Raw genomic sequence first — 144,179 nt, 5'->3', positions numbered from 1 at the left:
TGAGCCCTGGTAAGGTACACATCAATAACATGTATATCATATATACCTTTGATGTTTCTGGCCTTCTTATCCGCTAAGTACTTGGGGCGGTTCCGTTTCCAGTGACCGGTTGCCTTGCAATAATAGCACCCAGTCTCAGGCTTGGGTCCTTTCTTTGGCTTCTTCCTGGAAACTGGTTTACCTCGCGCGTCAACTGCTTTTCTGTCCTTCTTGAAGTTCTTTTTACCCTTGCCTTTCTTGAAAATGGTGGTCTTATTCACCATCAACACTTGATGTTTGATGACCCACAAGTATAGGGGATCAATCGTAGTCCTTTCGATAAGTAAGAGTGTTGAACCCAACAAGGAGCAGAAGGATCTGATAAACGGTTTTCAACAAGGTAATAACTACAAGCACTAAAAGTAGCGGTAACAAGTGATGGTGTAGTGAGGTGAAACGTAGCAGGTGAAATGTAACAAGTAACAAGTAGTAGCAACGGTGCAGAAAAGTGGCCCAATCCCTTTTGTAGCAAGGGACAAGCCTGAACAAAGTCTTATAGGAGGAAAAAACGCTCCCGAGGACACACGGGAATTTCTATCATGCTAGTTTCATCATGTTCATATGATTCGCGTTGTTACTTTGATAGTTTGACATTTGGGTGGACCGGCGCTTGGGTACTGCCCTTACTTGGACAAGCATCCCACTTATGATTAACCCCTCTCGCAATCATCCGCAACTACGGAAGAAGAATTAAGACAAAGTCTAACCATAGCATTAAACTAGTGGATCCAAATCAGCCCCTTACGAAGCAACGCATAGACTGGGGTTTAAGCTTCTGTCACTCTAGCAACCCATCATCTACTTACTACTCCCCAATGCCTTCCTCTTGACCCTAATAATGGTGAAGTGTTATGTAGTCGACGTTCACATAACACCACTAGAGGAAAAACAACATACAACATATCAAATTACCGAACGAATACCAAATTCACATGACTACTATTAGCATGACTTATCCCATGTCCTCACGAACAAAAGTAACTACTCACAAAGCATAATCATATTCATGACCAGAGAGGTAATGAGTAGCATCAAGGATCTGAACATAAACTCTACCACCAAGGAATGCAACTAGCATCAACTACAAAGAGTAATCAACACTACTAGCAACCTTACAAGTACCAATCGGAGTCGCGAGATGGAGATTGGTTACAAGTGATTAACTAGGGTTTGGAGATGAGATGGTGCTGATGAAGATGTTGATGGAGACGAGTCCCCTCCGATGAGAGGAGTGTTGGTGATGACGATGGCGACGATTTGTCCCTCTGGGAGGGAAGTTTCCCCTGCAGAATCGTCCTGCCGGAGCTCTAGATTGGTTCTGCTCAAGTTCCGCCTCGTGGCGGCGGCGCCTCCTCAAAAAAGCTCTGCCCTGATTTTTTTCCAGACGAAACCCTTCATATAGCAGAAGAGGGGGGCCAGTGGGCCACCAGGGTGCCCACAAGACCTATAGCCGTGGCCAGGGGGGCAGGCCGCGGCTACCAGGCTTGTGGGCCCCTGGAAGCTCCCCTGTGGCACTTCTTTTGCCCAGTATTTTTTATATATTCCCAAAAAATTCCACGTTGATTTTTGGGGCATTTGTAGTTGAACAGAATAGAGGACTCAGACTTGCTCCTTTTCCAGTCCAAAATTCCAGCTGCCGGTATTCTCCCTCTTCAAATAAACCTTGCAAAATAAGAGAGAAAAGGCATAAGTATGGTACCACAAAGTATAATAATAGTCCATAAAGCGATAAATATCAACATGAAAGCATGATGCAAAATGGACGTATCAATGTTCTTTCTTGATTTCCACCTCCGCTGATTTCAGCATTGAATACAACTCGGGAATGGTGTTCTCCATCCCTTGCATGTTGTAGTTCATCACAAATCTCTTATAGCTAGGTGAAAGCGACTCGAGGATTCTGTCAATAACTGCGTCATCCGGAAGTTTAACTCCCAGCTGAGACAAGCGGACATGCAACCCAGACATTCTGAATATGTGCTCGCTGACTGTTGGGGATGTTACATGTGGGTAACCCGCCCTTAATGGGCCGGGACACCAAAGGGGCGACTCACCTTTGGCCATGTGTCCAATGGCTCAGAAGTTGTGAGGCGGTTCAAGAAGATCGTACGGATGATGGAACGCCGAGGAAGCTCTGAGTCGTGAGGAGCACGGAGACTTAGAAATAAGGAAAACTACCAAGTGCAGGATAGCAGGACTTTGTAAACCCTAGGACCTCGACCTGTAAATAAAGGCGAGTCCTGGGGAAAGGTCGGACGAGTTAGAGAGAATCGAGAGCTAGGTCAGGCGAGTTACGCCCTTCTTGTAATCGAAACCATCATAAATCTATACAAAGCAGGACGTAGGCTTTTACCTCCTCACGAGGGACCAAACCTGGGTAAATCTGAGTCTCACTTTCGCTCACCCCCTTTCAGTCGCCACCAAGGTGCGAAGGCTCCATCTTTAAGTCCTTTCACGAGGACATCTGTCGTGACAAAACCACAACAGTTGGCGCCCACCGTGGGGCTAGCGCACGGTGGAGTTGAGTTCTCGAAGGGAGCCCTATCAGGGTTAGAAAGCTACGCCGTCGGCATCATGACCAAGAGTCGCCATGGGAAATACTACATCAACAACTCACTATGGGAATCAGAGGCCGATTCTGTCGAATCTGGCTACCGAGTCCCCTTCGGCAATATCAACATCTTCATCGGCATGATCGGGACGCCTGTTCCTGAGCCGGACACCCCCACCGACATCGTCGAGCCGGCCAGGTACGTCCTCCCCGTCAGACGGCGGAACAAGAGCCGCCAGATTTTCGTCGGCTTTACGCAGGGAGGCGACTGGCAAGACGAAGAGGCGGGACAGGACGTCACCCCCGTCAACTCCGATGGCGAGTCATCCATAGGCGAGACAGCGTCGATCCACCCCCTTAAGGAAGGGCAGCTCGGGGGGCTATCACTAGCGATGGATCCCGAAGTCCTCGAGAGATCTCGCCGGCAAATCGCCATCTACATGGCGGGATTAGCACCGCCTTCTCAGAACCCGACTGGCAACAACGAGACCGGAGGGACGTCCAAACCACCAGCGCAAACCATGACGGAACTGGCAACGGAGATCGCCAACCTTATGGCAACCCCGGTCACGTCTGAGAATCAGGAGTCGGTCAATGCTGAGTTGGCCAAGCTGCGTGAGGCAATGGCCAAAGCACAACACGACATGGAAGCAGAAGCCGCCAGGATCGAGACGCGGCGAGCTGCGGTCGCCACAGAGACCGACCGGCTGAACACCGAAGGCTGGCGGCTCGGGATACAACAACGCGCGTCGGACGACGTCCACCAACGAAGACACGATGGGCGCATCCCGGCCGACTTACACCCAACTCGCCTCTTTGACACCCCCCGCACCCCCGGGGCGGGTCCTGATCGGCCTCTACAAGTCGCCACGAGGGGAGGAACGATTTCGCCACCCAATCCGCCACCAGATCAGCCCATGGACGCTCATGCGACTCGATTCCGGACACCACAGAGTCACTTCTCAAACCCCGTCGACAACGTGCTGGCCGCAACCCGCCACCTGGAGTCTCTTCCGATTTACGGAAACACCCTAGCCAACATAGAAGCTAGAAACGCCATCGAGATGCTGAAAACGGCCGTGGTCCAGCACGCGCAGTATTCCCATAGCCTTGATCTGCTCCACTCTACGCCTCACGCGAGTCACACCAGAAGCTGCCACGAGGATTTCCCCGCAGTGACCAGCGGGCCGCGGCGGCTCCCCCAACATGATCTGCTTGGGATGCTCGACACACGAGCTCAGGATATTGTGGACGCAGCACGAGCCGCGCGGCACATGGAGCCAACGGCCATGGTGGGTCAGGTCTATCTGGCCTACGTGCCACCAATGCCCGCGCCTCTAGATGGTGGAGGCAAGCACATTGGAGTGTCGTGTCTCGCGCCGGCTTTGCGCAACGAGCGCATGCCAAAGGACTTCAAAGGACCCAGGAAGGTTGCCAACTACTCGCTAGATCTCGAGCTCGGGTCATGGATCGAGAGCTATGAGCTCGCAATGGCTATGCTGGACGTTAGCGAGGCGGTTTGCACGAAATAATTTACCATGATGCTCGAAGGGACGGCACGCACTTGGTTGAAAAATCTGCCGCCTAACTCTATCAACACCTAGGCGGAACTGAAGGAGCGCTTCATCAAGAACTTCAAAGGGACCTGCAAACGCCCGATGACCATCGTCGACTTACAACACTGTGTTCAGCGGCCGAATGAGTCGGCCCAGCACTGGACCCGGCGAGTTGTGGAAGTTATTCATTCGTCGGAAGGTATTTCGGCGGCTCAGGCGGTGTTGATCTTGGAGAAAAATTGCCACTACGAGCCCCTGGTGCTGAAGCTAGGGAGACTCAAGCCAAAGGTACAGGACATGGGCGAACTGATGGACGCCCTTACCAGATATGCTGAGTGGGATGACATTAAGGATCCCAGGGAGGGCGACGACAAAACCGGAGCTACCCGCAAGGGCGAGTTGCAAAAGGGCCAGTCCCAGTTCCAGAACCGGGGAAATAACCACCATGGCGGGCATGGCAAGAAGCGACAACAGGAGGGTCCTGTAGAGTTTGTGGCTAATACTAATACTGGCAATTCAAACCCGCGTCAGAAGAAACGGGGCTTCAGTGGGAAGAAACCGCGCAACTACCATGAAATGCTTAGGGGCCCGTGCCCACAACACGCCACAGCTGATAGAACGGCGACTCACTCATGGGAGGATTGTTATGTGATGCAAGAGTTCCGGGCTGAGGCGCTCAAAAGGAGCCAAGGCGGCGAGCAGGGTCATCGGCAGGAGCAACCCGGCCCGTCCGGGTCACAACAAGTCACCTTCGGGGGCTTCCCCAACCAAGGACCACAGGGCGGGTCACAGCACAACGCCGGACAATACCAAGTTCATAACCAGCAATATCACCCACCGGGAATATTCCAACAACCCCCCCCCCCCCGCAAGGAGACCCCCAGCGACAGGAGGACCGGGGCGGGTTCCAAAACAACCCCAAGCAGTTGGGGGGGGGGGGGGTTCCACCCAATCCGCCACCAGATCAGCCCATGGACGCTCATGCGACTCGATTCCGGACACCACGGAGTCACTTCTCAAACCCCGTCGACAACGTGCTGGCCGCAACCCGCCCAAGGAGGACCGGGGCGGGCAGTACCACGTGTTCACCACTAACACCTTCAAACGGGATCGCAAGGTAAGCACAAAACTTTCATAGCTGAGCCGGCGCTTCCTCGATACCTTCACTGGTCAGAGCAACCCATAACATGGAGCCGGGAGGACCATCCGCCCCGGGTCGACAACCCTGGCGACTTAGCCCTGGTCGTGGCTCCTCAAGTCGGAGGATACACCCTCTCCAAAGTCCTCATGGATGGGGGCAGCAACATCAACATCTTATACTTCGACACTTTCCGGCAGATGAACCTCCTCAAGAAGGACCTGATGCCATCGTCCACGATCTTCCACGGTATTGTGCGTGGTAAGTCGGCGTACCCCATTGGGCAGATCGAACTTAATGTGGCTTTTGGCACGAAGTCAAACTACAGGAGCGAGTCTCTCTTGTTCGAGGTGGTCAAGATCAAAAGCCCCTACCATGCGTTGTTCGAACGACCGGCTTACGCCAAGTTCATGGCCCGCCCATGTTATGTTTATCTCAAGCTCAAGATGCTTGGACCCAAGGGTCCCATCACCCTCCACGGTGACAGAAAAATAGCCCAAGAATGCGAGGGAGGAGATGCCGCCTATGCCGAGTCAGCTTGCGCGGCCGAGGAGCTCAAGTTTCACCAATCTCGCGTCGACCCGGCAGACATGATGCCGCTCAAAAAGCCGACTATTAATTCTGAGCCGCCCCTCAAGTTCAAACCAGCAGACGACACCAAGGTCATTGATTTTACGTCGGGCGACTCAACCAAGCAGTTCACTATTGGGGCGGGTCTTGACCCCAAATAGGAAAGCGCGCTCATCGAATTCATCCATGAGAATCAAGACATCTTTGCATGGAAACCTTCTAACATGCCGGGTGTGCCGAGAGAATTCGCTGAGCACCATCTCAATACTGACCCCAAGGTTAAGCCGGTGCGGCAGTACCGCCGCCGGTTTAATGAAGAGCGTCGTAAGGCGATTGGAGAAGAAGTGGCCCGGCTCCTTGCCGCCGGGTTCATCATCGAGGTTTTCCACCCAGAGTGGCTGGCTAACCCGGTCTTGGTACTCAAGAAGAACGACACTCTCCGTATGTGCATCGATTACACGGACCTCAATAGAGCCTGCCCAAAGGATCCGTTCGCCCTTCCTCGCATTGATCCAAATTCATTGACTCGACGGCGGGTTGCGAACGTCTGTGCTTCTTGGACGCTTACTCAGGATACCACCAGATAAAAATGGCGGTGGCGGATCAGGAAAAGACATCCTTCATAACCCCTTTCGGAGCTTTCTGTTATGTGTCCATGCCATTTGGGCTTAAAAGCGCGGGGGCGACTTACCAGCGCTGCATCCAGAACTGCCTACATAGCCAGATAGGCCATAACGTCCACGCTTATGTGGACAACATCGTGGTCAAATCTCGTCGCAAGGAATCGCTGTTGGAAGATCTCAAAGAAACATTCGACAACCTACGTATTTACCAGATGAGGCTCAACCCCACCAAGTGTGTGTTTGGTGTCCCGGCGCGGAAGCTGTTGGGTTTCTTGGTGTCAGAACGAGGAATCGAGGCCAACCCAGAGAACATTGCCGCGATTACTTCGCTTGGGAAACCAGCCAACGTCAACCAAGTACAGCGCATGGCGGGTCGGATCGCGGCTTTGAGCCGTTTCATAAGTCGCCTTGGGGAGAAGGCCATCCCTCTTTATCAGCTACTCAAGAAGACCGATCATTTGTGTGGACGGATGAGGCCAATGATGCTTTCGAAGCCTTGAAGCAGCAATTAGCTAACCCGCCGGTGCTAGCGGCCCCAGCGGACAAAGAGCCTATGCTCCTGTACATTGAGGCTAATTCCAGAGCTGTGAGCGTGGCAATAGTTGTCGAGCAAAAGGAGCAAGGGAAGGAATACCCCGTCCAAAGGCCGGTATACTTCATCGGCGAAGTCCTTACTCTCTCCAAACAACGTTACCTGCATTGGCAAAAGTTGGTCTTTGGAGTGTTCATGGCGAGTCGAAAGTTAAAGCATTACTTTCAGGAACACCCAGTCACGGTCGTCAGCTCCGCTCCCCTCGGCGACATTATACATAACCAAGAGGCCACTGGACGGATTGCTAAATAGGCCATCGAGCTGGGTCCTCATCAAATTCGGTATACACGCGGACGGCTATCAAGTCTCAAGCGCTCGTGGACTTCATCAATGATTGGACCGAGTTACAAATCCCTGAGGAAAGACCAGATCTTACATATTGGACCATCTACTTTGATGGGTCCAGACAGTTGGAAGGCTCGGGGGCTGGCGTGGTGATAACTTCGCCTCACGGCGACAAGTTTTGCTATGTCCTCTGACTCATGTTTCCATGCACTAACAATGCAGCAAAATACGAAGCTTTGCTTCATGGTTTGCGACTCGCCAAGGAGATGAACCTCACAAGAGTGACATGCTTGGGCGATTCCGATCTGGTGGCCCAGCAGGTCTCTTGCACTTGGGATTCACGAGATCCTTTGATGGTGGCTTACAGACGGGTTGTGTGGGACGTGGCAGGTCATTTCAGTGGCTACCAAGTGGATCACATCGATCGACGGCTTAATGAAGGAGCGAACGCTATTTCCCGCCTCGTTTCACAGCGTAAGCCGGTTCCTCACAATGTTTTTTGGATATATTATATAACCCGTCAATAAAACTGCCTTCGGAAGAAGACCTCGCGGTACCAGACCCCGAATCTCAACTTGTGGCGGCTCTTCATGCTACTTCGGATTGGGCGATTCCCTATATGGCGTATCTCACTAGAGGCGAGTTACCTACCGACGAGTTGCTAGCTCGCCAAGTTATCCGCCGGTGCAAATCAATGGTCATACATAATGGCGAGTTACATAATCGTAGGACCTCCGGAGTATTCCAAAGATGCATTTCTTCTGAGGAAGGCTGTATGATCCTCAATGAGATTCATGCGGGCGACTGTGGTCATCATGCTGGATCGCAATCCTTGGTTTTTAAAGACTTCAGGCATGGTTTCTATTGGTTGATGGCTCACGCAGACGCGGAGGAAATCGCTCACCTATGTGATGGCTGCCAAAAGTTTGGGCGGCAGACGCATGTGCCGGCTCAGGAATAGTGGATGATACCAATCACTTGGCCGTTTGCAGTTTGGGGGTTCGATATGGTCGGCCCTTTCAAAATGTCGTCTAATAAAAAGATTCATCTGTTGGTGGCGGTTGACAAATTTACCAAATGGGTGGAGGCAGAACCTGTTAGCAGTTGCGACGCCGAGACGGCTGTCAAATTCTTGAAAAAGCTAATTTTCCGGTTTGGATATCTACATAGTATCATTACAGATAATGGTACCAAGCTTTCCAACGATGCAATGCAAGAGTTTTGCTCACAGGAGCATATCCGACTCGATGTTTCTGCGGTGGCGCATCCTAGTCTAATGGACACGCAGAGAGGGCGAATCAGGAAATATTACGAGGGATTAAGCCCCGACTCATGGTGCCCTTGGAACGCACGCCAGGATGTTGGGTGGAGGAATTGCCATCAGTTTTGTGGAGTATCAGGACGACTCCAAACCGCTCCACGGGTTTTACTCCCTTTTTCCTGGTCTATGGGACAGAGGCGGTGTTACCAAGCGACATCAAACATGATTCTCCGCGAGTCTCCGCTTATGTGGAGCAGGATAACGAGTCAGCACGGCAAGACTCGCTGGACGCCTTGGAGGAGGAACGTGACTTGGCCGCGTCACGGTCGGCGATTTACCAACAGGATCTACGCAGTTATCATAGCCGCCGGGTCAAGAGCCGAGCTTTCCAAGAAGGCGACTTAGTGCTTCGTTTGATTCAAGATCATACCTGTATGCACAAGTTGTAGCCTCCATGGGAGGGACCGTTTGTCATCAGCAAGAATCTTTGAAACGGCTCCTACTATTTGATGGATCTTCGTCCAGATCGACCAACCATGGAGGTTGAGACAACTCACCCTTGGAACATAGCCCATATGCGGCCTTATTATACATAGAGGCATGAGCTCCCTTTTTTTCTATCTTATCAAATTTTTGTAATACATGAATTATGAAAGCAATAAAGCCGGCACCCACGAATTTCGGGGTCCTTTGTCGTCTCAGCTTTTGAAAGGATGAGTCTTGATTGTTCTATAAGTCACCCAAACATGTACGCTATCAGCATGAGAGAGCATAAGTCGCCATGCTGCACTTATTTCAAAACTGGATGGTGGTAAGCCAAAGAGGACCAAAAGTTGCCATGTCGCACGGTTCAAACATATGCGCCTTATATGGTTTTTTGAAAAGTAAACCGGCTTACTTGTGGGCTACTAGTCCCCAAGTCGTTTTGCAGTAAGAGCGTATATGCTTCTGTAATCCTAGGCCTGTTTTCTTCCTAAACCATAGGTCACTTGGGGGCTTCCACTCATTGAGTTCAGCCTTAATACCCTTTTGGCTAGCGAAAAATTACCGCATTACAAATGGTTATACTGGACTATGTGTTGAACAAGTCGCCACATGGACCTATGTACTCAAGGCGAGTCAATCTGTTATTTGGACCCTGAACTCGTCTTGGTTAAAACATAAAAGGTACCGGCCAGAGTCACACATGGAAAATAGAGAAACCATTGATTCATCGAACCCGCTTCACAGAAGCATTGACTCGCGCCTGATCAGCCGGTCAAAATAAACAAAGCTTTCTTAAAAAGCTTCCCAAGGATAACACTAGAGTTATTTAAACTCATCTTATCCTATCGAAACTCATTGAGTCACTAAACTTTTCTTTGCACTCGTCTTGATTATAACTCGCCCCTCCTTATGTTTTTCCTAACCCGAGGGCTGATTTATCTCCCGCCATGATTTAGGGGCTGGTCTATTCCTAGACATACACTTGCTCAAGTAAAGGTATGGTTTTCCTAACAGACCAGGACAAAATTAGAGCCATTGCTTGATTCATGCAAAAGTCGTAGGCGAGTCATAAAAAGGTTCAGGGACTACAAGTAGGTTCCATCCAGAAGACAATATGGCATGTTTGGTGTTCCACACACACTAGCAAAATAATTACATGGCTCTCATGGCCAAAATGGGCATCAATCCTCAGCAAAGGAAGAATCCATGGGTGAGTCAAGCCGCCGCCGAGTCGCCTTGCCTTGAGCTTTCGCCTCTTTCAATTTGTAAGTCGCCCAGTTTCCAGTTACACTTGGACAAGGCGATGAACTCATCCTCCTCAGCCAGGAAGTCAGACAAGTCCAAGTCAAGGTTAAAAGGATTCCTGGGGTGGTTGTGCACCAAGCTAGCAATCTGATATGAAGGAGGCGTCACTTTCTTTTTATTTTCATCATAGGCGGATTGATACTTCTTCAGGTCAAAACTCACCGCCAATTGAGTCTCTGCGTAGCGCGATTCTACGATGATTTGCTTATAATCCACTTCGGTGAATTATGTGCCATCAACCTTTAGCTCAGGGTACCCGGTGACTATTTCCTCGGGTTTAAGCTCCGGGGCATACGCAAGGCACCGACTTAGGGTGTTCAACACACATGTCCGGGCAGCTGATCTCTTTAGTTCTTCTACTTGAGGAGGAAGCGTGGACAAGAAGCCGAGCATTTGCTTGATGGTCATTGTTCGTTCCTTGCTTCCCATCACTGCCTTGATTGATAACACTCCTCCCATGTACAGCTGCTCAACAAAGGTGTATATGGCTCTCAATTTAGTCATACAGTCGTCTGGCGGTTTGACGGCTCGGGCACCTGCAACAATGGCATAAGTAATTGGAGATTTTTTTATCGTAACCTGGTTAGTCAAAAGAAGTTCGGCGATCAAACTTACGAAACATGGCGACTGTCATATTGGATATATGCTTTTTCAAGCCAGTCAGCTCCTGTTGGGCGGCTTTCAATTTTTCTCCTGCTTGTTCAGCACGCTTCAAGATGGCGGCTTGGTCGGCGTTGGCTTTCTTCTCAAAATTCTCCTGGTCAGCCTTCATCTTTTCTAACTCGTCCTGCAGCAAGCGAAATTTAGCCTCTAGCCCAGAGTAAGCATCCTGTTGACCAGTAAAATTCTTCTTTAAGTCGGCTACCGCCGCCTCACTCTGGGCCATAGACTCCTGCACACAATATTTGGGGAGACAAGTCTCAGAATTTTTGCAAACAATACTCCTGACACGTGGGGGCTAATGTATGATTTTTTATCAAAAAGTCATACCACATACAAGACCCGACTCATCTTCTAAAAACGATGACCCGGCCCTTGGTGGCTACAGGTTGAAGTTTTCTATTACATGACCCGACTCATCTTCTAAAAAGATGATCCGGCCCTTGGGGGCTACAGGTTGAAGTTTTCTATTACAAGACCCCGCTCAACTTTTAAAAAGATGACCTGGCCCTTGGGGGCTACAGGATGAAGTTTTCTATTACAAGACCCGGCTCATCTTCTAAAAAGATGACCCGGCCCTTGGGGGCTACAGGTTGAAGTTTCCTACTGCAAAGACCCGGCTCATCTTCAAAAAGATGAGCCGGCCCTTGGAGGGCTAATGAATATAGGAACATATATCCGCATACCTCGTGTTTGGTCCTCATAAGTCGGAGCAGGCTTTTGTTCAGCTCAAAGTCCTTCTCCAGGTGACTTGTGTAGCCGGAGCATAGTTGGTCGAACTCCAGCTTCTTGTATTGAGGAAGTTTGAGGTGTTCTGAGTCGCCATCAAGATAAAGGCGACTTCCCTTTGATGTATGTTTGGAGAGCACGACAGTTGGAGGAGTAGAGTAGCCAAAGCCGGTGACCACGACGTCTGGATCGCCGGTCGCCTTGAGAGGGCTTGGCGGGTTACTCGGGCCAGTGGTTTCTTTCAAAATGATGGGCGGGTCATCCCGGGCATCGGGAATGTCGCCTACAGTAATGTCGCAAGCCGCCTTTTGCTCCCTTTCAGCCTCAGGAATAGATGTGTCCGCACCTAAGGCATCAAATGATTGTTCTGCAGGAGAAGAGTCGCCGGTTTTCCTTTTCTTTGCTTGTGCCCTCCAATAAAGCGCCAAGGTTAAAAGCACATGTTATGGTTTAAAGAACTTGGGTTAACAATGTAAACTTACCCTTGCACGCGAACCATTAGCGGGAGAGCAGAGATAGCCGAGTCACCAGATGAGGGAGGAGAAGTCTAGCAAGACAAAGATTTGAAAGTCACAAGGATGGTGGGTTATATTTCACACATCAAAAGATATAACAAGACATGCATACCTCACTGGTCCGTTTGCGACCGGTAGTCTTCTCGGGCAGTCCAGTGATCAAGTCGCCAGAGCGACTGTGGGTCTTGCGAGAGGGGTGAATCTTGCTTTCTTCAAAAGGAAATCAGGGTCCATATAAGCATCAGGGTGAGATATGGGCACTTTTCCGTAGATCCGCCTGGCTGATCTAGGGGAAGAAGAAGGTGAGTCGGAAGAAATGGAAATTACCTCGACTGCGTCATTCTTGCTCTCATCGTCATCACCCTACATGAAAAGATATATGGTATAAACTTAAGTCGGAACATGTAGAGAAGGGACAAGGAAAAAGCCTTACCTCAGAAATTGCCTCGTCTGCATTAGAGTCGCCAACAAAAGATGAATCTTTGATGGCGGTTTTCTTCCTGCTCACCGTCTTCTTCTTCTTGGGTGGCGCCTTGGTGGACTTTGGGGGGACGACTTTGGGACCCCTCCTCCAAAACACATCGGTTCTCTGACAAACAAAGGTGGCATGTCTTTAACCACGAAAGTTGCTAAAGTATAAACAAGACAAATGGTGGCTTAGATTCTTACTGGAGGCACCGGGTTGGTATGGCAGAAGCCTCTAAGGCCGATCTTGGCGCATTCTTCTAGAGACTCGCCAGTTAATCTCTTGATGACTCCGACGATTTCGCTCTCCGAAAGTTGGCAGCGACTGGCGCGCTGTCGATGCTCTAAAGTGCCATCATAATCATACATCAACCCATCACGGCGGTTCAAGGGAAGGGTATTCCACTCTATCCAGCAGCGGAACAGGTCGATCCCGATGAGCCCGTTGATGTACAGGAATTTCAGATATGAAAAAGTGGAATGAACTCCAACTCTTCTTCTTCAGTAAGCTTGTCAGGGAATTTGAAATCCATAGGCAAGCGATCGGCTCTGAAACCCGGAAGAAGGTTCTCGCCTGGTGGAGCAGTGTTCTTGCAGTAGAACCATGACTCGGCCCATCCTTTGGGGTGGCTGGGCAAAAGAACTGCCGGGAATCCACGCTCGCGGCATCTCTGAACGTTGACCCCTCCAAGCTCATGGTTAGGACCGTTGGAGAACTCGGTCTGGCGGTTTAACTGGAAGAAGTTCCAAAACAAAGGGATCGAGGGTTCTTTCTGTAAGTACACTTCACAGAAGACCTGGAATTGGCATAAATTGGTGATGGAATTGGGTCCTAGGTCTTGAGGATGAAGGTTGAGTAAATGGAGGGCGTCTCGAAAGAACTTTGATCCAGGCGGCTTAAGTCCACACTCGAGGTAGTCGGTGAAGATCACCACTGCTCCTGGCCCCGGGTTGGGAATCGTCTCGCCCGAGGCGGTTGTCCAACCAATAATCTCTTTATTATCAAGGAGACCCGCCTCGACGTATTTCTCGAGTGTGGCATCGTCGACTTTGGTTGGCAACCAATCACACTTCGTGATGGCCATGACTACAAGAAAATGGAGTGCGAGGCGACTCAGCAAAGATTAGAAAATATTCTAACCCGCTGGTACAGGTCCATGGTGTTCACAAAAGGGTTTAGTAACTTGCCCACCAGACTGAAAGAAAGGGGCGTCCTGACTACAGTAATTAAACTGAGTCGCCATGAAGGCTGAAGTTAAAAGGCGACTCTTGAAAACGCTCTCGTCCTTAGAGATATTCTCGATGGGTGAAAAAACATGTTCCTATGAACGGGCGGAAAGCTATAGACCTACGGACAGGTAAAAAATACGGAAATATCATCCGAGGTAATGGCGATGAACTGCGCGCACAGTACAACTATAGAGTTGGTCAACAGAGCACGGGTTTTGAACTAGCGGAAGGTTGAGATTAAGATGGTCGATGCCTATTGCAATCTGAAGCTAATCATGGCAACGGGAGGCAGATCTAACATATCTAGAGGTGTTCATCCTGCCATGAAGTTAAGAGCTACGACCATGGAGGTCTTGGTATACACCTAAGAGAGGGAAGAAGTGTACCTGACAACAGGGATCGCCGCCAGGAACGGAGGCTCGGGCCTTCGTGTTCCTTGCCGCCGGGAGAGCCGCGGTCGATGGAGAAAGACTTCGGGAGCCGAGGATGATGCCAGGAGATGGAGCCGAGGACGACGCCGGGATGCTGGAGCTCGGAGACGATGTCGGGAGGCCGGTGCGCGGAGACGAAGGCGAAGACGAAAGTGGAATGGGGGTAAGTGATGAGGCTCCTCTTCCCCCCATTTCTCTCGGTATTTAAGGAGCAGGTACAGGAAACGAGGCTGTCAATGCGGGAATCGAGGCGACAAGTAAGTAAAAGCAATGATGGCCCCTGGATTTTCGGGATAAACAATTATGGGCGAAAGATTCGCTGACAGTTACAGTGTTTGGGAACTGGAACCGAGGAGCTGAGGTGACACCCTTTAACACTGTACGGCGACTCAGGTTGGAGTTCTACGAATGGCGGCTTAGCGTTTACCGAAGGCTGGAGATAAGGAGAGTGGCTAGAAGATTGAAAGGAGTTTATTGACACGAATGAATTCATGACAATCTTGGGCCTAATGTTGGGGATGTTACCTGTGGGTAACCCGCCCTTAATGGGCCGGGTCACCAAAGGGGCGACTCACCTTTGGCCATGTGTCCAATGGCCCAGAAGTTTTGAGGCGGTTTAAGAAGACCGTACGGATGATGGAACGCCAAGGAAGCTTTGAGTCGTGAGGAGCATGGCGACTTGGAGATAAGGAAAACTACCAAGTGTAGGATAGCAGGACTTTGTAAACCCTAGGACCTCGACGTGTATATAAAGGCGAGTCCCGGGGAAAGGTCAGGCGAGTTAGAGAGAATCGAGAGCTAGGTCAGGCGAGTTACGCCCTCCTTGTAATCGAAACCATCATCAATCTACACAAAGCAAGACGTAGGCTTTTACCTCCTCACAAGGGGCCGAACCTGGGTAAATCTGAGTCTCACTTCCGCTCACCCCCTTTGAGTCGCCACCAAGGTGCGATGGCTCCATCTTTAAGTCCTTTCACGAGGACATCTGTCGTGACAAAACCACGACACTGATAGACCCATTATCCTCCATCTTACAGCTGAAGAACTTGTTAGAGACTTCATATCTCTCAACCCGGGCATGAGCTTGGAAAACTAGTTTCAGCTCTTGGAACATCTCATATGCTCCATGTTGCTCAAAACGCCTTTGAATCCCTGGTTCTAAACTATAAAGCATGCCGCACTGAACCAGGGAGTAGTCATCACTACGCGAATGCGAGGCGTTCATAACGTCCTGGACTGCCGCGGGAACGAGATGGTCACCTAGCAGCGCATCAAGGACATATTCCTTCTTGGAAGTAATGATGATGAGCTTTAAATTATGGACCCAATCCGCATAGTTGCTTCCATCATCTTCAACATGGTTTTCTCTAGGAATGCGTTGAAGTTTAGTGGGACATGTGCGTCGGCCATTGGATCTACAATATTTGTAAAGACAACTTTAGACTAAGTTCATGATAATTAAGTTCATCTAATCAAATTATTTAATGAACTCCCACTCAGATAGACATCCCTCTAGTCATGCAAGTGATACACGATCCACGTCGACTAGCCCGTGTCCGATCATCACGTGAGACGGACTAGTCATCAATGGTGAGCATGTCCATGCTGATCGTATCATCCATATGACTCATGTTCGACCTTTCAGTCTATCGCATTCCGAGGCCATGCGTGTACATGCTAGGCTCGCCGAGTTAACCTAAGTGTTTTGCGTGTGTAAATCTGGCTTACACCCGTTGTATGCGGACGTTAGAATATATCACACCCGATCATCACGTGGTGCTTCGAAACAACGATCTTTCGCAACAGTGCATACTTAGGGGAATACTTATCTCAAAATTTAATGAGGGATCATCTTATCTTTGCTACCGTCGTGCTAAGCAATAAGATGAAAAAGATGATAAACATCATATGCAAATCGTATAGTGACATGATATGGCCAATATCATCTTGCACCTTTGATCTCCATCTTCGGGGCACGTCATGATCATCATAGTCACCGGCATGACACCATGATCTCCATCATTGTGTCTCCGTGAAGTCGTCTCGCCAACTATTACTTCTACTACTATGGCTAACAGTTAGCAATAAAGTAAAGTAGTCACATGGCGTTGCATCTCATACAATAAATTAAGACAACTCCTATTACTCCTACCGATTTCATACTCATTGACATGCAAGTCGTGAATCCTATTACAAGAACATGATCAATATCATACATCACATATATAACATCACATCCTTTTGGCCATATCACATCACATATCATACCCTGCAAAAACAAGTTAGACGTCCTGTAATTGTTGTTGCAAGTTTTAGGTTGCTGATTTGGGTTTTGAGCAAGAACGCTTCTTACCTACGTGACAACCACAACGTTATTATGCCAATTTGACTAAAGTGGGAGAGACAGACACCCTCTAGCCACCTTATGCAACAAGTGCATGTCACGCGGTGGAACCAGTCTCACGTAAGCATATATGTAAAGTTCGTCCGGGCCGCTTCCTCCACAATACCGCCAAAAAAAGATTGCACTAGTAACGGCAAGCAATTGACAAACTCATCACCCATACCTTTTGTGTTCTACTCGTGCAAAGAATCTACCCATAGAACCTGGCCCATAGAACCTGGCTCGGATGCCATAGTTGGGGAATGTAGTAGTAATTCAAAAAAATTCCTACGTCACACCAAGATCTATCTAGGAGATGCTAGCAACGAGCAAGGGGTAGAGCATCTTCGTACCTTTGAAGATCGCTAAGCGGAAGCGTTACTATGAACGCAATTGATGGAGTCGTACTCGTAGCGATTCAGATCCCGAAAGATTCCGATATAATCGCCGAACAACGGCGCCTCCGGGTTCAATACACGTGCATCCCGGTGACGTCTCCTTCACCTTGATCCAGCAAGGAGAGAGGAGAAGTTGAGGGAGAGCTCCGGCAGCACGACGGCGCGGTGACGGTGGAGCTATGTAGTTCTTCGGCAGGGCTTCGCCAAGCACCGCGGAGGAGGAGAAGAGGGAGAGGTAGGGCTGCGCCTTGGGAGAAAGGAAACTTGTGTGGAGCCCACCCAAAACCCTCTCTATATATAGGAGGGAGGGAGAGGGGGTCCGGCCACCCTAGGGTTTCCCTAGGTGGTGCGGCGGCCAACCCTAGAGGAGGACGGGGCGACGCCCTAGGGGGTGGCTTGCTACCCAAGGCAGCCACCACGCCCTAGGGTTTTCTGCCCTATGCACCTTGGGCCAAGGTGGGTGGCGCACCAGCCCATCTAGGCGCTGGTTCCCATCCACTTTTGGCCCGCGTGGCCCTTTGGGGCCGGTGGCCCCTCCCAGCGGACCCCCGGAACCCTGCCGGTTGTCCTCATACAATACCGATGATCCCCAAAATGTTTCCAGCGATCAAATCTCCACTTCCTATATATGAATCTTTACCTCCATACCATTCTGAAACTCCTCGTGACGTCCGAGATCTCATCCGGGACTCCGAACAACCTTCGGTAACAACATACCATTCCCATTACAACTCTAGCCTCATCAAACATTAAGTGTGTAGACCCTACGGGTTCGGGAACCAAGCAGACATGACTGAGACACCTCTCCGATCAATAACCAACAGCGGGATCTGGATACCCATGTTGGCTCCCACATGTTCCACGGTAATCTCATCGGATGAACCAGATGTCGAGGATTCACTCAATCCCGTACGCAATTCCCTATGTCTACCGGTATGACACTTGCCCAAGATTCAATCGTCGGTATCCTTATACCTTGTTCAATCTCGTTACCGGCAAGTCTTTTTACTCATTTCATAACACATCATCCCGTGACTAATTCCTTAGTCACATTGAGCTCATTATGATGATGCATTACCGTCTGGGCCCAGAGATACCTCTCCGTCACACGGAGCGACAAATGCCAGTCTCGATTCGTACCAACCCAACACACACTCTCAAAGATACCTGCAGTCCACCTTTATAATCACCCAGTTATGTTGTGACGTTTGATACACCCACAACATTCTTGCGGTGTCCAGGAGTTGCACAATCTCATGGTCTAAGGAAATGATACTTGACATTAGAAAAGCTTTAGCAGACGAAGTACACGATCTTGTGCTATGCTTAGGATTGGGTCTTGTCCATCACATCATTCTCCTAATGATGTGATCCCGTTATCAATGACATCCAATGTCCATGGTCAGGAAGCCATGACCATCTATTGATCAACGAGCTAGCCAACTAGAGGCTCACTAGGGATGTGTTGTGGTCTATGTATTCACGCATGTATTACGGTTTCTGGTTAATACAATTATAGCATGAATAATAGACAATTATCATGAACAAGGAAATATAATAATAACCACTTTATTATTTCCTCTAGGGCATATTTCCAACAACAGGCGAGTTTGGGCTTTGCCCTAGTGCTCTTGGCACCTCGATCTGACGCCGGAGGGCCATTCCGGCGTGCCTCCGCCACCTCGGGTGGTCGTCGGTGATGAGCAGCCGACCAAACCACCCCTGCTTAGCCTAATCACCCGGTGGGTCCATGACAGGTGGGCCCAGAGCCCTTAGTAAAGCTCGGGTTATTTTAATTGAACCTGATTAAAGGTCGTGTCTATGACACATGGGTCCCATCGTCAGGTTTGACCTAGACCAGGTGGGTTTGACGTGCTGATGCGAGCATGATGCAATGTTGACGCAGTTACTGATTTTTTGTATAAAATTAATTCAGGAAATTCTATAAAATAACCTAAACTTAAAAAATTCATAGAAATTCAACCATAGCTCCAAATGAAATAATTTATATATGAAAAATTATTAAAAAATTCGAGGAATCTCATGGTATAATTTTCATGCATGTTTTAACAACTTATAACCACAATTTAGGTCAATTTCATTAAAGGCATTTAAATGCTTATATATGGAGTTTAGAATTGATCTATACAGATCAAATAAACTCCCTTTATTTTGTGGTCACTTGCATTAGACAAAACGAGCAACATGTGAACATGCCATGCTCATGCATCATCGTGAAGCATTTGTCGTGCTTAATTTCTACCATGTTTGATCTTGTCGATAGACTTGCGAGGCATATTTATGGACAACATCGAAGAACATGTGAGTTCTTCTGATCAAGAGGAAAACAAACCCCCCTTGAGCATTCCGATACAATCCCAATCTCTCGCTCTTGATCTCATTTCAATGCATTAGGACAAGATGTTTCAACTGTTACTTGTGTTCCGGTAGAAGAACCCATTCCTTTGCATGACGTGTCATTGTCACAGTAAATAGGTAAACCAAGTAACCTAGCATAGGTGGTAGATGCTTCATCCATGTTGTGCCATTACTCTGTCATGCTTGCTATGCTTAGAGTTGAGTTGGTCTGACCATCTGGATGATGAGTTGGAATGAACATGTCCTGCTGATGAGAGTTAAGTGTGTAAACCTATTTTGGTAAAGGTAGCGATGAGAGGCCATGTAGGAGTACATGGTGGGTTGTCTCATTGACGCCGCACTTAGGACCTGAGATATTGTATTGGTGTTCCAAGACTAGCTATTACCGCACATTAGGTTCCGGTAACTCGACCCCTCTCGGCCTATTAGCCTTCCCAGTTCTCTGTCCAGGAGTCACAGTAGTTCAAAATGTTCATAGAGTGTGGCCAGGCCTACAAAGTGGATGAACGGCCCAACCGGTACCGGCTTGGGGCCCGGTACACAAATTCTGAGTTTGAATCGTATCTGGATTCTCGATTGTGGTAGCCAACTCAGATAGGCTACTGCCTTGGGCTAGAGTCGTTGTAGGTTAACGTCCATGGTGGACTCCCTCGCTGGGCTTCTGCTTGAAGGTTGTCGAGGTGCATGATGTGCACATGGCGATACATGGCGGAAGCGTGTGTGAAGAAGTATACCCGTGCAGGGCAACTATCTATTCAAATAGTCGCATCCTCGGATATGGACTACTTGGATGCTTGCATGGTTCATAGACAACTTTAACGAATACTTTAAAATGGTCCAGATAAGTGTGAGTGCTATGGATGGCCTTCTCGTAGGAGGACGAGAGAGGATCCATGGTGGTGTACTGACGTGGTGGATATGTGGACTCGTGTGCACTCTCTCGTAGAGAGATGAGGGCGGAATGATACATTGTTGTAGTCTAGGTTAACCAAAGGTCAAAGCTGGCTTTTCTATAGTAAACCCCGCAATCCCGTTCATTGATAGATGATGCATATGTAGTTAGTTCTGATGTAAGTCATGCTGAGTACCTTCGTACTGACTGTTTCTTATTTATATTTTTTGCATAGATAGATGTTACTCTCTTTAAGTTTGCCTCTTGACGTTGACATCGACGGAATAACTTGGGAACCCAGATAGTGGTCTGGCTCCTATGGTAGGGTCGTTATAGCTTTTCATGCTCTTCCATCCGTTTTTAGTAGATGTCTGTACCCAGATATGTAACTTTTGCTTGATGTTTGTATGCTCTAAATGTTGGGTCATGTGACCCCCTTTGTTTGTAACATTATACTATGTTGGCTCCTTAGAGCCTTCTAAATAAATAATGTGTTGTAGAGTTATGTTGTGATGCCATGTTGTACCTACACAAATCGTGCATATTGTGTGTATATTAGAAATGCATTGGTATGTGTGGGATTCGACACCTAGTTGTGTGCCTATGGTAGCCTTCTCTATAGGAAAATGCCTCTTTGTGCTTCCATTGAGCCTTGGTAGCTTTCTACTGCTCTGGACACATTGATTGACCGACATGTATCCTTCTTTCTTGTTGTGTCTGTCCCTACGGGGAAATGTCACACATTCTAATGGAGTACATGTAGCTTACTATGACTCGTCTACACACGCTGATGACTGACACTTGCATAGCTGGGTCATGTATGCCTGTTCCTATATGGTTGCGCCACCTGGGTTTATAACTAGCCATGTCCACTCAGATTCTCTGACATATGATTGCTAGCGACATAATCATATACGTGAGCCAAAAGGCGCAAATGCCCCGTCCAAGGTAAGGTGACAGCCGTGGTGTTACCGTGCGTGTGGCCACAAAGTGGTATGATATGTTACAAGCTAGAATTGTATGTCTTAGGATCGGGGTCCTTACAGCTTTTGTATCAGAGCTTGACTATCTGTAGGATTACCAAGCCAAACTAGTCGATGTTGAGTCGAGTAATGTTTAGTTATATAAGGGAATTGATTGTGGAAGGGAACGTAAGGCTCTTTTTACTCCTTTACTCAAGTCACTCCATTCTGAGTCACCCTCTTCTCTTCTATGGGGATTAAGGACTAGACTTCTTACCTATCTGCTAGGATCACGAGTTACTGGATCCGTAGACTTATAGGATGGATCTTGTGTGCCAGTCCTGTTCCATCAGAGTTGTGAGAAGTGATGCCTATGTTCTCGCTGCACCTTGAACCCATGATGTGAGTCGTTATGCTGCTCAAATATCTTGCACGTTGCCTCATATTTCACGTCGGTACAGTCATTATGATGTCCTGGTTATCCTACGTTCAGAGAAGTTTCAGTGTTCTTCCTTGATTGTGAACCCTCATTGTTTGCTTCAGGATATCGGCAGTAATCCCGAGTTGTGCTAGTCATGGACAGAACCATGGAGATGGTAGGGATGAAGAAGATCCTCCTAAACCGCCTTTGTTGGCAGAGGTTATGCTAAAAATTGAGAGGAACAAGCGTGCCACCAACCATCTATTGGAGCACATCAAGCAGAATACACCCCATGAGCGCAATGAGCTAGTATCCATCACAGACTTCATCAAATTGAATCCACCCACCTTCTACCAGATGATAGGCTTCAAAGTATCAACAACAAGCTGCGTTATGTAAGCGTTGCTGAAGGAGACAAGGTTACCTATGCCACATATCACCTTGAAGGTTCGGCTAGCCTATGGTGGGAGAACTTCGAGGCCATGCGTCCTGCACGTCAAGTTACTTCATGGAAGGAATTCTGTGAGGCTTTTCGTGAGCATCATATATCGCACGCCATGATAGATCGTAAGCAAGAGGAGTTTTGCAATATGTGTGAAGGCAAGATGGATGTGGATGCTTACCGTCGAGAATTTGAATGCCTTGCGCGTTATGCACCCGAAGAAGTATCCATTGATGTCAAGAAGCAAGCAAGGTTCAGGAAAGGTCTCGACCAGAGCTAGGTCAAGACCTCAACTTGCATGAGTTTTCTACCTTCGAGGTTCTTGTGAACAAAGCCATACAAGGAGAATCTGGAAGGATGACCTATGAGGAATCCCGCAAGCGCAATTGTGATTTTGGGTCAACTTCAATTTCTACATCTCACAGGCGTAGGATATGGATTTCGAACATATCTCTTCCTCCGGGATATGCACCGAGGCCATCCTTTGTGGCCCCTCGTCTACCGATGCCAAGTGTTCCCCGCAAGAACCTCATCAACCAGGTGTTCAACCCATACCCACATCCCATTTATGTAGCATGCTTCCAGTGTAGCTAGCGAGGACACTACTCAAGGGATTGTCCTCTGTGTGGTTATGTTCCACCCTCTTCTTTAATGGGTGTTGTTCGTTGCAAGCCACCAACCAAGAAGCTTAATGAGAGGTTAGTATCTCTACCACATGGATGTGTGAACCATGTATCTGCAGAAGAAGCTCAAGATGATGCTGATGTTGTGCTTAAGATGCTTCTTGTCAATTCTCATCTACCTTCAGTTCTATTTGACTCTCCAACATCCCACTCTTTCATTTCTGAAAGGTATACCCTGTCACATGATATGTCCTTCGATATTATGCCCACTCCTTTGGAAATTCGAACTCCGGGTTCTAGATGGCAAACTACTAGGGTGAGCCATGGAAATCACATCCTTGTTGACGGTTTAGTATTCCTTGCCTCCCTGATAGCCCTCAAGACTTCAGACATGAATATATTTTTGGAGATGAACTGGATGACAGCTCATCATGCGAAAATTGATTGTTTCTCTAGGTCTATTCAGCTGAACCATCCTTCTGGCCAGATAATCAATGTGTCAATTGCTACTTCAAAACGCCAGATATATGCTCTCAATGCCAATCCTATTCCAGACCTTGAAAACATCCCGATAGTCTGTGACTTTTTGGATGTCTTTCTAGAAGAACTGACAGGTGTTCCACCTAACAGAGGAGTATAGTTTGTCATAGAACTTATTCTAGGAACCACTCCAATTGCTAGAAGACGCTATAAGATGTCCCCTTAAGAGCTAGCTAAGCTTAAAATCCAACTCGATGAATCTTTGAAGAAAGGTTTCATCCGTCCTAGTTTTTCTCCTTGGACTTGTCTTGTCCTCTTAGTCAAGAAGAAGGATGGTACGGATCAGATGGTTTTAGATTATCGACTGGTTAATCTGGTCACGATAAAGAACAAATACCCGCTCCCTAGGATCAATGATCTATATGATCAGCTCGCTAGATATGCAGTCTTTTCTAAGATGGATTTGAGATTAGGTTATCATCAAATCAAAATCAGGTACGGGGACATTCCTAAGGTGACCTTCATCACTCGTTATGGCCAATATGAGTACACCGTCATGTCCTTCGGTCTAACCAATGCCCCAGTGATGACGAGATGATGTATATACTTCTCGCCCCTCGTTGGTTACCCGAAGTGGAAGGTGGAGATGTAGTCAGCAACAAATTTCCTATACACGGAGACTGTAAGGTTTATCGAACCAGGAGGACTCCTAGGCTCAACAAGTAGGTGTCTTCCACCCTGGCACTAGCAGAAGACATGGACCTGCACACACACAACAAATAACTTTGCTCCAGCGAGTACAGAGAGGTTGTCAATCTCTCATGCCTTGTAGTTTGCAAAAGATCAAAACACAAGCGGGAAGGTATTAGTGATTCCAATTGAAAAGTAAATCAAAGCGGTAATGATGGAGGTGTAAACAATGATGGTCATATGGACCGGAGTCACATGATGTTCACTAGTGATGTCTCTCTCCCAAAAGACGATAAACAACTATGCTAGGGTAAACAAATCACAGTTGGGCAATCGACAGAATTATGATCGCACAGCAATGCTAATTATGCTCCTTGATAGTTAGAGGTTCGATAGTAATGGGCAGTACGCCCAGACAAGTAGACCGTTTATTCATCAGCATCAACTTACTAATCACCCACCTTGAGGTATCTATCCAGAACACCTCTCCGGTATTAAGTTGCGAGCCCCACCCAAAGTGTAAACTCAAAGCAATGGAGAACTGCATTAATGAACTATGTGTAAGGTAAACAATCCTTGCAACCGTGGTCACAAGCACTGTTGTTTTCTCCCTAGTGGCAACAAGCACATCCCCTAGTCTCATGTTTCTGTCACTCAAGCTAGACATCGAGGGGCTCGAACCCACAATCATGCATAACGCTTCCTCTTGGAGTTTCGATCTACTACTTGGCCAAAGCAATAAAAGGCAACGAATAACATGCAAAAATCACTAAGGAACATAATATAAAAGGATAATCAAATATATAACTCATAACAATCTCAACATAATCTCATAATCCATCGGATCCCAACAAGCCGAGCATAGCAAAAGCAAGAGAATTACATAGATGCCTTGATCATGTAGGGCAGCTCACAAGGACTAACCATTGAAGCACAAGATTGGATAGAAGACATCACATAGCAACTGGTCATGGACTCATGGTCCAAGGGAAACTAGTCACGACACATTCGGGAAGCGTCCATGACAGTGGAGATGCTACCGGAGGTCAATCCTCCCTCCGGCGGGGTGCCGAGAAGAGGTCTCCTGACGCTCCCGATCTCGGAAGAGCTACGGCGACGGAACGATGGAGAAATTCGCGATTCCAGAAAATCTGCGAGGGTTTCCTCACGGATCTCTAAATATTGGCCAAAGCAGGGCACCGGGGGAGGTAGGACCCACTGAGGCGACCTCCTGGCACGGCCTATGGCCTCGCTGCGCCAGTAGGCCGCCTGGGAGGCCCCTGGTCCCCCTCTGGCCTTCCTTCAATGATCCCGAAGCTTCTGTTTCGCTGATTTTTTATATATTTTTTCTGGATTTTTTTGCGCTTCAGAAAATTGGGTAAAAGCCCCTGCAAAAAAGACATCAGTAGACATAAACTGGCACTGGGTGCACTGAGTTAGTAAGTTAGTCCAAATATGTGTAAAATGATATAAAAGTGTAGCAAAACATATAGCATTGTCACCCAAAAGATCATGGAACAAGCGGAAATTATAGATACATTTGGGACGTATCACCCAACCACCTTCTCCCGCTTAATGAATTCAATCTTCATCGAGTATTTGGATAAACTGATCATGGTTTACCTTGATGACATCCAGATTTACTCGAAGAACAAAGAAGAACATGTTGAGCATGTTAGGTTGGTATTGATGAAACTTCGAGAGCACCGCCTTTACGCCAAATTCTCTAAGTGTGAGTTCTGGTTGCCAAAAGTGACCTACCTAGGTCACGTAATCTCTGCTAAAGGTATTGCTGTCAATCCCAAGAGAGTTCACGCCGTTCTTGATTGGACTCCAACTGAATTGGTGAAGCAAGTTAGGAGTTTCCTTGGCTTAGAGAGCTATTGTCATTGCTTTGTTGAGAACTTCTCCAAAGTTGCCAAACCTCTAACTGGACACCTCAAGAAAGATAAGAAGTTTGAGTGAACCCCATAGTGTTAGGAAAGTTTTCAGGAGTTGAAAAGATGACTGACTATTACCTCGGTACTTGTGCCCCCAGATTTCACAAAGGACTTTGGGCCAGTTCTTTTGGTAGCTTCTAGAATAAGCTGAAATAAGCTGCCCCTTACCCAGCTTATTCTAGAAGCCCAATCAAATATATTCTTTTAGAAGCCTACTAATTAAGTCTTGATTACTAGGCTTGTAAAAAATATCTTTAGTTGGACTTCTAGAATAAGCTGGGTAGGGGGAAACTTATTCTAGAAGCCCAAAAAAGCTACCAAAAGAACTGGCCCTTTATTATCTACCGTGATGCCTTGTGTCAAGGGCTTGATTGCATTCTTATGCAAGGTCGTCATGTGATTACCTATGCTTCTCGACAGTTGCGACTACATGACGAGAATTATCCAACACACGATATGGAACTTGTTGCTGCAGTTCATGCACTGTTAACATGGCGACATTACCTTCTGGGTAATCGTTGCAAAGTATACACTGATCACTAGAGTCTCAAGTATATATTCACCCAACCAAATTTGGATATCGGGCTAAGACGTTGGGTTGAGTTGATTACGTATTACGAATTAGGTATATCTTACACCTCGGGTCAAGCCAATGTCATGGCTGATGCGCTAAGTCATAAATCCTATTGTAACAGCCTCATCTTGCTACAAAGTCAACCACTTCTCCATGAGGAATTTTGTAAGCTTAATCTTGACATTGTTCCTCAAGGATTCCTTTATACCTTGGTGGCGAAACCGACTCTTGAGGATCAGACCATAGAAGCTCAGAAGCATGATACGTGAATTTCCCGGATCAAGAGCAATCTTGCCAAAGTGGTTGTTGGTCCCTTCTCTATAGATAGTCAAGGAGTTGTATTCTTTGATAATTGTTTGGTGGTTCCCAAGAAGCAACAACTTCGAGAACTGATCCTCAAGGAAGCTCATGAATCTCCTCTCATGATTCATCCCGGTAGTACTAAGATGTATCAAGACCTATGCCAGAGGTTCTGGTGGACTCGGATGAAGAGAGAAATTGCTCAATTCATTGCTAACTGCGATATCTGTCGTCTAGTTAAGGCACAACATCGAAGGCCTGCTAGTCACCGGCACAACATCGAAGGCCTGCTAGTCTATTCCCGAGTAGAAATGGGACAAGGTCGGTATGGATTTCATCATCGGCTTTCCAAAGACTAAGAAAGGGAATGATGCCATCTTCGTGGTGATCGATCGTCTTTGGAAAGTTGCTCATTTCCTTCCAGTTCGAGAAAGTATAACTCCTAGTCAGTTAGCAGACCTATATATTTCTCGAATAGTTTCTCTTCATGGTGTTCCTTTAGAGATCAATTCAGACCGTGTCCACTCAGATTCTCTGACATATGATTGCTAGCGACATAATCATATACGTGAGCCAAAAGGCGCAAATGCCCCGTCCAAGGTAAGGTGACAGCCGTGGTGTTACCGTGCGTGTGGCCACAAAGTGGTATGATATGTTACAAGCTAGAATTGTATGTCTTAGGATCGGGGTCCTGACAGCTTTTGTATCAGAGCTTGACTATCTGTAGGATTACCAAGCCAAACTAGTCGAGGGGAGGTAGCCTACCAATTGGAACTACCACCGCAACTTTTCAAAGTTCATGATGTGTTCCATGTTTCTCAACTCAGGCGTTGCTTCAAAGATCCAATCCGCGAAGTGGACCACGACATGGTTGATCTCCAATATGACCTTTCATATAGAGAGCAGCACTCGACGTTGCAACATCAAGTTTCTCAAGGTCGAGTGGTCTCATCATTCCGAGGAAGAAGCAACCTCGGAGCGCAAAGATCGTCTTCGGCTTGAGTACCCTCTCCTCTTCCAACTACTCTTGAATCTCGGGACGAGATTCTTGTTTAGTGGGGGTGAGTTTTCACAGCCCTAGTTTAATTATGTTTGCTAATGCATTCATGTATGCATTTTTATTTTATTTTAAAAATGAATTGAGGAAGTGATCAAGCCTCAGAAGGAAATTTTGCCAAATAAGCAATATAAAAATTGCATCAAAATGATCCAAGAAAATGCCCCTAGTTTCCTAATAAAATATTGGCATGAGGTAAAAATGTCAACCAATATTTTGAAATCACAAAAACATTTTATATTGGGCTTTTGAATTAATCAAACAATTATTTCTTTGGATTTATATTAATTATATATAAAATATAAGTCCATTAATTGTGAACTTTTTATGTGGCACTAATTATTATTCCTAGGTCACATGAAAATTTTAAAGATTATAAAAAAGGGCTAGGTATTTTTATTTAAATCCAAAACAAATGTGAGAAATAGAAAACAGAAAGAAAAAGCAGAAATAACCTAGCTTACTTCGCACCCCAAGTGGCACGCCGAGCCCACCAGGGGCGAGGAGGTCAACTCCCACCTCCTGCTAGTGGGCAGGTGCGGTGTCGCCCTTGCGTGCATCGGCCACCACCTCCTGCTTGCCACGGAGCGGCCTCCCCTGCATCCCTATCCACCCCACACAGTCTCCAGGAACTGCCCTCGAGTCCATCTATCTGCTCTCTCTCTTCCGACATGGGCGAGCTCTGATCGAGCTCGCCGTCGTTATCGCTTAGCCAGCGCCTCCTCCTCATCTTTTGTCGCGTCTCAGAGCTTTGCCTCGTCGCCCTCAATCTCTCCTCCAAAGGAATTAAAGCCAGAGGCTCCTCATCTCTGTTGCCATCGCCGTTTCTAGCTCCGACCACTAAAGTTCGTCGAGTTGGATTCGCAAGCCCCCGAGCTCCCTCAACCTCGTCTTCACCACCATCGAACCCGCCGTGAGCTACTGCCCCTTTCCCCCTTTTCTCCCTACTCTCCCACGCCTCCTAGCGCTAGCCCGCCGTGGCCGAGCTCGGGCCGCCGTGCGGGGTCATCTCCGGCCTCGTACCGGCCACCCCCTGCCCCGTGGTTGGATCCGGTGGATGCGGCTGGCCTAGGCTTCGCCAAGTGCTCTCGGTGCCTTGATCCAATGCTGGAGGGCATTCCGGCGTGTCTCCGCCGCATTATTGGATGGTCGTCGGTGATGAGCTGCCGGCCAAACCCCCCTGTTTAGCCTAACCACCCCCTGGGTCGAGACAGGTGGGCCTAGAGCCCTTTATAAACCTTGGGTTATTTTAAATAAACCTGATTAAAGTTTGTGTCTATGGCACATGGGTCCCATGGTTAGGTTTGACCTACACCGGGCGGGTTTGACCTAGTGACACCAGCATGATGCAATGTTGATGCAGTTATTGATTTTCTGGATAAAATTAATTCAAGAAATTCTGTAAAATAACCTAAACTTCAAAAATTCATAGAAATTCAACCATAGCTCCAAATAAAATCATTGATATATGAAAATGTATTAAAAAAGTTCAAGAATCTGGTGGTATCATTTTCATGCATGTTTGAACAACTTATAACCGCTATCTTGGTCAATTTCATTAAAGGCATTTAAATGCATATATATGGACTTTAGAATTGATCTATATGGATCAAATAAACTACATTTAATGTGTGGTCACTTGCATTAGACAAAACCAACAACATGTGAACATGCCATGCTCATGCATCATCGTGATGCATTTTTCGTGCTTAATTTGTACCTTGTTTGATCTTGTTGATAGACTTGCGAGACGTACTTATCAACGACATCGAAGAACAACTGAGTTCTTCTGATCACCAAGCAAGCAAACCCACCTTCCCCTTGAGAATTCTGATACAATCACACACTCTCTCTCTCTCTTGCTCTCATTCCAATGCATTAGGACAAGATGTTTCAACTGTTACTTGTGTTCCGCTAGAAGAACCCATTCGTTGGCGTGACCTATCATTGTCATAGTAAATAGCTAAACCAAGAAACCTAGCATACCTCGTAGATGCTTGAGCCATGTTGTGCCATTACTCTATCATGCTTGTTATGCTTAGAATTGAGTTGGTCTGACCATCCGGATGATGAGTTGGAATGAACATTCTTGTTGATGAGAGTTAAGTGTGTAAACCTGTTTTGGTAAAGGTAGTGATGAGAGGCCATGTAGGAGTACATGGTGGGTTGTCTCATTGACGCCGCACTTAGGACCTGAGATCTTGTGTTGGTGTTCCAAGACTAGCTACTACCACACATTGGGTTTCGATAACTCGACCCCTCTCGGCCTATTAGCCTACCCTGTTCTCTGTCCAGGAGTCGTAGCAGTTTGAAACGTTCATAAAGTGTGGTCGGGCCTAAAAAGTGGATGAACGGCCCAACTCGGACCGACTTGGGGCCTTGTACACAACTTCGGAGTCCAAGTCGTGAAACACGACCAGATTCTCAATTGTGGTAGCCAACTCAGATAGGCGACTGCCTTGGGCTAGAATCATTGTAGGTTAATGCCCGTGGCCAACTCCCTTGCTGGGCTTCCGCTTGAAGGTTGCCGAGGTGCATGATGTGCACATGGCGATAAGTGGAGAAACCATGTGTGAATAAATACACCCGTGCAGGATAACTATTTATTCAAATAGCTGCATCGTCGGATATGGACTACTTGGATACTTGCATGGTTCATAGAAAACTTAAACGGATACTTTAAAATGGTTCACATAAGTGTGAGTGCTATGGATGGCCTTCTCGTAGGACGACGAGAGAGGATCCATGGTGGTGTACTGATGTGGTTGTGGGGACCCCGACTTACGAGTCGAGATCGCCGAATGAATGTGCTTAGTGATCCTAGAGATCAATGCTCACCGAACACACATATACTGAATATTAAGAGTCTTACATCCCAGTACCAAATTATTACATCACATGACCGAATGGTCAAGTTCACAAGGTAGGGCCTATAAGGCCAAATCACATTGATACAACTAGTAGCGGAAATCTTAGGGCTAAGCGGGTGCCCATGCCATCAGCCTACACCAACAGGCATTCCGACTGGGAAGCGTCCCAGTTCGCAGGGCCGTCTCCAAAGACGTATTCTTCTCCAAACTCCGGTCCTTCCATGTCTGGTCAATAATATAACTAGTGGAAAGCCAATGAGTACCTTTTGAATCTACTCGCAAACAACCCATGATATCAACAATGCAGTTGATAGGATAACAAGTAATATGCATCTGGTGGATAACGTCTTGGTTGTAAATAAACATGATCATGGATGTGCAACATAAGCTAAATGTTGATTTGAAGAACATGTTACACATATCAACATATCTGTCAAGGGCTGAACACTTCGGGTTCACCCCACATGCCAAGTCACCAAACTTGGTCATATCAACAGTTTTATATTAACACCATTTACCACATACCCACACACACTTGGTTTATGCGGAAACGACTGGACGTAGTTTAAGCAGGATTACCCAACTGTCCTTCACCGTGGACACGACTATTCGAATAGTTTTACACTCTGAAGTGGTAGTACGCTGGACCCACGAGATCCGGGAAACTTCCGTGTCATCAGCGACTCGCGGTATATAACATACCCGAGGTAAGTACCCGATCAATGCCTTTCCGCTGACGATACTAGACAAAGAAGTCCACTCAATTGGTACCCAACCCACATGATGTACGTCTTACGAGCACCGACTCTGGACAGTATCATCCATGCGGGGACCAACGGTGTGCGTGGAACACGTAAAAACGGCATATTCGCCCTACCTGGCACGATCCCATCAGGAGAGCGACCACACATCACTCCCGCCACTAGTAATGTGGCTCTTTGCTAGCACCGACCAGAGTAATCAACAAAGCCCCGTCCCATAAAGGGGTAACGTGGTCGTACATGTAAGGTTGGGATGGTCGACACATCATAAATCTATTCCCATTTCCAAAACCATACAGACTCAAAATACCCGGTGCACCACTTCACCAAAAGTGGCCACCTAACTCATCATCACCCTCGGGCATTAGCGGCACCCCACGGGGTTTTCATCAACCTTTCATTTATACCATCATCATGCTCATGCTACCATTATGCTTAGCTCTACTTGTCAACATGATATTAGCATGACCCTCATAGGTGGTAGGATCATGCTCAAAATGTAAGTGCTCCGGGAGCCATCGGTAACATCACTTCAATGATTTACCGATGCTTCTGATCACATGCAATAGAATATTTGCTACACTAGCATGCAATATAACATATGCTCAAACATGCTCAAATGGATGCTTGCCTTGGTCAGCTAAGTATCCGGGTCTTCGAGGTATTCAAGTCCAACTCCATCGTCACACGGGATTTCCATCGTTGTAATAAATAAAAGCAATAAGTAGCTCACTCCAAAACAGATCACAAAGTTACTTTTAAAATGTTGTTTAATTCTGTTAAATCCATGTTGTTATTTGAAAATATTTCTCTATGGTTTTAGTGAAAGAATATTTTTATAATTAATATAACAGAAGCAAAACTATTCCAAATTAACCCTTTTAATTATTTCAAAATAGAATAGTTGTTACAACAATTCATCCAAGGGTTCTGTTTTATACTACACATTTTTAGAAAAATAACAGTGAAAGAATCATAAATTTTCACTAGTTAAATATTTTTATAAAAATCATTATAATCAAATTTTTAATAATAAGATAAGGGCAACAGGCCCGACCTGGCTTGTCTTGGGACTGGGCCGGCCTACAGGCCAGCAAACCAGCCTGCCTAGACGCGCGCGTCATCAGGTTTGAACCTGACGCGCGGGCCCCTGCGGTCAGTGGCTGCGGGCGGCGAGGGAGAGAGAGATGGGCCACTGACAGGTGGGGCACACCTGTCGGGGTCGTCTCCTACCTCTGACCAGAGAGGAGGAGGAGCACGCCGGCGTGGCTACCGACGTCCTCAGGCCCTAACAACGATAGGAATATGCCCGGCTCGTCGTTGCCTACCTGCTGGTGGTCGAGTCGACGACGGGGGGGGGGGGGGGCTCTGGTTCACCGGCGACGAGGTGGCCCTGGCGGAGAGGTTTCGGGTGATGGTGGAGGTGGCAGCTACGACCACGGATTCGCTAGGGGAAGAGAGGGGAAAGCTTCTTGGGGTCACGGGGAGTGCGTAGGCGGGCAGAGGGACGCGAGAACCGACGTGTAGCCAGAGATCGACCGGAGCTTCGAGGCGGAGGGGACTCGGTCGATCTCGAGCACCGAGGCTCTGCTTGCTCAATGGGGTGGCTAGGGAGGTGATTGAGGTCTCGGTGAAGTGGAGTGAGGGGTTTTGGAGCAAGGGGAGGGGCTGTAAATAGGCCCAGGATGGTGAGCCGACTCGGGTGCGCCGGTGATATATAGTGGCGTGCATGGGGGGTGCACAGAGAGGCTGGGGTCGAAACCACAGTCTCAGGACTTGGTTTTGGACCTCCAAGACTCACTTCAAGAGAGAGGGAGAGAGGAGTGGCGCGCATTCGTGGCCGCATTCCTCTGGCGCTTCTGGTGCGCGCGGGCACGTGTCGCACCGGCTCTTAGCGCGGGAAATTAGGGGCCCTGGGGGTTGCCTGATGCACAGAGGTTGTTGGGGGAGAGGAGAGACACCGCGGGGAGGCTCAAACTGGCCGAGGGAGTCCCTCCCACCTCGATTGCTCTCTGTAGCACGCCCAGAGCGCAACTTTGGCATGCCACGGCATGCTGGCGCGCTCTGAGGTGCCTTGGACGTGTCTAGCGTGTCCTGGGCACTGGCTTCGTGATGCCTAGCCGTTTGAGTCCCGTGGGAATCTCGGCTGGTCAAAGGAAGAGAGGGAAACAGGTGCTGTCAGCCTTGGGCCGAAGCTCAAAGTGAAGATTTTGTATTTTCTACTTTGAACCAGAGAGGGGCCACTTGACTGGAGTTAGGCACTGATGTCAGCCACCTAATCTAAGAGTTTGGGAGAAAGAGTTTGGGTTTAGCTGGGGTTAGGAGGGGTTTTGCCCAACTTTCAGAAGGTGCTCGACAGTGGTTTGGGGTGGTTGCACCCCATCACTAGCTTTGCAACTTAACAGGACTGGGTTTGGTGCCAAAACATGGGGCTACACCAAGTTTGAGCTCCATTGGACAAGTTTAGCTTTGTAAACTTGAAATAATCCCTAAATGACCAGATATGTTCCTTTCAAATGGAGTGTGTGCAAATAAAGTCCCACAAATCCCATTTTTGGCATGGAGTCCTCATTTGAGGTATTAGGCTCTCCCGCAAAGTTTCAGCTCCATTGGATAAACTTTGCTATGTAGAGTTGCTCTAACCTCATACTGGACACATGGGGTTTTGCAATTATTTGGTGACCTTAACCACCTTGGTTCAAGGTGAAACTTTTTATGGGCACCAAATATGGCTTAGGGAGACCTCTGGAATTTTCTAGGAATTTATGGAGAATATTTCCTTTGGAAATATTTCAATAGGCCAAAACAGACATAATAGGTTTTCAGGGTTTTACTCTATATTTATAATATAAATAGGGGTTGAAAATCTTATGAATGGAAAATGTATGTCTTTCTGAGTATCTCCAAATATTCTCAGATTTTTCTAAGGCATAAAAGTATTTTTCCATATAGGAATATCATTTGTGGCCTCAGAAATGGACATGCAAATAAAATAGGAAAATACTCCATAAAATAATTATTTTATGGTTTTGGTGAGCTACAATGGTTTTAGAACCAAATCACCAACTTTGGATAAGAGCACTTCTTGCCATCAAAGACTTGTACTGCAACCCAAAGGAGGGTTTTGAATTAACCAGAAATAAGAAAAAGGTTTTTGAGCATAAATTGATTATGAAAAATATGGTTTTTGATATCACACAATCAAGCATACAAGCATACAATGACAACTATGGCACTCACATCATTGAGTTTGGAAAAGTTCCATAAACTCATATTTTTGAATTACAGAAGAAGTGAAGTGAAAACAGGGTGTGACAGACCTATCCCCTTACAAAAATCTCGTCCGTGAGATTCCTAAGCTAGGTGCTAAAAAGGTATGGAAACTCAGATCGGACATAGTCTTCACGCTCCCATGTTGCTTCTGCTTCGGTGTGGTTGCTCCACTGAACCTTGAAATACTTGATGGTGCGCCTTCTGGTGCATTGCTCTATTTCATCCAAGATGTGAATCGGCCTCTCACGATAAGTGAGATCTGGCTGAAGGTCGATGGCCTGATGATCAATGTCCTTATAAAGATCTGAACGGTTTGGCGCGTGGAGACACTTCCGAACATGTGACACATGGAAGACATTGTGCACACCCGAAAGTTCCGGAGGTAGCTCCAACTGGTAAGCAACTTCCCAACACCTTGCCGTGATCTCAAAAGGGCCAATGAACCTTGGGGAAAGTTTCCCCTTGACCTAGAAACGCTTGGTTCCCTTGAGAGGTGTGACAGGGAGGTACACCTGGTCTTCAAGGTTGAATTCCAATTCTCTACCGTGAGAATCCGCATAGATCTTTTGTTGCGACTTGGCTGCCTTCAAGTTTTCTCGGACAAGCTGCACCTTATCTTCCGCCTCTTGCAGAACTACCGACCCGAAAATCAACCCTTCATCGGTTTCGGACCAGTTGAGCGGGCTGCGGCACTTTCATCCGTACAACACTTCGAATGGGGCCATCTGGAGACTCGACTGGTAGCTGTTGTTGTATGAGAACTCAGCAAATGGCAGACAGTCTTCCCATTTGGCACCATGTGCCAAGACACAAGCGCGGAGCATATCCTCGAGTATCTGGTTTACTCTTTCCGTTTGTCCGCCCGTCTGCGGGTGGAAAGCGGTGCTGAAAGAGAGCTTGGTTCCGAGGGCTTCTTGGAACTTCTTCCAGAATCTTGAGGTGAACTGCGTGCCACGGTTAGATACAATCTCCTTGGGGACTCTGTGAAGGAGCACAATACGGTCAATGTAGAGGCTAGCCATCTTGTCGCCCCCATAGGTGGTACTGACCGGGATGAAGTGAGACACTTTGGTCAGATGGTCGACAACGACCCATATAGAGTCATGGCCTCTGCTGGACCTGGGTAAGTCTCGACGAAGTCCATGCCGACTCGGTCCCACTTCCATTCGGGCACTTGGAGAGGTTGTAGCAGTCTAGCAGGTCGCTGATATTCCGCTTTGACTCGCTGGCACACATCGCACTTGGCAACATAAGACGCTATTTCTCTCTTCATGTCGTGCCACCAGAATCTTTCTTGCAGGACTTGATACATCTTGGTATCACCGGGGTGAATGGAGTAGGGTGTGTCATATGCTTCATGTAGGATCAAGTCCTTGAGTTCTGCCTTGTTGGGTATGCATAAACGTTTCCCAAACCAGACTACTCCTTGCTCATCCACTGAGAATTCTGAGGCCTTGCCTTTCTGGATCTTCTTCTTGATTCCTTCAATGCTCTTGTGCCCCTTCTGGGCCTGCTTGATATCGTTTGCTAGCATTGGTCTGACTTCGAGGTTAGCCAGGAATCCTGGTTTAGCTCCAATCCAAAGCTTTCCATTTCCTCATACAAGGCGGGTAGCCTTTCTTTAAGCATAACATTCAAGGTGTTGGCCTTCCTTCTTAAGGCATCAGCCACTACATTGGCCTTACCGGGGTGGTATTAGATGCTGAGGTCGTAGTCTTTGATTAAATCTAACCATCTTCGCTGCCTCATATTCAATTCTCGCTGAGTAAAGATATACTTCAGACTTTTGTGGTCAGTGTAGATTTCACATCGCTTCCCCAGAAGGTAATGTCGCCATGTCTTCAGGGCATGCACTACTGCTGCCAACTAAAGATCATGGGTGGCATAATTCTCCTCATGCGGGTGCAGTTGCCGTGACAGATACGCCACGACCCTGCCGTCTTGCATTAGGCCTCCACCGAGCCCGGTTCTGGAGGCATCACAATATATCACAAACTCCTTGCTGATATTTGGAGTAGCCAATACCGGGGCGGTAGTTAATCTGTTCTTCAACTCCTGGAAGCTTGCTTCACACTCCTGCGTCCATTCGAACTTTTTTCCTTTCTTCAAGAACCGAGACATGGGTCGAGCGATGCGGGAGAATCCTTCTACAAACTTGTCGTAATATCCCGCGAGTCCGAGGAAGCTCCTGACTTCCTTCACATCGATTGGCGACTCCCAGTTTGTTACCGTAGTAATTTTGGAAGGATCGACCGCCAATCCGCTTGACGTCATGGTATGACCCAAGAATCCAACTTCGTTCAGCCAGAATTGGCATTTTCTGAATTTGGCATAAAGTTGGTGCTCTCGAAGCTTTCCAACACTAACCTCAAGTGTTTCTCATGTTCTTCTTCAGACTTGGAGGAGATTAATATGTAATCGATGAATACGACAACAAACTTGTCCAGGTATTCCATGAAGACCTTGTTCATCAGGTACATGAAGTAAGCTGGGGCATTTGTCAACCCGAAAGACATGACAGTGCACTCGTATAGACCATACCGGGTCACGAACGCAGTCTTGGGTATGTCTTCTGGTCGGATCTTTAGCTGGTAATATCTAGATCAGAGATCGATCTTGGAAAATACCTTGGCTCCATTTAACTGGTCAAACAAGTCTTCAAACTTAGGGAGTGGGTACTTGTTCTCGATCGTAACTTCATTGAGAGAACGGTAATCGACGCATAGTCTGATAGTCCCATCCTTCTTAGACACGAATAGAACAGGTGATCCCCAAGGTGATGCACTCGGACGAATAAATACCTTCCTCAGTTGCTCATCCAGGTGCTTCTTCAGCTCTGCTAGCTCTTCGGATCCCATCCTATAAGGCTTCTTATAGATAGGCCGTGACCTGGGCATGAGCTCAACGATGAACTCGATGTCTCGGTAGGGAGGCATCCCTGGTAGCTCCTCAGGAAAGACGTTCGGGTACTCACAGACTATCGACACTCGGTCCAGCTCTTCTCCCGACAGGCTCAGAGACATACTTGACTTTAACCCCTTGGTCGCTTTTCATAGTAATAGCCCTGTTGGCACAGTCCAAGATGCTCTCGTGTTTGGCCAACCAATCGATACCAAGAATTACTTCTAAGAATTGCGACTTAATGACGATGAGATCTGCTGAGAAGCTTATCCCATTGATAACGATCCCGACTCATCTACATCCTAGGTTTGTCCTTAACACTGCTCCCGGGGTATGTACTGCCATTTGCCCGTTAAGCAGGGTAGGCTTCAAACCACATTTTTTGCAAACTTCTGAGTAACAAAAGAATGCGAAGCACCACAATCAAACAATATTGTTGCTGGGGTGGGGTTGACAAGGAACGTACCCAGAATGCAGTTCGGGTCATCCTGTGCCTCTTCTACGGAGATATGATTAATACGTGCCCTGCTGTGATACTGCTAATTGCGGGGAGTTGGGTTCCTGTCTGGTGCTGCTTGACCTTGATTTGGCGCATTGGGGCGCGGTGCGTCGGGCTTCTTGTTGGGACACTGCCTGGAATAGTGCCCAGTCTGTCCACATAAAAAATCGGTAACTTGTCCTAGAAGGTTGGTCTTGACTTCACTATTGTTTGGTAGGTTGAATGCTGGCTTGGGATTGACATGCTTCTGGGGCTGGTAGTTCTGGCGAAATGTTGGAGCCTTATACTGCTACTGCTGATAACTAGGTCTTGCTGGAGCTGACTGCCATGGGCGTGACTTCGGATTACTGGGTCCTCCACTACCCATCATCTTGCGCTTACAGGTGTCGTCCATTCCACGACGCTTATCTTCCAACATAAGGGCCTTATTAACCAAATCGTAGAAGGTCCGGCATTCACAAACAACCAGTTGATACTGGAGTGACTACTGTAGTCCTTCCATAAAGCATTCCACTTTTGCGGCCTCAGTGTTGACGTCCTCTGGTGCATATCTTGATAGCAGGTTAAACTTCTGCAGATACTCCTTGATGGTTCTACTGCCTTGCCTTAAGGCTCGGAATTCCCGCTTCTTAATGGTCATCATTCCAGGAGGAATGTGAGGAGCGCGGAATCCTTCCTTGAACATCGCCCAAGTGATGACTTGTCCTGCTCGCCTGATCTGGAACCCATCCCACCAAGCTCTGGCCGTGCCTCCGAGATAGTGAGAAGCATAAAGGACTTTCCCGTGATCATCAGTGCACTTGACCAGCACGAGGAGGTCTTCGATAGTACAGATCCATTCATCGGCATCCAATGGTTCAGTCGTCTCCGTGAATATGGGAGGCGTAGTCCGCATAAACTCAGATAGAGTAGAGCAACCGTTGCCATTCCCGTTCTGCGGCGGGTTGTTCACCAAGACTTGAGCGAGCTGCTGGATAAAGGCATTACTGGCTTGACGTTCCTCTCGGAGAGATTGAAGGAACTGAGCCATAGTCAAGCTTTCTGGAGGAGGCAGTGGCGGTGGAATATCGCCTTGCTGCTGCTCGTGGTGATCTCCAGCTTGAGCGTCCCCTCCGGTTCCCTGTTGCTGTCCCGAAGAGGCAGAGCCGGGGTTGCCGAAGGTGCTGGTGCGAGTAGAAATCACCATCCTGTCAGGGGAGTAGACAAGTCCATATGCCGAATTGGCCGGAATCAAAAGGGATGATGCTCTATTAAGGGGGTTTGGTGTCGTGCTAGTGTCAGATTTTTAAACCAAATGTTTTTTGGGAAAAGCTAATGCATTAGATTTTTAAAACAAGTGATGTAGTCGCTTACAAGCTGCCTAAGGCAGAAATGCGGCTTGCATCATACATGCTCACACAACACTGATGGTTCACATGAACCGATACATGGACTTACTATGCTTGGGGAGACTCCTAATTGCCTAAGCTGTAATCCTAAGCGGCGGACTGCTCGGTCTCGTAGGCGGGTTTTGCAGGGTCTTCGTCTTCATCTTCATTCGTGCTTTCCTCCTTCATAGGTGTAGGAGAAGGAAGTGATCCATCACGACATCTCTTAGTTGGCGTAGCAGTGAGGAGCTCAGTGTACTCTTCCGCATTCAGGCGGCGACTCTTAATAGGTCCGTCTCTGAAGACGTACTCTTCTCCAAACTCTGGTTCTTCCATGTATGGTCAATAATATAACCAGTGGCAAGCCAATGAGTACTTTTGAATGTACTCGCAAACAGCCCGTGATATGAACAATGAAGTTGATAGGATAACAAGTAATATGCATGGGGTGGTTAACCTCTTGGTTGTAAATAAACATGATCATGGATGTGCAACATAAGCTAAATGTTTATTTGAAGAACAGGTTACAAATATCAACATATTTGTCAAGGGCTGAATACTTCGGGTTCACCCGACATGCCAAGTCACCAAACTTGGTCATATCAACTGTTTTATATTGACACCATTTACCACATACTCACACACACTTGGTTTATGCGCAAACGACTGGACGTTGTTTAAGCAGGATTACCCAACTATCCTTGACCATGGACACAACTATTCGAATAGTTTTACACTCTGCAGAGGTAGTACGCTGGACCCATGAGATCTGAGAAACTTCCGTTTCATCCACGACTCGCGGTATATAACATACCCGAGGTAAGTAGCCGATCAATGCATTTCCCTTGACGATACTAGACATAGTGGTCCACTCGATTGGTACCCAACCCACATGACGTACGTCCTATGAGCACCGACTCTGGACTGTATCATCCATGCATGGACCAACGGTGTGCCTAGAACACGTAAAAACGGCATAGTCGCCCTACCTGGCACGACCCCATCGCGAGAGTGACCACACATCACTCCCTCCACTAGTAATGTGGCTCTTTGCTAGCACCGACCAGAGTAATCAACAAAGCCCCATCCCATAAAGGGGTAACGTGGTCGTACATGTAAGGTTGGGACAGTCGACACATCATAAATCTATTCCCTTTTCCGAAACCATACACACTCAAAATACCCGCTGCACCACTTCACCAAAAGTGGCCACCTAACTCATCATCACCCTTGGGCATTAGTGGCACCCGACGGGGTTTTCATAAACCTTTGGTTCATACCATCATCATGCTCATGCTACCATTATGCTTAGCTCTACTTGTCAACATGATATTAGCGTGAACCTCATAGGTGGTAGGATCATGCTCAAAATGCAAGTGCTCCGGAGGAGCCATCGGTAACATCACTTCAATGATTTACCAATGCTTATAATCACATGCAACGGAATATTTCCTACACTAGCATGCAATATACCATATGCTCAAACATGGTCAAAGGGCTGCTTGCCTTGGTCAGCTAAGTATCTGGGGGTCCTCGAGGTCTTCAAGTCCAACTCCTTCGTCACATGGGTTTTCTATCGTCGTAATAAATAAAAGCAATAAGTAGCTCACTCCAAAGTAGATCACAAACTTACTTTTAAAATGTTGTTTAGTTCTGATAAATCCTTTTTGTTATTTTAAAAATATTTGTCTATGGTTTTAGTGAAAGAATATTTTTAAAATGAATATAACAGAAGCAAAACTATTCCAAATTAACCCTTTTAATTATTTTAAAATAGAATAGTTGTTGCAAAAATTCATCCAAGGGTTCTCTTAAATACTACACATTTTTAGAAAAATAACAGTGAAAGAATCATAATTTTTCACTGGTTAAATCTTTTGATAAAAATCATTTAAAATCAAATTTTAAATAAAAAGATAAGGGCAATAGCCCTGGCCTGGCTTGGCCTAGGATTGGGCCGGCCCAAAGGCCAGCCAACCAGCCTGCCCGGGCGCGCGCGCCATCAGGTCCGAACCTGACGCGCGGGCCCCTGCGGTTAGTGGCTACGGACAGCGAGGGAGATAGAGATGGGCCACTGACAAGTGGGGCACACCTGTCGGAGTCGTCTCCTACCTCTGGCCAGAGAGGAGGACGAGCATGGCGGTGTGGCTACCGACGTCCTCAGGCCCTAACAACGGAAGGAATGGGTCCGGCTCATCGTCGCGTACCTGCTAGTGGTCGAGTCGATGACGGGGGGCTCTGGTTCATCGGTGACAAGGTGTCGCGAGGGAGTGGTTTCGGGTGATGGTGGAGGTGGCAGCTATGGGCACGGATTCGCTTGGGGAAGAGAGGGAAAGCTTCTTGGGTTCACGGGGAGTGCGTAGGTGGGCAGAGGGACGCGAGAACCGAGATGTAGCCGAAGATCGACGGGAGCTTCGAGGCGGAGGGGCCTCGCTCGATCTTGAGCACCGGGGCTCTGCTTGCTCAATGTGGTGGATAGGGAGGTGACTGAGGTCTCAGTGAAGTGGAGTGAGGGGTTCTGGAGCGAGGGGAGGGGCTATAAATAGGGTCGCGACGGTGAGCCGACTCGGATGCCCCGGTGATCCACCGTGCAGTGCATGGAGGTGCAGAGAGAGGCTGGGGTCAAAATCACGGTCTCATGATGTGGGTTTGGACCTCCAGGACTCACTAGGAGAGGGAGGGAGAGAGAAGTGGCGCGCATTCGTGGCCGCGTTCCTCTAACGCTTCTGGTGCGCGCGGGAACGCATCGCACCGGCTCTTAGTATAGAAAAGGAGGGGCCCTTGGCATTGCCTGATGTAGAGAGGTTGTCGGGGGAGAGGAGAGACACCGCAAAGAGGCTGGAACTGGCCGAGGGAGTCACCCCCACCTCGGTTGCTCTCTGTAGCGTGCCCAGAGTGTAGCTTTGGCATGCAACGACATGCTAGCACGCTCTGAGGTGCCTTGGATCTGTCTAGCGTGTCCTGGGCACTGGCTTGGAGATGCCTAGCCGTTGGAGTCTCGTGGGAGCCTCGGGTGGTCAAAGGAAGAGAGGGAAACATGTGCTGTCAGCCTTGGGCTTAAGCTCAAATTGAAGATTTTGGATTTTCTACTTTGAACCAGAGAGGGGCCACTTGACTGGAGTTAGGCACTAATGTGAGCCACCCAATCTAAGAGTTCAGGAGAAAGGGATTGGGTTTAGCTGGGGTTCGGAGGGGTTTTGCCCAACTGTCAAAAGGTGCTTGACAGTGGTTTGGGGTGGTTGCACCTCACCACTGGCTATGCACCTTAATAGGACTAGGTTTGGTGCTAAAACATGGGGCTACACCAAGTTTGAGCTCCATTGGACAAGTTTAGCTTTGTAAACTTGAAAACATCCCTAAATGACCAGATTGTGCCTTCCAAAGGGAGTGTTGGCAAATCAAGTCCCACAAATCCCATTTTTGGCATGGAGTCCTCATTTGAGGTATTGGGCACTCCTGCAAAGTTTCAACTCCATTGGATAAACTTTGCTATGTAGAGTTGCTCTTAGCTCATACTGGGCAGATGGGGTTTTGCAATTATTTGGTGACCTTAACCACCTTCGATCAAGGTGAAACTTTATATGGGCGCCAAATATGGCTTAGGGAGACCACTGGAATGTTCTAGGAATTTATGGGGAATATTTCCTTTGGAAATATTTTAATAGGTCAAAACAGATAGAATAGGTTTTCAGGGTTTTAATCAATATTTATAATATAAATAGGGGTTGAAAATGTTATGTACGGAAAATATATGTCCTTCTCAGTATCTCCAAATTTTCATAGATTTTTCTAAGGCAGAAAAGTATTTTTCCATATAGGAATATCATTTCTGGTCTTCGAAATGGACATGCAAATAAGATAGGAAAATAATTCATAAAATAATTATTTTATGGTTTTGGTGAACTATAATGGTTTTAGAACCAAATCACCAACTTTTGATAAAAGCACATCTTGCCATCAAAGACTTATGGTGCAACCCAAAGCAGGGTTTCGAATTAACCAGAAATAAGAAAAAGGTTTTTGAGCATAAATTGATTATGAAAAATATGCTTTTTGATATCACACAATCAAGCATACAATGACAACGATGGCACTCACATCATTGAGTGTGAATTTTTATAATAAACTCAGATTTTTGAATTACAGAAGAAGTGAAGTGAAAACAGGGTCTGACAGTGGTGGATATGTGGACTCATGTGCGCTCCCTCGTAGAGAGACGAGGGAGGAATGATACATTGTTGTAGCCTAGGTTAACCAAAGGTCAAAGCAAGCATTTCTGCAGTAAGCCCCATAATCTCGTTCATTTATACATGATGGAGATGTAGTTAGTTCTCATGTAAGTCTTGTAGAGTTCCTTCGTACTCACTGTTGCTTATTTACATTTTTGTAGAGATAGACGTTACTCTCTTTATGTTTGCCTCTTGACATTGACATCGATGGAATAACTTGGGAACCCAGGTTGTAGTCTGGCTCCTATTGTAAGGTCGTTGTAGCTTTTCACGCTCTTCCAGCCGTTTTTAGTAGATGTCTGTACCCAGACATGTAACTTCCGCTTGATGTTTGTATGCTCTAAATGTTGGGTCATGTGACCCCCTTTGTTTGTAATATTATACTATGTTGGCTCCTCAGATCCTTCTAAACAAATAATGTGTTGTAGAGTTATGTTGTGATGCCATGTTGTATCTACACATATCGTGCATATTGTGTGTATGTTAGAAATGCATTTGTATGTGTGGGATTTGACACCTAGTTGTGTGCCTATGGTAGCCTTCTTTACAGGAAAATGCCTCTTTGTGCTTCCATTGAGCTTTGGTAGCTTTCTACTTCTCTGGACAAATTGATTGACCGGCATGTATCCTTCTTTCCTGTTGTGTCTATCCCTACGTGGAAATGCCACGCGGTGTAATGGAGTCCATGTAGCTTACTACGACTCGTCTACACACGCTGACGACTGACACCTGCATTGCTGGGTTGTGCCACTTGGATTTATAACTAGCCGTGTCGACCTGGGTTCTCTAACATATGATTGCTAGCAACATAATCTTATACATGAGCCAAAAGGCGCAAACGGCCCTGTGCAAGTTAAGGTGGCAGTCATGGTGTTACCATGCGTGATGCCACAAAGTGGTATGATATGTTACAAGCTAGAATTGTATGGCTTAGTATCGGGGTCCTCACAGCATTGGTATCAGAGCTTGACTGTCTGTATGATTACTAAGCCAAACTAGTCGATGTTGAGTCTAGTAATGCTTTAGTTATATAAGGGAATTGACTGTGTAAGGGAACGTAAGGCTCTTTTTACTCCTTTCCTCAAGTCACTCTATTTTGAGTCACCCACTTCTCTTCTACGGGGATTAAGGACAAGACTTCTTACCTACCTGCTAGGATCACGAGTTACTAGATCCGTACACTTATAGGATGGCTCTTGTGTGCCATTCATGTTCCATCAGAGTTGTGAGAAGTGATGCCTATGGTCTCGCTGCACCTTGAACCCATGATGTTGAGTTGTTATGCTCCTCAAATCTTTTGCAGGTTGCCTCATATTTCATGCCGATACATCGGTTATGTTGTGCGAGTTATGCTAGTATTAGATAAGTTTCAGTGTTCTTACTTGATTCTGAACCCTCGTTGTCTCCTTGAGGATGTCGCTAGTAATCCCAAGTTCTGCTAGTCATGGAAGAACCATGGAAACGGTAGGCATGAAGAAGATCCTCCCGAACCGCCTTTGTTTGGAGAGGTTATGATAGAAATTGAGAGGAACAAGCGTGCCACCAGCCGTCTATTGGAGCACGTCGAGAAGAACACAACCCATGAACGCAATGAGCTATTATTCATCAAGGACTTAATCAAATTGAATCCACCACTACATTCAGCCACTAGATGCACATGATTGGCTCCAAAGTATCAACAACAAGCTGCGTTATGCAAGCGTGGCTGAAGGAAACAAGGTTACCTATGCCACATATCACCTTGAAGGTTCCGCTAGCCTATGGTTGGAGAACTTCGAGGCCATGCATCTTGTAGGACAAGTTACTTCATGGAAAGGATTATGTGAGGCTTTTCGTGAGCATCATATACCACAGGAGCTGATAGATCGTAAGAAAGAGGAGTTTTGCAATCTGACTCAAGGCAAGATGGATATGGATACTTACAGTCAAGAATTTGGACGCCTTGCGTGTTATGCACCCGAAGAAGTATCCACCGATGTCAAGAAGTAAGCAAGGTTCAGGAAAGGTCTCGAACCAGAGCTACGTCGTGACCTCAACTTGCCTGAGTTTGCTACCTTTGAGGTTCTTGTGAACAAAGCCATCCAAGCAGAAACTGGAAGGATGACCTATGAGGAATCCCGCAATCGCAATTGTGATTTCGGGTCATCTTCAGTCTCTATATCTCAAAGCCATAGGATATGGATTTGGAACACCGCTCTTCCACCGGGATATGCACCGAGGCCATCCTTTGTGGCGCCTCGTCTGCCGATGCCAAGCATTCCCTTTAAGAACCGCATGAACCAAGTGTTCAACCCAGACCCACGTCCCATTTATGGAGCATGCTTCAAGTGTAGCCATCCAGGACACTACTCAAGGGATTGTCCTCTGCGTGGTTCCACCCCCCTCAGGAATGGGTGTTGTTCGTTGCAAGCCACCAACCAAGAAGCTTAATGAAAGGTTAGTAGCTCTACCACGAGGATGTGTGAACCTTGTATCTGCATAAGAAGCTCAAGATGATGCTGATGTTGTTCTTAAGACGCTTCGTGTGAAATCTCATCCAGCTTTAGTTCTATTTGACTCTGGAGCATCCCACTCTTTCATTTCTGAAAGGTATGCCCTACCGCAAGAATGTCCTTTAATATTATGCCGACTCCTTTAGAAATTCAAAAGCCAGGTTCTAGATGGCAAACTACTAGGGTGAGCCATGGAAATCAGATCCTTGTTGACGGTTTAGTATTCCTTGCCTCCCTGATAGCCCTTAATACTTCAGACATCAATATCTTTTTGGGGATGAACTAGACAAGAGCTCATCATGCCAAAATTGATTGTTTCTCTAGGTCTATTCAGCTGACCCATCCTTCTGGCCAGATAGTCAATGTCTCAACTGATATTTCAAAACGCCAGATATATGCTCTCAATGCCAATCCTCTTCCAGACCTTGAAAACATCCCGATAGTCCATGACTTTTCGGATGTCTTTCTAGAAGAACTGCCAGGTGTTCCACGTGACAGACAAATAGAGTTTGTCATAGAACTTATGTCAGGAACTGCTCCAATTGCTAGAAGACCCTATAAGATGTCCCCTCAAGAGCTAGATGAGCATAAAATCCAACTCGATGAATCTTTGAAGAAGGTGTCATCCGTCCTAGTTTTTCTCCTTGGGCTTGTCTTGTCCTCTTCGTAAAGAAGAAGGGTGGTACAGATCGGATGGTTTTAGATTATCGACCGGTTAATCTGGTCACGATAAAGAACCAATATCCGCTCCCCAGTATCAGGGATCTATATGACCAGCTCGCTAGATCTGAAGTCTTTTCTAAGATGGATTTGAGATTAGGTTATCATCAAATTAAAATCAGGAATGAGGACATTCCTAAGACGGCCTTCGTCACTCGTTATGGCCAATACGAGTACACCGTCATGTCCTCTATAGGGCCGTTGGGGGGGCTGCCGGTAGCAGCCGTGGTGGGCATAGGGGGCATGCTCGATTTGACAACGGCGGCTCAAATCGTGCACGGATGGTCTCTTTCGAACGGCCTCACTGGGCCACATCCAATGGAGGTCGTGGTCGGTCCCTGGGAGGACAGAAAACTCATCGGCGTCGAGCTTTGCGGACACCGGATTTCGGGCCATGGTGTAAATGAGAACGAGGAAAAAACAAGGAGGTGTGTGCTTGTGCTGGCAGGGCTCCAGGGAGCTCCAGGAGCTAAGGTGCGGGCTCGAAAGCGAGCTAGGCTATCAGTGGCCATGACATCGATGGAGAGCAGCGACTGTGAGCTCGGCCATGGAGGCAGCGGGCGCTCGCGCGATGCGGTGAGGACAGAGCGGGGAGAGAGAGATAGGAGGCCTCATGAGCGCTGCAGGCGGGCTGGGCGGCGAGGTCGTGGAGGTCTGTCGAGGGGGAGACATGGACGAACGACGGCAACGGTGGTGCGGCCTAGGGTTGCGGAACGGCACGGCCGCGGCAACAGGGATGCCGAGGGAGGGTGGCGTGGGGGTGCGAGGCTAGCAGCGGGAGCCGCCACAGGAGGGGCTCGGGGGAGAGTGGGGAGTGAGGGGAGTGGGGGTAGGGTTTCGTCCTGGGAGGGGGGGGGTTATACCCCTAGTTGGGGTCAGCTGGTTGGGGGCGTTGATGGGCCGGTTAGCCTAGTGGGTCGAGGCCGAGTTGGGCCAGGGGGGTTATTTTTTTTATTTTTTCTATTTTCCTTTTTCTTTTATACATTTTGTTGTATTTAATTTTAGTACCTAAAATAGTTTTATAAAAATATGGGTCTTGCCCCACAGTACCTAAAATTATTCAAAAAATGTTGGTTACAATTTTATAATGCTTGTTGGATAGTTGCAAACCGTTCATGATTTTTATTTATTGGTTCACAAAACTTTTAAATCAACTTTTCAAATGGGAATTGCAAAGGAATTTCAATTGAGTTGTGATTCCAATAGTGCTCACACATGGATTGGAAAAAGTATTAGATTAATCCCCATGTATTGTAGCTTAATTACAAGGGGTTACTGTAGCACAATCCGGGGATGTCACAACTCTCGGCTACTACAAGAAGTTCTCGGACCTAGAATTAAGAGGTAGAAGGAAAGAGCTCGGGGTATTTGTCACGAAGTTGATCCTCGCATTCCCAAGTGGCTTCAGCTTTAGAATGATTTGACCACTTCACTTTATGGAACTTGGTGACCTTGCAATGAGTCCGACGTTCAGTCTGATCGCGAATGCGGACCGGATGCTCTTTATAAGAGAGGTTTTGTTGCGTCTCAAGCATACCATGATCCACTGCTCGGGCAGGGTCTTTGAATCAGTGGCAGAGCTGAGGCACATGGAAGGCATCGTGAACCCGAGAAAGGTTGAGTGGTAGCTCCAATTGATAAGCCACTTTTCAAGGTCTTTCAAGAACAGTGAATGGGCCAATATAGCGAGGATCTAGCTTGCCCTTGATCCCAAAACAGTGTACACCTCTCATTGGTGTGACTCAAAGATAAGCCTTTTTGCCAGGTTGATAAACCATATCTCGATGATGACTATCATACTGACTTTTCTGACGAGACTGAGCAACCTTCAGATTCTCATGAACAATGCACACTTGATCTTCGACATCTTGGATAATATCTGGACTGAAGAGTGATTGTTCCCCAGTTTCTGACCAATTCAGAGGAGTTTGACACCTTCGTCCATACAATACTTCAAAGGGGGCCATCTTTAGACTAGCTTGATAGCTATTGTTATAAGAGAACTCGGCATATGGGAGAGATTCCTCCCATTTCTTACCAAAATAAATGACACAAGCTCGGAGCATGTCTTCAAGAATTTGGTTGACTCGTTCAACTTGTCCTTGGGATTGAGGGTGAAATGTAGTGCTAAAGGACAGATGAGTTCCCGTAGCCTTGTGAAAACTTTCCCGGAATTTTGAAGTGAACAAGCTGTCATGGTCCTAGCTAATTACCAGCGGAATACCGTGAAGTGAAACAATTCTGGACATATATAGATCTGCTAGCTGACTAGCAGTAATTGTTTCTTTGACGGCGAGAAAATGTGCAACTTTGGACTGTCGGTCAATGACAACAAGAATAGCATCATTACCTTTCTGCGATCTAGGAAAACCAGTGACAAAGTCCATTTCAACATGATCCAATTTCCATTCAGGAATAGAGATAGGTTGCAGAGTTCCAGCTGGCTTTTGTTGTTCTGCTTTGATTTAGCGGCAAATATCACATTCTACAGCATAGCGTGCAATGTCTTGTTTCATATCTGACCACCAGAATCTTTGATGGATGTCTTGTTACATCTTGGTATTACCCGGATGAATAGACAGTGGGGTATGATGAGCTTCCTTCATCACCCTTCGAGTCATTCTCAGGTTTTCCCTCTTACTTGGTACGTAAAGACGACCCTTGCAGTACAAGGCGCCATCATTAGCAAGAGTGAAGCAAGAGGGTTTAGCTTCTGCAAGGTAGCTCTTAATCTTATTGACTTCATAGTCAAAGAGTTGAATAGTTTTGATGTTGCTCACAGAATCTCGTTCAGCAACCATATTACTAAGGGAACCCTGATTAACAACACGAAGGTTCATCTTGAGAAACTCTTCAGGAGGGGGAACAAGATAACCCTGAGGAACAATGTGGAGGTTCAGTTTACAGAATTCTTCTTGAAGACGGTCATGAACCTTATGAACCTGGAGGTGGTTGCAATACGACTTGCGACTCAAGGCATCAGCCGTTACGTTAGCCTTGCCGGGGGTATACGATATACCACAGTCAAAATTTGCTTTATGCTCCATCCATCTTTGTTGACGTAGATTCAGATCCGGCTGAATGTACAGGTACTTCATCCTTTGATGATCAGTGTTGATCTCACAACGATTACCAAGAAGGTAATGCCGCCACTCTTTCAGTGATTGTACAACTGCATCAAGTTTGTGTACATGAACTGGATAGTTCTCTTCATGAGCACACATGTGACGAGAGGCATAAGAAATCACTTTGCGATCTTGCATTAGGATACAACCTATTCCTTGAGAAGAAGCATCACAATATATGACGAAATCCTTCTTCGTATCCGGAGGAGCAAGTACTAGAGTGGATGTTAGTTTGTCCTTGAGTGTTAGGAAACTTTCCTGACACTTATCTGTCCACTCATACTTAACACCTTTGTGAAGCAGATTGGTTAAAGGATTCACAATCTTGGAGAAGTTCTCGAAGAATCGACGACAATAGGTGGCGAGTATGAGAAAACTTCTCACTTGCCTGACATTCTTCGGGGGAGTCGAGTCAAGAATAGCCCGAAATCGTTTGGGGTTGACTGCAATACCATCCTTGGAGATCACATGACCAAGGTAAGTCACTTCATCCAGCCAGAATTCACATTTGGAATACTTTGCATAGAGTTGATGCTCCTGAAGCTTTTCCAGTACAAGACGAAGATGTTCGACATGTTTTTCTATATTATTTGAATATACTAGAATATCATCTAGATATACCATCATGAATTTGTCGAGGTAGTCCATGAAAACGTAATTCATCAATCGAGAGAAGGTTGCCGATGCATTGGTTAAGCCGAAGGACATGACTGTGTACTCGTATGATCCATACCGAGTAATCACTACTAGGGAAAACCCTACTAGTAGCGCTGGATATATTAGTAGCAGTAGCGCTGGTCCACGCGTTTCACATCCCCAGCTACCCTTTGATGATTAGCAAGATTGTGCTCATATTTTCATTCTTGCATTAAAAGTGAAAATAGAAATCAAAGAGAAAATCCCTAACAACTCCATAACTTGTGACAAATCAATGAACTCAAAATGGCCGTCATAAAAGTCCATCATTTTTGATAAATATTGGAAACAACAATTCAGGGGTGGATTTCATTTTAAAATTACTTTTGGCATTTTATTTAAAATACAAAAGCCACTGAAATCAACTAAAAATTTGATTTCAAATATTTCGGAGTTTCATAAAATGTTGAGTCTTGTATATGGGATTGGAAATATTCCAAATAACACCTCATCATTATTTTCACTATTTTAGAAATAGTTTGGAGCCAAAAATAAAATGGAACAAATGTCACAAAGATTAAAAATGAAAACAGAAAGGAAAGAAAAGAGAAAACTATTACCTGTCGCTCACCTGGCCCAAGCCCATTCCCTCCTGTCGTCTTCCTCGTGCCAGTCGGCAGCAGGAGGTGGCCGCCGCCTCCTCCGGCGAGGCCACGCACCTGTGTGCCTGCCTGGACTCTCCACCGCGCTGGCAAGGAAGACAACTCTCCCCGCAACCCATTCCAGCTCTCTTCCTCTCCCCATTCGCCCCCCTGTGCCCCTCTCTCTCGGCCGCCATTAGAGCCGAGCCTGAGCTCGAGCTCGCCGTCGTTCCTGGCCACCCCAAGCCCACCTGAGCATGTCGTTCGCTTCGCCTCGTCGAGCACATCGTCCCTGCCAAAGGAGAAGAGCCGTCGAGCCCTGCATCGTCAGATCGCCGGCATGTTCTTCCTCGGGCCGCCGTTGATCGGCATCGTCGTTCTCCTTCTCCAGGCCGTCCCCGAGCGCGCTCTCGACGCCTCTGCATTCCTTGTGAGCCAAGGGATCTTTTCCCCTCATTTTCCCCCTCGATCTCATGCCCTAGCGCCCGATTCCACCGGAGCCCGACGAGATCCGTCGTGGGAGCTCATCACCGGTGATGCTCCGGTGATCGGTTGGTCGATCTGAGGCTTCCATCAGCTCCACCTCATCGAGTAGGTGCCGTAATAGCCCAGCCCCGCACATGATAAGCCCCATAGCAATGATCTTGATGATGCTCGAGCATCGGCCGCCGCCAAGCTCGTCGCCAGCGTCATCTTCGGCCACTTCAGCCCCTGAGACTAGCAAAAATGGATGTGCCATCGAGTGGTTGTTCCCCTGGTGCCCTCCGCCGTCCTTTTGGTCGTCGGAGGAGCAATCCCGAAGCCCTCTGCCATCCCTGGAGCCACCGGCGGCTCATCGCCGGTGGGTTTGACCCCATCGCCGGTGGGTTTGATCCCCCTGGGTCTATGACAGGTGGGGCCAGCCCCTGGCTAATTAAAGTTTAGGTTAATATAAATAAATGATTAATTAAAACCCTAAACAATCACTGACATGTGGGCCAGCCTCTATTAACTAACTAATTAACTTAAAGTTTAATTAAAATCAGTCCAGAGTCACTAACCAGTGGGTCCCACTGGTCAGGTTTGACTTTCAACGGCTAGTTGGACGTGCTGATGTCATGTTGATGCAGTAACTCTAATTCTGATTTAATATAATTCCAGAAATGCTAAAACTTTGGAAATTCATAGAAAATTAAATATAACTCCAAATTTGACAAATAATATATGCAAATTGATCAGAAATATTCAATGAACACAATGGTGCTACTTTCATGCATGACAAACAAAGTTATGAAACAACATCAGGTCAAATCAATTAAATGAATATGGTAAATATATTATTTCAACTAATATTTGAATTTGAATTCAAATCAGCATCATTCCAAAGGTTTGATAACCACACAAGCTCATGCTACATTCCATTTCATGCCAAGATCATGCATCATATTGTTGCATATGAATGTTGTTGATTGTCGTTATTGTTTCGGTAGGCTCTGGCCCTCCGGATACGTTTGAATATCCGACTGACGGATTTAATCCCTCTGCTGAGCAACAAGGCAAGAACCCTTTTGATCATCCTGATATAATCCCATTTTCTTGCTCCTGCTCCCACTTATTGCATTAGGAAAAATATTTCAAATGCTTTACTTTGGTAGCTAAACCTATTCCTTTGCATGACCTGTCATTGTCATAGTAAATAGCCAAACCTTGCAACCTAGTATACCTCGTAGTTTCTTGAGCCATGATGTGCCTTTTTCCTGCTATGCTTGCTATGCCTAGAGTTGTGTCAGGTCTGTTTCATGTGGGTGATGAACATGAATGGATGAATGTGTTCTAGTGACTAAGAATAAGTGTGGAACCTGATTTGGTAAAGGTACCGATGAAAGGCTATGTAGGAGTACATGGCGGGTTGTTTCATTGGAACTGTCCTTAGGAACTGACTTCCGTGTATGTAATCCAAGACTAGATACTACCACACATTGGGATACTTAATTGACCCTCCCGACTTATTAATCGCCTAGTACTCGGTCCAGGAGTTGCAAGTAGTTTCTGGTGTTTATAGTCATGCCGAAGGCCATGCATAGTGCTGACCTTAGAGGTGGGCTATGATGCGGTAGGCAATGGCACGGTGTACCAAGTGGCACCCGGATGGTGGGCTTTGGAACCCTGCGCATATTGTTTGGGCCGTGGCGGAAACCTCGGACGGACTTCCGTGCGGTTTCACTCTCAAATAGGCGATAAACCTGGACTAGGTATTAGCATGGTTAACGGTCGTGGCCGACTCCCTCACTGGGCTTCCGCTTGAAGGTTGCCGAGGTGCATGACGTGCACATGGAGATAAGTGGCGAGAGCGTGTGTGAAGAAGTACACCCCTGCAGGGTTATGATCTGTTCGAATAGCCGTGTCTGCGGATATGGACTACTTGGACACATATGTTGTTCATAGACAACTTTAATGGCTACTCATATAAGTATCAAGATAAGCGTGAGTATCATGTATGGCATTTCCGTAGGGAGACGGAAAGGAGTTAATGATAGTGTATTCTTGTGGTGGTAGTGGACTCGTGTACGACTTATCAAAGTTGTTTAAAACTATTTAAAATTGTAGTTTAGTCTAGCCAAGAGTCAAAGCTGGCTTGCTGCATGAAACACCACAACTCCCTTTGTTGATACCTGTGCATGAGTAGATAGACCTGTTCTAAAGTCTTGCTGAGTACTGTTGTACTCATGTTTGCTTAATAACTGTTGCAGAGGATACCCACTAGCCAACAGTTGGGTTCTATCTAGACATCAATGATGACGAGTAGCTGGTGTCCCAGCTACAACCTGCCCCCTTTCGGAAGGGATCTGTAGATAGTGAGGCTTTATGCCTTTTCCTTTCAACTGTATGTACTCAGACAGCTTTTATGCTTCTGCTTGGTTTGTATGACACTGCTTGTATGACTTGAGTGTCGGGTCGTGTGACCCCTGCCTGTATGAACATATTATGCAAGTTTCTTCCGAGTCTTCTAAATAAATGTTGTGTTGTTGTATGGTTATTTTGTGATGCCATTGTTGTATCTATGCATATCGAGTATGTCATGCGTACGTGTGATGCACTGTGATATGTATGGGATTCGACACCTAGTCGTATGCCCTTAGTAGCTCTCTATATAGAGAAATGCCCCTTTGTGATTCCCCCGAGCCTTGGTAGTTCACTACTGCTCTGGACACATTGGTTGACCGGCATGTATCCTTCTTAGCTGTTGTGTTTGTCCCAACGGGGAAATGTCACGCGGTGTAATGGAGTCCTTGTAGCTTGCTATGACTCGTCTACACTCGCTGATGACCGACACCTGCTTTGATGCGTTATGTATGCATGTCTCTGTACACTCGAGCCACTTGAGTTTATGACTAGTTATGTCGACCATGGTTCTTTGACATTGGAATGCTAGCGACACAAATTCATACGTGAGTCAAAAGGCGCAAACGGTCCCGGCTAAGGTAAGGTGGCAGCCGTGAGGTTAACCGTGCATGAGACCGCAAAGGGATGCGATGTGTTACAGGCTGGATTCCTATGGCTTAGGATCGGGGTCCTGACAACGCGCTACTGCTATCGCGCTACAGCTAAAAACTAGTAGTAGAGCAGATACAGGTAGCTCTACTCGTAAGTTTAGTAGCAGCGCTTGATCACAGAAAGCGCTGCTGCTAAGTAGCGCTACTGCTAATATTTTCTAGCGCTACTGCTAATGTTTACTATCAGAATGCATCATCATCGACAATATTAGCAGTATTCAGAATATTCACATAACAACTCATATAACTCATATTCATATAACTCATATAACTCATACTCATTTAACTCATATAACTCATACACATTTAACAACTCATATAACTCATATAACTCATATTCATATAACTCATACTCATACAACTCATACTCATATAACTCATACTCATATAGCTCATACTCATATAACTCATACTCATATAACTCATATTCATATAACTCACACTCATATAGCTCATACTCATATAGCACATACTCATATAACTCATACTCATATAGCTGATATTCATGTAACTCATACTCATATAACTCATACTCATATCACTAATAATAATCCAGTTGACGCCTCACGGTGCAGGCGGTGGCAACCCAAGGATAAGGAACCATCACCGGATCATAGCTCGGGTGATGTCCCTGGAGAACCTACCAGGTATTGGAGAACTTGGCATCCAACGTAGCCATGTAGCGATAGATGTGCTCGTCCTCCTCCCTGACGCGATGACGTACCACCTCCATGGGGGACAGCTCCCTCGTCACTGATAATGGCCCACGCGACCGCCACCAAAGAAGCTTTGGGTCAACGATGAGACCCGGATTCCGCACCAAGGTGCGCCCCCTGGAAGGTAGCACATCCCAGTGCCCGCCCGGCGGAGCCCAGTCCCACACATGCTGGCACCTATCAAGCAGGTGTCCGCCACCGAGTCGACGACGAGGATGCGGGATGGGCATCGTCGACGTCGAGACAAATTCCTCTGAATTTTTTTAGCTCATGTTTAATGTTTGAACCAAATATTACATGGCAACATCATATGACAAATTAACCAAATATTACATAGGCTATCTCAAGAGAGCATGGCAACATCATATGACAAATTAACCAAGTTCATATGACAAAAACTAATTAGCTCATGTTCAGGGGATCAACGCTCATGACAACATCATATGACGAATTAACCAAATATGATTGTGCATGTTTGCAAGTTTGAGGTAGTATGAACTAGAGGGGAACGAGAGTGTGGTAGTACCGTGCGGGGGCGACGTCGGAGGTGGCCGGGGGCGACGTCGGAGGTGGACGGAGGAGGCGGCGCTAACCCTAGGAGAATGACATAAATAGAAATTAAACAATAAGAAATTAGTTATCACATATTTTTAAATAAACGACATAAATTACTTAATAAATATGGTTGAGGAACTTAAATAAACGACATATGATGGACACTCTTCTCTCATGTATGGTGGACACTCCCTCACCGATTTTTCGACCGTCGATGATGGTCGCTACTCCTACTTCCCCTAGTGCACAACAAATATCTAGCACAAGGAGAAGAAGGAGAAGCGACCCCCACGACAATAGTCGGCATTCTTCTTCTCTCATATATGGTGGACACTCCCTCACCGATTTTTCGACCGTCGATGATGGTCGCTACTCCTACTTCCCCTAGTGCATAACAAATATCTAGCACAAGGAGAAGAAGGAGAAACGACCCCCACAACAACAGTGGGCACTCTTCTTCTCTCATATATGGTGGACACTCCCTCATCGATTTTTCGACCGTCGATGATGGTCTCTACTCCTACTTCCCCTAGTGCATAACAAATATCTAGCACAAGGATAAGAAGGAGAAACGACCCCCACGACAATAGTTGGCATTCTTCTTCTCCCATATATGGTGGACACTCCCTCACCGATTAAAGTATTTCTATTAAACACTTACTAAATAAACTATTTCTAATAAACACTTACTAAAAATAGTAAAAAAACTACATTATACTTATATTGAAATATAAGGTGGCACAAGGAAATAAACGAAGAAATATGACATGTTCATTCTAACAAATGAGTAAATAGTTTAAGGATCACTAGAAATTATCAACTAAACCCTAGAAACTATCCTAAATCAAAGTGTTATATATGAACAGCGGCTTATATCAACTACGTCTAAATTTTTACTAGTCAGTTAATCATACTAAATCAAAATTGCTATATATCAACTACAAACTATTAAGTAAATCAGAATGTTGCATATCAACAAGAAAATATCAACTAGCCTACTAAATCAAAATGTAGCAGGGAGGAGGGGTTGTGGATGGAGGAGGGAGGAGGGAGAAGGAGGGGCGGGTGAAGGAGGGAGGAGGGAGAAGGAGGGGCGAGTGAAGGAGGGAGGAGGAAGGAGGATGGAGGAGGAAGGCGGAGCGAGGAGGGGCCGGCCGGCGAAGAATGGAGGAGGGGGCGGGGAGGGGCCGGCCGGCGGCGAATGGAGGAGTGGAGGGAGGACGGAGGAGGTGAGGCGGGGAGGAGGGAGGATGGGGAGGTGACGGCGGCAGAGGGAGGAGGGGGATTACCGAGTCCAGGGAGGAGGGGGAGGTGACAGCGGCAGAGGGAGGAGGGGTAGGCGACGGTGGCGGCGAGCGGCGGGGAGCTGAGATGGAGCGACAGTGTGAGGGGCGGCTGAGGGGCCGGGAGTGAGGAAGAGAGAGGGAGCGCATGGGGTGGATACGGTGGGCATAGCAGCAGCGCGGGTCAGTGCCAAGCGCCACAGCTAAGTAGACTAGCAGCAGCGCTGGTTTAGGAAGGGCGCTACTACTATACCTAGCGTGTCGGGAATGGTGTGGCAATTATAGTAGTAGCGCGTTTTATAAGAGCCACGCTACTAATATGAGTTTATTAGTAGCGTTGTTTTTGTACGCGTGCTCCTGCTAAGTAGCAGCAGTGCCTCCTTTTAAAAGCGCTACGGGTACACTTCTATGTATAAGGTTTGGCCTAGTAGTGAATGAAGGCAGTCTTCGGGATATCATCTTTGCGAACACAGATCTGGTGATATCCCGACCTCAAGTCGAGCTTAGAGAAGATCGAGGAACCAACAAGTTGATCATACAGATCATTTATCCGAGGAAGAGGATATTTGTTTTGAATAGTGGCCTGATTAATAGGACGGTAGTCTTGAACGAAACAATTTGTTCCATCCTTCTTCTTAACAAAGAGAGAAGGTGATCCCCAAGTAGAGGAAGTTGGATGAATGAAACCCAGGCGAAGAAAATTTTCAATTTCTTGCTTAAGTTCAAGGAGTTCATGTGGTGGCATTTTATAAGGACTCTTGGCGATAGGAGTGGTCTCGGGTATCAAGTTGATGACAAACTCGACAGCTCGAGAAGGGGGAATCCCTGGAAGTTCTTCTAGAAAGACATCTTGGAATTCCTGGAAAATTGGAATGTTTTTTATCCGTTCAAGAAGTGGTGCATTTAAAGCATTCAGGGCATATAGCCGTGCTTCAGCATCTCGAACGAGACGAGCTTGATAGCTTATTAATTCATTTGAAGGGTGTAGGAGGTGGACAGTATTGGTGGCTCAAACGATTGAAGTCATATGAGCTTTCAACCAGTCCATTACCAGTATGAGGTCAATGTTGGAAGACTTCAGTAATATGGAAGTGACAAGGAATTCCAATCCTTCAATTTCAACGGGAACATTGGGCAAACCATGGAGGTTCGACATTGTCCCGCGGGGGTGTTTACCACTATCGGGACGCCCATCTCTTCATATTTAATGCCATGCATGAATGCAAAACTTTCCAACATGAAGGAATGCAATGCTCCTGTATAAAACAATACAGAAGCAGGTACTGAGTTAACGAGAAGTGTACCCATCACTATAGCAGGCTGGTCTTAAGCTTGACACATCTCAATGTTGTTGGCCTGACCACGAACATAAGCAGGCTTGGCATTATTGTTGCAGTTCTGATTGTTGCCTCTACCGGTTGAGGGAAGTGCCAGCTGATTCTGATTCTACCAACAGACTCTAGCACGGTGACCTATACGGCCATATTGGAAGCACATACCATCCTCAGGACGGGAAGGAGGAGCACGTGGTGGTGGAGCTGGAAGCCTCGACTGCCTAGCTGGTGGAGGAGACAGACGAGTTGCAGCATATGATGGCCTTAGAGCAGGAGCAGGTGCATGGTACATGTTGTGGGGAATCCAGATCTTCCGCTTATGTGCAGATGAGCCCGAAGATGAACCCATGTAACGGTTGTGCTTGCTGCTATCCTTGTATTCCTGCAGACCAGTTTCAACCTGAATGACGTTGTTCACAAAGGTGGCGAAATTAACATAGTCGTGAACAAGGAGTGCCAGCTTTGATGGCAGGGTGAAGGCCATCACGGAACCTCTCCTGTGTGCGAGCATCTGTTGCAATGTCTTCTTCAGCATAGTGTATAAGTCCAGAAACTCCCGTTGATAAGCATCCACAGTTTTTTTTTTTGTCCTAGACAAGGTTGCGGAACACATGATTCTTCCGGTCCATGATTTCCCGAGGAATGTAGCAGGCACGGAAAGCAGCTTGGAACTCCGTCCAAGTGATGACAGTTCCAGCAGGCTGAGTGCGCCAGTGAGTGTCCCACCACTGAGAAGCGGGTCCCTTTAGGAAGTAAGCCACAAAGTTGACATAGCTCTCCAGGGGAACATTGGCAGACTCCAACTCATAAGCAATGTCATGGAGCCACTCATCAGCATCAAGAGGGTGAGTTGAGTTGCAGTAACTGGCAGGGTTGAGGCGGTAGAAGTCGTGCAGTGTCACACCTTGTTGTTGATTCAGATTCGGCCTTGGGAACTAGTCCATGAGCCCTTGCATAAACTGGCGGGTCAGTTGAAACTGTTGGACCATCCCAGCCATATATTCAGGGGGTGGGGGTGGTGGATTGTTTGTGGCACCACTTGGGTGCCCAGCTGGTCTGACCATCCTGCTAAAATTTATCAGGGGTAGGTTAGCATAATGTAATTACAGGGGTATTGAATCATTCATGAAGTTATTCAAGCATAATAAAAGGGAAATGCAATAGATACTTCATAATAACCAAATTCGACATACAGATACATACATAAGTTTGATTACAGACCTTCAACTACAAGTTTGAATTTTGGCGATAACCTGGAATCACTAGGTGGCACACAGGCACGCGGTGGAGGGATGCAACAATGGGACATACCGATATTGCTACATCACGTTGGAGAAAACGACTCAAACTGAAATTGAAAATTCAGCGATAACCTGGACTCACTAGGCAGCACGCAGGCACGCGGTGGAGGGATACAACAACGAGACATAGCAATAATGCTACATCAACGTCGGATACAACGACTAACTCTAGGTAGCTGACGGTGACCTTGATAGAAGAACCTAGGGCAGGATTTTGCATCCCGTTGTGACTCATGTGCAGGTACCACATCGAATCAGGGAGCAGAGGTCCAATTACCGGGGTACGACCTTGAACAGCACACCACTCAAGGCCTGGTGGTAGCTTTGTCCTGCGCGGGTGAAGGATGTACTTTGGATGGATCCTCACAGTGATTGCTGGCAGCAGGTGTGTCATCGCATCGTAAAGACGGGTATGCGTGGCGTACAACTCAAGAGTCCGAGCTCGGAAGGCTCGATCCAGCGCCTCAATGTACTTCATCAGAACCTGGGGGTCATAGCGATGACTCACGTAGGAGGTATAGACATCAACGTAAGATCAGTGATTGTGCTCCCGAATGGAGGAAGTGTAGGCAGTGAGATCAGATCCAGCCTCATCCCCAACACGAGCATACAGGATGTATCTGAGTGCAGTCTCCTCTAGGCGAGGGTGCGCTCCACGGAGGTGGGTGATAGCGATATAGAAAGCATCATGGATGGCCATACCGATCGTCACCCCAACTCCACAGAAGGTGTGCAACTCGTTGCTAGAGATGTCTGTCCGATTGAAGATGCGAACCTCAACCTCATACTGCTCCTTGTTGAACTTGTGGAAGTCCTTGTACACAGTGTACTCGGGGTACCAGCGATATCATAGCATGGACAAGAGGTCGACCAGGATGGCCGTGAACCCAGTCCCATCGACAGCCATAGTCACGCGTACGATCTGTCTTGCGGGACGAATCTAAAAAGAAGGCTCAAGGATGTCAAATGATAGTGTGTGTAATATTTTATCAGAAAAAAAAGTAGATAATCCAGCTCTCCGGGTTGATGTGATCACGAAAACCTAATTGTAGGGTTAGCAAAATATTTAACCTGAAAGAAAAGAGAGATGAGAACCCAGAGTATAGAAGAGGAGTAAAAGATACTTATACCACCCGATTGAGATGTGGTCCCATAAGCCACACAACAATGTTAGTAAAAGATTTTCAAGTACTAGACTCAACTTCGGCCAAGGAATAGGAAAGGCGGATACCTATAGGCTGTCGGCTCTAATACCAACTTGTGACGCCCTTGATTTTGATTGTATGCTAATCATATACACAATGCGTACGACCAAGATCAAGGACTCATGGGAAGAAATCACAACACAACTCTAGACAGAAATAAAAGCATACAAGCTTCATATTACAAGAGAGGGGCCTTGAGGGCTCGAATACAGAGGCTCGAGTAACACACGAGTCAGTGGAAGCAACGAAATCTGAGTACAAACGTAAAACAAGGTAATGCCTTAGAGAAGGCGAGCACAAAAGATACATAGATCGAACGAGGCGAGGCCTCCTGCCTCAGAACCTCCTGAACTACTCCTGGTCGTGAGCGTCCTCCACGTAGTAGTAGGTACCATCGGGGTAGTACACGTCATCGGCGGGATACGCCATCTCCTGGGCTCCATCATCTGGTCGCATAATCGTATCAAGGGGAAAAGGGGGAGCAAAGCAAGGGTGAGTACTCATCCAAAGTACTCACAAGACTCACATGAGAACTATGCTAAGTATGCATCGGTATCACAGGAATGGGGTTATATGTGGACTGATTGCAGCAATGCGAGAATAGAGAGAAGGGACTAATCCTATCGAAGACTAGCATCTTCAGGTGTCTTACAACAATAGACGAGAGTAGAACAAAACCACAAATATATAGTCATATTGTTGCAGCAAATTTAATTAATTCACAGCCATAGATTTTTCCTCAACTCCTTGTGAGAAAGCAATCTCGAAGCGAACATTCTAGTTAAGTAACCGTTGTAGTTGTATTAGATCGGGATACAATTCCAAGTCGTCATGTAGCCATGGAAATGACTATTCGAATAGTTAATTTTCATCCCTACATGGATGCACCAAATTACTCGTCACACTTGATAAACTCTGGCTGGACATACTTTACAGGGTCATGCCTGGCCTCGGAACATCAACATGTCGCAGCCCTACCTAGACTCAACGGAGAGGCAAGCCCGTCGGTCTAAGTCCTAAGCGAGAAGAGGTCATGGGCCCATCACCCTTTGCACTCCTCCATGATGCGAGAGCGGCCAATGTTAGTCCTCGCACCTCTTATACAAGAACGATGCTTACACGGACCACTCGGGGCACGCCTCTCCATTGCTGACGTTTGAAGAGCCTCAGCTGATACCACAACGTCGAGTACCCATAACTTCTCCCACGTGAAGGTTAGTGCAAAAAGGTCTTCAAACAACTGAGATTAAATACCCAAATCCCATTAGCATTTTAGTTAACACTACGGCGATGCTCACTAATCCATGATATGTGGCCTCGTCGCCCCGTCTCGAGGATGTGCTGCAAGGGCCAAGAATGCACGACCACGCCTCGTCACAACCATGTGGGAATCCACCCGCAACACACCTCATGTACCAAGTGGAAAAGTCAAGAATTTGTGTGGCTGTAACATTAAAGGGATTCGAGGTTTCACCCTTGATACGTCCATTTTGCATCATGTTTTCATGTTGATATTTATCGCTTCTTGGGCTGTTATTTCACTTCACGGTACAATACTTATGCCTTTTCTCTCTTATTTTGCAAGGTTTACATGAAGAGGGAGAATGCGGGCAGTTGGAATTCTGGCCTGAAAGAGGAGCAAAGTTGAGATACCTATTCTGCGCAACTCCAAACATTGTAAAAATCAACGAGGATTTTTTTTCGGATTTATAAAAAATACTGGGCCGAAGAAGTGCCAGAGGGGCGCCAGCAGGTGGCCACAAGCATGCATGGCGCGGCCACCCCCAGGCCGCACCAAGGGGGCTTGTGGGCAGCCTGATGGCCCACTAGCCCCCCTCTTCTGCTATATGAAGAGTTTCGTCTAGAAAAAAAAATCAGGGAGGAGCTTTTTCGTGGATTCGCCGCCGCCACGAGGCGGAACTTCAGCAGAGCCAATCTAGAGCTTTGGCAGGATGATCCTACCGGGGGAACTTCCCTCCCGGAGGGGGAAATTGTCGCCATCGTCATCACCAACACTCCTCTCATCGGAGGGGACTCGTCACCATCAACATCTTCATCAGTACCATCTCATCTCCAAAGCCTAGTTCATCACTTGTAACCAATCTCCATCTCGCGACTCCAATTGTTACTTGTAAGGTTGCTAGTAGTGTTAATTACTCTTTGTAGTTGATGTTAGTTGGATTACTTGGTGGAATAGTTTATGTTCAGATCCTTGATGCTACTCATTACCTCTCTGGTCATGAATATGATTATTCTTTGTGATTAGTTGCTTTTGTTCCTGAGGACATGGGATAAGTCATGCTAATAGTACTCATGTGAATTTGGTATTCGTTCGATATTTTGATGTGTTGTATGTTATTTTTCCTCTAGTGGTGTTATGTGAACGTCGACTACATAACACATCACCATTATTTGGGCCTAGAGAAAGGCATTCGGAAGTAGTAAGTAGATGATGGGTTGCTAGAGTGACAGATGCTTAAACCCTAGTTTATGCGTTGCTTCGTAAGGGGCTGATTTGGATCCACTAGTTTAATGATATGGTTAGACTTTGTCTTAATTCTTCTTTCGTAGTTGCGGATGCTTGCGAGAGGGGTTAATCATAAGTGGGATGCTTTTCCAAGTAAGGGCAGTACCCAAGCGCCGGTCCACCCACATATCAAACTATCAAGTAACGAACGCGAATCATATGAACATGATGAAAACTAGCATGACAGAAATTCCCGTGTGTCCTCGGGAGCATTTTTCCTCTTATAAGACTTTGTCCAGGCTTGTCCCTTGCTACAAAAGGGATTGGGCCACTTTGCTGCACCATTGCTACTTTTGTTACTTGTTTCTTGCTTCGAATCATCTCACCACACAATCACTTGTTACCAACAATTTCAGTGCCTGCAGATTTTACCTTGCTGAAAACCACTTGTCAGATCCTTCTGCTCGTTGTTGGGTTCGACACTCTTACTTATCAAAAGGACTATGATTGATCCCCTATACTTGTGGGTCATCAAGACTATTTTCTGGCACCGTTGCCGGGGAGTGAAGCACCTTTGGTAAGTGGAACTTGGTAAGGAAACATTCATATATCATGCTGAAATTTATTGTCACTTGTCACTATGGATACTAATCCTTTGAGGGGCTTGTTCAGGGTATCTTCACTTCGAACAGAAGCACAAATAGTTGCTCCTCAACCTGCTGCACCTACTGAAAATATTTTTCTTTGAATTTCGTTCGGGTATGCTTGAGAAACTGCTGGCTAATCCTTTTACAGGAGATGGAACATCACATCCAGAGTTGCATCTAATCTATGTAGATGAAGTTTGTGGTTTATTTAAGCTTGCAGGTTTGCCCGGGGATGAGGTCAAGAAGAAGGTCTTTCCTTTATCTTTGAAGGATAAGGCGTTGACATGGTATAGGCTATGTGATGATAGTAGATCATGGAACTACAATCGGTTGAAATTGGAATTTCATCAAAAGTTTTATCCTATGCATTTAGTACATCATGATCAGAATTATATATATAATTTTTGGCCTCGTGACAGAGAAAGCATGGCTCAATCTTGGGGGAGGCTTAAATCAATGCTATATTCATGCCCCAACCATGAGCTCTCGAGAGAAATTATCATTCAGAACTTCTATGCTCGGCTTTCTCATGATGATTGCACCATGCTTGACACTTCTTGTACCGGTTCTTTTATGAAGAGAGATATTGACTTCAAATGGAATTTATTGGAGAGAATAAAATGCAACTCTGAAGATTGGGAGATTGAAGAAGGTAAGGAGTCAGGTATGAATTTCACGTTTGATTGCGTTAAATCCTTTGTTGAAACAAATACCTTTAGTGATTTTAGCGCTAAGTATGGACTTGACTCTGAGATAGTAGCTTCTTTGTGTGAGTCCTTTGCTACTCATATTAATCTCCCCAAAGATAAGTGGTTTAAATATCATCCTCCTTTAGAAGTCAATGTAGTTAAACCCACTCCAATTGAAGAGAAAGTCATTGCCTATAATAATCCTGTGGTTCCCTGTGCTTACATTGAGAAACCACCTTTCCCTGTTAGGATAAAGGATCATTCTAAAGCTTCAACTGTGATACGTAGAGGCTATATTAGAACACCTACACCCCCTGAGCAAATTAGAGTTGAACCTAGCATTGCTATCATCAAAGATCTTCTGTTCGACGATGTTGAGGGACATAATATTCACTTCTGTGAAGATGCTGCTAGAATTGCTAAACCTCATGCTAGAGACAAACATAGGCCTGTTGTTGGCATGCCTGTTGTTTCTATTAATATAGGAGATCATTGTTATCATGGCTTATGTGACGTGGGTTCTAGTGTTAGTGCAATACCTCAATCCTTATATGATGAAATCAAAGACGAGATTGCACCTGTTGAGATAGAGCCTATTGATGTCACTATTCCGCTTGCCAATAGAGATACTATCTGCCATGTGGGAATTGTAAGGGATGTTGAAGTCTTGTGTGGTAAAATGAAGTATCCTGCTGATTTCCTTGTTCTTGCTACCGCACAAGATAGCTTTTGTCCCATCATATTTGGTAGACCATTTCTCAATACTTTCAATGCTTATATTGATTGTGAGAAGCAAACTGTCACTGTTGGCTTTGAAGGTGTGTCACATGAGTTCAATTTCTCTAAGTTTGGTAGACAACCTCATGAAAAGGAGTTGCCTAGTAGGGATGAAACTATTGCCTTAGCCTCTATTGCCGTGCCTCCTACTGATCCTTTCGAGAAATACTTGCTTGAGCATGAAAATGATATGCATATGGATGAAAGGGAAGAGATAGATCGAGTTGTCTTAGAACAATATCCTATCCTTAAGAATAATCTTCCTGTTGAGCTGCTTGGGGATCCACCCCCACCAAAGGGTGATCCTATGTTTGAGCTTAAATAGTTGCCTGATACTCTTAGGTATGCTTATCTTGATGAAAAAGAGATATATACTGTCATTATTGGTGCTAGCCTCTCAGAGCATGAAGAAAAGAAGTTACTAAAAACTATGAGGAAGCACCGTGCTGCTATTGGATATACTCTTTATGATCTTAAGGGCACTAGTCCTACTCTATGCCAGCACAAGATTAAAACTGATTCTGATTTCAAACCAGTTGCTGATCATCAAAGGAGATTAAATCCTAAGATGAAAGTAGTAGTGAGAAAAGAAATACTAAAGCTCCTGGAAGCAGGTATCATCTATCCTGTTGATCATAGCGATTGGGTGAGTCCGGTGCATTGCGTCCCTAAGAAGGGAGGCATTACCGTTGTCCCTAATGATAAGGATGAATTGATCCCACGGAGGATTATTACTGGCTATAGGATGGTGATTGATTTTAGGAAATTGAATAAAGCCACTAGGAAAGATCATTACCCTTTGCCTTTTATCGACAAAATGCTAGAAAGACTGTCCAAACACACACACTTCTGCTTTTTAGACGGTTATTCCGGTTTCTCCCAAATACCAGTTGCACAATCTCATCAGGAGAAAACCACTTTCACCTGCCCTTTCGGTACCTTTGCTTATAGACGTATTCCTTTTGGCTTATGTAATGCACCTGCCACTTTTCAAAGATGTATGATGGCTATATTTTGTGACTTCTGTGAAAAGATTGTTGAGGTTTTCATGGATGACGTCTCCGTTTACGAGTCTTCCTTTGATGATTGCCTCCGCAACCTTGATCGAGTCTTGCACACATGTAAAGACACCAATCTTGTCTTGAATTGGGAGAAGTGCCACTTTATGGTTAATGAAGGCATCATCTTAGGACATCAAATTTCTGAAAGAGGTATTGAAGTCGATAAGGCTAAGGTTGATGCAATCCAGAAAATGCCATACCCCACAGATATCAAAGGTATAATAAGTTTCCTTGGTCATGCTGGTTTCTATAGAAGGTTCACTAAAGACTTCTCTAAGATTTCTAGGCCTCTTACCAATCTCTTGCAACAGGATATTCCTTTTGTCTTTGACGATGATTATGAGGAAGCCTTCGGAATACTTAAGAGGGCTTTGATAACTGCACATATTGTTCAACCACCTGATTGGAACTTGTCTTTTGAAATCATGTGTGATGCTAGTGATTATGTTGTTGGTGTTGTACTAGGGCAAAGAGTTGATAAGAAGTTGAATGTTATTCACTATGCTAGTAAAACTCTAGACAGTGCCCAAAGAAACTATGCTACTACGGAGAAGGAATTTTTAGCAGTCATGTTTGCATGTGAAAAGTTCAGGTCTTACATATTTGATTCCAAAGTCACTATTCACACTGATCACGCTGCTATTAAGTACCTCATGGAGAAGAAGGACGCTAAACCTAGACTTATCAGATGGATTCTCTTGCTACAAGAGTTTGATTTGCACGTTGTCGACGGGAAGGGTCTTGATAACCCCGTCGTAGATAACTTCTCTAGGTTGGAGAACGTTCTTGATGACCCACAACCTATTGATGATAGCTTTCTTGATGAGCAATTGAATGTCATCAATACTTCACGTAGTGCACCGTGGTATGCTGATTATGCAAACTACATCGTTGCCCAATATATACCACCTAGTTTCACATACCAGCAAAAGAAGAAATTCTTCTTTGACTTGAGACATTACTTTTGCGATGATCCTCACCTTTATAAGGAAGGAGTAGATGGTGTTATTAGACGTTGTGTACCTGAACATGAACAGGGACAGATCCTACACAAGTGTCACTTCGAGGCCTACGGAGGACACCATGCGGGAGATAGAACTGCACACAAGGTATTGCAATCAGGTTTCTATTGGCCCACTCTCTTCAAGGATGCCCGTAAGTTTGTATTGTCTTGTGACGAATGTCAAAGAATAGGTAATATCGGTAAACGTCAAGAAATGCCTATGAACTATTCACTTGTCATTGAACCATTTGATGTTTGGGGCTTTGATTATAAGTGACCTTTTCCAAAATCAAATGGGTATACTCACATCTTAGTTGCTGTTGATTACGTCACTAAGTGGGTAGAAGCTATTCCCACTAGTAGTGTTGTTCACAACACATCTATTAGGATGCTTAAAGAAGTTATCTTCCCTAGATTTGGAGTCCCTAGATTTCTAATGACTGACAATGGTTCACATTTCATTCATGGTGCTTTCCGCAAAATGCTTTCTAAGTACGATGTCAACCATAGAATTGCGTCTCCCTATCACCCTCAGTCCAGTGGTCAAGTAGAGCTAAGCAACAGAGAGATTAAACTGATTCTGCAAAAGATTGTCAACAGGTCTAGGAAGAATTGGTCTAAGAAGCTCGATGATGCACTATGGGCTTATAGAACTGCCTATAAGAATCCCATGGGAATGTCTCCGTACAAAATGGTGTACGGTAAAGCCTGTCATTTTCCTCTTGAGTTTGAGCATATAAAGCTTATTGGGAAATCAAAGAGCTCAACTTTGATTTCAAACTTGCCGGTGAGAAGAGGTTACTTGACATTAGCTCGTTTGATGAATGGAGAACTTAGGCATATGAGAATGCCAAGTTGTTCAAAGAGAAGGTTAAGAGGTGGCATGATAAGAGGATACAAAAGCGTGAGTTCAATGTAGGTGATTATGTATTGCTATATAACTCTCGTTTAAGATTCTTTGCAGGCAAGCTTCTCTCTAAATGGGAAGGTCCCTGTGTTGTTGAGGAAGTATATTGTTCCGGTGCTATCAAGATCAACAACACGGAAGGTAATTGTCCGAGAGTTTTAAATGGGCAGAGAATCAAGCATTATATCTCAGGTACTCCCATAAATGTTGAAAGCAATATCATCAATACCATATCTCCGGAAGAATACCTAAGGGACATTTATCAGCCTGTTTCAGACTCCGAAAACAAAGAGGTATGTGATTCGGTAAGAAAACAGATTCCGAAAAATTTCCAGTAGGAAATTTTCTCCGTTTTGGAATATTTGAAAAAATACAAAAATTGGAAGTAGTTCGGAAAGTGCGTGAGGAGGCGACAAGCCTGCCCGGCGCGGGCCCAACTAGTGGCCGCGCCGGGAGGGCTTGTGGCCACCTCGTGCGCCTCCCGGACTCCGTTTTCGTGCGGAGTACTCCTTCTGGTCTAGAAAAAATCGATATATTCTCTCCCGTTTGGTCTGACCCCTGTATCAGGCAGATTTCCTCTGTTTTTCGTTTCGAGCCTGTTTCTGTTGCAGATCTAGATCACTATGACTTCCCCAAAAGCTCCGAAGGACAAGATCTTCGAGAAGGTCATCAATCCCTACATCACGGGAGTGCTGCAACACCCTCAATCTATCGAGATGCGTGAGGGGATGTTGCATATCCGTGATGTTGAGGGGCCCAAGAAGACCGGTAGCCTGGAGACGAGGCTCGAAGCAATGGAGCAACAAGTCTTCAAGTGCCAAGGGATGGTGGAGCGTGGACTCAATGCTATCCCATAGACAACAGCACCAGAAATTGACACGTTGACAGAGGTTGGGCTTGCGTTGGTTTTCCCTTGAAGAGGAAAGGGTGATGCAGCACAGGAGCAGTAAGTATTTCCCTCAGTTTGAGAACCAAGGTATCGATCCAGAAGGAGGGTCTCGTCAAGTCCAGAGTACATGCGCAAACACAACAAGCTTGCACCCAATGCTTCAAAGGGATTGTCAATCCCTTCAATTTTGTTTGCAAAGTGAGATCTAAAGGCAGAAAGTGCAACGAAGTAAAAAGTGTAAGGCTGAAAATATGGTGTGGAGTAGACCCTGGGGCCATAGTGTTCACTAGAGGCTTCTCTCAAAATAGCAAGTGTTACGGTGGGTGAACAAATTACTGCCGAGCAATTGATAGAACCGCGCAAAGTCATGACGATATCTAAGGCAATGATCATACATACAGGCATCACGTCCGAGACAAGTAAACCGATACTTTCTGCATCTACTACTATTACTCCACACATCGACCGCTATCCAGCATGCATCTAGTGTATTGAGTTCATGACGAACAGAGTAACGCTTTAAGCAAGATGACATGATGTAGAGGGATAATATCAAACCAATGATGAAACCCCCATATTTTTACCCTTGATGGCTACAACATGATGCGTGGCTCGCTACCCCTTCTGTCACTGGGTGAGGTCATCGCACGGTATAAACCCAAAACCAAGCACTTCTCCCATTGCAAGAATCATAGATCTAGTTGGCCAGACAAAACCCACAACTCGAAGAGAATTACAAGGATATGTAATCATGCATAAGAGAGATCAGAAGAAACTCAAATAAGATTCATAGATAATCTGATCATAAATCCACAATTCATCGAATCTCGACAAACACACCGCAAAAGAAGATTACATCGGATAGATCTCCATGAAGATCATGGAGAACTTCGTATTGAAGATCCAAGAGAGAGAAGAAGCCATCTAGTTACTAGCTATGGACCCGTAGGTCTATGGTGAACTACTCACGCATCATCGGAGAGGTCATGGTGTTGATGAAGAAGCCCTTCGCGTCCGAATCCCCCCCCCCGGCAGGGCACCAGAACGTGCCCCAGATGGGATCTTGCGGAGACAGAAGCTTGCGGCGGCGGAAAAGTACTTTCGATGATCCCCTGGTTTTTTTCTGGAATTTATGGGAATATATAGGCACAAGACCTAGGTCAAAGGGCATCCAGGGGGGCCACAAGCCTGGATGGCGCGGCCTCCCCCCTGGCCGCGGGGTGGGGGCTTGTGGGGCCCCTGAGGCTCCCCTGCCTTGGCTCCCAAGCTTCCCGATCTTCTTCCGTTCCAGAAAAAATCTTTTCAGGGGTTTTCTTCCGTTTGGACTCCGTTTCAAAATCTCCTCTCAAAGGGGTCAAAAACATGGAAAAAAACAGGAACTGGCACTTGGCACTGAGTTAATAAGTTAGTCTCAAAAAATATATAAAGGGCATGCAAAACATCCAAAGTTTGACAAGATAATAGCATGAAACCATCAAAAATTATGAACTATAGTTTGCTATTCACATGAAAACAGTAATACTTCAAGCAAACTAGCAAAGTAATCATGAACTTTCAAAATAACAAGGCCAAAGAAAGTTATCCCTACAAAATCATATAGTCTGGCTATGCTCCATCATCCTCACATAACTAATGTAAATCATGCACAACTCTGGAATTGGCCAAGTAATTGTTTTCGCACTCTTACTTTCTCAAACTTTTTATAACTATCACGCAATACATGAGCGCGAGCCATGGATATAGCAATATAGGTGGAATAGAGTGTGGTGGTGGTTGTGAGACAAAAAGGAGGAGATGGTCACACTGACTCGGCGTATCAATAGGCTATGGAGATGACCAATAATAGATATCAATGTGAATGAGTAGGGATTGCCATACAAAGGATGCACTAGAGCTATAAGTATGTGAAAGCTCAAAAGGAAAACTAGTGGGTGTGCATCCAACTTGCTTGCTCACGAAGACCTAGGGCAATTTTGAGGAAGCCCATCATTGGAATATACAAGCCAAGTTATAAAATGAAGATTCCCACTAGCATATGGTAGTGACAAAACAAGAAGCACTCAATCATGAAGAACATGATGCTAACATGAAGCACAAGTGTGGAAAAAGATAGTAGCATTGTCCCTTCTCTCTTTTTCCCTCTTTTCTTTTTTTCATTTGGGCTCTTAGGCGTCTTTTTTTTCTTTTCTCTCCTTTTTTGTTTTTTGGCTCTTTGGCCTCTTTTTTTCCTCACATGGGATAATGCTCTAATAATGATGATTGATGGTTGCTGTGTATCCCTTGCAATGACGCCATAAATAGTTGTGTCGACGGCACCAGGAATCCTTCAGCTACGTCTACGCCTTAAGGGACTTCCTAGGCAAGTATGCAAAGGATTTCCCCCATGGCCTTGGAGACTTGCGTTGGTGTTCCCTCGAAGCGGAAAGGGTGATGTAGCATAGCGATGGTAAGTATTTCCCTCAGTTTGAGAACCAAGGTATCAATCCGGCGAAACAGTATCTCAAGATCCTGCACAAACACAAAAGCTTGCACCCAACGCTATTAAGGGGTTGTCAATCCCTTATAGATTGTTTGCCAAGTGAGAACTAAAAGCAACAAAGTAACAAAGCAAAGTAAAAGCGGAGATGTAAACGACGGATGTGAATAGACCCGGGGGTCGTAGTGTTTACTAGTGGCTTCTCTCATGAAAGCAAGTAGACGGTGGGTGAACAAATTACTGTCGAGGAATTGATAGAATAGTGCAGAGTCGTGACGATATCTATGCAATGATTATTTCTATGGGCATCATGTCTGAAACAAATGGACCTATACTTTTTGCATCTACTACTATTACTCCACACGTCGACCGCTATCCAGCATGCATCTAGTGTATTAAGTCCATAAGAACAGAGTAACGCCTTAAGCAAGATGACATGATGTAGAGGGATAATCTCAAACCAATGATAAAACCCCCATCTTTTTACCCTTGATGGCAACTGCTTGATGTGTGCCTTGCTGCCCCTACTGTCACTGGGAAAGGTCACCACATGGCAGAACCCAAAACAAAGCACTTCTCCCATTGCAAGAATCATAGATCTAGTTGGCCAAACAAAACCCAAGACTCGGAGAGAGTTACAAGGATATCAAATCATGCATATAAGAAATCAGCAAAGACTCAAATATATATCATAGATAATCTGATCACAAGTCCACAATTCATCGGATCTCGACAAACACACCGCCAAAGAAGATTACATCGGATAGATCTCCATGAAGATCATGGAGAACTTTGTATTGAAGATCCAAGAGAGAGAAGAAGCCATCTAGCTACTAACTACGGACCCGTAGGTGTTAAGTGAACTACTCACGAGTCATTGGAGGGGCGATGATGATGATGAAGAAGCCCTCCAACTCCAAAGTCCCCTCCGACAGGGCGCCGGGAAGGGTCTCCAGATGAGATCTCGCGGAAACGGAAGCTTGCGGCGGCGGAAAAGTATTTTCGAGGCTCTCCTGATTTTTTCCGGAATATTTGGGAATTTATAGGCCAAAGACCTAGGTCAGGGGGCGGCCAAGGAGGCGTCAAGCCTGCCCACCGTCGCCTCCCCCCTGGTGGCGGAGTGGGGGCTTGTGGGCTCCCTGGAGCCCACTTGGCTTGGCCCAAAATCCACCTGGTCTTCTTCCGTTCGGGAAAAAATCATTTCGGGGTTTTTATTCCTTTTGGACTATGTTCCACAACACAAGTATTTCTAGATCCACAACACCTTACTAGCATGACTTCAATATTACCATAACCACAACTCAAAACTAATTGAGATGAATCAAACTTCTCTAACTATTCAATGCACATGAAGGTGGAAGTTTTCGTATCCCTTTGGATAACTACCCCTTTTGAGACTACTTTCAAAGCATAGATCAACTACCAAGCCACGCACCGCTGTGCTCTAAAAGATATAAGTGAAGCACATAGAGCAAAAGTATCTACCTCAAAAGATATAAGTGAAGCACATGTGAGCTGAATTGTCTACCAAAAGATATAAGTGAAGCTCGACAAAATCACGGTGTGTGCATGTCTCTCTCTAGGTGTGCAGCAAGGATGATTGTGACACAACAAAAATAAAAGACTCCTACGATACAAGACGCTCCAAGCAAAAACACATAACATGTGGTGAATAAAAATATAGCCCCAAGTAACGTTACCGATGGATTGAAGACGAGAGAGGGGATGCCTTCCCGGGGCATCCCCAAGCTTAGGCTTTTATGGCATCCTTGAATCTCTTGGGGTGCCTTGGGCATCACCAAGCTTGAGCTCTTGCCACTCTTTATCTTTTTGTCCATAAGAACTTCACCCAAAACTTAAAAACTTCACAACACGAAACTTAAACAGAAACTCATGATAACATTAGTACAAGAAAGCAAACCACCACTTCCTTAGGTATTGTAGCAAACTTAAATTCTACTCATGCTGATGTTGGGTTACTGTACTTTCAATCTTCCATGTCTAATACCCCCGATACTATCCATAGTTTCATCAAAATAAGCAACCAACACAACAAAAACAGAATATGTTAACAGCAGACCAGTCTGTAGCAATCTGTATGTTTCGTATACCTCTCGTACTTCAAAAATTCTGAAAACTTACGAAAGTCTGAAGAATGTGTGTAGAAATCAGCAGCAAAAAGAATCAACTCAAAATCTCTTACAGAAAAAGAATGAAAATTCTTTTCGTGAGCAGAAAGTTTCTGTCTTTTCCAGCATGACCAAACGATCATCCCCAAGACTAATCATAACGGTTTTGCTTGGCACAAAAGCAAAAAGAAACACAAAAAACACAATCATAACAGAATTATGAAAGTGTGAAAAACACAAAACAGAAAGAAAAAGGATAGATTCGTTGGTTGCCTCCCAACAAGCGCTTTTGTTTAACGCCCTTAGCTAGGCGAAAGTGATGGAATCACGTATAGTCATCTTTGGTGCTCAAACCATAGGTAGCCCTCATCATAGATTCATAAGGCAATTTTATTTTCTTTCTAGGAAAGTTCTCCATGCCCTTCTTTAAGGGAAATTTAAATCTAATATTCCCTTCCTTCATATCGCTGATACCACCAATAGTCCTTAGGAAAGGTCTACCAAGAATAATGGGACATGAAGGATTGCAATCTATGTCAAGTACAATGAAATCCACGGGTACATAGTTCTTATATGCAACAATAAGAACATCATCGATCCTCCCCATGGGCTTCTTTACGGTAGAATCTGCAAGATGCAAATTAAGAGAACACTCTTCAATCTCATGAAAACCAAGAATATCACATAAAGACTTTGGAATCGCGGAAACACTAGCACCCAAATCACACAAAGCATTGCAATCATAGTTTTTTATCTTGGTTTTGATAGTAGGTTCCCACTCATCATGAAGTTTTCTAGGAATCGAGACTTCTAGTTCGAGCTTCTCTTCAAGAGATTTCATCATAGCATCTACGATATGCGCAGTAAAGGCTTTGCTTTGGCTATAAGCATGTGGAGAGTTTGCAATGGATTGCATCAAAGAAATGCATTCAAAGAAGGAGCAATTATCATAATTGAATTCCTTGAAATCCAAAGTGGGAGTTTCATTACTACCCAACATTTTGACTTCTTCTACTCCACTCTCCACACCTCTATCATCAAGATAGGTGGACTCCGAATCATTGGGCGTTTTTCAACCAAAGTGGATTCATATCCAGCCCCTCCATAAGTAGGTTTGACACGCGAAAACAAAGATTCAAGAGGAGACACACTAGGAACTTTAAGATCTTCGTGATTTGCATCACTAGAGCGCACCCTTTTAAACCATTCATGTCTAGCACGAATTTGGGTGGTTCTTTCTTTGCTCTCATTCATGGAGATACGCATAGATTTCAACGTTTCATCCAAGTTGATCTTGGGAGGAGCGCATCTAACTTTCAAAGCATCAATATCACAAGACATCCTATCAACGCTCTTACTCAAATCGTCTTTTTTGAGTAGTTTTTCCTCTATGGACGCATTGAAAATCTTTTGAGAGTTGATGAACTCTTTGATATTACTCTCTAGATCAGAGGGTAATTTGTTATGATTTCCATAAGTGTTGCCGTAGGAATTGCCATAATTGTTAGAGGAGTTACTAGGAAAAGGCCTAGGAACATAGTTTCCTCTAAAAGCATTGTTGTTGCCAAAATTGTTCCTACCAACAAAATTCTCGTCCAAACTAGCGTTGCTACTCTCAATCAAAGAAGATAGTGGCATGTCATTAGGATCTACGGTAGCGTTTCTACTGGCAACCAAATTCATCAACTTGTCCATCTTAGCACTAAGCGAGTTAATCTCTTCTATGGCGTGCACCTTTTTGCTAGCACGCGACCTTTGAGTGTGCCATTGAGAGTAGTTGGTCATGATATTGTCTAGGAGTTTTGTAGCGTCTCTTAACGTGATTTTCATGAACGTTCCACCTGAGGCAGAGTCCAAGATATTGCGAGAAGTGAAATTCAAGCCAGCGTAAAAGATTTGTATAATCATCCACAAACTCAAGCCATGAGCGGGACAATTTCTAATCATAAGCTTCATCCTCTCCCAAGATTGTGCAATGTGTTCATGATCAAGTTGCTTGAAATTCATGATATCGTTATGTAAGGAGATGATCTTAGCCGGTGGAAAATACTTGGATATGTAAGCATCTTTGCACCTATCCCAAGAATCGATACTATTTTTAGGCAAAGAAGAAAACCAAGTTTTTGCGTGATCTCGCAACGAGAAAGGAAAAAGTTTCAACTTAATCACGTCATTATCCACATCTCTTTTATTTTGCATGTCGCAAATCTCAATGAAGGTATTGAGATGGGATGCGGCATCTTCACTAGGAATGCCAGAGAATTGCTCTTTCACAACAAGATTCAGCAGATCTGCGTTGATTTCATACAAATTCCGCACTAGTGGCGGGAGCAATCGGAGTACTAATAAAATCATTATTATTAGTGCTCGAGAAGTCGCAAAGTTTGGTGTTTTCAGACATGATGTCTTCAACAAACAAACAAGCACACAAGCAAGCAAGAAACCGGCAAAGGAAAACGGCAAAGGCAAGAGAAAACGGCGAAGGAGAAAGGCGAATGAAAACGGCAAATGTGAAGTGGGGGAGAGGAAAACGAGAGGCAACTGGCAACAAAAGTAAATGCAAGAGAAGAGTTTGTGAGACCTACTTGGATAGATCTTGATTTCTCCTCCCCGGCAACGGCGCTAGAAATACTTCTGATGGTTGCTGTGTATCCCTTGCAATGGTGCCAGAAATAGTTGTGTCGACGACACCAGGAATCCTTCAACTACGGCTACGCCTTAAGGGACTTCCTAGGCAAGCATGCAAAGGATTTCCCCCGTGGCCTTGGAGCCTTGCGTTGGTGTTCCCCCGAAGCGGAAAGGGTGATGTAGCACAGCGACGGAAAGTATTTCCCTCGGTTTGAGAACCAAGGTATCAATCCGGCGGAAGAGTATCTCAAGATCTAGCACAAACAAAAAAGCTTGCACCCAACGCTATGAAGGGGTTCTCAATCCCTTATAGATTGTTTGCCAAGTGAGAACTGAAAGCAACAAAGGAACAAAGCAAAGTAAAAGCGAAGATGTAAACGATGGATGTGAATAGACCCGGGGGCCGTAGTGTTTACTAGTGGCTTCTCTCATGAAAGCAAGTAGACGGTGGGTGAACAAATTACTGTCGAGCAATTGATAGAACTGTGCAGAGTCATGACGATATCTATGCAATGATTATTTCTATAGGCATCACGTACAAAACAAGTAGACCGATACTTTCTGCATCTACTACTATTACTCCACACGTCGAGCGCTATTCAGCATGCATCTAGTGTATTAAGTCCATAAGAACAGAGTAACGCCTTAAGAAAGATGACATGATGTAGAGGGATAATCTCAAACCAATGATAAAAACCCCATCTTTTTACCCTTGATGGCAACTGCTTGATGTGTGCCTTGCTGCCCCTACTGTCACTGGGAAAGGTCACCACATGGCAGAACCCAAAACCAAGCACTTCTCCCATTGCAAGAATCATAGATCTAGTTGGCCAAACAAAACCCAAGAATCGGAGAGACTTACAAGGATATCAAATCATGCATATAAGAAATCAGAAAAGACTCAAATATATATCATAGATAATCTGATCACAAGTCCACAATTCATCGGATCTTGACAAACACACCCCCAAAGAAGATTACATCGGATAGATCTCCATGAAGATCATGGAGAACTTTGTATTGAAGACCCAAGAGAGAGAAGAAGCCATCTAGCTACTAACTACGGACCCGTAGGTCTGAAGTTAACTACTCATGAGTCATTGGAGGGGCGATGATGATGATGAATAAGCCCTCCAACTCCACAGTCCCCTCCCGCAGGGCGCCGGGAAGGGTCTCCAGATGAGATCTCGCGGAAAAGGAAGCTTGCGGCGGCGGAAAAGTATTTTCGAGGTTCTCCTGATTTTTTGCGGAATATTTGGGAATTTATAGGACAAGGACCTAGGTCATGGGGCGGCCAGGGAGGCCACAAGCCTGCCCACGGCCGCTTCCCCCCTGGTGGCAGAGTGGGGGCTTGTGGGCTCCCTGGAGCCCACCTGGCTTGGCCCAAAAGCCCCGTGGTCTTCTTCCGTTCGGGAAAAAATCATTTCGGGGTTTTTATTCCATTTGGACTCCGTTCCAAAATCAGATCTGAAAAGAGTCAAAAACACGGAAAAAACAGGAACTGGCACTTGGCACTGAATTAATAAGTTAGTCCCAAAAAAGATATAAAAGGTACGAAAAACAACCAAAGAAGACAAGATAACAGCGTGAAACCATCAAAAACTATAGATACGTTTGAGACGTATCAATGATCATCACACTTTTATTTACTCACAGCTCAAAGATCACAATGATGATGACTCCATAGGAAATGCCTCCGGCAGTGTACCGGGATGTGCAACGATCTAGCATGGCATATGACGTTGAAACATCTCGCTAGCTATCTTACGATCATGCAATGGAAATATGAGAGTGACGGCACAAGTCATGAGACGGAACGGTGGGATTTGTATGGCAATATATCTCGGAATGGCTATGAAAATGCCATAGTAGGTAGATATGGTGGCTGTTTTGAGGAAGGAATTTGGTGGGTTTGTTTATTGGCGAGAATTGCGCGGCACTAGAGAGGCTAGCAATGGTGGAAGGTGAAAGAGCAACTATACCATGGGCTCACATGTCATGAAGAACTCACATACTTATTGCGGAAGTTTTTATTAGTAATCGAAACAAAGTGCTAAATGCATACTCCGAGGGGAAGGGTTGGTAGGTGTAAACCATCACGCGATCCCGACCTCAACACAAAGGATGATAATCAATAGATCAATTATGTTCCGACTTACTAACATAGCGGTTCACCATACGTGCATGCTACGGGAATCACTAACTCCAACACAAGTATCTCTAGATTTACAACACCCTACTAACATAACTCTCAATATTACCGAATCCACGTCTCAAAACTAATTGAGAGGAATCGAAACTTCTCTTTCTACTCAATGCACATGAAGATGGAGGTTTTTGCATCCTCTTTGGGTACCTAGCACATTTGGGACTACTTTCATAGCATAAGCCAACTACCAAATCACGCACTGTCGTGCTCTAAAGATATAAGTGAAGCACAAGAGCAAAAGTATCTAGCTCAAAAGATATAAGTGAAGCATTATGAGCATTCTAGCAAAATCACGATGAGTGCATGTCTCACTCTCTCTCAAAAAGGTGTGCAGCAAGGATGATTGTCACACAACAAAAAGAAAAGACTCCAAAGATACAAGACGCTCCAAGCAAAACACATATCATGTGGTGAATAAAAATATAGCTCCAAGTAATGTTACCGATGGATTGAAGACGAAAGAGGGGATGCCTTCTCGGGGCATCCCCAAGCTTAGGCTTTTTGGCGTCCTTGAATTTGGCTTGGGATACCTTGGGAATCCCCAAGCTTGAGCTCTTTCCACTCATTATCTCTTTGTCCATGAGAACATCACCCAAAACTTGAAAACTTCACAACACAAAACTTAAACAGAAACTTATGATAACATTAGTACAAGAAAACAAACTACCACTTCTTTTGGTTCTATAGCAAACTTGAATTCTATCTATATTGATGATGGGTTACTGTATTATCACTTTTCTATGGCTAGTACTCCCCGATACTAACCATAGTTTCATCAAAACAAGCAACCAACTCAACAAAAAACAGAATCTGTCAAAAATAGACTAGTCTGTAGCAATTTGTATACTTCGTATACTTCTGGTACTTCAAAACATCTGAAACATTACGAAGGCCTGGACAAAAGCAATATAAATCAGCAGCAAAAAGAATCAACTCAAAATCTATTTCTGAATAAAAACGAAAAATCATCTCGTGAGCGAAAAGTTTCTGTCTTTTTCCAGCAGGATCAAACAACCATTACCAAGACTAGTCATAAATGCTTTGCTTGGCTCAAACAAAAAAAGAAACACAAAAAACACAATCACAACAGAATTATGAAAGTATGGGCACAACAAAACAGAAAGAAAAAGATAAATTCATTGGGTTGCCTCCCAACAAGCGCTATTGTTTAACGCCCTTAGCTAGGCATAGAAGCGATAGAATCATGTATCGTCGTCTTTGGTGCTCAAACCATAAGTGGCCCTCATCATGGATTCATAAGGCAATTGAAAGTGTGTTATATCGACTGGAGGGGGGGTGAATAGGAGATTTTTAGAATTTCATCACTGAGGAAATTCCTTTAGAGGAAATTCCTCACTGATGACTAACTTACAGCGGAAACAGTAAAGGATCAGACGTGCAAACGTTCACAACATCAGTATTTCAGAGTGAAGAATGTGAAAACAGATTGCACAGTAAGCAGGCACGTAGAATACATATGATGATTAACTATCATGAAGAATTTGGGGTTGAGGAAATTCAGAGAAAGTCTTCAGCGAATTCTTCAAACAGTCACAGTGAAAGTCATCAACACATAATACAAGAAAAGTAAAGAGTTGAGGAATTAGAACACGTTTCTCAGTGAAGACTGTTGTTGATGACCCAGTTCCAACTGTTGTGACAGTTGTACATCTGGTTTGGAGCGGCTTGGTATTGAAACCAAAGGACACCCAGTCCCGGGACACACAGTCCCTACCGTATTCTCCTTGAGCTAAGGACACACAGTCCTCGCCCAACACTCGTGGTAAGTCTTCAAGGCAGACTTCCAAACCCTCACAAAATTGGTCACTCGGCGATCCACAATTGACTGCTGGATTGCTCTAGACCATGACGCCTAACCGTCTGGAGGATGCACAGTCCTCAAAGGTAAAAGGCTTCAGTCCCACACAGGAACAACTTCTTCAGTGATGCTCAATCACTAGGTTTGGTTTGTGGTTTCGTTGGGTGGTGTATTTCCTCACTGATGAATTACTCTCGAAGGCTGTGAGGAATTTGGGTTGCTCTTATGACAAGTGTCAGTTTCTAACGGAGCAGCCAACCAGCTAGTGGTTGTGGGGGGTGGCTATTTATAGCCTGGGAGCATCCCGACTTGATTTGACACTAATGCCCTTAAATAATATGACCGTTGGAGTGGATAAGACCAGTGACTTGGCGTGGTTATCGAAACAGTCGGGACACTCAACTATGAGAGTCCTCATGTCACTCATATTCCTCACTTGAGGCTTTTGGTAGGATTAGGATTGGGTTGAGCATCATGAGGAAATCCATTCCATAGTGTTACTTTGACCCCCTTTAAGAGTACGGTGTTCCTATTACTCAAATGCGAAGAAAGTAAAACAGATAATGTAAATCTTCACGCTTCAAATTCTTCAGAATGAATTTCTTCAGGAACCACCGGACTTCTCAATATCAGTATCTTCATGAGGAATATTAATTTCATCGCAGATTCCTCGCGATTCATTTCTTCAGCTTCAGGCCAATTTCTTCAATTGAAGACATACATTTTTAGGGGTCGATATTCTTCAAATATCTCAAACTCCTCAATGACTTATAGATCCTGTGTACACTTATAAACACATTAGATACTTAACCTATAAGTCTTCAAACCACCAAAATCACTAAGGGGCACTAGATGCACTTACAATCTCCCCCTTTTTGGTGGTTGATGACAATTAGGTTAAGTCTTCAACAGGGATCAAAAATATGAAGTGTAAATACTCATTTGAGGAATTTGAAAACAAGATTTAGAGAGACTCCCCCTGAAGATGTGCATACCTTGAGGATTTTGCTCTTATAGCAGATGCACATTGATGATTTATATCATGGAGATCTCCCCCTGAGTCTTGTAAATCATGCATACATATAACATATCATATGAAGAAAATGAAGATGCATGATGGCAAATGGTATCTGACGAATTCCAGCATGCGTGCATTAAAACTTGAGGAATAAGCATGCGAAGAAAAACGTCCAAAAGCATCAGAGTACCATCGGGCTTAAGTTACAACTCATTACATAAAAACTTCAAAAGAGCCAAGAGTTTGTAACTTAAATATAGTTTATAAGCCCCAAAAATATCCCGCTTGAAGACTAACTCTTGAATTTCTCCCCCTTTGTCATCAAGTGACAAAAAGGGACAAACTGAGGACTAATGCCAGTGAAGACTTCATTTCTTGGCGGTCGAGGAAGAGCCGTGATGCTTCTTGGGAGTAGTCTTCTTCCTGGGGCCGGTTGAAGTGTCGAGCTGTTCTTCATCAGATTCAGCAGTGCGGATGAAGAAAAGGAGCTGTCTTCAAGGTCTGGCACTGGAATGGGCCTGAACTTCTTCTTGGGAGGCCACGACCAGTCAAAGTCTTGCTCAAAGTCCATTTCTTCAAGCTAAGTCCGAGTCTTGAAATGTGCAAGTGTAGCCCAGGTGCGATCGAAAACCTCATGCAGATAGTGATGGTTAATCTTCACAGAGTTCTGTGTTTCAGTGAGGGTTTTCACAATGGCACCAAACTGGCGTTTGACCCATTTGTGGTTGCGATCCACCTTCTGGTGAAGACTGAGAAGGAGCTCTCTGGTATTCCGCACGCGAGGAGGAACTGGGCTTGTTGAACGAGTCTCAGTATTGTCCCATGAAGAATATGCTTCTGGCTCTCTGAACTGGCCATCAAGGGGCCTGCTGCCTTCTTCAATCACAGATTTTCCTTTTCCTTCAATGGGTTCGAAAGTCTTCTTGTTGCCCCGGATAGGAGGAATATAACCAACATGGTTTTGACAATCAGCATGGAAGTTGATGCCTGTCCTTGTCCTGATGAATCTCATAATCCACGGGGCATAGATCTTGTGATCATAGGGGCACATGGCATTGTCGGCCAAAATCCTCAAGAAGAAATCATGGATATTGATAGGAATACCGTGAATGATGTTAAATAGGATATTCTTCATGAGGCCTACAACATCTTCCTCATCGTCATGGCCTTTGATCGGTGCTAGTACACTGCAGAGGATTCTGTAAACAGACCGGGGTGTGTACTTGAGCTCGTGGACGAGGAAGGTTGTTCTTGAAGATTTTCCTGCAACCAAAGGCTTCATGAGGACTTCCATCATTCCATTTGGCAGCTCACGCTCACCATAAAGCTTCACTGCCGCATCTAAGGGAATTGGTACGGGCAGTTCTCTGAGGAGTTCAGAAGCAGGAGCCTTGTAGTGAGTGTTTTGAGTCATCCAATCAAACACCCATGTGTTAATGTCTTCAGGGTTGCCAGATATGTGAAGAGTGGCATGGAACTGAAGAATAAGCTCGTTGTTCCAGTCTGATATGTCTGAGCACATTGGGAGCAAACCTGCATCGTGAAGAACACTGAGGACTGGCTCCATGCAAGGTATTTCTTCAAGCTCAACATGAGGAATATGCCTATGCTGGAATATCTTGTTGCGTCCACAGAGCACAGAGGCATAGTAGTTCATCTGGGTCCTTGTCCAAAACTTCAGATGCCTCATTTGAGGCTTGTCATAAGGGTTCTCTACGATGAAGTACATGCGTTCTTCAAAGAAATTTTCTTTCTGAACCTTTGGACGCTTGGAGAAGGGCTAACGCTGAACTGGCTGAAGATTTTGCTGAGGAATAGGGGAGGAGACAACAATAGCAGTCTCTGGGTTGAGCACAATGAAGTCATTGTCTTGGGCGGGTACATTTTCTTCAGCATTTTCCTCAGGGTGAGGAATTTCATCAGCTGGTACTTCATGTTGAGGAGATGATGCTTGCTCTGGCTGAGCTTCAGGCTGAGGAATTTCTGCTTCTTTCTCATTTGGAGGAGTTGGGTCAGCCTGTTCCTCATCTTGAGGAGTCTTCTTAGAATGTACAGTTTCATCAGCAGGAGGATTTTCAGCTTGTTTTTCCTCAGCTGGCTTTGTGGCAGAAGCAGTTTCATCAGCTGGTGCAGCTGATGCTTGAGCAGTCTCTGTCTGAGGAATAAGAGGTTGAGGACTGTCATCAATCTGAATTTCCTCATCAGTGTGTTCCTCAGGGGTGACATCCTTCATTTCCTCATCTGCCTTCTTGGCTGGGTCATCAATGACGACCATCTCATAGGAAGGGGCGACATTGAGAGGCACCGGGTCTAGAGGAGCAGTTTCTTCACTTTCTTTGAGGCGCTTTGCCTCTGTTTCTTCTACTGCTGAGGAGGCTTTTCTCTTCTTTGCTGCCTTTTCAGCAGCCCTTGTTTTCTTTACGTCTGATGGAGACAGAATTATCTTCTTCACCTTTGAAGATTTTGGTGAAGGTGTTCTTTCTTCAGATTCTTCAGCTGGTAGTGAGCAACCAGCTGGAACAAAGTCATCAGCCTGCTTTGATGAAGCAGCTGGATCAGGAGCATTCTCATCAGTGGCAGCAATTTCATCAGTTGCAGATTCCGTGATGATTTCTTCAATGGACGGTTCATCAACACGGCGCTCTTGGTGTTCTTCCTCAGCTTGAGGAGTTTCCTCTTCATCAGGAGATGCATCTGTTGGCTGCTCAACCAAGGGCTGAGGAGTTGGTGCTGGGGGTGCGGTTCTCTTGTTGTAGTCATCAACAACACTAGTGGCTAGCTTGATGAAATTGCTCTTGATGCTTTTGCGATCTGACAGCTTGTCGTACTTGTCAGTCAATACTTGCAGCTCTGCCTAGGTTGACACCAGTGCATCAGGAGTCAGTTTGAGGAGATTCTTCCTGAGGAATTTCTCCTTTTTGGCCTTTGCAACCTTTGCCTGCCTGGCCTGCTGTTCTTTCCACTTGGCTTCATTTATGAAGGTGGCCACCATGTGGCTGATGCCAGGAGGAAGTTTCAAATCATCAATGGGAGTGTTTGGATCCTCATACCAGATATTGATGTAGTCAAGGAGGACCTTGGGGTCCATGGCCAGAGGAATAGCACTGCCTGATGCTTGAGCTACCCTTTCTTGCTTGTTTCTGATGATGGCTTGCAGGGTTTCATCATCATATTCATCACTTCCGTCTGATGCAGATGGGACTGCGATGATTTTGCTGGGGCTGGGCAGAGGTGCACGTTCAGCAGTTTCCAAAGTCTTCACAAGAGGTGTTGAAGACTTTGTCTCCGAGCTAGTTGCAGCTGGGAGTGAGGAGCTGGAGCTGGCGGTCGTAGGTTTCACGACATGCTTCTGTACTGGTCTCTCTTGAGGCTTTGGAGGTGGAGCTGAGGATTTTGGTGCTGATGGTTTTGGTGTTGAAGGTTTTGGTAATGAGGGTTTTGTGACAGAAGCCTGAGCAGACTTCTCTTGAGGCTTTGGAGCCCTTTGCTTTGATGGCACAGACTGCATGTGAGGAATTTCTGAGCCTAAGGTTTCTACAGCTGAGGAATTAGCAGCACCGGAGGCAGCAGCTGAGGATTCATTAAATTTCCTCACTGCAGCTTCTGTCTGCCTCTTGAGCTTGGCGAGATGCTTTTCCTTTTCATCTGGATAGTCATCAATGGTCTTGAGACTTGATGGATATGCTACTTGATGATCCTCAAGTGGTGCCCTTCTGCTAGGAGGCTTCAAAGCGAATTTCTTCGCATATTTGGGAGTCACAAACCTGTACTCCTTCCATTCCTTCGCCTATCGGCGTTCAATCTTCTGCAGCCCTATCTTTCTCTTGGCCATTGTCTCATGTTCATCAGGCGTGCAGTAGTCCAAGTAAATGTCCTCAGGGATATCAACAGCAGTGTTTTGCTCAAGGTTCTTTCCTCCCTTCTGTTTTCTGTCTTCCTCCATTTTCTTCAGTTGAGGATTTTGCTGATGATTTTGAACTCTTGAGGATTCTAATGAGCCTTGAATAGTTTCTTCCAGAAACGCTGCAAATGAGTTAATGTGATGAGAACCGAGAGATTCATCAGCTGACATGTGTGTACCTGTGAACAGAGTATGGTTGCGAGGAATTTGGAGAGGTCATATGCATTCTCAGATTTGAAGAAAATGAATAAGTTTGACAGTTTGAGGAATATAACCAGTGGTTGAGGAATTTGCCTAAGCATACTGTTCTTGGGTTCCAGAGTTGTACAGATCCGAAAATTCGCACAATTGAGGAATCTCGTGAAAATCTTAGATGCTTAGCATAGTTCATCAATGATTGTGGTGATAGGTAGTGTTTGAGGAATCATGTGCGCATCGTATCTTGAGGAAAAACAGATTTCACGTAGAAGATGTAAAATTTCAGATCTAATCTGCTGTAAAAATGGGATATATTTACCCTGGAAGGTGCGTACGAAGAACACAGAAAGTAGTGTTGCAGAGGCTCTTCGTTCGAGTGTCCAATGCACCCTAACTTGGTGACAGAGGACGTCTACGGCGGCGGCGGACGAAGATGGTCCGACTCCGGCGTGGTTTTGGCAACGAAGAGGTCGAGGCAGTGAAGCTCTTCCTCACCGGCGACGAGACTACCAGCGGTGGCGCTAGGGTTCGGTGGAGTCTGCTATGGCAGGCGAGCGATGAGGCGAAGAAGAGGATGCCGAGGGGGATAAGGACATATTTATAGCCCAAAAGTTACTGTTTGGCGCGAAAATGTCGGACCAAATAGCCCCTGCCTCTACGTCTCCGCAAGACATGTGTAGCTCCCATACGATGCGGTGGAGATAGTGGAGATCGTGGTTATCCGATCATGGGAAGTGGGGGTTCAGTTACTGTGTCTTTAAAGAAACAATTTTTGAAAATTTGAGGATTTTTGTTACAAAAGCATCAGCTGACAAGGATGCAGTGAGGATTTTGAACAAAGTTTCAAGTAGAACGCATATGAAGAATTGAATAGACTGGATGAGTATAGCATAGAGGGAAAGTAGGGTCCGATCACATTCACTTAGCAGAAACATCAACTTGAAGAAATAGCAATAAGTGAATGCTGTTGAGGACTAGAAATCACAGTCTATCTAGTCAAATGAAATTCATCAAGTGGTTTTGAAGATTTTGTAATAAATCATCACAATGAAGAACAGCTGTTTTGAAGAAAAATGCATTGTGAGGAAATTGATCATTTGAAGAAAATCAACTTGAGGAATTTCACATTGGGCGGTGGCGTTACCCACCATATAAGAATGTTGATTACAGACGCCGCGTACAATTGTCGTAGGGCCCTGAGAATCAATTTCTTCGTTAATTTCTTCACATTTAGATTGACTTTCTTCATCAGTTGAAGAAAATCGTTTCATCATGTGTTGCACATCTAAGTCATCAACTTTGCATAAGTGTTAGGATGTGTGCATGTTTTTACAAAACATTTGAAGAATCTAAGATATTTAGCTCACACCGCAACTTGCAAAACCTTTTCTCATCCAAGGGCTTAGTGAAGATATCTGCCAGTTGATCATCAGTCTTCACATGGTCGATGAGGATATTGCCCTTGAGGACATGGTCCCAAAGAAAATGATGACGAATCTGGATGTGCTTGGTCTTCGAGTGTTATACTGGGTTGTATGCAATCTTGAAAGCACTCTCATTGTCACAGTAGAGAGGCACATTCTTCATGTTGATGCCGTAGTCTTTGAGGGTTTGCTTCGTCCATAGCAATTGAGCACAGCAAGAACCAGCAGCAATGTACTCAGTTTCGGCAGTGGAGAGTGATACGCAGTTCTGCTTCTTTGAGGACGAGCAAACTAGTGATCTTCCGAGGAAATGGCATGTGCCAGACGTTGACTTGCGATCCACACGGTCACCAGCATAGTCAGAATCAGAATACCCTACCAGATGAAGATTGGAGCCCTTGGGATACCATAATCCTAGTGTTGGTGTGTGAGCTAAGTATCGAAGAATATGTTTCACAGCCTTATGGTGTGATTCCTTCGGTTTTGCTTGAAAACGTGCACACATGCAAACACTAAGCATTATATCTAGCCTAGATGCACATAGATACAATAAAGAGCCAATCATAGAACGGTATACCTGCTATCTTTACCATTTTCATCAGTGCCGAGGTGGCCGTTGGTAGGCTTCGGAGTCTTGGCACCTTTGCATTCGTGCATGTCGAATTTCCTCAGAACATCCTTGAGGTATTTCTCCTGTGATATGAAGATTCCATTGCTTTGTTGACAAATTTGAAGACCTAAGAAGAATTTCAGCTCCCCCATCATGGACATCTGATATTCCTCACTCATCATGTAGGAAAATTCATCACTGTATCTTTTGTCAGTACAGCCAAATATAATATCATCGACATATATTTGACACACAAATAGCTCATTATCATAAGATTTAGTGAAAAGAGTTGGATCGAGTGAACCTGGTTTGAAGCCTTTCTTCATGAGGAATTCCTTCAATGTATCATACCATGCCCGAGGGGCTTGCTTGAGGCCATACAGAGCCTTTTTGAGTCTGAAGACTTTGTCTGGATTCTTTGGATCCTCAAAACCTGGGGGCTGAGCAACATATACTTCTTCCTCAAGCATACCATTGAGGAATGCACTTTTCACATCCATTTGATATAAGGTGATGTTATGATGATTAGCATAAGCAAGTAATATTCGAATAGCTTCAAGTCTAGCAACAGGTGCAAAATTTTCATCGAAATCTATTCCTTCAACCTGGGTGTAGCCTTGGGCTACAAGTCGTGCCTTGTTCCTCACCACTTGACCGTCCTCATCTTGCTTGTTTCGGAAAATCCACTTGGTGCCGATGATGTTGTGCTTGCGAGGATCTGGTCGTTTGACGAGCTCCCATACGTCATTCAGCTTGAATTGAAGAAGTTCATCTTGCATAGCTTGGATCCACTCCGGTTCCAGAAAAGCCTCAGCAACTTTTGAGGGTTCTGTGATGGATACAAAGGAAAAATGCCCACAAAAGTTAACTAAGTGTGAAGCTTTTGAGCGAGTGAGAGGACCTGGCGCGTTGATGTCGTTGAGGATTTTGTCAAGTTCTACTTCGTTTGCAATCCTCGGATGAGCTGGTTGAGGATTTTGTCTGGGCTAAGGAAGTGGCGCTGTTGTAATTTCCTCAGGAGCATCTTCTTGGTTTCTATCAGCGATGGGGATCGTTTCCTCACCAATTTCCTCAGTGGCAACAATGTCTTCAGTAGGCTTAAGCTTTATTGCTTCCTTAGGAGACAGCTTATCTGGATCAGAAGGCAATTGCTCTCTTTGCGAGCCATTAGTTTCATCGAACCGCACATCTACAGTCTCAACAACTTTGTTGTGATAGTTGTTGAAGACTCTGTAAGTGTGCGAGTCCTTTCCATAACCGAGCATAAAACCTTCATGTGCCTTAGGTGCAAATTTTGAGCTATGGTGAGGGTCTCTAATCCAGCATTTTGCGCCGAAGACTTTGAAATAACTTACATTGGGTTTCTTGTCAGTGAGGAGTTCATATGAGGTTTTCTTGAGGAATTTGTGAAGATATACCCTATTGACGATATGACATGCAGTGTTGATTGCTTCAGGCCAGAAGTGACGAGGAGTCTGATATTCTTCAAGCATAGTTCTAGCCATTTCAACCAGAGTCCTGTTCTTCCGTTCGAGGACACCATTCTGCTGAGGAGTATAAGGAGCAGACAATTCGTGAGTAATACCAAGTTCATCAAGATAATCATCAAGACCAGTGTTTTTGAACTCGGTTCCATTATCACTCCTGATATGTTTGATCTTGATGCCAAAGTTCATCGAGGCCCTTGAAGAAAATCGTTTGAAGATTTCCTGCACTTCAATTTTATACACTATGATATGCACCCAAGTGTATCTGGAATAATCATCAACTATGATGAAGCCATATAAAGATGTTGCATTGGTTAATGTGGCATAATGAGTAGGTCCAAATAAATCCATATGAAGCAATTCAAATGGACGTGTAGTGGTCATGATGGTTTTAGAGGGATGCTTGGATCTGGTCATTTTCCCAGATTCACAAGCACCGCAGAGATGATCCTTGAGGAATTTGACTGATTCAATGCCGATGACATGCTTCTTCTTTGCGAGCGTGTGCAAATTCCTCATGCCTGCATGACCTAGTGTTCGGTGCCACAGCCATCCTTCTGAGGTTTTTGCTAGTAAGCAAGTGACTGGTTGAGGACCTGTAGAGAAATCAACAATGTACAAATCCCCTCTTCTTACACCTTCGAAGACTTTGGATCTGTCAGATTCCATGATGACTACACATCTATATCTACCAAAGATAACAATCATATGAAGATCACAAAGCATCGAGACTGACATAAGGTTAAAACCAAGGGATTCAACAAGCATCACTTTGTCCATATGCCTATCCTTGGAAATGGCTACTTTGCCAAGTCCCAATACCTTGCTTTTACCTTTGTCAGCATATGTGATTTGCTTCAGAGGTGATGGAGTTAGTGGCATATTCATCAGTAAGATTTTATCACCCGTCATGTGATGTGTGCAGCCACTATCAAGAACCCACTCCGTATTCTTGGGTTTGTCATCCTGTAGATGAATTAGTACTGCTTACCATCTCATATGCTTCAGATTTGAAGAATATGATACTAATTTCATCAGATCAGTAATTTCATCATAACAGAAATGTAAGGACGAGTGAAATATCTCTATTTCATCAATCATTAGCTTGCGTCCTATCAAGCATTTCCTCAGGTCTCCAACAAATTCTTCAGATGATGATTTTCATCTGGAGACCTGTCCTACAGAAGTGATTAGTTTGATTTCTTCACCACCCACATCTGAAGGGGTGGCAAAGCGTTCATCATCCTGCGAGCACCATATGAGAGAGGTGGCATTGAAGCCAATGCACTTCTCTTAGCAGTAGGGGGATTAAAGTACTCATATGAATATGCAGAGTACTGGTTTGAGGATTTATGAACATAATGATTTGAGGAGTAACGTTCATATTCATATTCCTTGTAATTTCCCTGCATGTTAGATGCATAAGCACGGGTACGAGCATAGTTTTGACCAGTTGAGGATTTTGATCCTCTTGAAGACTTTGGTCCTCCTGAGGAATTTGATCTGGGGTTCAGATTCTTCAGTGGTGGTGTCATGAGGACATTCACCTGAAGATTTTCAAGACAGCTTTTGGGAACCCAGATTTTCCTCAGAGGAGGGCCATTCCTGCAGTTAGTTCCAACATATCGAGCAAATACTTCACCAGATTGATTTTTGAACAGTTTATAGTTGGAATCAAGTGACTCATCCGAGGAATAGGATAGTTCACATGAAAAGCCAGTTAGATTAGATGGATCAAAAGGAGGCCCAGTAGCAGCAACCCATGAGGTTTTGGGGTACTGCTCAGATTTCCAATAAGATCCATCAACGTTTAATTTCCTCTCAAAGGCAATTCCTTCTTTCCTCGGGTTCCTGTTCAAAATCTTCTTTTTGAGCACATCACAAAGGGTTTGATGTCCTTTGAGGCTTTTGTACATGCCTGTCACGTACAATTCCTTCAACCCTGCATTTTCATCAGTAACATTTGTGTTTTCCTCAAGTGAGGAAATAGACACAACAGGTGCAGTTGAAGAATTTGTAGCAATGGTAGCATTTGATGATTCTGGTGAGGAATTAGCAGTTTCGCGTTCAATGCATTTAAGACATGGAGGAATAAATTCAACTTGACTAGTGCTGATCTATTGAGCTAGTAATGAATCATTTTCCATACGAAGATCATCATGAGACATCCTCAGCTTCTCAAGATCAAGCTTCCTTTGAAGAAATTCATAGGAAAGCATCCCATGATCAGTGAGGAGTGTATCATAACGATCCTGAAGATTATCAAATCTAGACTGAAGACTTTTCATGTCATCAGTGAGGATTTGAGTAAGGTTCATTTCATCATTCAACAGATCATCACTTTTGTCTAGCACTTTCTGAAGCTTTTCCAGAGCAGTTTGTTGTTTAGTGGCAATGATAGCAAATTTACTGTAACTGGGTTTCATATAATCATTAGGCTCACAGTCACTTGAATCAGAGGAGGAGGCATTACTTGATACCTTTGATCCTTTTGCCATGAAGCAATAGGTTGGAGCGAAGTCATCAGCATAGTCATCAGTATGGATGGTGCAATCATTTTCTTCAAGATTGAAGATTGACTTGCTGACGAAAGTGGTTGCTACTGCAAGACTAGCCTGTCCGGATTCTGAGTCTTCATCAGAGCCCTCTTCTTCATCACATTCCTCTGATTCTGCCTCGGAGTCCATTTCCTTGCCAATAAGTGCCCGAGCCTTTTTGAAACTAGTCTTCTTGTGGGAAGAGGGCTTTGAAGATGAGGATTTTGAAGATTTCTTCTTCTTCTTCGAGTCATTAGAACTGTCGTCCTGTTATTTCTTCTTCTTTGATTCCTTTCCCCAACGGGGACAATCAGCAAGTAATGACCTGATTTCTTGCACTTGTGACAGGTTCGTTTCTTGTAGTCCTCAGATGAAGATTCTGATTTCCTCATGTCTCTTCTTGAAGATTTACCGAACTGACCACGTCGTGTAAATCTCTAGAATTTCCTCACGAGCATTGCACGCTCCTGTCCAAATTCTTCAGGGTCACAAATACTGTCATCTGTGTCTTCGTCTTCAGATGAGGAAATTGCTCTAGCCTTCAGTGCACGTGGTCTGGAATAGCTTGGTCCATATAAATCTATCTTTTCTTCTAGTTGGAATTCATGAGTATTTAGCCTTTCTAGTATATCTGCTGGATCAAGCATCTTGTAATCTGGTCTTTCTTGAATCATCAGAACTAAAGTATCAAATGAAGAATCCAAAGATCTCAGCAGTTTCTGCACAACTTCGTGATCAGTGATGTCTCGAGCTCCCAGTGCTTGCAGTTCATTTGATATGTCAGTGAGGCGATCAAAGGTGTCTTGGCAGCTTTCATTGTCATGTCTCTTGAAGCGATTGAAGAGATTGCAAAGAATATCAACACGAGAGTCATGCTGGGTTGATACTCCTTCATTTACCTTGCACAGTCTCTCCCAGATCAGTGTTGCAGAGCCCAAAGCACTTACTCTTCCAAACTAGCCTGGGATCAGATGGCCACAGATGATGTTCTTCATTTGAGAATCGATTTGCTTGAATTTCTTCACATCAGCCGCAGTGACACTGGCAGAGATAATGGGGACACCATTTTCCACAATATACCAGAGATCATTATCAATAGCTTGTAAATGCATTTGCATTTTGTTCTTCCAGAAGGGAAAGTTCTTTCCTTCGTAGGTAGGACATGCTGCAGTCACCTTAACCATGGCTGCAGTCGACATAACTAAAACTCCAGGTGGTTAAACCAAAATCACACAGAACAAGGGAGTACCTTGCTCTGATACCAATTGAAAGTGCATTATATCGACTAGAGGGGGGTGAATAGGAGATTTTTAGAATTTCATCACTGAGGAAATTCCTTTTGAGGAAATTCCTCACTGATGACTAACTTACAGTGGAAACAGTAAAGGATCAGACGTGCAAACGTTCACAACAGCAGTATTTCAGAGTGAAGAATGTGAAAACAGATTGCACAGTAAGCAGGCACGCAGAATACAGATGATGATTAACTATCGTGAAGAATTTGGGGTTGAGGAAATTCAGAGAAAGTCTTCAGCAAATTCTTCAAACAGTCACAGTGAAAGTCATCAACACACAATACAAGAAAAGTAAAGAGTTGAGGAATTAGAACCCGTTTCTCAGTGAAGACTGTTGTTGATGACCCAGTTCTAACTATTGTGACAGTTGTACATCTGGTTTGGAGCGGCTTGGTATTGAAACCAAAGGACACACAGTCCCTATCGTATTCTCCTTGAGCTAAGGACACACAGTCCTCGCCCAACACTCGTGGTAAGTCTTCAGGGCAGACTTCCAAACCCTCACAAACTTGGTCACCCGGCGATCCACAATTGACTGCTGGATTGCTCTAGACCATGACGCATAACCGTCTGGAGAATGCACAGTCCTCAAAGGTAAAAGGCTTCAGTCCCACACAAGAACAACTTCTTCAGTGATGCTCAATCACTAGGTTTGGTTTGTGGTTTCGGTGGGTGGTGTATTTCCTCACTGATGAATTACTCTCGAAGGCTCTGAGGAATTTGGGTTGCTCTTATGACAAGTGTCAGTTTCTAACGGAGCAGCCAACTAGCTAATGATTGTGGAGGGGTGGCTATTTATAGCCTGGGAGCATCCCGACATGATTTGACACTAATGCCCTTAAATAATATGACCGTTGGAGTGGATAAGACCAGTGACTTGGCGTGGTTATCGAAACGGTCGGGACCCTCAACTGTGAGAGTCCTCATGTCACTCATATTCCTCACTTGAGGCTTTTGGTAGGATTAGGCTTGGGTTGAGCATCATGAGGAAATCCATTCCATAGTGTTACTTTGACCCCCTTTAACAGTACGGTGTTCCTATTACTCAAATGCGAAGAAAGTAAAACAGATAGTGTAAATCTTCACGCTTCAAATTCTTCAGAATAAATTTCTTCAGGAACCACCGGACTTCTCAATATCAGTATCTTCATGAGGAATATTAATTTCATTGCAGATTCCTCGCGATTCATTTCTTCAGCTTCAGGCCAATTTCTTCAACTAAAGACATACATTTTTAGGGGTCGATATTCTTCAAATATCTCAAACTCCTCAATGACTTATAGATCCTGTGTACACTTATAAACACATTAGATACTTAACCTATAAGTCTTCAAACCACCAAAATCACCAAGGGGCACTAGATGCACTTACAGCAATCTTATTTTCTTTCTAGGAAAGTGTTCCATGCCCTTCCTTAAAGAAAATTGAAATCTAATATTCCCTTCCTTCATATCGATGATAGCACCGATAGTCCTTAGGAAAGGTCTACCAAGAATAATGGGGCATGTAGGATTGCAATCAATGTCGGGCACAATGAAATCCACGGGTACATAGTTCCTATTTGCAATAATAAGAACATCATTGATCCTTCCCATGGGTTTCTTGATGTAGAATCAGCAAGATGCAAACTCAGAGAACACTCTTCAATCTCATTAAAACCCAGAACATCACATAAAGACTTTGGAATCGCAGAAACACTAGCACCCAAATCACACAAACCATTGCACTCATAGTTTTTTATTTTGATTTTGATGGTAGGTTCCCACTCATCATGAAGCTTTCTAGGGATAGATACTTCCAATTCAAGTTTCTCTTCAAGAGATTTTATCATAGCTTCGACGATATGATCGGTAAAGTCTTTGTTTTGCCTATAAGCGTGTGGAGAGTTCAACATGGATTGCATCAAAGAAATGCATTCAATCAAGGAGCAACTATCATAATTGAATTCCTTGAAATCCACGGTAGTAATTTCATTACTACTCAAAGTTTTAACGTCTTCTACTCCACTTTTAATTCTTTTAGCATCAAGATAGATGGACTCCGAATCATTGGCGCACTTTTCAACCAAATTGGATTCATATCCAGCCCCATAATCATTAGGTTTGACACAAGAAAACGAAGATTCAATGGGAGTCACACCATGCACTTTAAGATCTTCGTGATTCTCATCACGAGAACACACCTTTTTAAGCCATTCATGTCTAGCACGAATTTGGGCGATTCTTTCTTGGCTCTCAATCATGGAAACACGCATAGCTTTCAAAGTTTCACCCATGTTGATTTTGGGAGGAGCACATCTAACTATCAAAGCATCAATATCACAAGAAATTATATCCACGCACTTAGCCAAATCGTCAATTTTGAGTAGTTTTTCCGCTATGGGCGGATTGAAAATCTTTTGAGAGTTGATGAACTCTTTGATATTACTCTCTAGATTAGAGGGTAATCTATTGTAATTTCCAGGAGTATTGTTGTAGGAGTTGCAAAAGTTATTAGAGGAGTTACTAGGAAAAGGCCTAGGAACATAGTTTCCTCTAAAGGCATTGTTGTTGCCAAAGTTATTCCTACCAACAAAATTAATGTCCAAGATAGTGTTGCTACTCTCAATCAAAGAAGATAAAGGCATATCATTAGGATCCAAAGGAGCACTTCTACTAGCAACCAAATTCATTAACTCATCCAACTTAGCACTCAACGAGTTAATTTCTTCTATAACGTGTACCTTCTTACTAGTAGGTGACCTTTCAGTGTGCCATTGACAGTAGTTTGTCATGATGTTGTCTAAGAGCTTTCTGGCTTCCCCTAACGTGATTTCCATGAACGTTCCACCTAAGGCGGAGTCCAAGATATTTCTAGAAGCATAATTCAAGCGACTGTAAAAGATTTGAATAATCATCCAAAGACTCAAGCCATGAGCGGGACAATTTCTAATCATTAATTTCATTCTCTCCCAAGCTTGTGCAACATGTTCATGATCAAGTTGCTTGAAATTCATGATATCATTACGGAGAGAGATGATCTTAGCCGGTGGAAAATACTTGGATATATAAGCATCTTTGCACTTATCGCAAGAATCGATACTATTTTGGGCAAAGAAGAAAACCAAGTTTTTGCGCGATCTCGCAACGAGAAAGGAAAAAGCTTCAATTTAATCACGTCATTATCCACATCTTTTTTATTTTGCATATCGCAAAGCTCAATGATGGTATTGAGATGGGATGCGGCATCTTCACTAGGAAGGCCACCGAATTGCTCTTTCATAACAAGATTCAACAAAGCGGCATTGATTTCGTATGACTATGCACTAGTGGCGGGAGCAATCGGAGTACTAATAAAATCATTATTATTAGTATTCGAGAAGTCAAAAAGTTTGGTGTTTTCGTTCATGGTGACTTCAGCAAGCAAGCAAGCAAGCACACAAGCAAACAACGAGCACGCGAGAAAAAGGGCGAACGAAAAGGCGAACGAAAAAGGCAAATTGGTGAAGTCGGGGAGAGGAAAACGAGAGGCAACTGGCAAACAAAGTAAAAGCCAGAGATGAGTTTGCAACACCTACTTGGATGAGTTCTTGACTTGATCTTCCTCCCTGGCAACGGCGCCAGAAATTCTTCTACTATCCCACAGACAGCAGCGCCAGAAATTGACACGTTGACAGAGGCTGGTCTTGCATTGGTTTTTCCCTTGAAGAGGAAAGGGTGATGCAGCACAGGAGCAGTAAGTATTTCCCTTAGTTTGAGAACCAAGGTATCGATCCAGAAGGAGGGTCTCGTTAAGTCCAGAGTACCTGCGCAAACACAACAAGCTTGCACCCAACACTTCAAAGGGCTTGTCAATCCCTTCAAGATTGTTTGCAAAGTGAGATCTGAAAGCGGAAAGTGCAACGAAGTAAAAAGCGTAAGGCTGAAAATATGGTGTGGAGTAGACCCTGGGGGGCATAGTGTTCACTAGAGGCTTCTCTAAAAATAGGAAGTGTTATGGTGGGTGAACAAATTACTGCCGAGCAATTGATAGAACCGCGCAAAGTCATGACGATATCTAAGGCAATGATCATACACATAGGCATCACGTCCGAGACAAGTAGACCGATACTTTCTGCATCTACTACTATTACTCCACACATCGATCGCTATCCAGCATGCATCTAGTGTATTGAGTTCATGACGAACAGAGTAACGCCTTAAGCAAGATGACATGATGTAGAGGGATAATCTCAAACCAATGATGAAAACCCCATCTTTTTACCCTTGATGGCGACAACACGATGCGTGCCTCGCTACCCCTTCTATCACTGGGTGTGGTCACCGCACGGTATGAACCGAAAACAAAGCACTTCTCCCATTGCAAGAATCATATATCTAGTTGGCCAGACAAAACCCACAACTCGAAGGGAATTAAAAGGATATGAAATCATGCATATGAGAGATCAGAATAAACTCAAATAAGATTCATAGATAATTTGATCATAAATCCACAATTCATCGGATCTCGACAAACACACCGCAAAATAATATTACATCGGATAGATCTTCATGAAGATCATGGAGAACTTTGTACTAAAGATCCAAGAGAGAGAAGAAGCCATCTAGTTACTAGCTATGGACCCGTAGGTCTATGGTGAACTACTCACGCATCATCGGAGAGGTCATGGTGTTGATGAAGAAGCCCTCCGTGTCCGAATCCCCCCTTCGGCAGGGCACCAGAACGTGCCCCAGATGGGATCTTGCGGAGACAGAAGCTTGCGGCGGCGAAAAAGTAGTTTTGATGATCTCCTGATTTTTTCTTGATTTTATGGGAATATATAGGCGCAAAACCAAGGGCAAAGGAGCCTCGGGGAGCCCACAAGCCAGGGGGTGCGGGCCCCCCTGGCTAAGCCATGAGGGCTCGTGGGGTCCCTGGTGGCCCCCTGCCCTGATTCTCCGGCTTCTCCATCTTTTTCTGTTTTGGAAAAAATCTTTTTGGCAGTTTTATTCCGTTTGGACTCCGTTCAAAATCCTCCTTTGAAAGGGGTCAAAAACATGGAAAAAACAGGAATTGGCACTTGGCACTGAGCTAATAAGTTAGTCCCAAAAAATATATAAAGTCATGCAAAACATCCAAAGTTTGACAAGATAATAGCATGAAATCATCAAAAATTATAGATACGTTGGAGACGTATCAATTATCTTCCATAGTAACAAGCAACAACAGATTTCAACATGTATCGAATATGTTTCCTTACCAAATTATACTTACCAAAGGTGCTTCACTCCCTGGAAACGATGCCAAAAAAGAGTCTTGATGACCCACAAGTATAGGCGATCAATCATAGTCCTTTTGATAAGTAAGAGTGTCGAACCCAACGAGGAGCTGAAGGAAATGATAAGCAGTTTTCAACAAGGTATTTTCTGCAAGTGCTACACATAAAAGTGATAGATAGTTTTGTACCAAGATAATTCCTAACAAGTAACAAATAAAAATAGTAGCAAGTGTGCAGCAAGGTGGCCCAATCCTCTTTATAGCAAAAGACAAGCCTGAAAGTTCCCTTATATAAAGTAAAGCACTCTTGAGGACACATTGGAATTTCCTTCTAGTCATGTTCATCATGTTGGGTTGATTCACATTTCTTACTTTAATAATTTGTTCTGTGGATGGATCGGTGCTTGGGTGTTGTTCTTACTTGAACAAGAAAACTACTTATGATTACCCCCTCTCTCAGGCATCCGCAACTATAAAATAAGAATTAAGATAAATCTAATCATAGCATGAAACATATGGATCCAAATTAGCACTTTACGAAATAACACATAAAATAGGGTTTTAGCTTCTATCACTCACTAATACCGTTAGGTCCTATACATTTTTTAACCCCTTCCCACGACGCAGTTCTTAATCGTCACCTTGCATGTGTGGGTGATGGGGGTGTGTCCATCCCACATGACACCGAAACACCATCTGCGATGGGCCAGCGCCCACTGACGATTCGCGTAAAGTAATCGTATGTTAAGTTATACCCTATCCCACACATTACACTTTAACGTTACTTTTGTGATCGACTACATATCCGAGACGATGATGCAGATATGTCTATGTGCGAAATAGGGATATCACAAACATTTAATGTCACAACCTGTTTGTGATAGTTACATTATGACACATGATCAGAAACTTTAAACTGTGTGCGGTGGCTCTACTATCGCCAACATGTCAATTTAATAATAGTGGGTGATAGTTATCCCGTTCACATACACGGTATGTATGCCAAGTGTCTTCTTATAATCCTACATTACAAACGCGCGCAGGTTTGGAACTATTTGTGGTATTGCCGCCAATCGCACACGCTTACGACATGCAAATGTGTTTGACATTGCGCACATCCCACACGAGAAAAATATGCGACTGTGTGTTGTAAAGCTGATAATCACACACGTTATTCTACAAACAATGATGTGTAATATATGACACCATCACAGACGATTTATTTGTTCTAACTGCATGCACTATAATTTATTACCTAATAGCTCATTTTCGTTAAATTATTATTCAAATTGGAAATTTCAAAATTTCTATTATGAAATGTGGAGTTCATATCCATCAGTACATAACCTAATTATAATGGTTCAACACCCAATGCATAAATCAAAAGCTCAGTACATGTACGATGGTCAGATAGTTCGGCAGAAAATTAAATATGATGAACCAGAATATATAGTACTAGAGGCGATAAAGGTGAAGAGAGAGTTGTAAATTATTTTGGCAGTTGATGGAGTTGAAGAATCGGAATACCCATAATGTGCCCTCCTACATGCCAAAGGTGCACATAACTTTTATCCAAGCCCTTGGGATGATCTCATGTCCATCTTTCACCTCCCTCGGGAAGACTTCTAGATCATTATCATGCTAGCATGAATCATATACTATAACCTTAGTTGCCTCTACTCTGGTCAGGTAATTTGCAAGGTAATCTTGAGTAAGTTCCTTTAGAAACCACTCACAAGAGACAACTTTTAGTTATTGATGTCTAATAGAGTAACTTGTTCTCGGCAAGAAAAGAAGGCAACGGATTACTTACCATCCTAAAGTTTATTGATGTCTTGGATAACTTGTAAACAGAGATTTTAATTCTAATCATCTGTCCCTTCCACCCAAATTGTTTTCTTGGTTTCCTCACTTGATGCGTGTTCATGTTTATCTCATTGCACCCTATGAAAAGGGGGTCGAAGTGTAGGTCAGTATGCATCTACAAGCAACAAATAAATGTTAGAAGCTAAGCTGGAATTACACAATTGATGTAAAATACTATAAGACAATGGGATGTGACTAACCTCTATGGTAAACAACAACATCCTACATAAGTACATAGAAAGGCATGTTAAATACAACACGGTTAACATCCACGAAAAATAGCCAATGTTAATTAAATGATAGTATCTCTAGTGATATTTTTATTGCGATGAGTAGCACGGTAGTAAAAGGAAAGAGAAAAAGTAGTGGATATAATTGTTCACTACAACATGCTTCACAACAATCTAGCATAGGCATTGTAAGTTTGTAACTAGTATTGGTGAAATTAAACTAGACAGTTCATACTTGAACAACAGTATGCATTACTGGAATAAAAAAATGGACGTGTTAACTATAGAGTACACAAAATCTAACATAGCCATTGAAACTTGTACCGGTGAAACTGAAATTAACACATCAATCGTACATAACATACCCATTGCAACTGCTATTGGTAAAATTTAACTCGACAGTTCATACTTGGTAAACCCCAAGGGATAGTTGTTGGGGCACTTCATCTTGACCAGAGCCCGCGCAAAGTCGGTGGTGAGGTGTTCCTACGGGTCGACGTGTGGATGAGTACCACTAACATATGTACCTACAAGCAACAAGTAAATGTTATAAGCATAACTGCAATTGCTCACATGATGTAGAATACTTTAAGATATTGGGATGTGACTAACCTCGATGGTAAACAACATCATCGTGCATTGTGACCCTATGTAAGTACAAGGAAAGGCATGTTAACTACAATAGGGTTAACATCCACCAAAAATATGAAATGATAATTACAAGACATCATCTCTAGTTATATGTTAATTGTAAAGAGTACCACACTACCGAATAGGAAACGTAAAAAAGAACATAAATGTTCACTACAACAGGCTTAACAACAACATAACATAGGCATTGTAAGTTTGTAACTGGTATTAGTGAAATTAAACCAGATAGTTCATACTTGGACAACAAAGTGTGCATAACTGAAATAAACAACCATCGTGTTTACTACATAGTATAGACAACCTAACATAGCGATGAAAACATGTATCAGTTAAACTGAAATTGACACGATTAAACATTGCGACTAGTATTGGTAAAACTGAACTGGATTATTCATACTTGGTAAATCCTAGGGGGTTGTTGCTGGGGCACTTCATCTCGGCTAGAGCCCGTCCAAATTCGGTGGCGAGGTATTCCCACGGGTCGAAGCAAGGTTTAGTACCGCTAACATATGTACGTGTACAAGCAACAAGTAAATGTTAGAAGCATGAGCCACATCATCTCGGCTAGAGCCCGCGCCAACTTGGCGGTGTCGGCGGCAAGGTGCTCCTCTGGGTCGACATGCACAACGGACACCGCACCATCGACCTTCATGAGTTCATCGACTTTCACATGATATGTGATTGGGCTTACGTGGGGATGCTCGGTGATAGGTGGGGATCTGGAGGCATGAGGGTGTTTTGGGGACTGAGCAATTTAACGGGGGTGGTAATGGAGATCGGTGGTTACCTCAATAGATCGATGAGCCTGGGCCAAAACATAGATGTGGTTGCGGCGGTGGCGGTTTGGGTTGCAGGAAGGGGGGCATATGGGGAATGTGATGCGTGGTACGGGGTGGGTGGAATAACTTCTAAAATCGCGCTCCTACTTAAAATTTTGCTGCGAAACTCAAACCTTAGCAAGGGAAGCACACAACACAGACGAAGTGCATCAAATACCCATGTGAGAGAAAAGGGAAAATTGGTAGTCCCGTGTCGGAAAAATGATACATGTGTAATTGATTAAATCGGTCGTTTTAGGTCATGACGGTACACAAGGTCCACTCGATGAACGTACTTAAACTTGCAGATCATAATTTGCTCTGAAAACTACTAGTAGGGGTAAGTAATAGTACTTGGATGCTCATAATTAATTAAATAAATGTTCGGGCGATACACACGCAAACTACTTCTGTGATGCCAGCCAGCCGCCCTTGCTCTCGGCCTTATCAGTGACAGCCCACCGTGCTTCGATCTTTGGCGAGCTCTCGCGAGTGGATTTGGTAACTACCATCATGATCCTGATGGTAGGTGGAGGCATCAGACAATGCTGGCCATAGGTCATCGTTCTCCTTCGCGACCATGCCGGTGGAAACCCACCATGCTTGTATGTCCGCACAGCCCTCCTCAGCAGCGCTGTGCGTTTCTTTCTTTGCATGGATGGACTCTCTTTTCTTGTGTGTTTTTTTTCTTTTTTCCGCTCGACCTGTGCGGATTTGGCCTCCTCTTCATCCTTCGCACATTCGGCATAGGAAACTTCATAGTCCACCCACGTTGGTGTGCGGTAGTGGGCAGCAAAGAACTCGGTGCGGCGGGATGCCATCGCCTTCTTACCAGTTATTGTGTGGTCATGGGTTGTGATGATCTCGGTGCGGAGCGATGCCATCGGTTCCTTACCAGTTAGTGTGTGGCACGGTGGCATGATCCACATGTGGACATAGCTCTCGGACCTGGCCGAAAAGCCGCATAGTGCGGTGGTTTTATATAGCACTCGATATCGATATATGCGACGCTGCAATCCGCGCCCTCACTACTTTTCCATGACACCCTGGTAGTGCTTGCAAGCATGCATGTTGCCCCAACATGTGTGGTCATCGAGAAATTACACGATCGTCGAGAACATGAGCCATCCTCGTTGCATGCTAATGCTGCCACACGCGCGGTCTCATCAATAGACTAGGTGTAGTCGCATTGCCATGGCACTTAAGTGGCCATGCATATGCCACTACAAATAACTATAGGGTGGCAAAGCTAGCATGCACAGCTCCACATTAAAAGCAAGCTCGCACACATACAAGCCTTCTCTCTCTCGTGCCATTGAACATTTTGCAAACGGTTCGTTGTAGAAAACTGTTTTTATTAAAAATGTATTCCGCTTGGTATCATATATTATATTGGTAATATCATATAGTACATGATACTTTGCTTGGTGTTCAAATATTTACCAAATCATATTGGTGTCTTTTAACGACACGCTAGGTGTCATGTTTTTCAGGCATGTTTTCCTTTTTTATAGAGTTAAAAAAACAATAAATGACACATTTCTGGCTGCCTCTCTCAACACATATCCTTTAAATTTATATTAATTTCCTATAGAATACATTAAAAATTATTTAGTGACACGATTATGATTTTTAACCATTTTTGAACACCTTTCCATGTATAGGATGTTCGAACTTGAATTATAAGCAATAAATGCCTAGAAAGTGCACATAAATCCTAAATATAGCAAACAAGCCCGAAAAATGTCAATTTTGAACAAAGTGCATTGTAGTGGGTATGTTGATCATAGAAAATAAATCTAGGATAAACGACCAAGCAAATATGGGTTCCCTTTTCAAAACATGGCAATTTCCCTCCCAATACCACGAAACTACCTAGCTGATTCTTCGATATATGAAGATTGTGTATGACGACATTAGCCAAACATTCTCAAATATTTGACAGATTATATTGAAGTCATGCCAAGGTACCACACAAGGTATCATGTTTCTCACGCATGTTTTTCATTTTTTCTAGAGTTAAAAACCCAATAAACCAGCATATGTGACTGACTCTTTCCTCACATACCATTTAAATTCCTATTAATTTCCTATAGAATACATGAAAAGTTATTCAACGTCATGATTATGATTTTTTGAACCTTTTTTGTGCATATTTTCATATACAATTTGTCCGAACTTGAATTATAAGCAGTAAATGGCTAGAGAGTTTACATAAAAGCCTAAATATAGTAAACGAGACCGGAAAATGTCAAATTTAACCATGATGCATTGTAGTGGGTATGTTGATTGTAGAAAATAAATATGGGTTCCCCTTTAAAACATGGCGATTTCCCTCCCAAAATCATGAAACTTCATAGGTGATGATTCGATATATGAACAGTGTGTATGATGACATTAGTCAAACCTTCTCAAGTATTTGACACATCATATTAAAGTCATGAAAAGGCACCACAGAAGGTATCATGTTTTTCAGACATGTTCTCTATTTTCTAGAGTTAAAAAAACAATAAATGACACATCTGTGGTTGCCTGTGCCCACATATATCCTTTAAATTTCTATTAATTTCATGTAAAATAGATGAATGTTATTCAACACCACAAATATGAATTTTATAACCTTTTTTTACATTTTTCATGCTTAGATTGTTCGAAATTGAATTATAAGCACTAATGCCTAGAAAAGTGCACATAAAAGCCTAAATATAGTGAATGAGACCCAAAAATGACAAATTTCAACACGGTGCATTGTAGTTGGTATAATGATCGTAGAACATAAATCAAGGACAAATGACCAGGTTAATATGGTTCCCCTTTCAAAACATGGCGATTTTACTCACCAAACCATGAAACTTCATAGGTGATGGTTCGGTATATGAAGAGTATGTATGACGGCATTAGCCTAACCACCTAAAAATTTTACCACATCGTATTGAGGTCATGTCAGGGCACCACATGAGGTATCATGTTTTCAACCATATTTTCCATTTTTAGAGTTAAAAAACCAATAGACGACACATCTGTGGTTGCCTCTTCCCACACATATCATTTAAAATTCTACTAATTTCCTATAAAATACATGAAAAATATTCAGTGACACAATTATGATTTTCTGAACCGTTTTTGAACACCTTTTCATGTACGGAATGTTCGAACTTGAATTATAAGCAGTACATGCCAAGAAAGTGCACATAAAAGCCTAAATATAGTAAACGAGCCCAAAAAAGTTAAATTTGAACATGGTCCATTGTAGTGGGTATGTTGATCTTGGAATATAAAACATGGAGAAACGAGCAAGGAAATATAGGTTTCCCTTCAAACTTTGTGATTTGTTTGGGCAAACGGTTATTTTGTGAAGGTTGTGTGCCTTCTGGAACCATGTTTGTTCATCCTATCGTGTGTTGCGTTCTGATTGCCTAGAACCCCAGACACACGGGTCGCCCATGCGCATCGTAGGATGCACTATGATCGAACGATAATCCACACCTCACCCATCACACCCATATACTATAGTTGGGATTTTACTTCGTAGATGCACTAAATTAGAGACAAAGTAATTTGAGATTCTCGTTCACTTGGATGGATCTATGACAAATTTTGGATTCACAATGCCATTAGTCACACACAGTTCTTGTTTATGAACTGTTCCCTATGCAGAACCTCACCCCCAGCTCTCTACCCCTTCGCCCTCATTCGACTGCAATATAGTTGCTCGTTCTAGACCCCCAGTCTGACCAAATCTTCGAGCTCAACGATTCCTGTCGCAGCCGGCTGCCATTGATGAACGCCACTGTATTTTGTTTCATCCCCTCACCAATGCCTATTGGCCTCGACTTTCTTGACGCTACTTGATTGGGGATTTCTCCGAGATTGGGTCGGGTTGTTTTCTAACTAAGAACCATGTAATTAGTTTTGTGAAATAGTTGGGCATCCCTTATCGCAATTCGTCTTTCCCTGTCAATCACCCAGGGTAAATGTCAATCACCAGGGGTAAATAGTCATCAATGAATTTTTCTTGTCGCTGATTCGAGGGTTTTCATTCATAGTGTCCATAATGCAAGGACAAATGAGGAAAATGTGGTGGCAACGTTCAAATAGACAAGAAGTTCTATCTCACCATACCACATGACTTGAGGGGCGCACAATATTTTCAATCTCACCCTACCATGGTTGGCATGGCCTAACATTATGAGCACATACTATAAATTGCTAAATTTGGATAAAAAGTGCCACATGCAGCATAGACGTCAAAGAGGATTTTTTTTCCTCCTAAATTAGGGAAATTTATGTTGTACTATTCTTTCGCTTACCCTCATATTTGCATGTCATCTTGGTTACATTATCTTTCTAATTACATTTTTGCACCTTTATTTCTACTATTGTTATGTTCTTAATTTCTCCCATATTTGCTTTGTTGCTCTATTATATGTAACAATCTTATCATTTCCTGTAGTACATCCCCTGCTTTGCAAGAACATGTGTACACGAAAATATTGGCCTTCACTTCGTTGATGGCTCGACTGATGTCATATTGACCATGAACCATGGATGTATAATGGAAGTACGGGTAAAAATGATAATGTTGATCACCCCTATTTTGATGTGTGCCTTCAGAGAAAATTATCTCAATTTTATGAACTTAAAGCTGGTAGTAAAATTCTATTGCCTACACCAAAGCCTGGTTTTAATATGGATGTTTACTTCCCCAACGACATCATCCGAGCATATTCTGATCCAGGTTAGTGTTCTTTTACTTCTGTTTTCTAGCGAGCAACCAATTGGGATTTCCTTTTCTGAGTCTGTTTCCTAGCCTACATCAACTTCTAATTAGCAATGTGTGCCCACTATTCTTATGCAATATTCTGAATAAATAAGAACATTCAACTTTTTATGCAAGACATGTTTGATGCATAGCTAAAAATCTGTATGTTACTTACCATACCAAATTTCACTCGAAAGACTTCAAGCATGTCATAGAATTTCTTCATAAACTACTAGTAAAATGTTTGAATGCTGGATTTGAGATGGGAACAAATATTCCACTAGTGCACACATTGAACAACACTAGTCCTGTCAACAAAATTCTGGTACGAAAATATTATTTTTATGTTATTGTTCATAAACTATAGATAGTTTCAACGATATGTTGATAGTTTCAATGGTATGTTGCAATTGGTTTTAATTATTCATTGCAACATAAATTGCCCACTGTAGTTGTTCCTCAATGTATTTACCAGCATGGTCCTATCACACTCGTGCCTTCTAGGAACACCAAAGTGATTGCAAGGTACTGCATCTCCCGCACAAATGGAACCATTCAAATTAATAGGTTGCCTGTTGTCCCGGCAATGTGTCGACCTTTGAGACACTTTTTTTACTCATGCTCTACAAAGGCATTGGATGAATCTTCCTTTTCATTAATGAGATGCCTAAATGACGTGATCAAACTACTTCAAGTGTATAGTTGTGGTTGTTGGCCCTATGCTTCATAAAATGTGTTGGTTGTTACTATCTTCAGTATGTAGTTATGGATCTTATGCTTGTCAAGATTTTGAAGTTCGGATTTGTTAACTACCATGTTAACCGGCGTACACTAACACGATGTTCATTTAGTTCTTAAATTTTCATGTAAAATATTAGTATAGCACACAGTTCACTCAGTTTAAGCGCGTGCTAGTTAGAGTATATGATATCCATGTATTTTCAAGTGGTGATCAATGCTGATTTCCTAAAGGCATTTTTCAAATTAATTGTTCACATTCCAAAATGAGATAATATATAGATAGGTCAATGAATACAATTGACACATTTGGCATGCATGAACAATTCAATCAAGCATGTACATGCTCAAATTGGTCCGATGCCTAGTTGGCGGAGTAATTTACAAACCATTAGCTCGCTAATTTACATCAATATAATATATATGAACTATGCATGCACAAAAGTGCTACTTCCCCTAACGCCGACCGAGCATGCACAACTGCCATCGTCCATCATGTCATTCCTTGACTGAGGAGTATAGGAGGTCGCCAAGTCGATGACATACACCTTGATCGACCGAGATCGGGGAACCTTCGACATTGGCAATCGTCGGTACTGCCACGGGCAAAGCTCTCACCAGGACTGTCGTGTCCACCAGGTATTCATACATCATCCATGCAGCCGACGAGACGATGGCTATTGCTAGTGCTGCAACGATGGCCACCAGGCCTCCCCGGCATCTGGAGCTGCATTTTCCTCCATCTTGGACATAAGCATGCTCCTCGTGTGGCGTCCATTGCAGCAGTTGTCCTTGCGACATCGCAGTTCCTGCTTCGCTTACTACATCATCCATCGCACTTTGTGTTGAGCCCGCAATATCGCCTGCTAGTGATCCCTAGATGCTTTCAAGATGCCCCTGGCTAACCTGCTGGCTTGCTCGTGTCGTGCTTTCTGCCTCCTCTGGCTGTCATAGGGAGGGGTGGCGGCATGGCCATCGATCCTCAAGCCGTCCATCATGTCGGCAACCTCGACTTTGATGTTGCCCAACTCCATTATGTTGTTGGCCATTAATGGTTTGACGATATGTGTGGTGGCAACAAGCCAGGGGATTAGTGACCCGTCGCCTCGTCCGTCGATGTGGTTATTTATAGCTAGCTCCTGACAAGGATTGGAGATTTTACAATTTATCAATGTGAGTGGTGCTTGCACGTGCACTTGCGCAGGAAGCCTTAGGTGGAAGGAGGGGAGACCAAATGGAGCCCATGAGCGATGACGAGCCACCATTGGTGAGGGTATAGGCAGCAACGGGCAACGAGTCATGGCACACATTTGTTACTTTACACCTGTGTGTGGTTGCATGAGTTGTTGGAGGCGCTTCATATTTTACACCCGGTTGTGATATATCTATTCTGCATGGCACACGGTTTGCAGGAAATGCATATAACATCATTAATCTTATGCACCAGGGCATTGTCATTGGTTTTTGGGTAGCACACATTTTGTTCCATCAATCATGTGCGCTCTTTTATTACTATTGATGATGCTTCTTTTACTTACATTGTGTGCTCATTAGTTCACACAATAACCAGCATTTTTACATTTTTTGAATTCTTTTTCATGCAAAATTAATCGCACACGGGAAAAAGGTAGCAACCATGTGCAATTGTGTATAGGAAAGTAAATAAATATCATCTCTCTTCTCTCTACATCGTCTCTTTCCTCTCTCACAGGTCGTAGCCCCCAAATATGCCTTCTTCTCCCCACTGTCCTTGCCTTCATAAAATCCTCAACATTACACATGTCCTTAGAAATTCATACCACCCTCTCCATCATGGAAAGCGCGGGGATGACACCGCTCATACACGTGCAGCAGCCCGGGCTGGCGATGGTGGCAGCGGTACGCGTTGTTGATGTTGCGGACTGCTTCCTCTTGACCTTGCGTTGGTTTTTCCCTTGAAGAGGAAAGGGTGATGCAGCACAGGAGCAGTAAGTATTTCCCTCAGTTTGAGAACCAAGGTATCAATCTAGTAGGAGAATCGTGTCAAGTCCAGAGTACTTGCACAAACACAAAAGAGCTTGCACCCACAGCTATAAAGGTGTTGTCAATCCCTTCAAGATTGATTGCAAAGTGAGATCTGAAGGCGGAAAGTGCAACGAAGTAAAAAGTGTAAGGTTGAAAATATGGTGTGAAGTAGACCCGGGGACCATAGTGTTCACTAGAGGCTTCTCTCAAAATAGCAAATATTATGGTGGGTGAACAAATTACTATGGAGCAATTGATAGAACCACGCAAAGTCATGATGATATCTAAGGCAATGATCATACATATAGGCATCACGTACGAGACAAGTAGACCGATACTTTCTGCATCTACTACTATTACTCCACACATCGACCGCTATCCAGCATGCATCTAGTCTATTGAGTTCATGACAAACAGAGTAACGCTTTAAGCAAGATGACATGATGTAGAGGGATAAACTCAAACCAATGATGAAAACCCCATTTTTTTACCCTTGATGGCAACAACACGATGATTGCCTCGCTACCCCTTCTGTCACTGGGTGAGGTCACCGCACGGTATGAACCAAAAACCAAGCACTTCTCCCATTGCAAGAATCATAGATCAAGTTGGCCAAACAAAACATACAACTCGAAGAGAATTGCAAGGATGTGAAATCATGCATAAGAGAGATCAGAAGAAACTCAAATAAGATTCATAGATAATCTGATCATAAATCCACAATTCATCGGATCTCGACAAACACACCGTAAAAGAAGATTACATCGGATAGATCTCCATGAAGATCATGGAGAACTTTGTATTGAAGATTCAAGAGAGAGAAGGAGACATCTAGCTACTAGTTATGGACCCGAAGGTCTATGGTGAACTACTCAGGCATCATCGGAGAGGTCATGGTGTTGATGAAGAAGCCCTCCGTATCCGAATCCCCCCTCCGATAGGGCAACAAAACGTGCCCCAGATGGGATCTTGCGGAGACAGAAGCTTGCGGCGGCAGTAAAGTATTTTCGTGGATCTCTCTCGCAGTTTTGGAATTTTTCTGGATTTATAGGCGGAAGAGGTAGGGCAGATGTGCCACAGGGGGGCCACAAGCCTGCTGGCCCCTGCCTTGGTTCTCAAGTCTGGCGCGTATCTTCTGTTCCGGAAAAAAATCTTTTCGGAAGTTTTATTCCGTTTGGACACCGTTTAAAATCCTCCTCTGAAAAGGGTCAAAAACATGGAAACAACAGGAACTGGCACTTGGCACTGAGTTAATAAGTTAGTCCCAAAAAAGATATAAAAGGCATACAAAACATCCAAAGTTTGACAAGATAATAGCATGGAACCATCAAAAATTATAGATACGTTGGATACGTATCAAGCATCCCCAAGCTTAACTCCTGCTCGTCCTCGAGTAGGGAAGTGATAAAGACTGAATTTTCAATGTGGAATGCTACCTAGCATAGTTGTCCTTTGTAACTTCTTTCATGTGACATGCATGTTCAGATCTGTAAGATTCAAAACAATAGTTTGCTATTGACATGAAAACAATAATACTTCAAGCAAACTAGCAAGGTAATCATGAACTTTCAAAATAACAAGGCCAAAGAAAGTTATCCCTACAAAATAATATAATTTGGCTATGCTCCATCATCCTCACACAACTAATTTAAATCATGCACAAACCCGGTATTGGCCGAGTAATTGTTTTTACACTCTTACTTTCTCAAACCTTTTACTACTATCATGTAATACATGAGCGTGAGCCATGGATATAGCACTATAGGTGGAATAGAGTGTGGTGGTGGTTGTGAGACAAAAAACGAGGATATGGTCACATTGACTCGGCGTATCAAAGGGCTATGGAGATGCCCATTAATAGATATCAATGTGAATGAGTAGGGATTGCCATACAAAGGATGCACTAGAGATATAAGTATGTGAAAGCTCAAAAGGAGAACTAGTGGGTGTGCATCCAACTTGCTTGCTCACAAATACCTAGGGCAATTTGAGGAAGCCCATCATTGGAATATACAAGACAAGTTATATAATAAAGATTCCCACTAGTATAAGGTGGTGACAAAACGAGAGGCTCTCAATCATGAAGAACATGGTGCTATTATGAAGCACAAGTGTGGAAAAGATAGTAGCATTGTCCCTTCTCTCTTTTTCTCTCTTTTTTTATTTGGTCTCTTTGGCCTCTTTTTTTCTTTTTTCTTTTTTATTTGGGCTATTTCGCCTTTTTTTTGTTTCCTCACATGGCACAGTGCTCTAACAATGACGATCATCACACTTTTATTTACTCACAGCTCAAAGCTTAGAATGATGATGACTCTATAGGAAATGCCTCCGGCAGTGTACCGGGATGTGCAACGATCTAGCTTGACGTATGACGTAGAAACATCTTGCTAGCTATCTTATGATCATGCAATGGCAATATGAGAGTGACGGCACAAGTCATGTGACGGAACAGTGGGAATTGCAAGGCAATATATCTCGGAATGGCTATGAAAATGCCATGGTAGGTAGGTATGGTGGCTGTTTTGAGGAAGGCATATGGTGGGTTTGTGTACCGACAAAAATTGCACGGCACTAGAGAGGATAGCAATGGTGGAAGGTGAAACTGCATCTATACCATGGACTCACATTAGTCATGAAGAACCCACATACTTGTTGCGAAAAATTTTATTAGTAATCGAAACAAAGTGCTAAACGCATACTCCTAGGGGGAAGGGTTGGTAGGTGTTAACCATCGCGCGATCCCGACCGCAACACAAAGGATGACAATTATGCTACGGGAATTACTAACTTCAACACAAGTATTTCTAGGTTCACAACACCCTACTAACGTAACTCTTAATATTACCAAATCCACGTCTCAAAACTAATTGAGAGGAATCAAACTTCTCTTTCTACTCAACGCACATGAAGATGGAAGTTTTTGTATCCTATTTGGGTACCTATCACCTTTGGGACTACTTTCATAGCACAAACCAACTACCAAGTCACGCACCGCCATGCTCTAGAAGATTTAAGTGAAGCACATAGAGCAAAATTATTTAGCTCAAAAGATATAAGTGAAGCACGATGAGCATTCTAGCAAATCCACAATGAGTGCATGTCTCTCTAAAAAGGTGTGCAGCAAGGATGATTGTGACACAACAAAAATAAAAGACTCCTACGATACAAAACTCTCCAAGCAAAACACATATCATGTGGTGAATAAAAATATAGCTCCAAGTAATGTTACCGATGGATTGAAGACGAAAGAGGGGATGCCTTCCCGAGGCATCCCCAAGCTTAGGCTTTTTGGTGTCCTTTAATTTGGCTTGGGATGCCTTGGGCATCCCCAAGATTGATCACTTTCCAATCTTTATCCCTTTGTCCATGAGAACATCACCCAAAACTTGAAAACTTCACAACACCAAACTTAAACAGAAACTAGTGATATCATTAGCACAAGAAAACAAACTACCACCTCTTTAGGTACTGTAGCAAACTTGATTTCTATTCATATTGGTGTTATATTACTGTATTCTCACTTTTCCATGGCTAGTACCCCCCCGATACTATCCATAGTTTCATCAAAACAAGCAACCAACACAACAAAAACAGAATCTGTCAAAAACAGACCAGTCTGTAGCAATCTGTATACTTCGTATACTTCTACTACCTCAAAAATTCTGAACAATTACGACAACCTGGGAAAAAGGCATATCAACGAGAAGCAAAAAGAATAAACTCAAAATCTCTTTCTGAATAAAAATGAAAAAAAATCTCGTGAGCGAAAAGTTTTTGTCTTTTTCCAGCAGGATCAAACAACCATCACCAAGACTAGTCATAAAGGTTTTGCTTGACTCAAACACAAAAAGAAACACAAATTACACAATCATAACAGAATTATGATGGTGTGGACGCAACAAAATAGAAAGAAAAAGATAAATTCATTGGGTTGCCTCCCAACAAGCGCTATTGTTTAACGCCCTTATCTAGGCATAAGGCGATAGAATCACGTATCGTCGTCTTTGGTGCTCAAACCATAAGTAGCTGTCAGGACCCCGATCCTAAGCCATAGGAATCCAGCCTGTAACACATCGCATCCCTTTGCGGTCTCATGCACGGTTAACCCCACGGCTGCAGCCTTACCTTAGCCGGACCGTTTGCGTCTTTTGACTCACGTATGCAATTGTGTCGCTAGCATTCCAATGTCAAAGAACCCGGATCGACAAGTCTAGTCATAAACCAAAGTGGCAGTACCGCACAGGAACAGGCATACATGACCCAACAAAGCAGGTGTCGGTCACCAGTGAATGTAGACGAGTCGTAGCAAGCTACAAGGACTCCGTTACATCGCGTGACATTTCCTCAAAGGGGACAGACACAACAGCTAAGAAGGACACATGCCGGTCAACCAATGTGTCCGGAGCAGTAGCGAGCTACCATGGCTCGTTGGATCACAAAGGGGCATTTCCCTGTAAGGAATGCTACTAAAGTTCACGTCTAGGTAATCGAACCCCATACATATCAAGTATGCCACACGTACGCATGGCATACCGATATGTATAGATACATCGATGGCATCACAACATAACCATAAACATACAAGCTTTATTTAAGAGGCTCGGAAGAGCCACACACATAATATTACACAGTAAGGGTCTCACGACCCATAATAGCAGTCATTCAGTTACAAGCCAGCGGAAGTGTTTAAAACTGTCTGAGTACAGACAGGTGAAACTAGAAGGCACATGGCCTGACTGTACTACAGACCCAACCTAGGGCCAGATCGTAGCTGGGACACCAGCTACTCGACGTCGTCGATGTCTATGAAGAACCCTCCATTAGGGTCATTAGCAACCTCTGCATCATTTTTTAAGCAAACATGAGTACGGAGGTACTCAGCAAGACTTTAGGATAACTAACTACTCATGCAATGCATCAACAAGGTATGGTGGGGTTTCATGCGGAAAGCCAACATTTGACTCGTGGCTAGACAACTTGCATTTTTAAATAATTTTGACAACTTGATTTCTCGCACACGAGTCCACTAACACCACAACAATACACCATCGTGGTATCATTCCGTCTCCATACGGAAATGCCGTCCGCGACACTCACGCTTATCTTGACAATTTTATGAGTAGCCATTTAAGTTATCTATGAACAACATATGTCTCCAAGTAGTCCATATCCGCGGACGCGGCTATTCGAATAGATCATAACCCTGTAGGGGTGTACTTCGTCACACACGCTCTCGCCACTTATCGCCATGTGCACGTCATGCACCTCGGCAACCTTCAAGCGGAAGGCCAGCGAGGGAGTCGGCCACGACCGTTAACCACACTAGTACCTAGTCCAGGTTTATCGCCTATCTGAGAGTAACCCATACGGAAGTCCGACCGAGGTTTTCGCCACGGCCTCAAATGATGTGCGCAGGGTTCCCAAGCCCACCATCCGGGTGCCACTTGGTACACCGTGCCACTTCCTACCGCATCACAGCCCACCTCTCAGGTCAGCGCTATGCACGGCCTCCAGCATGACTATAAACACCAGAAACTACTTGCAACTCCTGGACCGAATACTAAGTGATTAATAAGTCGAGAGGGTCAATTAAGTATCCCAACGTGTGGTAGTATCTAGTCTTGGATTACATACACGGAACTCAGTTCCTAAGGACGGTTCCAATGAAACAACCCGCCATGTACTCCTACACAGCCTTTCACCGGTACTTTTACCAAATCAGGTTCAACACACAACCTTTGCTTACCGAACACATTCTCACAATTCTGTTCATCTCCCAGATGACAGACCATACACAACTCTAAGCATAACATGCATAGCAGGATAAGGCACATCATGGCTCAAGCAACTACCAGGTATGCTAGGTTGCAAGGTTCAGCTATTTACTGTGACAAGGATAGGTCATGCAAAGGAAGTGGGTTCAACTAACGTGGCAAAAGCATTTGAAGCATTTGATCCTAATGCAATAAGTAAGTGCAGGAGCAAGAACATGGGATTTATCGGGATGATCAAAATGGTTGCTTGCCTTGTTGCTCAGAGGAGTGACAATATCCGTCAGACGGATATTCGGTGGAATCCGGGGGACCGGAGCCTACCGAAAGGAATGACAACAACCAATATCAAACATATGCAATCAAGATGATGCATGAGCATGGCATGAGAATGCAAGATGGTAAACTATTATAGATAACATGTATTAGGTTTGAAGTTGATTTGAATCAAATTCAAATATCACTTCAAACGAGGTATTCTCGGATACCACTTTAATTGATTCGACTTGATGCTCAGATCAACTTGCTTTTAACATGCATGGGATGACATGTTAGGTTGCTGGTTTGTAATTAAGACAGTGTTTGATCATGTCATTTATAGTGAAATTTAAATATTTTCCAAATTCCGTCTACAAAGTATTTATAAGAATTAACTTATTCATTAATCTACATGCTTGGGTTCTGTAACATTTTCAAACATGTTTGAAAATGACATATTCAGATTCCTTGAATTTTTCTGATACCTTTTCATATATAAATTATTTTTATTGGAGTTACAGATTAATTTCTATGAATTTTAGAAGTTTTAAACATTTCTGGAATTATTTTTATACTGGAAAACCCTTTTATTACGTCAGCCAGACATCAGCAGGTCAACTGACCTGTTCAGGTCAAACCTGACACGGGGGACCCACTGGTAAACGTCTCAGGGGCTAATCCCGCGCTGACCAGCCCCTAAGTGGGTTTGACTTGGCCTTGGGCCCACTGTCAGTGAGTGTTTAGTCTTTAAACTTCTGGGTTAGGTTGGCCACGTCGGCCCCACCGGAATATGGTCGGCGGCGACCACGAGCGCGGCGGAGGGCTCGCCGGAGAGAGCTAAAACGTGTTGTGGTGCTCGGAAAAAGATGCTGAGAGCACTGGAGTGATCTCCAGGCCCGACCTCATCTAGCGCTGGCCTCAGGGAGGGCTATAGGTGGCCGGAGTAAGCCGGCGACGAGCCGGAGCGGCTGCCGGAGTACGGGTTCTGTTGGGGATATTGCTTATTAAGTGACCCGCCCAAGATGGGCCGGGTTACTAGTAAGGCGATTCATCCTTTGGGCTACTTGGGCTTCAGCCTGGGCGGTTCAAGGCCGCGGGACGGTTATGATTTATGGAAGGTCTCTGGGTTTTGAAGGACGGCGACTTAGAGACTACGGTGGTCACGATTTGTAAGGAGGAAGGGACTCTTGTAAACCCTAAAGCCTCGACCTATATATAAAGGCGAGTCTGAAGGAGGAGGGGAGGTTAGAAAATCATCGAGTGCTAGGTTAGGCGAGTTACGCCTCCCTTGTAATCGAATCCACATCAATACACACAAAGCAGGACGTAGGCTATTACCTCCTCTCGAGGGGCCGAACCTGGGTAAACCGCCGTGTTCCTCCCGTTTAACCCCTTTGAGTCGCCACCAAGGTGCGATGGCTCCCGTACTAAGTCCTTTCACGAGGACATCTGCCGTGACAAAACCACGACAGTTGGCGCCCACCGTGGGGCCTACGCACGGTGGAGTTGAGTTCTCAAAGGGAGCCCTACTAGGGTTTGGGAGCTATGCGACGGCGCTCATGACTCGGAGCCGCCGCGGGATAACCTACATCGACAACCAACGATGGGGACCTGAAGAGAATTCTCTCGAATCAGGCTACAGGGTCCCCTTCGGCAAGATCAACGTCTTCATCGGCATGATCGGATCATCCGTTCCTGAGCCGGACATCTCCACCGACATCGTCGAGCCGGCCAGGTACGTCCGCCCAGTCATAACACAGAATCTGACTCGCCCGGTCTTTGTGGGGTTCACGCAGGGGTCGGAGGAGCCAGAACACGTGGCGGCTCAGGAGGTTACCCCGGTCAACTCTGACGATGAGTCATCCATGGGCGATTCAGATTCCATCCGGTCCCTCCACGGAGACGGTCTCGGAGGCTTTTCACTGGCCATGGATCCGGAAATCCTTGATCGAACCCGCCGCTAGATCGCCATCTAGATGGCTGGGGCAACTCAACCCGCACAGAACCCCACCGGAGGCGATGGGACCGGCGGGACATCCAGAAGTGCGTCCGCAGTCCTGGTGGATTTAGCGGCGGAAATCACGAGGCTAATGTCAACTCCCCTCACGCCAGAGAACCAAGAGGAGATAAACACAGAGTTAGCAAAGCTGAGAGAGGCGGTGGCAAAGGCCCATCAGGATGCTGAGATGGAGTCCGCCAAGATTGAGACTCGACAAGCCCAAATCACGGCCGAAAGGATGCGATTGAACACCGACAATTGGCGGCTCGAAAGACAGCAGCGCGCGTCCGACGCCGTCCATCAGCGGAGACACCAAGGTCGCCTACCCCATGACCTCAACCCGACCCGCCAGTTCGACACTCCTCGAACCCCCGAGATGGGAGCCGCCCCAGCAGGAGGGCCGGGCCGCCCGCCTAACCCGCCGGTTCAGCCGACTGAGGGTCAAATTCCTCGTTTCCGGACCCCTCAAGGCCACTTCTCCAACCCGGTGGATAACGTGCTTGCCGCAACTCGCCATTTGGAGTCTCTTCCGATTCACGGCAACACCCCAGCTGAGATTGAAGCAAGGAACGCCATCAAGATGTTGAAGACGGCGGTGGTTCAAAACGCACAGTTCTCACACAGCCTTGAGAGATTGCACTCCACCCCTCAAGCGAGCTACACCAGGAGTAGGCCGGAGGATCAGCCAGCCGTAAACAGTGGCCCGCGACACTTCCCGCAGGACAACCCGCCCGAACGGAACCCGCCGGGCAGAGATCTCCCCAACATTCAAGATGCCCAGGCCCCCCTCGCAGGGACCGGAGGGCGAGTTGGGGTACCGTGCTTGTCCCTAGCCCTTCGGAACGAAAGAATGCCCAAGGATTTCAAAGGACCAAGAAAGGTGCCTAATTACACACCAGATCTCGAACCAACATCATGGATCGAGGGCTATGAGATTGCCATGGACATGCTCGACGTAAATGAGGCGGTTTGCGCCAGATATTTCACCATGATGCTCGAGGGATCGGCGCGCACTTGGCTGAAAAACTTACCTCCCAATTCTATCCAGTCCTGGGCCGAGCTGAAAGAGCGTTTCATCAAAAACTTCCGGGGAACCTGTAAACGACCGATGACGATCGTCGACTTACAACACTGCGTACAACGCCCGGATGAGTCGGCGCACCATTGGTCACGGCGGGTCGCAGAAATTATCCATTCATCAGATGGTATCACGGCAGCACAAGCTGTGCTTATCCTCGAGCACAACTGCCACTATGAACCGTTGGTCCAGAAATTGGGGCGACTCAAACGGAAAGTTCAGGACATGGGCGAACTGATGGACACCCTCACAAGGTATGCCGAGGCCGATGATACCAAGGATCCCGGCGAGGATGGTAAGGGTAACTCGCCCAAAAAGGGCGATTCGACCAAAAATCACACCCGTTTCCAAGGCGCAACCGTCACAATCAAGGGACCAACGGCAAGCGTAGGCCACAGGAGGAGCCCTCGGATTTGGTTGCCAACACCAATGCCAATGACGGCAAAAAGAAGAATCGAGGTTTCAGTGGGAAAAGGCCGCGTAATTATGAAGAGCTACTCAAAGGCCCTTGCCCGCACCACGCCACGGCCGACGGCCCGGCAGGCCAGTCTTGGGAGAACTGTTTCGTGATGCGAGAATTTCGGGCTGAGGCAATCAAGAAGAGCCAAAACGAAGATCCGAACCGTCGCCAGGACCAACTCGCCGCGCCCAACCAAAGGCAGAACCCCTTCGGCGGTTTTCCCGGACAGGGGGCTCAGGGACGCCCGCAACCAGGCGGCGGCCAGTACCCGGTGCACCACCAGCGGCGGTACAACCCGCCGGGAGTTTTCCAGCAGCCACCCCCACAGGGGGCTCCACATGACCAGGATGACAACGGGGGCTTCCGCAACAATCCCAAACAGCTAAGTAATGGGCAGTACCACGTTTTCACCACTAATGCTTGCAGGCGTGATAAAAAGGTAAATCACCGGGCGTACAGCGTAACTGAGCCGGCGATTCCCAGATATCTCCACTGGTCCGAGCAGACCATAACATGGAGTAGAGAGGATCACCCGCCAAGAATAGATAACCCGGGCGACCTGGCATTAGTCGTGGCTCCCCAAGTGGGGGGTTACACCTTGTCAAAGGTATTAATGGATGGTGGCAGCAGCATTAATATCCTATACTTCGACACCTTCCGGAGGATGAATCTATTGGAGAAAGACTTGATGCCTTCAACCACGGTTTTCCACGGCATTGTCCCGGGCAAGTCAGCTTATCCCATAGGCCGGGTCAGGCTCTCAGTAGCGTTTGGAACTGCGCAGAATTACAGGTCGGACTCCCTAATCTTCGAGGTGGTCAAACTGAAAAGCCCGTACCACGCGCTGTTCGGGCGACCGCTTACGCCCGCTTCATGGCCCGCCCGTGCTACGTCTACCTCAAACTAAAAATTCCTGGTCCTAAAGGACCCATCACGATTGATGGAGATAGAAGAATCGCAAAGGAGTGCGAGGAAGGGGACGCGGCTTATGCGGAGGTCGCCTGTGCGGCGGAAGAGCTCAAACGTCATCGGGCCAATGTTGACCCGGCAGACATGTCACCACTCAAGAAGCCGACTACAGATTTTGAGTCGCCCCTAAAATTCAAACCGACGGATGATACTAAGACAATCGATTTCGTTCCTGGCGATTCATCCAAGCAGTTCACCATTGGGACGGGTCTGGACCCCAAATAGGAAAGCGCGCTCATCGAATTCATCCGTGAGAATCGGGACATCTTCGCATGGAAGCCCTCTGACATGCCGGGTGTACCGAGAGAATTCGCTGAGCACCATCTTAATATTGACCCAAAATGCAAACCGGTCCAACAGTACCTTCGCAGATTTAACGAGGAGCGACGGAAGGCGATTGGAGAAGAAGTCGCCCGTCTTTTAGCCGCCGGGTTCATCGTGGAAGTCTTTCACCCCAAATGGCTGGCTAACCCGGTGTTAGTACTCAAGAATAATGGCACTTTAGGTATGTGTATTGACTATACGGACCTCAACAGAGCTTGTCCCAAAGATCCTTTCGCTCTTCCCCGCATCGACCAAATCATTGACTCGGTGGCGGGATGCGAACGATTGTGCTTTTTGGACGCCCATTCAGGTTATCATCAGATCAAAATGGCCGTGGAAGATCAGGAGAAGACGGCCTTCATAACCCCCTTCGGGGCCTTTTGCTATGTGTCCATGCCGTTCGGACTCAAGAGCGCAGGGGCGACTTATCAACGCTGCATCCAGAATTGTCTTCATAACCAAATTGGCCGCAACATCCATGCTTATGTTGACGACATTGTGATCAAGACCCGCCGGGGGGAGACACTTTTGGAAGACCTTAAGGAAACCTTTGATAATTTACGGGTATATCAGATGAAGCTAAATCCTACCAAGTGCATTTTTGGTGTACCTGCAGGAAAACTACTGGGTTTCTTGGTATCAGAGCGCGGCATCGAGGCTAACCCGGACAAAATTGAAGCGGTTACCTCTCTCGGGAAGCCGACGAATGTTAATCAAGTTCAGCGACTGGCGGGCCGCATTGCGGCTCTAAGTCGTTTCGTGAGCCGCCTTGGGGAAAAGGCGATTCCTCTTTATCAATTGTTGAGAAAATCCGACCGATTCGTATGGACAGAGGAGGCAGACGAGGCGCTTCAGGCCTTGAAGCATCAATTGGTTAACCCGCCGGTCCTGGCAGCCCCAGCCGAAAAGGAGCCTATGCTCTTGTATATCGCGGCAAATTCCAAGGCGGTCAGCGTGGCTGTGGTCATCGAAAGAAAGGAGGAAGGAAAGGAATACCCGGTGCAACGTCCGGTATACTTTATCAGTGAGGTGTTAACTCTTTCCAAACAGCGATACCCGCATTGGCAGAAACTGGTCTATGGGGTGTTCATGGCGAGTCGAAAGCTTAAACATTATTTCCAAGAGCACCTGATCACTGTGGTCAGTTCCGCCCCCCTCGGTGACGTCATCCAAAATCGGGAGGCAACAGGGCGAATCGCCAAATGGGCAATAGAGCTTGGGTCTCATCACATACAATATACCCCCCGCACAGCCATCAAGTCCCAGGCACTAGTTGATTTCGTTAACGATTGGACGGAACTTCAGGCTCCGGAAGATCGGTCTGACCTTACCTATTGGACTATTTACTTTGATGGATCCAGGCAGTTGGAGGGCTCGGGGGCTGGTGTGGTGTTGATATCCCCTCAAGGAGATAAGTTCTGCTATGTTCTCCGGCTCATGTTTCCCTGCACAACTAATGCGGCGGAATATGAAGCTCTGCTTCACGGTTTGCGACTGGCAAAAGAGATGAACCTAACCCGAGTCAGATGCTTTGGGGATTCAGATTTGGTGGCGCAACAGGTTTCGGGTACCTGGGACTCTTGGGATCCTATGATGGCGGCTTACAGGTGAGTTGTATCTGATGTGGCGGGCTATTTTTCATGGGTACCAGGTGGATCAATTTGATCGGCGACTCAACGAAGCAGCTGATGCCCTCTCGCGACTCGGCTCACAGAGAAAACCGGTCCCCCCTAATGTTTTTTTGGATATCTTGCATAAACCGTCTGTGACTATACCCACGGAGGAGGAATTGGCGATATCGGATCCCGAATCTCAGCTTGTGGCGGCTCCCCATGTCACTCCGGATTGGGCTCTTCCTTATCTGGCTTATCTCACTCGCGGCGAGTTACCCACCGACGAAGTTTTGGCTCGCCAGATCGTTCGACGTAGCAAATCCATGGTCATCATTAATGGCGAGTTATATAAACGAAGTGCTTCTGGGGTCTTTCAGCGGTGTGTTTCCTCTGAGGAAGGATGCGTAATCCTAAATGACATTCATTCTGGAGACTGCGGGCATCACGCCGGGTCACGTTCTTTGGTATCAAAGGCTTTTCGACATGGTTTCTTTTGGTTGACGGCTCATGCAGATGCAGAAGACATAGTACGGCGGTGCGAGGGGTGCCAATGATATGGGAGACAGGCTCATGTGCCGGCTCAAGAATTGAGGATGATTCCCATTACTTGGCCTTTCGCGGTCTGGGGGCTGGACATGGTCGGTCCCTTTAAAATGTCCTCTAACAAGAAAACTCACTTATTGGTGGCAGTTGATAAGTTCACTAAATGGGTTGAGGCGGAACCTGTTGGAGCTTGCGATGCGGAGACCGCAGTCAAATTTCTGAAAAAACTGATTTTCTGTTTTGGATATCCGCACAGTATTATCACGGACAATGGTACTAACTTGTCCCAAGGAGCGATGCTGGATTTTTGTCGTCGAGAACATATCCGGCTTGATGTTTCTGCAGGTTCTCACCCGCAGTCCAACGGGCAAGCAGAGCGGGCGAATCAAGAAGTCTTGCGAGGGATTAAACCTCGGCTCATGGTTCCCCTGGAAAGGACTCCAGGGTGTTGGGTTGAAGAATTACCTTCGGTATTGTGGAGCATCCGGACCACCCCGAATCGATCCACGGGGTTCACTCCTTTCTTTTTGGTCTATGGAGCAGAAGCTGTCCTTCCTACTGACATAAGACATGATTCTCTTAGAGTCGCCGCATATGTGGAGCAAGATAATGAGTTGGCGCGTCAGGATTCCTTGGATGCCTTGGAAGAGGCGCGTGACCTGGCTGCGGCTCGTTCGGTTATCTATCAGCAAGATCTGCGGCGTTATCATAGTTGCCGGGTTAAGAGTCGGACTTTTCAGGAGGGCGACTTGGTACTTCGTCTGATACAAGATCGGGCAGGCATGCACAAGCTATCACCCCCTTGGGAAGGGCCGTTCGTCGTTAGTAAGAACCTCCGCAATGGCTCTTACTATTTGATGGATCTTCGGCCTAACCGACCGACTACACAGGCTGAGTCAACTCGCCCCTGGAATATTGCTCATTTGCGGCCTTACTACACTTGAGCTCTTAAAGCTCCACGCTTTGTAAGTTTTTCAGTTTCATTATGAAGTAATAAAATACTCTCCGACTTGGGGGCTTCTTCATTAAAAAATGCAATTTGTGTCATCATGTTGCGACCTTATGAGCCGACAGAACATGCATTTAGGGTGGGTGCACGAGCTTTCTGACTCGCCTCCCCCTGTCGCGACCGTATGAGCCGACGAAACCTGCATTTAGGGTGGGTGCACGAGCTTTCTGACTTGCCTCCCCCTGTCGCGACCGTATGAGCCGACGAAACCTGCATTTAGGGTGGGTGCACGAGCTTTCTGACTCGCCTCCCCCTGTCGCGACCGTATGAGCCGACGAAACCTGCATTTAGGGTGGGTGCACGAGCTTTCTGACTCGCCTCCCCCTGTCGCGACCGTATGAGCCGACGAAACCTGCATTTAGGGTGGGTGCACGAGCTTTCTGACTCGCCTCCCCCTGTCGCGACCTTATGAGCCGACGAAACCTGCATTTAGGGTGGGTGCACGAGCTTTCTGACTCGCCTCCCCCTGTCGCGACCTTATGAGCCGACGAAACCTGCATTTAGGGTGGGTGCACGAGCTTTCTGACTCGCCTCCCCCTGTCGTGACCTTATGAGCCGACGAAACCTGCATTTAGGGTGGGTGCACGAGCTTTCTGACTCGCCTCCCCCTGTCGCGACCTTATGAGCCGACGAAACCTGCATTTAGGGTGGGTGCACGAGCTTTCTGACTCGCCTCCCCCTGTCGCGACCGTATGAGCCGACGAAACCTGCATTTAGGGTGGGTGCACGAGCTTTCTGACTCGCCTCCCCCTGTCGCGACCGTATGAGCCAACGAAATTACTCTTATTATGATTTAATCTTGAAGGTTTTTACCCTTTCTGCATTTTTGTTGAAACTATTCGTAGTTCATTTGTTTTCACAGATGATGTGTTCAAAGTTTAAGACAGGAGGGTGCTAAGATTTGTTTCATCCTTGGCGGATTAAGCATTATAGAAGATTCTTATAAAGGCGGACCAAATATTTCAAATCGCCTCAAAAAGCGATATAAGGGTTTTTCTTGCAGAAGATATCATAAAAAAATAGTACTGACTATTACATGGCTCGCGGGCCAAATTCAGGAAAGTCTACTTCGCTAAATCCTGGCGTGAGCTCTGACCAACTTCGATTTGTAAATCGCCCAAGACCCAATTGCACCTGGCCAAAGCAGCAAAGTCGTCTTCGTTGGTCAAAATTGATGCCAAGTCTGCTTCCCAGTCGAAAGGATTCTTGGGTCGCCGAGGAATTAGGTTGGTCACCACGAAGGTTGGCGGGCTGACTTTCTTATTCTTACTGTCATTAGCCGCCTGATACTTCGTTAAATCAAGACTTGCGGCGAGTCGAGTTGCAGCCAACCGAGAATCCTTGACAACTTTCTGGTAATCCTCTTCAACGAACTCCGATCCATCATCTTTAAGCTGAGGGAAGCCAGCGACTACTTCTTCCAAATTGATCTCCGGGGCATACGCTAAGCAGCGACTCAGGGCAGTCAGGACACCTTTCCGGGCGGCTGACCGAGTTAACTCGCCAATCTGGGGAGGAAGCGTGGACAGACATCCAAGTACCTTCTTGATGGAAGTAATAGGCTCTTTGGCACCCATTACAGCTTTGACGGTCAACACACTGCCTGTGTACAGTTTCTCTGTGAGCGTATAAATCGCCTTCAGCATCAACACACAGTCTTCTTGCAGGTTGGCGACTCTTGGACCTGGAATTTGATAATTAGTAACTTAACATCAGAAATTTGGCCAAAAGGAGGGGATAAGGTTGGAGATTTAGGTAAGACTTACCAAAGATGGCTTGCGTCATGTTAGAGATATGACGTTTTAAGCCGGATAACTCATGTTGAACAGTCGCCAGCTTCGCTTCAGCTTTCTCTGCTCTCTTCACAGCGGCGTTTTGGTCATCTTGAGTTTTTTCTAACTCGGCTTTGAGTATTTCCAGTTCGACCAGAGCCAATTTATACTTATCTTCCGACTGAGTTCGGGCGTCTTGTTGTTCAGCTAACTTTTTCCTTAAATCGCCCAGCGCCAGTTCGGTCTGAGCAAGGTTTTCCTATTGAAAGTTTAAAATAAAGACAAGTCTCAGAATTATTGCAAAACAATATCCCTGACACTTGGGGGCTAATGTATAATTTTTCAGGAGAAATTATACAGAAATCAAGACCCGGCTCATCTTTTTTATTGATGACCCGGCCCTTGGGGGTTACTGGTCGCGAAGCTTTTTCTAAATTTTCAAGACCTGGCTCATCTTTTTATTGATGACCCGGCCCTTGGGGGCTACTCGGAATAGTATAAAGTATAACAAAGTTTACCTCATGTTTGTTGTTTAACATCTTTAGCAGATTTCTCTCCATCTCATAGCTCGCCTCCAGGCGACTTGCAAAGCCAGAACAGAGTTCCTTAAACTCCAGATTTGCATAGTCGGAAAGCTTCGCCTTGGAGAGCCCAGACTCGGGAATGGCCTGAGAGGAGGATGCTACGTGTTTGGACAGAACTGTCGCTGCCGGCTTGGAAAAGCTAGAACCAGTAATGACTACAGCATCTGGGTCTTCTGTTGTCATCAATGGGTTCGGCGATTTAGAGGCATCCGTTGTTTCTTTCGGCGACTCAGGAAGATCCACTTGAATTGTCGACTCAGCATGACCCGGATCGTCTTGAGTCGGAGTTGATTTCTTTGGAGGTTCGGAAGTTGCATCAGGAATTGATCCACTGGTTTTCCTTTTCTTGGCTTGTGCCCTAACAAAAGGGAATAAGCATGTTAAGGAATTGAAAAGATCGTTATTCTCAAAAGTCAAGGCAAGAGACTTACCCCGGAACTCGAATCATCGGTGGAAGTGTTGACATCACTGAGTCGCCGGAAGTGGGAGGAGAATTCTGCAAGAATTATATATCAATAATACAGGCGGGTTACAAATGTGATCCAAAGAAGCACGAATAATGGTTACTCATAAAAAAGGTACCTCGCTTGGCTTTCTTTTGTTTGTTGCTGGTAAGCCAGATATCTGATCGCCAGAGTGACTTCGTGTCTTCCGGTTTGAGGCGTGCTGTGTTTTCTTCAGTAAGAAATTTGGGTCCAAATGGGCATTTGGATGTGAGAAGGGGACTTTCCCACATATTCGCCGGGCTGGCTTAGGTGGAGAAGGAGATGAATCGGAGGAAACAGAAATTACCTCAACAGAGTCTTCTTGGCTTTCGTTATCTTCATTCTATTACAAGAAGAGTGAGAGATATAAATAAAAGGTCAAAAGTAATAGGTCGCGAGTGAAAAGAGGACGGATTGGTACCTCTGAAAGTGCATCGCCGACTTGAGATTCGTCGACTTCAGATGGCTCAGCCGCAGCAGATTTACCTTTGCCCTTGGTTTTCTTAGAGGGCGGCTTAGCAGTTTTCATGGCTTGCTTTTTAGGTCTCCTGGACCAGAACTTATCGCCTTTCTGGAAAGGTATATGTTATGAAATCATGATGGCAATAAAACAGAAGGGATAAAAACCAAGGGCGGGTTAGCTTTGGTTACCTTGGGCGCCGGGTTAATCTTGCAAAAGGGCTTAAGGCCGATTTGGCCGCACTTTCCTGCGGGCTCGCCGGTCAGCTTTTTGATGATGGCAACAATGTCTTTCTCTGTTAATGCTGTGTGAAAGTAGCATTGGGGATGATCCAGAGTGCCGACAAATTCACACATCAGACCATCTGGACGTTGACGCCGCCGAGTTCCAAACTGGGGCCATTGTGGAATTCCGTCTGGTGATTCAGATGAAAAAAATGCCAGAATAGAGGGACGGAAGGCTCAATCCGCAGATAAGCTTCGCAAAGGACTTGGAATTGGCTCAAGTTGCTTATGGAATTGGGTCCCAGATCCTGGAGTCGGACGTTCATGAAGGTCAAAGCGTCCCTAAGAAATTTGGATCCGGGCGGCTTAAAACCCCGTTCCAAGTGTTCCACAAAAACTACTATTTCCCCTTCTTTGGGGTTAGGGAGATCTTCTCCCAACCCGGTGCGCCATCCAGTGACATCTTGAGGATCCAAACAGCCCGCTTTCACGTAATTAGCTAAGACAGCGTCATCAACTTTGGTAGGAAGCCAATCGCTCTTGAAGACGGCACCCATGCTACAAGTAGGTAAAAGTATGATATTACATGTCTTGGACATCTACTATATGAATCGGAATCGGTTCATGTTAACCCGCCAGACCAAGAGGCCGGGTTGGGTTGCTATGGCGATTTATGGAAGTAGGGTTATTCCCAAAGGCTATATTTCTGTGGATGGTAAAATCTATTCGTTCCAAAGCACTAAGGGGGGATGAAGGCTACAAACAGTTTTTTCGCAAACAGTAAATGAGGAATGGATCTGCCGAACAGATGTGAAAACCTACGAATATAACTGAGCACGAACAATTTATTATCAGGTGACGCCCCTCGTTTGGAGAAGACATTGTGTTCAAAAATTCGCGAGTACAGCGGATAATTAAAATTATTCAGGGCACTGGCTACCCTACCGGTGCTCGGACTAATCGATTCGAGGGAGATGAATAACTGTGAGCGAAAAGATTCAAAGCTACGGCAATGGCGGAAATACAAGCAAGGAATAAGCCTACTCCTAAGAAGGTGAACGAAGGCCTAACCTGATGCTCTCGATCAAAGAAGACCAGCGGTGACGGAGGTCGTTGGAGAAGCGCGGGGGTCCCGACGAACGAAGAGATCTTCGGCGGCGGCGGAGCTCGAGGCGAGCAACGAGGTGGTCGGTGATGATGCGATGGACAATGGCGGCAGACGGATCGTCCGAGGTGCGAAGCTTGACGACGGTAACGGCTTGCGGGCGGCGCTGAAACTTCTCGAAGGGGGGCGGAAGTTGCGACCGGCGGAGCCCTCGGGAAGCGATGAGGTCTTTTGCTGCGATAATGGGGGGGACTGACGAGACTGATAGGTGGCCAGCGCCAGCCCTGTCCCTTCCGTCTATTTATCAGGACGGGCGCTGGAATCGAGGCGCCGTGAGCGGGAACCTTTGGGGAATAAAAAGATTCGCCATGATGACGTCCGGAGATTTTGGGATAATGATGCACTAAAGATCCGTTGGGATTATGTTAATTTTCCCGAAGATCGAGGGATAAGAAGATGCCAACAGGAAATGGTTTGGCGACTCAAAGATTTTTCCGGTGCCACATGGCGAGTTACAATTTCTGACGTATGGAGAAAGACGAAGGAGTGAATCACCTTCAACTAAAGCGGAAGCATTGGCATGAAAGTTCAAGTCAATTTGGGGCCTAATGTTGGGGATATTGCTTATTAAGTGACCCGCCCAAGATGGGCCGGGTTACTAGTAAGGCGATTCATCCTTTGGGCTACTTGGGCTTCAGCCTGGGCGGTTCAAGGCTGCGGGATGGTTATGATTTATGGAAGGTCTCTGGGTTTTGAAGGACGGCAACTTAGGGACTACGGTGGTCACGATTTGTAAGGAGGAAGGGACTCTTGTAAACCCTAAAGCCTCGACCTATATATAAAGGCGAGTCTGAAGGAGGAGGGGAGGTTAGAAAATCATCGAGTGCTAGGTTAGGCGAGTTACGCCTCCCTTGTAATCGAATCCACATCAATACACACAAAGCAGGACGTAGGCTATTACCTCCTCTCGAGGGGTCGAACCTGGGTAAACCGCCGTGTTCCTCCCGTTTAACCCCTTTGAGTCGCCACCAAGGTGCGATGGCTCCCGTACTAAGTCCTTTCACGAGGACATCTGCCGTGACAAAACCACGACAGGTTCGATGGTCCAGTGGCTAGGGGGCACGGATCCGAGGGGAAGGAGATGGGAAATGATCGCAGGCTCATGATAGCTAGGCTCAGACTGCTTGGGGAGGGGCTATTGTCGGCGTTTCACCGTCGATTTGCCGGCGACCGAAGGTTGAAGACGATGGCGTTGGGGACGTTGCAGAGCTCGGGAGACTTCGGCCGTTGCAGAGAGAACCAGCTCGACGAGGCGAAGCTACTGGACTACTTGGAAGGGAGGTCCTGTGGCTAGAAGCGCGGCGGCTCGAGCTCGGGCTCTTGGCAATGGCGGCAGAAGGAGGGAGGAGAGATCCCGAGAGGAGGGGGAAACTAGGGTTGGGGAACAGATAGGGACGGGCTCGGGGTGGATATCCCCGCTGTCGCGCTGTCCTGGGGGGCTCTGGAGGTCGCCACGGCGAAGCAGGAGGTGGAGGGGGCCGCCGTGGTCGATCTCCCCTCTGCCACAAGGCAGAGGAAGAAGACGACCCTGCCCCTAGTGGGCTGGGCCTCCTCAGGCGACAGGTAAGGTTTCCTCTTTTCTTTCTCTTTTGTTTTTTTCTGATTTGTTTCTGTTTTGCTATTTCATTGACTTACTATTTATTTCAGCTCCCAAATAGTTTGTAAAAACTATGTTGAACACCCCAGAATATTTGTTGGAATATTTCCAACCATTCCTAAAGTTTTCAACATTTTTGAAAACTTAAAGTTTCTGATTTCAAATTTAAAACTTGAAACTAGTAGCTTTTGCATTTATTTAAAATGCCAAGGGTATAAAATAGATGGTTTCCTTTATTGCTTATTTGTTTTCAAGAATTATCAGAAAGATTGAACTTTTCTTGAGGCCATTTTGGGTTCATTGATTTTAACTAGTTTTTGAATTTCCTTTAATTTGAAAAGTGGCTAGGGTTTTAGAATTTTCCTTCACCACTTACTTTGTTCTTGTTGAAAATTTCCTAGATGCAATGCAAAGAAAACATGAGCACAAAGCTAACTTGATTAAGGTGTCAGGGATGTGACAGTAGCCCTCATCATAGATTCATAAGGAAATCTTATTTTCTTTCTAGGAAAATGCTCCATGCCCATCTTTAAAGGAAATTGAAATCTAATATTCCCTTCCTTCATATCGATGATAGCACCGATAGTCCTTAGGAAAGGTCTACCAAGAATGATAGGGCATGTAGGATTGCAATCAATGTCAAGCACAATGAAATCGACAGGTACATAGTTCCTATTTGCAATAATAAGAACATCATTGATCCTTTCCATGGGTTTCTTGACAGTAGAATTCGCAAGATGCAAATTAAGAGAACACTCCTCAATCTCATTAAAACCCAGAACATCACATAAAGACTTTGGAATCGCGGAAATACTAGCACCCAAATCACACAAAGCATTGCATTCATAGTTTTTTATTTTGATTTTGATAGTAGTTTCCCACTCATCATGAAGCTTTCTAGGGATAGAAACTTCCAATTCAAGTTTCTCTTCAAGAGATTTTATCATAGCTTCGACGATATGATCGGTAAAGGCCTTGTTTTGGCTATAAGTGTGTGGAGAGTTTAGCATGGTTTGCATCAAGGAAATACATTCAATCAAGGAGAAACTATCATATTTGACTTCCTTGAGATCCAAAATAGTAATTTCATTACTACTCAAGGTTTTAATATCTTCTACTCCACTTTCAATGCTTTTAGCGTCAAGATAGATGGACTCCGAATCATTGGGGCGTTTTTCAACCAAAGTGGATTCATATCCAGCCCCATCATCATTAGGTTTGACACAAGAAAACAAAGATTCAATGGAGGTCACACCAAGTACATTAAGACCTTCGTGATTCTTATCACGAGAACACGCCCTTTTAAGCCATTCATGTCTAGCATGAATTTGGGTGGTTCTTTCTTTGCTCTCACTCATGGAAACACGCATAGCTTTCAAAGTTTCATCCATATTGATCTTGGGAGGAGCACATCTAACTTTCAAAGCATCAATATCACTAGACATTCTATCAACGCTCCTAACCAAATCGTCAATTTTGAGTAGTTTTTCCTCTATGGACGCATTGAAAATCTTTTGCGAGTTGATAAACTCTTTGATATTACTGTGTAGATCAAAGGGTAATCTATTGTAATTTCCATGAGTATTGTTGTAGGAGTTGCCAAATTTATAAGAGGGGTGATACGCCTCCAACATATCTATAATTTTTGATGGTTTCATGATATTATCTTGTCAGACTTTGGATGTTTTGTATGCCTTTTATATCTTTTTTGGGACTAACTTATTAACTCAGTGCCAAGCGCGAGTTCCTGTTTTTTCTATGTTTTTGACCTTTTTCAGAGGAAGATTTGAAACAGAGTCCAAACGGAATAAAATCCCCGAAAAGATTTTTTCCGAAACAGAAGAAGATCGGGAGACTTGAGAACCAAGGCAGGGGGTCCCCAAGGACCCCACAAGCCCCCTAGCCCCGGCCAGGGGGGAGGCCGGGCCTCCATGGCTTGTGGGCCCCCTGGACCTCCTCTGCCCTAGGTTTTGCGCCTATATATTCCCTAAAATCCCAAAAAAAATCAAGACATCATCGAAAGTACTTTTCCGCCGCCGCAAGCTTCTGTCTCCGCAAGATCCCATCTAGGGCACGTTCTGGTGCCCTACCGGAGGGGGGATTCGGATACGGAGGGCTTATTCATCAACACCATGACCTCTCCGATGATGCGTGAGTAGTTCACCAAAGACCTACAGGTCCATAGCTAGTAGCTAGATGTCTTCTTCTCTCTCTTGGATCTTCAATACAAAGTTCTCCATGATCTTCATGGAGATCTATCCGATGTAATCTTCTTTTGCGGTGTGTTTGTCGAGATCCGATGAATTGTGGATTTATGATCAAATTATCTATGAATCTTATTTGAGTTTCTTCTGATCTCTCTTATGCATGATTTCATATCCTTGTAATTCTCTTCGAGTTGTGGGTTTTGTTTGGCCAACTATATCTATGATTCTTGCAATGGGAGAAGTGCTTGGTTTTGGGTTCATAACATGCGGCGACCTCACCCAGTGACAGAAGGTGTAGCGAGGCACGCATCGTGTTGTTGCCATCAAGGGTAAAAAGATGGGGTTTTCATCATTGGTTTGAGATTATCCCTCTACATCATGTCATCTTGCTTAAGGCGTTACTCTGTTCGTCATGAACTCAATACACTAGATGCATGCTGGATAGCGGTCGATGTGTGGAGTAATAGTAGTAGATGCATAAAGTATCGGTCTACTTGTTTCGGACGTGATGCATATATGTATGATCATTGCCTTAGATATCGTCATGACTTTGCGCGGTTCTATCAATTGCTCGACAGTAATTTTTTTACCCACCGTGATACTTGCTATTTTGAGAGAAGCCTCTAGTGAACACTATGGCCCCCGGGTCTACTCCACACCATATTCTCAGCCTTACACTTTTTCTTCGTTTCACTTTCCCCCTTCAGATCTCACTTTGCAACCAATCTTGAAGGGATTGACAACCCCTTTATAGCGTTGGGTGCAAGCTCTTTGTGTTTGTGCAGGTACTCTGGACTTGACAAGATTCTCCTACTGGATTGATACCTTGGTTCTCAACTGAGGGAAATACTTACTGCTCCTGTGCTGCATCACCCTTTTCTCTTCAAGGGAAAAACCAACGCAAGCAAGTCTCCGTCAACGTGTCAATTTCTGGCGCTGTTGTTTGAGAAGTAGCAAGGGGTTACTAGGAAAAGGCCTAGGAACATAGTTCCCTCTAAAAGCATTCTTGTTGCCAAAATTATTCCTACCAACAAAATTAACGTTCAAGCTAGCGTTGCTACTCTCAATCAAGGAAGACAAGGGCATGTCATTAGGATCTAAAGGAGCACTTCTACTAGCAACCAAATTCATTAAATCATCCATCTTAGCACTCAGTGAGTTAATTTCTTCTATGGCGTGTACCTTTTTACTAGTAGGTGACCTTTCAGTGTGCCACTGAGAGTAGTTCGTCATGATATTATCTAGGAGTTTTGTGGCTTCTCCTAACGTGATTTCCATGAACGTTCCACCTGAGGCGGAGTCCAAGATATTTCTAGAAGCGAAATTCAAGCCAGCGTAGAAGATTTGTATAATAATCCAAAGACTCAAACCATGAGCGGGACAATTTCTAATCACTAATTTCATTCTCTCCCAAGATTGTGCAACATATTCATGATCAAGTTGCTTAAAATTCATGATATCATTACAGAGAGAGATAATATTAGCCGGCGGAAAATACTTGGATATATAAGCATCTTTGCACTTGTTCCAAGAATCAATACTATTTTTGGGAAAAGACGAAAACCAAATTTTTGCTCGATCTCGCAACGAGAACGGAAAAAGCTTCAATTTAGTCACATCATTATCCACATCTTTCTTGTTTTGCATATCGCAAAGCTCAATGAAGGTATTAAGATGGGATGCGTCATCTTCACTAGGAAGGCCAGAGAATTGCTCTTTCATAACAAGATTCAGCAAAGCAGCATTGATTTCGTATGATTCCGCACTATTGGCAGGAGCAATCGGAGTACTAATAAAGTCATTATTATTAGTATTCGAGTAGTCGCAAAGTTTGGTGACTTCAGCAAGCCTGCTAGCACACAAGCGAACAGAAAGCAAGCGAGAGAAAAGGGCGAACGAAAAAGGCAAATGAAAAAGGCAAATATTTTTGTAAATTTTTGTTTGTCAGAAGTGGGGGAGAGGAAAACAAGAGGCAAAAAAGTAAATGCAAGAGATGAGTTTGCGACACATACTTGGATGAGTTCTTGACTTGATCCTCCCTGGCAATGGCGCCAGAAATCGGCACGTTGACGGGAGACTATTTTTGACTTGATACTCCCTGGCAACGGCGCCAGAAATCCTTCTGCTGCCTCTTGAGCTTGCGTTGGTTTTTCCCTTCAAGAGGAAAGGGTGATGCAGCATAGTAGCAGTAAGTATTTTCCTCAGTTTGAGAACCAAGGTATCAATCCAGTAGGAGAATCGTGTCAAGTCCAGAGTACCTGCACAAACAGAAAAGAGCTTGCACCCAACGCTATAAAGGGATTGTCAATCCCTTCAAGATTGATTGCAAAGTGATATCTGAAGGCGGAAAGTGCAACGAAGTAAAAAGTGTAAGGCTGGAAATATGGTGTGAAGTAGACCCGGGGACCATAGTGTTCACTACAGGCTTCTCTCAAAATAGCAAATATTACGGTGGGTGAACAAATTACTGTCGAGCAATTGATAGAACCGCACAAAGTCATGACGATATCTAAGGCAATGATCATACATAGAGGCATCACGTCCGAGACAAGTAGACCGCTACTTTATGCATCTACTACTATTACTCCACACATCGACCGCTATCCAGCATGCATCTAGTGTATTGAGTTCATGACAAACAGGGTAACGCTTTAAGCAAGATGACATGATGTAGAGGGATAAACTCAAACCAATGATGAAAATCCCATCTTTTTACCCTTGATGGCAACAACACGATGCGTGCCTCGCTACCCCTTCTTTCACTGGCTGAGGTCACTGCACGGTATGAACCCAAAACTAAGCACTTCTCCCATTGCAAGAATCATAGATCAAGTTGGCCAAACGAAACCCACAACTCGAAGAGAATTACAAGGATATGAAATCATGCATAAGAGAGATCAGAAGAAACTCAAATAAGATTCATAGATAATCTGATAATAAATCCACAATTCATCGGATCTCGACAAATACACCGCAAAAGAAGATTACATCGGATAGATCTCCATGAAGATCATGGAGAACTTTGTATTGAAGATCCAAGAGAGAGAACAAGCCATCTAGCTACTAGCTATGGACCCGAAGGTCTATGGTGAACTACTCATGCATCATCAGAGAGGTCATGGTGTTGATGAAGAAGGCCTTCGTATCCGAATCCCCCCTCCGGTAGGGCACCAGAACATGCCCCAGATGGGATCTTGCAGAGACAGAAGCTTGCGGCAGCGGAAAAGTATTTTCCTGGATCTCTCTCGCAGTTTTGGAATTTTTCTGGATTTATAGGCGGAAGAGGTAGGGCAGTCGTGCCGCACAGGGCCCACAAGCCTGCTAGGCGCAGGCCCCCCTGGCCGCGCGTAGGGGCTTGTGGGGTCCCCTGCTGGCCCCTGCCTTGGTTCTCAAGTCTCGCGCGTATCTTCTGTTCCAGAAAAAATCTTTTCGGAAGTTTTATGCCGTTTGGACATTGTTTAAAATCCTCCTCTGAAAAGGGTCAAAAACACGGAAAAAACAGAAACTGGCACTTGACACTGAGTTAATAAGTTAGTTCCAAAAAGGATATAAAAGGCATACACAACATCCAAACTTTGACAAGATAATAGCATGGAACCATCAAAAATTATAGATACGTTGGAGATGTATCACAGACACCTTGGCGGCAAGCATGCAAGAGATGGAGGTTGCAGCAAATCTGTTGTGGGAACCCACAATTCTATAGACGGAATGCGTTGTTGAGTATGTGGCCAATGCGGCACACGTTGATGAGGCGGCAATGGCAATGACTCGACGCGCAGATTTGGCCGTGGTAAGGACATCATCCTCGCTAGAGTCTTCTAGCGCTCAAGCAACACGTGAAACCTATGCCTTTGTTGTTTACGGGTGCTTGGAAAATATCCCTCAAGGGAGTGTTGCACACGCGCGTGTGGCCATAGACGGGATTTTCCATGATACAAGAGCTACTGTGATGGAGTATGAGTAGAGGAATGACCGGGCCTATGAATTGTTCAAGACATGATCGTCACGGACACGAGTATGGATCCTTCCTTCCAAGAGAGGACGTTGCATGAGTGCAGACAATATTTCAACATCGTCGCACATGCAGGCCAGCCCTGCAACAACCCTGACAAGTAGTTTTTTTCTATTTTGTTGTTTTCTAAACCTTGCTGATATGTAATATCGCTACTATGATGTTTAGTTGACTTTGTAGGTGGACAGATGATAAGTGTGCAATCATTTTCTGAATCAGGTGCTTGTTAGCACGAATCATCTGTGTTATTATCGGTTTTATTTTCACTCCTCCCACAGAATTCAGATTATTGACCAATTTTTTGGGTATCACAGACACCTTGTTACGGCGAATCATTTGTGTTATTTTAGCTCATCGCTCACAATTCATCCAAGTGAAATGTATGTCATTTGTCACACATGTCTTGATCTGTGTAACCGTTTGTGTTATTTTGGCTCATCGAAAACAATTCACCCAAGTGACATGTATGTCGCATATTACACACATCTTTTCCTCAATAACTGTTTGTGTTATTTTATCACATCGCAAACAGCTAAGCCGGGTCACGTGTATGTTGTCTATCACACACATAATGGTCTGGCTAATCGTTTGTGTTATTTTGGCTCTGCACAAATAGTTTTTTCGAGTGAACTTTATGTTGTACACCGCACACATCTGTATTTTGTTAACCATTTGTGATATCTTGTCTCATCATAAACAGTTCGTAAACGTAAATTGTTTGCCACAGGTCGCACACACAAATATTTTTTGAATCGTATTTGATGGATCCGCCATCGCACATAGTTTGTGTCATTGGCGACGGATATTGAACTACACCGTTCGTGATTGATGGATCGCACACAATTTGGTCGAAGGGTCTCTGATTGATGTGTCGTCTTAGGGCTTTCCTATAATAGTGACTTTTGCAACCCATCACCTACTTATTACTCCACAATGCCTTCCCTTAGGACCAAATATGGTGAAGTTTCATGTAGTTGATGTTCACATGACACCACTAAAGGAAGCAACAACATACATATCATCGAAATATCGAACGAATACTAACTTCACATAATTACTTGTAACAAGACTTCTCCCATGTACTCGAGAACAAAAGCAACTACTCACTAGTCATAATCATGTTCAATATCAGAGGTATGATAAATATGATAAAGTATGTGAACATATTATCTTTCACCAATTAAACCAAAAAGCATCAACTACAAGATGTAATCAACATTGCTAGCAACCCACACATACCAATCTGAGGTTTTGAGACAAAGATTGAATACAAGAGATGAACTAGGGTTTGAGATGAGATGGTGTTGGTGAAAATGTTGATGAAGATTAGCCCTCCCACAAAAGATCAAGCATTGGTGATGATGATGGCTTCGATTTCCCCCTCTCGGAGGGAAGTTTCCCCAGCAGACCGGAGAGAAAAAGGGATCCTTCCCTGGTTTCCACCTCGAGACAGTGTCTCATCGTCCCGAAAAGTATCCTCTTTATTTTTATAGGTAAAAACCCTTGATACAACATAAGAGGGGAACGGGAGCTTGTCCGTGGGCCTCCCAAGGCAAGAGGGTGCGCCCAAGGGGGTGGGCGCGCCTTATTGCCTTGGGAGCAACATGTGTCCACGCTCTTGTAGTTCTTGGCCCCAATAATTCTTTTATATTCCATAAAAATTCCCTGTGAAGTTTCACGTCATTTGGAGTCTAGAAATTTTCCAACTTTTCCTATGGCCTTCAGGTCCAGAATTGTAGTTTCCGTTAATTTCCCTGTTTGTGGAAACCTTGCAAATTAAGAGAGAAAAGGCATTAGGATTGGATCAAAAAGTGGAATAATGGTCAAAAATAATATAAGTATCCATAGTAAATCATGATGCAAAATGGATGTATCACCAACCCTAGCAGCCTCTATCAGTCGGGTGGGCGGACCATCTAGTGCCAAACACACAACCTATGCTCATAGCCCTGCCAAGTAGGTACAAATAGGGGTGGGCAGGTAATACATTTCCAACTTATCTATAATTTTTGATTGTTTCGTGATATATATTACAAATATTGTATGTTTTATACTCCATTTTATACAAGTTTTGTTCACTAACCTATTAACTTAATTCCAAGTGCCAATTTTCTATTTTTTCCTATTTCTTTAATTCGCTGAATAACCATACCAAAGGAAGTCCAAACACGATGAAGCTTTACAGTGATTTTTCATGAACTAGAATAGACCTTAGAAGCTTTGGGGAGAGACAAGAAGATGCACGAGGGAGCGACTGGCTCAAGGGGCACACCGTAGGGCGTGGCCCCGCCATCAGCACTTGTGGGGCCCACATGGCATTGTTTGACCTCTTGCATATAAATCCCCTAATATTCCAATACCACCAAAGAAAATATCAGCCCAGTGGGACCCGGGGTACCACGACCCAACTATGCTGACCCGAAGGACGACGCACGGGTCGGCCCAACAGAGACAACCATGCATTAGCTGCTTCAGGAGGAGCCGCCTTGCAAGGGGCGTGCTCACCAGGCCCCCTCGTTGTCAGCTTAGGCTCTCCTGGGGTCTTCGAGTGATAGGGCCCCTCCCGCAAGGCAGCTTCATGAGGCTTGGGGCATGGGGACGACCGCGGGGCCCCACGCCCATCACGTGGGTGACACACTCACGTGGAGAAGAACAACAGGTATCGTGCAAGCTCGAGCAGACAGGGAGAATTTTCTCTTTTGATGATTAGGAGGCATCGCGAGGTGCCCCCTCTAAAAGTAGTTAGCAAAAACTTACCATTTTGGTGATAGAGAATCAGGACGGATCAGCGGTGCAAGACGGAGGTCATCGTCAATCCCATGACCGCATAATGAAGGCTACTTTATTAGGAGAAGACCACCTTTAGTCAGGATAGGACTGTATCCTTGTCCCCTTTCGAATTGCTGCATTGTGGCTACCCTTTCCCGATCGTGTTTTCGGGGAAGAGGATCGAGGCACTACAAGAGGGGAAGGACCGCACCTTTGTAGTGGGATCGACCAATTCTCTCTCTCAACCATTGTGTACCACACCTTCAAGCTCCCCCCTTTCCAAGAAAGCAAAGCACAAGCAAAAGTAGGGTTTTATGCCTCCGGTGGCCTGAACCTGGGTAGCTCGCCCGTGCCCGTCATATTTGATGAGGAGGAGTGCGCTCATCGTCCATCTTGTTGTGTTTGTCATCGTGTTGGAGGTCGCAAGACAAGCCCCCTAGTGTTCTAATACTAGTTCTCGGAGAAGCTCGCGAAAGCAGATCCCAGACTCGGGCTTTTGGTGCGCCAGGTAGGGGGACTTGATGTCTTTGCTCCCTCGACCTCGACACTAGCATTCAACATGGACGAAGACGCCACCCGTCGAGAGAGCACCATGCACCGAGCTGCCACCATGGCGTGCGCGGCGCCCGCTACCCATGGCCCTCTGGGGCGGCGTCCCCGAGGCGCCATGGAACCTATTAGGGAGTGTGTGTCCTCCTCCGTCCACCCGTCCGTAAAGGAGCAATCACGCGACCACTCCACCACCATCACCTCGCTCGCACAGTGCGACCCTTCGGCTCCGCACACTGCGCTGCTCATGGCTCAGGAGCTTATGCACTACCACCCCACCAAAAACAGCTACGAGGTCTGGCTTGAGTGCATCTCCGAGCTCGTCGACGCCGCATGCACCACTCCGAGCCACGATGGGTAGGTGCCCTCCCTCTCTGTTCTCCCTCAATCATCACACGTCGACCAAGCTGAGCATGAGGCTCCACCTCCTCCTCCTCTAACACGCGTGATGGGGCCACCCCACAGGTCGATGGCACTCACGGCCGAGGGCGAGAGCTGCCAGATCATCCACCACGCCCCTGAGGACGCGTGCCTCGGCCACGAGGGGGATCACAACCGACTGGATCGCATGCTCCAAGACGTTGCCGATCTCGGGCGCCACACATGCGTGGCCCTCAACTGAGGCATCTCCACCACCGGGGGCTACATGTCCCTCACCCCCGAGCTACGTCGCATGGTGTGGCTCGACAAGTTCAAGCGAGAACTTTCTCCTTGCTACGACAGCAATGCCAACCCCATGGAGCTCCTCCAGCTGTACACCATTAGCATCCAGGCCATGAGGGGGGGCCACCGGGTCATGGCAAATTGGCTCCACATGGCCCTCAAAGACATTGTGCGTGAGTGGTTCTTGAACCTCCCTGAGGTGTCCATCTCCTCGTTGGAGGACATGTGCAATTAGTTTGTCGCTAACTTCACGGGCACAAACGATCACCTCTCACTCTCAATGACCTGCGAGTCATGTGCCGGCACCCTAACGAGTCCCTCCGCATGTTCATCTAGCGGTTCAGCCATGTACGCAACAGGATCCCAAGGGCCTCCGACGCCGCGGTCGTATCCACCTTCACCGATGGTGTTATCGACGTGAAGATGCGTGAGAAACACTCTTTCAGGGATGAGCTCGACTCTGCGTCAAAACTCTTCATCCTCGCCGACCATTGCGCCAAGGCCGAGGAAGGGCGACTCTTCCTCCACGACGGCCCGAGCACCTAGTCTCGTGTGGCGAAACCCAAGGACAAGGACCCGAAGCACAAGGGCCCCGTCGTGCTTGTGGTGGAGCCTGAGAAGAGGCGAGGGCATGACCGTGATGAAGCGCCTAAAAAGCCCTTGGGCGCCTACCACAGGGTGAACTCCCACAACACCGAGGACTGCTACGAGCTCACGTAGCTTCGCGAAGGGTACACCACCTGTTGTGACAACCGCAAGGAGCAAGGCTCCATGGGACGCGTTGGCGGGGGGTCGGAGGTGGGGGTGCTCGGATGACAACAGTGGCGCTGGTGGCCGCAACCGCGAGGGCTAGCAGGAGTAGCCGTGTCAAGACGACCCTCGGGCCAACTCCACCCCGCCGTGTGGCGACAACTCCCCTCCTACTGAGAACCTCGGGGGCTACCAAGAGCCTCGTACTGTGGCATGCATCCCAGGCGGGAACCAGGCTCCCCCCTTCAACTGCCACTTCAAGAAGTTTTCCTATGAGGTGACCGCAGCCCTCTCGATGCTCGGGTCCACCAGCCTCAACTGGTCTGAGCTTCCCATCGCCTTCGACGCCAGCGACCACCCCAAGTTCACTAAGGTTGTGGGCGCCGCCCCCTCCTATGCACTGTCACCATCAGCAATGTGGCTTTCACCAAGATGCTCATTGATAGAGGAACAGGGCTCAACATGCTCTGTGTGGAGAACTTCGACACGCTCCAAGTTACCTATGAGCGCCTGATGCCCACTAGGCCTTTCTCCGGTGTCACTGATGGCTCTACTGATCCCCTGGGGCACGTGCGCCTTCTTGTCACCTTCGGAACCCACGAGAACTACCACACGGAGTTCATCGATTTCGACGTGGCGCACATCGGCATGCCCTACAACGCCATCCTGGGCTATGTGATGCTCTCTGAGTTCATGGTCATGACCCACCACGCCTACGGGCTCGTCAAGATGCCCAGCTGCAGCAGCACCATCACCATCTGCTGCGATGAGAAGGATGTGTTGCGCACTCTCAAGCATGTTGTAATGCCTCGGGCACACCCACCGGCGGTCGTTACTCCTGGCGGGATCTAGACTGGCACCACATATCAATACTATTCTTTTCTGCGCACCTTGTCCTCACTCATGTGCACCCGGGATCAACTTCCCGGTCGGTCACCCATCCTCAAGTGGTTTGAGCTCCCCATCGCCTTCGACGCCAGCGACCACCCCAAGTTCACTAAGGTTGTGGGCGCCGCCCCCTCCTATGCACTGTCACCATCAACAACGTGGCTTCCACCAAGATGCTCATTGATAGCGGAACGGGGCTCAACATGCTCTGTGTGGAGAACTTCGACACGCTCCAAGTTACCTATGAGCGCTTGATGCCCACTAGGCCTTTCTCCGGTGTCACTGATGGCTCTACTGATCCCCTGGGGCACGTGCGCCTTCTTGTCACCTTCGGAACCCACGAAAACTACCACACGGAGTTCATCGATTTCGACGAGGCACACATCGGCCTGCCCTACAACGCCATTCTGGCTACCTCATGCTCTCCGAGTTCATTGTCATGACCCACCACGCCTACGGGCTCGTCAAGATGCCCAGCTGCAGCGGCAACATCACCATCCGCTGCGATGAGAAAGATGCGCTGCGCACTTTCAAGCATGATGTAACGCCCCGGGCACACCCGCCAGCGGTCGTTACTCCTAGAGGGATCCAGATTGGCCCCACATATCAACACTAGTCTTTTCTGCGCACTTTTTCCTCACTCATGCGCACCCGGGATCAACTTCCCGGACGGTCACCCATCCTCAAGTGGTCTGAGCTCCCCATCGCCGTCGACGCGAGCGACCACCCCAAGTTCACTAAGGTTGTGGGCGCCGCCCCTCCTATGCACTGTCACCATCAGCAACGCGGCTTTCACCAAGATGCTCATTGATAGCGGATGGGGCTCAACATGCTCTGTGTGGAGAACTTCGACACGCTCCAAGTTACCTATGAGCACCTGATGCCTACAAGGCCTTTCTCCGGTGTCACTGATGGCTCTACTGATCCCCTGGGGCACGTGCGCCTTCTTGTCACCTTCGGAACCCATGAGAACTACCACACAGAGTTCATCGATTTTGATATGGCGCACATCAGCCTGGCCTACAACGCCATCCTGGGCTACCTGATGCTCTCCGAGTTCATGGTCATGACCCACCACGCCTACGGGCTCGTCAAGATGCCCAGCTGCAGCGGCACCATCACCATCCGCTGCGATGAGAAGGATGCGCTGCGCACTCTCAAGCATGATGTAACGCCCCGGGCACACCCGTCGGCGGTCGTTACTCCTGGAGGGATCTAGACTGGCCCCACATATCAATACTAGTCTTTTCTGCGCACTTTGTCCTCACTCGTGCGCACCAGGGATCAACTTCCCGGACGGTCACCCATCCTCAAGTGGTCTGAGCTCCCCATCGCCTTCGACGCGAGCGACCACCCCAAGTTCACTAAGGTTGTGGGCGCCGCCCCCTCCTATGCACTGTCACCATCAGCAACGCGGCTTTCACCAAGATGCTCATTGATAGCGGACGGGGCTCAACATGCTCTGTGTGGAGAACTTCGACACCCTCCAAGTTACCTATGAGCACCTGATGCCCACTAGGCCTTTCTCCGATGTCACTGATGGCTCTACTGATCCCCTGGGGCACGTGCGCCTTCTTGTCACCTTCGGAACCCATGAGAACTACCACACAGAGTTCATCGATTTCGATGTGGCGCACATCGGCCTGCCCTACAACGCCATCCTGGGCTACCTGATGCTCTCTGAGTTCATGGTCATGACCCACCACGCCTACGGGCTCGTCAAGATGCCCAGCTGCAGCGGCACCATCACCATCCGCTGCGATGAGAAGGATGTGCTGCGCACCCTCACGGATGTTGTAACGCCCCGGGCACACCCGCCGGCGGTTGTTACTCCTGGCAGGATCTAGACTGGCCCCACATATCAATACTAGTCTTTTCTGCGCACTTTCTCCTCACTCATGTCATGCGCACCCGGGATCAACTTCCCGGTCAGTCACCCATCCTCAAGTGGTCTGAGCTCCCCATCGCCTTCGATGCCAGCGACCACCCCAAGTTCGCTAAGGTTGTGGGCGCCGCCCCCTCCTATGCACTGTCACCATCAGCAACGTGGCTTTCACCGAGATGCTCATTGATAGCGGAACGAGGCTCAACATGCTCTGTGTGGAGAACTTCGACACGCTCCAAGTTACCTATG

The sequence above is a fragment of the Hordeum vulgare genome, chromosome 2H (genome assembly GCF_904849725.1).
Source record: "Hordeum vulgare subsp. vulgare chromosome 2H, MorexV3_pseudomolecules_assembly, whole genome shotgun sequence".
Lineage (NCBI taxonomy): Eukaryota > Viridiplantae > Streptophyta > Magnoliopsida > Poales > Poaceae > Hordeum > Hordeum vulgare.
The sequence above is the reverse complement of the archived record's forward strand: the minus strand, read 5'-3'. Positions refer to the sequence as shown.